We start from the raw sequence: 144179 nt of genomic DNA on the forward strand, positions 1-144179 counted from the left end.
CCGCTCCTCGCTCTCCTAGAACAAAATTTTAACTAAGGGAATCAAAAAGATTTCCCCTCGACTAGGTTCGATCCTCAAGCAAAATGGCTCGGGGCTCAAGAACTTCGTCGGATCAACTCTCCGAGTGATTTCTAGGGCAGAACACTGCTCAAAAACCCCAGAATACTCAAGGAGAGGGTTCAAACTATGTTGAAAAGTGTGGAATGACGTCCAATTGACGTCATATTTATAGGGAATAGGCGCAGTACGGCCTACAGGGCCAATACGGCCGTATTGAAATTTTTGAACTTCAATACGGTCGTATTGGGGTTCAATACGGTCGTATTGAAAGTCAGAAATTTCAATACGCCCGTATTGAGTTCGCAGCGGTCGTATTGAAGTGTCAATACGGTCGTACTGACTTCAGTATGGCCGTATTGAAGCTTCAATACGGCCGTATTGAGTTCAGTACGGCCGTATTGGGCTTTTTCCCTCCACTTCTTTATTTTAAACTATTCTAAGACCTCTGGACCTACAGAGAACCCTCCTAGGGCCTTCGAGGAGTCCTTCTGGCTGATTATCCTTCAGTCTTCGAGAGTCTTCAAGCTTTATTTCTGACCCGGACAATTTTAGGGGTCTACAAGAGTAACCAATTATCACCTTGAGTGTGATTTTGGAGAAGGCTTGTAGGGTCCAAGGCCATTCTTGGACCGGTTATACTTCAACCACTCCCTTTGTTTACATGCTCATGGCCTCGGGTATAGAGGAAACTGTTGTGCGCAAAGGTTTGTGTACAATTATTTATTTCAAACAGGTGCAAAATTTAAACAAACATACATATATCAAAGCCAAATAAAATGAATACATACAAAGCAAACAAAGTAAGGGGAACAAATATTTGAACTATTATTTTTATTTTGCTAATTTCATCATTTATCTAGGTCTAACCCTCTTTAAACTTCCTCAGCAAAGTCATCATCTATTGGAACTTGAAAAATTTTGATCTTGCTCACAAATGGTTTGGACTTCCATTTTGAAAATCTCATTGATTAGGGAGTGCTCAAAGACTAGACTAATCCTCAATCAATGGTTTTAGGAAAGTGTTCGAAGGAGTCGCCACTAGAGTTTTACTCAAAATATCAGAAAAAGAAAATATTTTTAAAATTACCAAAATGGCCTTTATAACACCCCAATTTTCACAAATTATATGAAGGCTCAAAGCCCAATATTTTGAATTTTAGTAGTCCAAAACGAGTCGTTCCCAAATTGGAACGGGTCGTTCCAAACTACTAAAAAGGCATATAAACTCTAGTTGGGAACGGCTCGTTCCTAAACTAGAACGGGGCGTTCCAAACCATCAAAATGGCCTATAACCCTAGTTGGGAACAGGCCATTCTGGATTAAGAACGGGTCGTTCCAAACATGGCCGTTATGAGTTAAACTCAACTCTAGAACGGGCCATTTTGGTTTAAGGACGGACTGTTCTAGATGCGAATTTAGCACATGATGAAAGGATCCAGAACGGGTCGTTCTGGATCCGAAATAGGTTGTTCTGGCCACTTCTAACATCTATAAATAGAAGACTTTGGCACTGCTCCTCGACACACTCTCTAAAGACCAAGGAGAACCAAGAGAAGGAGATCAATCAGATTTTGCTCTAGCTTCATCTTCTGCTTGTCCAGGTAAGGGGGAGTGAGCAACCTCGCTCGGGAGTGTGGGAATAATTGTTGGGTACCAAGATTGGCCCTCAATCCCTTGCTTGAGGTATGCCTATAGGAACAGGCACCTTATGAAAGTTTTCTATTTTACTTTTTGATTGTTCTGTTGTGTTCCTTGTTGAATGTGATGTATGAATATGTGATTAATTTTAAAAATAAATAAGTTTTGATATGAATTAAAGTGATTTGTAGGTTCTTATGGGGAATCCTATGAAGTAAAATTAGGGATATGATCTTTGGATGAATTTTGAGGCATTATATGTAAAATTGATGATGGATTCATGTTTTGGATAATTTCTGGGTATGTGCTATATATGACTATGAGAAGTTCCTTGTATGAGACTATGTGAATATGACGAGAAAATGTGAAAGGTGAACATATGATCTGTGATATAATATTATGAGATAAAATGACATGAGACATGATGTGAATGACGTGCTATTGTGAGCACTATGACTATGAGAATGTGAAACGTGATGAAATGAGATAAGACATGAAATTCCATGACAAGTAAAGTGATGAGTCCATGAGTTTGTGAATGTGTGACATGCATCATATGCATTTATGTGACGAGGTACGATATGGAGTACACCGTTAGGGAAGGCCCTCCAAGTGTGAAACATCTTGGAGGAGTCCTAGGGGATAGTGTAGTTTGGAAGGCCCAGTTCTATCCGTTTATGTGCATGGGACATATCTTGCGCAGCTTCACTATCTCGACGAGACCCTAGAGCAGTACATCCTTTTAGTTGAGAGTGCACGGTTGAGTCGACATGTACTCGTAGACTACTCTACGTGTATTGCTAGCGACAATGCACCATGTGATATGTGACTGGCGCCACATGCATGCATTTGTGAGTCAAGTCCATGGCATCATTGCATAATGAGTGACTATGTATGTGCTACTAATGTATGTATGACTTGAGTTGTGCTTGATTAACATGTATTTTGTGTTGTGCTTTGTTATGATTTGTGTGTGTGCTGCCTGACCGTTATTTTTACACCTGAACCTGAGTGAGATGTTTCTCACTCCCTTGTTGTTCTTTGTATGTGTTTAAATTGTGTTGCAGGTGATCATTAGCATGAAGATGTTGGTGATGAGGCTTAGGCTTCAGTTGGGCGTGCTCTGATAGGATATGTGACATCGGGCATAGTTAGGCTTAGTTTGGGAATTCAGTTTCTTTCTTTTGTTTTGGAAAAACCTTTAACTTTATTTCTTCTGTAATTTCCACACGTGAATTATGAGTATGTTTACGAATGTGAATTCTCTACTCTCATGTTAATGGAACCACGATTTTATTTCAAAAGATTTATTTACTCTAAGAATATGTTTTCATAATTATTGTATATGTATGTTAGGTAGAGGGTGTCACAGCCTTCATAGCCAAAATTGGGTTCGGGGGTCGATTACGTGCAGGGAAGGTATTAGGGACCCTACAACGCCTTATATCTGTACCTTATGATAAAATTAGCAGGAATGAGAATAAAAATTCAAATATTTAAGTCCCCTATATTAATGATTATTTACATGCTTAAATTTAAAATTACACGAATAAACCTAAGACGTCTACATAGTTGCTTTTATTTATGGCAATATTTATGCTAGAAATAATAGATATATAATAGAGAAGAAATTTTAGAAATATCTCTTGAGCGAGATTTTATAGAATATGCTTCTAATATGTAGCGGACTTGAGGCACTTTTTGACTACCTTACACACTATAATTTACCTCACAAATCTCAAGAAATACAAGAGGGGTAGAAAGAGAAGATTTCAAGCTATATAGGACTCTAGTAGACAGTTTTTTCCTCCTCTAGCACTGTTCATAAGTCTTGTATTTATAGATGTCAGACTTAACTAGAATGTCTTGTTGTGATTACTAGAATGGGGCATTCTGGATTAGTTTGTTATAAGCAATTTTTGAATCTAGAATGGTCCATTCCGGATTTGAAATAAACTCATAACAACATGGGTCAAAACAGTCCTTTCTGGGTTGGGAACGCTCCGTTTTAACTTAGGGTTTCTAGGTCATTTTAGAAGTTTGAAACGACCCCTTCCAAATTGGGAATGACCCATTTTGGGCTCCTAATTCATCTTTTTTGGGTCTTTGGGCCTTCTAATGTCATCCTGGTCCATTTTGATGTCAGTGAGCCATTCTGATGTCACATTGGTCCATTCTGACGTCATATTCGAGCCTTCGAGAATTCCTTTGTCTTATACTAAAGGTTCATTTTCTTGTTTGTATGTCCCAAACGAAATTAGGTGTCTACACTCACAAAAGTACAAAAGACAACAAGATTAAGGATCAATCTCGTTACCCAATATATTCCCCACACCCTAGAGAGAGAACTTTCACTCCCCCTTATCTTCATAGGCACTTGATGATAAACAAGTACCTCTAGAATGTGTTCCTACGACTTTTTTATTCTCTTGGTGTTCTTTGGTTGAGAGAAAAGAAGCATAGAAAAGAAGGAGAATCATAAATTGATTAACTTTTTCTTAAAAACTCACTTTTTAAACCAATTTTCTCATTTAGTTAAAGAAAGAAATTATAAAATAAAATAAATAAAATACATAAACAATACAATAAAAACACATATTTTCTCCAAAGAAAATATATCTAACAAAATATAATTTGCAAACCTTTCTTATTTAATAAAAACATTCATAATTGTGTTTAAAAGCCTTTAATTTATTTTATAAAATTTCTTTAATTAATTAAAACATTCTCTTAATAATAATTTTATGAAAACTTTAGACTGTTACACAGAATAAGAATTAACTCATATTGATGGAATATATATATATATATATATATATATATATATAAATCAATTTTTGTGATCTCATAATAGAATTTTCACTATCAAAGATTTGGTATAAAATATATTATTATTATTATTATTATTATTATTATTATTATTAACATATGCATTGGTTATTATAATAATAGGGTTAAAAAGTATATTAAAGTTGTATAATTAATTTATAAGCAAAATTTTTTCTATTATTTTAACATATAGATACCAATAATTTTAAAATATAAATAAATCATACTTTAAAACATGAAATTAAACAAAATAATTTATTTTTTTCGCATATTTATTATTATATAAAATATATTTTTAAATCAAATACTCATATATCACTCGAGCAAACATACTAGTTCACCCGAAATAAACATATTAGTTCTTAGCAAATTTTGGTAGTGTAAATATAGGTATTTATTTTTAAGTTTTTGAACATAGTTATTTTTTGTTTAGAATCACATTTTTAAAAAAATGAAAGATAACTCTATTCAAGTTTAAAATATTCACGAGTTAACTTTTTGGAAATAATACTTAATTAATTAAAAATAATTAATTTTAAAAATTGCCAAATGAGAATAAAAAATTAAAAGTCGACCATAGGTGACATGATTAATCTCAGCAAACATAGGTGACCTGATTTGCTATTTAAATTGAACCAACTGCCAAAGAAATATAATAAGGTAGAGCCACAAGGGACATTTGGTGTGCTCTAGAATGCTTAGCCAATTAGCGGTTAGCACACGTCAAGAAACCTTTGTTTTTCTCTGAAGAAAATAATCAAAGTTTTGGCGAATAGATTTGTGCCTGGTGGATTACAGGTTCAGTTCTTGGACTATGCACAAAGCCATACACTATAATAGAAAAATTGAAGAAAGGTGACTCACAAGATCACCATTCGCTGAAAAAGTTGATCATTAATTTTATTCATGTTCTTACTTTATTATGTGGTCTTGGTCATTGGTCTCGAATATGTAAAAATATACCTCCTAAAATAATTACTTTGTTGGTTAATAAATTATTAACTAAGTTAATCTGACCTTGTTCAAACCATAAGTTAGTGGAATTTTATACACATTTATTCATTTGTTTATTTTAATAAATAGAATAAAATATTAATTTAAATAATATATGTATTTATTTTTATTAACTTTAAGTTATTTTGAATTAAAAAATCACTAGTGTGTTACAGACATTCTATGTCAGCTCAAGACGTGATATAGGTCTTAGCGACATAGAATGTTAGCACATTCTATGATGGGTGAATACGTGAATGTTTGGTGGTCAACACCTTAAATAATAAGATGTATGAAATACAATGATTTGGTATATCGACATCTATATTCTATGGCGAATGTGGTACTACCCACCCTATAATGTGTACATTTTATGATAGGTGTAATGTTATCCATCATAGAATATTAATATTTTATGACAAGTATGGTAGAATTCACATTAGTAGGTAGATTTTATGCGATAATATTTGACAGGTTCTCTAACAAAATTTGAGTATAAGAACTAAAATAATTTTTTTTTGAAATTATAAAGACTAAAAAAACCAATTTTTAAATTTAAGAGGCTAAAAATAAATTTACCTTAAATTTGAGAGATTAAAAACATATTTAAACCTCCCTTAAAAAAAACATATTTAAACCTCCCTTAAAAAAAAACATATTTAAACTTAAATTTAATTTCATCAAATAAAAGTTTATCATGTTCATTAATTTTAAAAGTTATTTTAAAAATAAAATAAAATTGGTTTTGGTTATAACCAGTTATACCAATTATAATATATGTGATTTTTAAACGTTAAAACCAATTATGATAAGTTAAAAGCGGTTATAAAAAAAAGTTATGGTTAATAACCACTTAATATATATGGTTAATTTTTATAACCATTTTTTTAAATAAATGGTTATTATAAAATTAGTTAATTATGGTTATAGTTAATTTTTTTTATAGCCAGTTATTTTAATCACTCCTAGCGATAATCATGTTTTTTTAGTTGAGTTTCCATCTATCGAGTACCAAATTGATTCATCATTCTAACTTCATTTAGGTTTCCTATTGAGATAAGGTTTAGATGCATCTCAAGTACATGACATATCTCAAGTACATGTCTAACCTCTTTCAACACTAGCTTGTTTCCATTTTTGGTTATCAAAGTCACTTCTCTCATGCCTACAATATTAATTGCTATATAATTTCCCATCTCCAGTATACCAAAGTCTTTACTTTGATATGGTGAGATTTTCATTTAGTGTGGCATGAAAGGATGCACTAGAATCAATTATCCAAATGCAATCATCAAATAAATTATTTAAATAATTTTCATTAATGAAGAAAATGTTCTCATCGTTTAAGATCACTTCCGAGTGGTTTTTTCTCCCATTTTCTTCTTGGGTTCTATCTGATTAGGATGAACTATTCCAACTTTTTGATCTATACTTTGACTTCTTGTGACCATCTTTGCCATAGTAAAAACAAGTTAGGCTTTTGGTGCGAGACTCGAATCTTCCTTCTGACTTCATATGGTTTCCTCCTCTTCCTCTTTACTTACCCTCCCTCTATTATCAAGAATGTTGACTTCAAGCTACTTGAGGCTCTTTCTCTCCTTCTTTACTCTTCATTAAGCAAACAATTTACAACAATATTTGTGTTAAGTTGTCCACCAAGAGCAAAATTGTTATTAGTGACAACCAATGTGTCCTAACTCTCAGGCAAAGAACCAAAGAGTAAACAAGTTAGTAAGTCGTGATCAATTTTCATTTTTACCTTTATCAATTTATTCACAAGTCCTTTAAAGGAGTTTAAGAGTTCAATCATGTTCTTACCTTCAAAGTACTCCAACTTCGCCAATTTCTTGACGATATGAACTAGGGGTGTGCATAGTTTGGTTTTTTAAAAAAGACGCACCAAATTGCATCAACCATTTTAATAAAATAAACTAGTTTATAAATTATGTAAACCACTTTAACAAACCAGTTTAAAACTGAATTACTTTAATAAACAAGTTTATAATCGGTTTAAAACTAGTTTTATAATAAAACCAGTTTTTAAACCGGTTTTAAGAAATAAGCTAGTTTTAACCGAGAGAAATATGAGTAATTTCTTGATAAATTTAGAACTGGGTATGAAAAACCTTTACATTAATGTGAAGTAACAACCAACAGTGTGTAGTTCTGTAACTATTACAGGCTTACAGCATCAGCGGTTCAACAAGTACTTACTATTGGGCTAGGGATTTCGGAAGGTTGTCCGGGAAATAGGTGGAAATCCAAATATATTAATAAACCAAACCTTTAAAAAATAGGTTTAGTTTTTTCGTTTTATTTTAAAAAATTAAATCTGGTTCAGTTTTATTACAATTGGTTCTAGTTTTTTAAAAATGGTTCAGTCTAGTTTTAAATTCAGTTCAGTTTTTTTAATTTTTTTGAACACCCCTAAGATGAACCTTGTTCCTTGGAGTCTTCTTTTTGAATCATGAATTCAAGCTCTGTCCATAACTCATACGCATTGATATAAGTCGATACATGCTCAAACAAACTTCAATCAATATATTTTCGAATCATAGCAACAACTTCGTGATTTAGAAGTTCTCAATCTTTGTTTATTCCTCTAGCTTATTCTAATTTGTTATTAGCTCATGCAAATCCTTGCAATATAGATGATCTATCATCATCAACTTTCAATAGGAGTAATGATGTGTAGTTAACTTGAACATATTTGCATCATGAGTGATAGCTACCTCTACCTCAAGTTATATAGGCTAAAGGCTCCCTTAACCAAGTGAATTCTGATACCATTGTTGGGAATTAATAGATCTAGTTCCTACATCTGTGAATGCAAAATAGACATTATACAAAAGTGAAAATAAGAAGAAAGAGTAGAATAATAACACCAAAAAAATTTATGTGGAAAACTTTCTCAATATGAGTAAGAAAAAATCATAGGACCTAGTCTAGAATGAGATCTCCACTATGAAAGTAGGATTACAAATTGTCTCTTTCTCTATAAAATCACTTAAAGAATCTCATCTCTTGATGATTATCCCTCAATTCTTACTAAGTGTAGTTTGAATAACACTTTCTTTCTCTTAAAGATATATATAAAAAAATTTTTACTCTACTCTATTTCTTTCAAGAGCACTCTAGGATGGATTATAATCAACAATTTCATCACTTCACAAGTCTCTCTATTCACAGAAAATGAAAGAACTTTTCATTCATGTTTCTTCATTCATGACTCTTCAATCATCACTCTTTATTCATGAATCTTGATGAAAAATGACTTATCGTAAAGATATGACTCGAAGTTCTTAAAATGAAGGAATCCCAACATTTTGTAACACTACTTAGTTGGGGTATTAAAAATATTTTGAACCAACTAAACTAAACGCACAATACGTCCACGTTCTAAAATGAGAAAAATTGACAGTTGATTCTCTCTATGCAAAATAACTTGAATTATTCCAAAACACGAAATTATGTAAATTATGTAAAATAACTTGTTCTTATTAATTATTCCAAAACACGAAATTGAATCAATACATATAAATGAATTATAAAATATTGTTGTCTTGCGTGGTTTATAAAAATAGTTCCGTTAATAAATAAAAACTGCTAGTTGCAACCCCAGTAACAGGCATTTCACTGGTTCGTATTTTCACCAAACAAAAATGTAGTTGTATTGAGCTTTTTAGTTGTAAGGTGGTATATATGAGCAAACAAACATGTAAGTTGGAAACACCAACTACTTGGGATGGAGATCCCATAGCAGTATGGCTAAAATAAATAGAGTATATAAGTAGCAATAATTCCAACTACTTGGGATGGAGATCCCATAGCAGTATGGCTAAAATAAATAGAGTATATAAGTAGCAATAATTCTTAACCAAATTGTAGTGTAAAAATTATTTTTCAGCTATATATTTTATTTTAACTATATCATTAGTCAATGTAAAATTTTTATCACATTAAATTCCCTGAATTCAATCTTAGAGTAGTGACTTCCCGACAGTTCTATGTATGGCACACAATATATAATGATTTGAAATGTTTCATAATCACAAACTCAGACAAGTAAAACGTTATGCATAGCACAACAATTCAAATACATCACATGTTTTAGAACTATGTTTAATCCAAACTCAACTCTATAAAATTAACTTATAAATTATTTTTTATATATAATTTTACTAGTCGGTTCTCTAAGACTGAGTTAGACTTGAACATTCATTTTAAAAATATCTATATAGAAATAAATCATTGTAGTGCTACAATAGAGATTTTCTGGACCCTGCGGATATTGATGATGAGTATGAGCTTGATCCTTTGGTAGTTGAGCTTGTAGCAGCAGATGAAGTGTAGGAGAATTTGCACATATCCATGGGAGGTGCAAAGTACCTTGCCACAGGCAACTGTGATGGAAGACTAGGCAAAGGGGCTTCAAAATTGAGGACACTAATCACTTGCCTAATGGAGGGTCTCGTGGTGTGATCAGGGTGACAACACCACAACCCAACAACCATCAAGCATTCCATTTGTTGTTCATCAAATTCCCAGTTTAATTTCTCATCACTTGCTTCAAGCAGTTTCCCTCTTCCATAGAGGCTCCACACCCACTCCACAAGCCTAACTTTCCCAGGCTCTTCTTTCACTTCCACAGGCCTTCTACCACATGTGATTTCAAGTGCAACAACACCAAAGCTGTACACATCGGACTCCTTGCTTGATTTCCCTGTGGTCACACACTCTGGGGCTAGGTACCCCATGGTCCCTGCCAAAACTGTGGTTTGAGAACCAAGTTCATGGTCCACTAGCCTTGCAAGACCGAAGTCACCAAGCTTGGCATTGAAATTTGCATCCAACATCACATTACTTGCCTTAATATCCCTATGCACCACACATTGTTCCCACTCCTCATGAAGATAAAGAAGAGCAGATGCCAAACCTAAGGCTACTTTGTATCTCACCCCCCATGAAAGCATGACCCTATTTCCAAATAGATGTGAATCAAGGCTTCCATTAGGCATGTATTCATATACAAGTAGAAGCTCACCTTGTTCATGGCACCATCCTATGAGTTGAACCAAGTTTCTATGTCTCAGTCGGCTGATAACTCTCACTTCTGATACATATTCCTTTTTCCCTTGTTTTGACGTTTTCGAAACCCTCTTCACTGCCACTTCAAGGTTGGAGTTTACAACTAAACCTTTGTAAACTCCTCCGAATCCACCTTCTCCTAGCTTTCCTTCTTCTGCAAAGTTGTTGGTTGCATTGCTTAGTTCCCTATAGGTGAACCTCTTTGGACCAGTTCCTCTCTCAAACTCATCCTCTATGGAAGCATCAACACCTGTGTTGTCTTCCCTTATACCCTTTGGTCCATTTCTCCTTCTCCAAAAGATAAACCATATTAGACCAACACCACAAGCTAAACAACCAAAACCAACACTTAAACCAGATACTAAACCAACCTTAACCTTTTTCCTACCCTGCTCATCCAAGTTTGAACTGAATGACCAAGAGAGGATGTTGTGTATTTCAATCCATTGACCCGTGGCAGCAGAAAAGCCTACTCTAACAAACTCCGGCAACACCTCCCTCAAATCAATCACATACCAAAGACTAGAATTTCCACTAAAAGTTGGATTATTAGCATAAGTAAGGAACACAGAGAGATTTTTGGTTGTGGAGTTATACCATATCCAAGTATTTGCAACTGACCCGTTTTTAATGCTGCTTCTCCAAGTGACATTCGCCACTGATTTAATGGAATTGACATTGATCCCTACGTGATCAGAGCTCGGATCCCAATCGTTCATGAAACTGTCGAACTCAACCGCCACTAACTGATTTTTGCTAGTGTCCAACGCGGATTCGTTGCTGAATAGGCCAAGGTACCCACCAGCTGAATTGTTTGGGATCACAGAATCAAACGGCGCAATGAAGAATGATAACCCATCACCGAAACGTGTCGGGTCAACGGCTCTCATTACAAAAGAGAAGTGGGTGGTGAAGTCCGTGAGCTTCTTCGTTCTTCTATCCCAAAGCCTCACTGGTTGGTCATACGAGGCTCGACCAACGCTGAATGTGATGCTGTCATCAATTTGGTTCTTTGTGAGCTGCAGAACACCGTTTGAGGAAAACGCATCACCCTTGAAGTCTATTAGATTATTCAGGTTTTGCTTGAAGGATGAGAAGTTGAAGGAAACGGACTCTACTGTGGTGAAGATTGTGTGGAACAAAGTGATGAAGATGATAAATATGAACAATGGGGTATTGTTGGTTTGATTAGAGCATGAAGTTGAACTGAAAAAAGCCATGGCAAAGGAGGGAGAGAAGAATATTGTGATGGTGGAGGTGGTACCAACGAGTAGCTAAACTATATGCATCGACGAATTCGAAGGTGGTCGATTAAATTAATGTAATAAATAGTTATGACATGAGCATGTTTTGGACAGTTCCAAATATATGGTAGCTATAACGAATTAAAAATGCGGCTTTCTAATCAGTAAATTATACACACTCGTTCTATACTTTTTGGTCTCTACCAACAAGTAGTTGGTCCAGTAATTTAATTGTTTTAAGTAAGATTTTGAATTTGAGTCTTATTTATAAAATAAAAAATTATAATTAAAAAGAGATACTCTACTAAAAATAATTGATTAAATTTTTTAATATAAAGTTGATTGATATTTAAAAAATTTCTCCTTGTCTCTAAGAACCTAAGATCAGATATTGTTGAATTTCATTGAGTATCTGAATTAACTACAAGAAATCCTTCTAATTTAATTATTTGTTTTGAGTTGAAATCCCTTACATTCTATCTATATTAAATATTTGTTAAAGGAATTTTACTACCAGATTAGAATTGCCTATGGTAAAAATTTCGTGTAGTAATAAGAAAAAAAAAAAAAAAGACCATACGTTGAGTAATGTGAAATCGATATGTTTAATCCATTTGTCTCCACCGTTGATGAGGAATGAGTCCTCTCTTGTAGCATTCTCTCCGGTCACACTCTACCTCTTTATCTTTCTCTAATTTTTCTTTCTCACTGCATCACTTTTCATGTGCTCTTCAAATTTTTTATTTTAATATACTTGTGCTTTTGTGCCGGAGAATAATAATAATAATTGATTTTTAAAGTAAAGAAAGAAAGAAAATAATATTTTCTAAATTGTGTATTGTAATTTATAATATAAGAGTATACCCAAATTATATGTTTAACATTTTTTTTTGTCATTCCTAAATTAATTATTACCTGATATATATATATATATATATATATATATATATATATATATTATTTTTAGAAACAATTCTATGATAACAATATATAATCTTCGAATTTAGGATCCAGCTAACTAAATTAACTAATGAATATTTTAATTTTTATCATACCTTCTGTTTACGTTTGGCAAAAACTTCCTCGTTTATTTTAAGAATACTGGTTGGCTTAATCCAACACATAAATCAAAATTTTCTATGAGTATTTAGTCAATCGGCCTGCATTTTAATTTTATGTTTGACTGTCTTTGTGGACCAAGATAAATATATATATATATATATATATATATATATATATATATATATATATATATATATATATATATATATATATATATATAATTAAGACATATTTCACTCAATAACTAATTATCTATATAGAATTATAGAATTATTTTAGGAAGAATAAGTTAGCAAGTGCACGTTAATGCATTTTATTAAGAGAAGCTTTTTAGTTATAGCTTGATTGAATGAGACATGAGTAACAAGACAAATGCATGTCTTTTGTCAAATTAAGAAATAAGTCACCGAGACAACAATAAGATACAAATTAATAATTGTAGAAATTCTCATCGAATGGTGATAACCCATACGAAAAGTATGGTGACAAACCAAACAAATAATGGTGCCGGCCCTTGTATAATAATAAATATAATGAATTAAGAAGAATATATGCAATGTTTAGTATTTTGTATAACTTAGAATTGACCCTCTCATTGTTTGCTTAAATGATTGAATATAACCGTGGGATGCCTTAAGTTAGCGGCTTATAGTTATTCATTTGTAGATTAAACTATAAACTTTGGTGGAGGTTTATAACTCGTGTTAATTTTTTAATGTAATACTACTATCTTTTCTCCCAAAACTTCTCTTTACCAGTAACCAAAAAGTCACTAAGTTGACATAAATAAACCAAATCAAAATTTAAAACATTTATTAATTGGTTGTTGGTTTATCCATTATATGTTAATCAATGTAGTGTACTTATAAGGTATGTCCAAGGAAAATTGTACATTATTGTTGCAGTAATAAATAATGGGCAAAATTTAAAAACCCAAAAGACTAATAGTACTTTATAAAGAAAGTTATAGCGTAATCTGACTGAAATAATTGCTTGCTTTTAATGCGAAAAGTATAAATAAGATAAACAATAATTAAAATTGTTGTTTTCATTCAAAGGAAAACCCAACCTTATGACTCAACAATTTATTCAATCACTTTGTTTTTAAATAAATTATTGATCGAGGTTTTAGTTAAAAGCCAACAATTTCATCTAGATTAATATTTCCAACAATTCCATCTAGCTTAATTTTAAGAGAAGATTTAAGTTTTTGTGGAAATTAATTAAAGGACTGAAAAATTAGTTAAATTGTTTGAGCTCTCAATAACTATCAATTTCAATTATCTCAATGACTATCACTTAATTGTAGTAATTAAGAACGTTGATTAATTAAATTATGAAAAAGGGGTTTTACCATGCCTGAATTCAAAATAATTGAGAAAAGGTAGTACAATTAACACGTACATAGTAAAGACAAATTCAAGAAGGGAGATTAAATTGAGTCTATTAAAAAATTCAATACTTTCTACATAAGTATAAGCAGTAAAGTAGATGTAGGAACTATTGGGTATAGACGAAGTAAAGCAAATAATACAATTTTTTTTCTATATTATTTCATCTCAACTGTCGAGATTACATCTAATTCTTAACCTAACCAAGTTTTACTATATTTTACAAAGATCAGGTATTTTTTACGATATAGGCACTATTGGTTCAACTTAAGTTCTTTGATTTTTCTTTTCAATTAAAATACCCAAGAATTCTTTGACTTACAAAGTTTCTATCAACTTTTAAACCAATTTTTTTTTTAATAAAAGTCTCCCCTAACTTCTAGATAAAACACAAAGTTTAAGTTAGATAATAACAAAGAATTGTCTTATGCACAAGACATAATAAAAAAAAATTAAGTACAAAAACATAGTTGTATAGATAAAAATAATGAATAGATATTCGTGCTTTTTTTTTTTTAAGCTTGTCCATGCTTCTTAATACACTACAATAAAAATGCTAATTATTGATGAACATAATCCGTCAATAACAATAAAAATTCGTTGGTAATAGAGGATTTTCGACAGACAAAAATTCATCAAAAATATGGTGATTGAAAAAACATATTCCTTCAATAATATTTTCATTTGTGAGAAATTTCTAACAGATGCTACTATAGAAAATATTTGTCGGTAATTACCTATGGAAGTCTCAATAAAAAATTACCAACAGATTTTATATTATAAATTATTAGTAGTTTACTATCGGTGGATATATCCATTGAAAATTAAAGCTGATCCATTATTGATGGATTATCTGTTCGTATAACACACTAAGTTTGCGTCTGCCAATAATGATAAACTAGATAATCGAGAAATAAATCATTCAATAAATATTAATTAGATTACCGACAGATGTTTCATTGATATAACTTGAATTTCTTTATTTTTTATTGATAGATAAATCAATCGATAATCCCATAATTATTTTTTCATGAATTTATTAATCTAATTATTATAAAATATTACAACTTGATAAACAATAATATAAAAGCAACCTCCTCAAAATAAATTTAAAGAGTTATAATAATATTTATCATAATTATAATCCAACTTATATGTATTAAACAATTCATAATTTAAAACACACCATAATAATAAATTCAAAACATATTCACAATATTTTTTAATACAATCTAATAATTATCATAGGAACTCCAATAACAAAGAAATAATCAAGTGTGCCATGGTGCGGTTCAAACTAGAATGGCCCACCATAGGTGTTGAATGAAACTCCAATAGCAAAGAAGGTTGCAAATCCAGATATTAGGGATGTATAACCTTTGATGAAAATATCATAAGCTATGAGAGACATGGTAAGAACCTTGCATGGTCAGATTAGATTCAGACTTTTCCAAGAAAACAATCTCCTAATATGTGTGGACACTAGTACAAAAATGACTTTTAAAATTGGGGTTTTAAAATCGGTCATAAGGCAACCGATTTTAAAAGTGACGCGGTGACAATTTTGTAAATAATGGCATTATTTTAAAATCGACTACATTATGACCGATTTTAAAAGTCTCTGACACTACTTTTAAAATCGGCTCTTGAACAGCCGACTTTAAAAGTGATAATTTTAAAATAGGTTATTGAACAACCGATTTTAAAAGTAGCATCAGAGACTTAATCTATACTATTTTCGCTCCCATACTCCCCCTAACTCCATTCTCTACTCTTTGGCTTCAATAGTTCATATATTCTTCTCTTTACTCTCTCGGGCTCTCATCTGAAGTGTGCAGCTTCTCATTTTCTTGGAAGAATACAACATCAAGGTAACATTCTCGTCTCATGTCTCTTATTTCGTTGTTACTGGGCGAATTTTGAGTCTGGAACGGCCCCAGAACGGCCCGTTCTGCAAGTAGAACGGCATGTACTGCAAGCAGAATGGCCTGTACTGCAAGCAGAACGGGCCGTACTACAATCAGAACGGCCTATACTGCTTGCAGTACAGCCCGTTCTGCAAGCAATACAGGTCGTTCTGCTTGCAGAACGGGCCATTCTGGGGCCGTTCTAGGGTCGTTCCAAACTAAAGTTTTAGGCATTTTTCAGGTGAGTTCATGTGCACAGGGTGATTTTCATTATCTAACAAGGAGGATTTTGCAGGTGACTATTCTTGAAAATGTATACTGGAAGGAATTTGGACTTCTTGTATTTGTTTGGGTTTCATTCCTTGTACTACAGATTGCCAAGGTTTGCTTTTTCATATCTACTGCCAAGTAATAATTCACACCATAAAGTTTATCTAACTCGAGACCAATAATCTCCCATTGACAGGAAACCTACACGAGTACTTGTTCAATGTTATATTGGGTACTGAACTTGTTACAGGTAATTTGGTTACTCTCATACAAGTGTTTGCTTTTGTTGATTGCTCATGACATGACATAGTGCTTATGTTAAATGTAGATCTGAGTGCCTGTTACAATAATATCTAGAAACCGTTTCAACTTTGAAGCATGTTTTCTATATTTGTATCATGCAAGTTCTAATCTCAATTGGGGAAACTGCATATGAGGCAGCTGCATTGTTCTAAATTTTAAGTTTCCATTTTATCATGTTTTAAGAGTTACTTCTAATTGTTCTAAATTTTCTTAACAGATATTTATTGTTTTAAATTTTCTTAACAGATATTTATAGATCGATCACCATTGTTGCTAGAAGATATAAACACCATTAGGGAGCAATGAGCTACATTTTTCATTGAAACATTGGCTAGCTACGAGTTATGTTTATAGTTTTACTCATTTTGTAGTTTAGGCTCTTGTTATTTGTATATAATTTGGTATATTAAAAACATATGAATTGTCTGGTATTTTATTAATTTGCAGGTTTTGTTCAGGGATCCTCCTAAAATAAGTCAAATATTTAAAAAAAAAATTAACCACTTTTAACATCGGTCATGCCATGACTGATGTTAAAAGTTGGACTTTTAACATCGGTCATGCCATGACCAACTTTAAAAGTCTCACTTTTAACATCGGTCACTGTTGACCGATTTTAAAAGTCCCACTTTAACATCGGTCAGTGACCGATGTTAAAAGTCTCACTTTTTAAAATCGGCTCTTTTAAAATCGGTCAAAGAACTGATTTTAAAAGTAAAAAATGACCGATTTTAAAAGTGTTTTTTCCACTAGTGGGAGATGACAAGTAAACGAGGAACTGGTGAAGAAGTAATGAAAAAAATGGTGGATTGTTAGAGAAATGGCACAACAAGGAGTCAGTTGCGATATTCAACCTACTAGATTTATAAAATATGTCAAAGTTATACCCTTGGAGTTGACATGCCCATCTTTGTTGTTCTAGTGCGTGCATTATTTGTTTCATAAAATCACTTAGACATTTTTGATCTGTGCAAATGTGAAAATGGCTCCCAATGAGGCATTGATGCCATTTTTTTTATGGATTTTGTAACAACATAGAGCTCCTAGATATAAATTGATGAGGCATGAAGGCGAGCACACATTTTCTTATTGAAGAAGGAAAAAAAGGTGCCCTTTTTGTGACAACATAGGTCCAACAACAACAATGAAAGCATCGATTTCAACCACAAAGGTTTCAATAAAGTCATTGTTCATATTTCCGTTGAAATTAATTTTTGTTCTTATTATAAATTGTTTTAACTCAAACAACAGACTCAAACACGATAAGTATACCGATCGTACAAGTATAAATTTAAATTGTATCCACAGGGACTAGTTAGGTAAAACAAGCATTTAATGACTATTTGTGACTAAAGAGTACTTCCAAAAATTGATTACTAGGCCGAGCGCAAAAGAGTTACACCAGCGTGTCGCCACTTACATAGTCAATTTGCCTAAAGTTTTTCTTTAAGAGAAGGCCTTATCTCCACCCAGAAATAGAGTTGCCTCATTCCTCACACTCCAAACAAGATGTATCCTATATTTACCCACTCAAGCATAATGATTCTAACAATTAACATATAACACAAAACAACATATAACACAAAACAACTATGTATAACAAACATTAGTACGAAGATCTAAAATGTGAATGAAATGAGAAACACATAAAACAAAGTTCAGATCTCTGGATTGCCTCCCAGGAAGCACTTGTTTACTGTCCCGAGCCTGACTGAAAGAGACCTCAAGGCTTTCTAAACAAAAGGGTACAATAGATTCTTTTGACCTCTCCACCCTAATTCTCCTTCTCCTCCTGTTGCTATCATTTCTCCTTGTTGTACGTTTAATCTTAGGATTACTCGTAGCGGCTTAGGAGATTTGGTCCCTCTAGTTCAAATAGTGCCTTGCATACAAAGAAACAAAAGACTAGAGTGCACAAGTCAGCTCGAAGAATGAATTGCTAAAGTAAAAGTCACAAATAGCTATAAATACTAAATTGCCTTAACTAGTCCCCGGCAACGGCGCCAAAAACTTGTTGATATTTCCGTTGAAATTAATTTTTATTCTCATTATAAATCGTTTTAACTCTGACAACGGACTCAAACACGACAAGTATACCGGCCGTTCAAGTAGTAAATTTAAATCATATCCACAGGGACTAGTTAGGTAAAACAAGCATTTAATGACTATTTGTGAATGCTCTCTATTTTGATTAAGCCCGGTGCGGGCACTCTTGCGCCCAGCGTGATATTACTTCTCCTACTCCTTTTCTCTTTTAATTTCCAATCCAATGGGTCTTCAACTTCAACTCTTCACTCAATACTTGCACAAAAAATAAGGTGTATCAGGGTATTGTTAGATGAGTTTTGGGTTAGCTATATCTGCATAAAAAATGAATCAAAAGAGAACAATTATATTGCAAGAGTGCATGGGATGAGTGGAATTGTTCAATAAGTCCTATCTAAAAAGAAGTATAATTGAGACTTAATAGTAATATAACTAAGGAATCAGGGAAACATAAACTTTATGCTTTAAAGATGTAAAGGCTAACTCGAATTCTATTGTCCACAAAAACTTAGTGAAACTCAATAAATTGGTGAGCAAAGAGGTGACAAGTGTGGTGTATTAACGTATGAATCTGTAATAGAAACCATTGAGACCTATAAAACCATGTAAAGTTGTAAGAGAACATGGATTAAGCCAATCACTAATTGCTTTTAATTTATCAAGATCTGGGGCCACATGTTGAGCATAAATAACATGACCTAAATAAGTAATTATGTGCACTACAAACACACACTTTGAAAAGCTTAGCAAAAAGATTATTACAAACTAATAAGTCAAAAATGGCTTTTAAATGATGTAAATGATTTGTATATGAGAGATTAAACACCAAGATATAATTTAGTAAAAATAGTAGTAGAACCCAACTCATTTAGTAGTTTATTACTACAAGATGCATATTTTACATCGATTCTGTGATGTCATCTACACCGGTTCTAAAATCGAAGTAGAATAAATCGACTTAAAAAGTGTATAAACTTCTACATCAGTTTAAAAACTGATGTAAATTTATAGATAAATCTACATCGATTTTCCTGAGAACCAATGTAGATTTATAAATCTACATCGGTTCTCAGGAAAACCGATGTAGATTTATCTATAAATTTACATCGGTTTCTAGGAAAACCGATGTAGATTGCATTTTTTTAAAAAATATTTTTGTTTTTAGTTATTTTTGGTTACCTATAATGAATATATATATATATATATATATATATATATATATATATATATATATATATATAAACAATTGTCATAAAAGGTTGCAATAAATTCTTGTGATGAAGCACAACCGTGATTCCAACCTTAGTATCAAATAAATAAAGGCCAACACTATGCAATATTTTAGAGCCCCTGAGAATCAAACCTTCCATGATGACCATTTAAACAACTATGTTTCCTTCCATTAAACTTTATGCACCAACAAAATAGTCAATAAGAGTATAATGGGCCAATTGGCACTAGATCCAGTCAAATAGAGAAATACCTATTCATACCTGTCGTGCTTTAAAATAAAAATGTATACATGATCACTATTGTTATCCTAAACCAGTGCATTTCCAATTGTAAAACAACCACATAGCTTCTTAGAAAGATTTGCAAGGGCCTGCATTATTATAGGCAATCACAGACATCGTGTCACCAAGAAGCAAAATCATTGTTCAAAATGGGCACCATTCTAAAACCATAAGATATAGGAACATCAAATCCAACATGGAAGCATAACAATAACACCAAAACTACTTGCCTAGATTTTACATAAAACACAAATTATTAGCCATCAATCATGTCTTCAACAGATACCGCCCTGCCACTCATAAGTTAGCTAACGAAGTATCAATTCCAGCAAACACCACACACTAATATCAATCATCATCTACATTTAGTCATCCCAACTTCATGGCCATTCATTCAATAATCACTTATTCACCAAAATATGAGAAATATTAATCCTTCAGAAATACATTGTGATTAACACCATTAAAATGTAATAATCCAAGTTTTTCCTCTAATCCCTTTGTACAATAACAGACTGCTAAAATTTTGACATAAAAAGTCTACAAGAAACCAACACTCCAACTATAATCAAATGTTTGGGTAATGCCCCCACTGCTGCAACTACGATTTCAAGAGAAAGATCTTTTGGTCCTCCAAGATCCCATCTGTTTACAGGTTACATATTGTGGCTCCTTCAGTTATGACATGATGAAGGTAACAAAGGATGGAACCCATACCAACACGTCTGAACTTGTTGCAAAACAAACTGAGATGATGATGAGCTTATTTTTCTCTACCATCAGCCTCTCAAAAAACCTGAAATAAAGTGTATATGAATTAAAATATCCTCAAAATAATGGCCAAATCTGGCATTAAATAATCAAATAATTCTTAGAACTTAGAAGATAATATTAGTCATTAATAAACCAAACTAAACGACAATCAACATCCTTCAATGTTATGAAAAATAAGAAATCATTAGAATATAACTTACATCTTCTTCAGTGGCTGTTCGAGGAACAGATCCAACAAAAAGTTTGGCAAAACTTCCACCATCCAAATGATTTGAAAGGGAAAATGTGTCATTTTTTTCCACGTGCGACGTGACGGTGTCGCCGAGCGCGCCGGCCTTGCCACCGACCTTAATCCTCTCTTGAAGAAACTTCTCGAGAGACGCAATGTCCATGATCTTGTCCTCCACAAGCGTCGCGCAATGATAGTGAATGTCACCCCTTTCGTTTTTCCCTTGGCACTAGCTACACCTCCTAGACTCAGTTTTCTCAATTACTATCGCGAACCTCTAAATCCAAATCAAAAAATGCGAACACACGAATTAAGATCTGTTTTCAGTTTCTATGGTTCGTGGAAAACCGACTAACACTATTGCAGTTCTTCGTGTGTGAGAGGTAATGAACGGTGAAATCATGATTGCAGAAAGCAAAGAATGGAGAGTGAGAGGATTACCTTAAGCTACACTGAAAGAGCACACCAGGTGTGAAGAAGCGAGTGACGGTGAAATAGGGTAGAAATTAGGGTTTGGATTTGCCTCTCTTTTGAAAATATACATCGGTCAAGTGTAAACCCGATGTAGAATAATTTTTTAATTTCATTTCTACATCGGTCAATAATAAAACCGATGTAAAATTTTCATATCTACATCAGTTCTCCACAAAACCGAACTAAATATGCTTACATCTTTTATTTATGTACAAAATTGCCAACGCGCTTCTTATTTACATCGTTTCTATTGGAACTGTTGTAAATATAGTGATGTTAAACAATTTTTTTTTCTAGTAGTGGTTCCTCAATAAGGATAGGGAAGTGATCCTTTGTCATAAGAGCTGTCAAAATGGGTCGTGGCCCGTGGGCCAACCCGATCTACCTTAAAAACGGGCCGGGCTGGGCCAAAATAAATAAAATTTTTACAGTAAGTGGGTAAATTTAAACCCGACCCACTTGGGCTGAACCCGTGGTGGGCCGGGTAGCCCATCAGCCCACTTATTTTTTTTATTGCAACAAACAGAGACGGAACCGCACAAAGTAGCACACTGCACACAGTCACACTCACAGTGAGTCTCACACACACTAAACGGTCAAAACCCTATTCCCAAATAGGGATGGAAATGGGACCCCATGGGGGCGAGTAATAGTAAATCCACCCCCGTCCCGCTAGATGAAAATTGGCCCCATACCCACCCCATATCTGCGTGGGTATCCATTAAACGGGTATCCATGAATTTCTTAAATACCCACGGATATCCATGGATATCCGTGGAAATTTACAAATTTTTTAAAAAATTTAAAAAATTATATTATAAATAATTTTAAGTTTATATTTAATGTTATTGAAATATTAAAAATAAAAATTCAGTGTTAATTTTGAACTTGTATTTAATGTTGATTTTGTTGAAATAATAATAAAAATGGAAGATAATCAATAACTTAAAATACATCAATCTCATAAATAAAGTCTCATCACAAAGCTATAATAATTCAATCTCATAATTCCAAATAGGAGTAAATAACTTAAAATACATAAATCTTATTGGTCCAATCAAAGCTAGAAAATTAATCAAATTACATCTAACATAATTTTATAACATGCTTAACACATGTTAATTTCATTAACCTCACTTTTGTAAGAAAATAATATGAGAGAGTATAGTTTTAGGGTTATGTGATACAAAGATAATTAGGATATTTAAAAAATATTATTAAACGAGTACCCGCGGGTATGGATATCATCACACCCGCCCCTGCCCCGTTTATAAACGGGTAAAAAATTATCCGTCCTCATTATTCGCGGGTACCCAATTAGCCTATCCATTTATTATCTGTAGCGGATTTTACCCGCAGATACCCGCGGGTGCGGGTATTTTTGCCATCCCTATTCCCAAATCAACCAGACAACCACGCTGACCACACTGCAGTTGGCTCCACCTCGTCGCCTCGTCACCGCAGTCTGCTTCAACTTCACGAAGGTGCCCTCTCTATTTTCTCTCTTTATCGCTTCCTTCCTTTCGTTCTGCTTAATCTTGCTCTCCATCGCACACAGTAAAGTCTAAATTTTTAGGGGTTTGGGTTTGGTTGCTTATTTTGGGGTGTCACCAAGTTTCCTTAATCAGCTAAATATCGAACCTTCTTTGGTTATTTTGCTTTGATTCCTGTTGGGTATTTCCTTTTTTATTTTTAATCTGTAAGGAATCTGAATGATTTTGATCTTGGAGGATACCCTGAATCTGAATGATTTTGTTTTGGTGAATTGGTGAATTGGTGTTATTTTAAAAATGGGCTTACGTTGTTTTTACGGATATTCATTCTATTCCAATTTTGCAACATCGTTTAGTGAAAATATTTTACAATGTGACGAGCAACCAAAGTGTAAGGTCTCCATCTAATTAATGAATATGGGGAAAAAATTTTAGTTGTCATAGTTTTGTCATGTCATATAGGTGAGGAATTCTTACTAGGAACAACTGAGTTTAAAAGTGTTGTACACATATCATTGATCATTATTCTTTTCTCCAGATTTTAATTTTTAAGTAATGTAGGCTATGTCATTGAAGCTAACGAAACTTTTTAGAAAGTAATTTAAATTTGGAAAAGGTTGGAATTATTTCAGTTTCAATAAATTTGGGGTTTGTTCTACACGCAATTACATAAATGAAAGTTCACTTTGGCTGTTATGTTTCACAGGAAAGTTTCTAAGATTCGGTTTGGTATTGGTGGAGAGAATTTAGAATCGAGTTTGTCTTACAATTTTTTTTTTTTAATAATTCTGATTCTAGTCAAATTAATACTTAAATTTAAATACTTAAATTTAAAGGATGTTATATTAGTCTCTAAAAACTAAGAAATTATTAAATATATCTTTTTATGATGTTATTGTTTCTTTTATTGTAGCTTTGTAGAATTATCATTGAGGCATTGACTACTTATCATTAATAGTTTAATACCTTGCTATATATTATTAATGTCTTGCTATATATTATTACTAGTGATATATTGGTGTTTAATTGTATGAGTAACTTTCTTTTTATTAATGCTTTCAATATACAGAATGGAATCTGAAACCCATGACCAAATTATTGATGTTGGGTTAAATGAACAACTTTCTCCTATTATTGAAGATATTGATGATTCTAGGCCAACTAAGAAGCCTAAAACAACCACGTCTAAAGTTTGGGATAATTTTACTAAACTTGGGGTAAAAGATGGTAAAGAAAAAGCTAAATGCAACCATTGTGATAATGAATATGTTTGTGGTGGTGTAAAAATAGGAACTTCATCCATGTTACGTCATTTGCAAAAGTGTGACATCTTAAAGCAAAAACAAAAATCTGCACAAATTGGAAATATGATAATTGATCAAGCTGGCAAGCTGAGGTCTAGAGAAATAGATTAAAAACATTTTGAAGATTTTCTTTCAACTAGTGGAAAAAGGAGCTACTACGTCTCTTCATTTACGTCGGAAACTAGCACACCCGACGTTGTAAAAACGCGGTGGCAGTTCCGTAAATAAGAGGAGGAAATTTACGTCGGACGAAGATGGGTCCGACGTAAATAACTCCTTCAATGAAGAGCGCGCACTACAAATTTCAAATCATGGAATTCTTCTTCATCTTCACGTTCTCCCGCGCATTGTGGATTCTTCCTCATCCCTCCGTCTCCTCCTCAAATTGTGGTTGTCTTCCTCATCTTCACGTTTTTCTGTTTTTCTTCTTCGGAGTTGCGTTGTTTCTTCTTCGCGTGTTGATGGAAATGGCTTAACCATACATCCATCTGTTTTTCTATGAGGTAGTGACCACTCCTTAACCGATGTTTGTGTTTTCTGGGATGTATTTTTCGTAATAATGTTTGTGTTGCATTTCGTGTTTGTGAAGCTGCAGAAGGAAGTCACCACTGCCTGGGTCTATTAAGCAGAACGGGCCGTTCTGCTTGGAGAACGGCCCGTTCTCCATGGAGAATAAACCGTTCTCCAAGCAGAACGGGACGTTCTCCAAGGAGAACGGGCCGTTCTCCAAGCAGAACGGGACGTTCTCCAAGGAGAACAGGTCGTTCTGCTTGCACTCGTTTTTTTTTTTTTTTTTTAATTTTCATGACTTTTTTACGTCGGACCTTGGCATGTCCGACGTAAATTTACGTCAGTTTTTGGCCCCCGACGTAAATTTTACGTCTCCCGTATTGACGTCTGATGCTTTTCCGACGTAAAAGGCTTCAAATATCCGACGTAAAAGGGGTCTTTTGTACTAAGGGCTATTATTGAACATGGGTTATCATTTAGTTTTGTTGAATATAAGTGGATTAGAGAGTTATTTTTGTATTTATATCCTGGGTTAAGAATTCCTAGTAGGAATACAACTGTTTCTAACCTTTGGAGGATTCACGATGAAGAAAAAGTAAAGGTGAAAAATGCAATGCGTAAAGCTAATAGTAGTATTTGCTTAATATCTGACTGTTGGACATGAATAACTCAGGAAGGATACATTTGTGTAACTGCTCATTTTGTTGATTCTGATTGGAAACTAAATAGTAAGATTCTTGCCTTCTCTAAGTTAGATCCTCCACATGGTGGTCATGAAATGGCAAAAAAAATCTTTGAAATCTTGCTTGATTGGGGGATAGATAGGAAAGTGTTTTCCATAACTTTGGACAATGCAAGTGCCAATGACACAATGGTAAATTTCATGAAAACACAATTTAATTTGCAAAATAGTTTGATTTGTAATGGCTCATATTTTCATGTGAGATGTAGTGCACATATACTGAACCTCATTGTTCAAGAGGGTTTGGGGGTGGCTAGTGGTGCTTTGAAAAAAACTAGAGAGAGTATAAAATATGTAAGAGGATCGGAAGCTAGAAAGATTGCTTTTAAAGAATGTGTGCTTCAAGTGAGGGTATTGATACTAAGGTGGGTTTGAGAATGGATGTGCCCACTAGATGGAATTCCACTTATGTTATGCTTGATAGTGCAATTAAATACAAACGTGCATTTGGTTGTTTGGCTATTCGAGATAGGAATTATGTTCATTGCTCATCAGATGATGAGTGGAATAGGGCTGTAAGAATGTGCGAGTTCTTGAAGCCTTATTTTGTCATGAAAAATTTGATTCCACTTATCCAACATCTAATCGGTACTTTATGCAAGTTTGGAAAATTGAAAAATTGTTGCTGAATTTGTTATGTGTGAAGATCTAGTGATTAAAGAGATGGCTTCAAAAATGATGACTAAGTTTTCAAAGTATTGGCATGATTATTGTGAGATTCTTGCCATTGGTGCTATTCTTGACCCACGAATGAAGTTTGGAACTATTCAATTTGCTTATAGAAAAATTGAGTCTTCAACTTCTGAAGAGAAAATTAGTTTTTTAAGAAAGAAAATTTATGAACTGTTTGAAGAGTATGAGAAAGTAAAATCAAATGAGTCAAATGTTTCAACTTCTAATGTGTCTCTTCTTCCACCACAACCAATTTCATATACAAATGATGAGCAAGTACTTGATACCTTTGATGAAAGTTAATAATTTTTTTAAGTACTTTATTTAATTTTATTTTTATTTAGTAATTATCATTGAATAATGAATATTGAATTTATTTTTCCTTGTAATGTCTTAGGAATATGTTGATTATTTGAGCCAAAATGCTACTGCTAATGGAAAATCTGAATTGGATCTATATTTGGAGGAAGGAAATCTTGATCCAAAGTTTCATGAAAAGTTAGATGTGTTAGCTTATTGGAGGGATCGTCATGATCATTATCCAAACCTCTCTCGAATGGCTTGTGATGTGCTGAGTGTTCCAATCACTAAAGTTGCTAGTGAATCTGCTTTTAGTCTTGGATCTCGGGTGCTAACTAAGTATCGCTCTACCATTCTTCCTGAAAATGTAGAGTTACTCATTCTAACTCAAAAATGGTTACATGGTTTTGAAGAATTAGGTAATTTTTATAATGAGAAATTTCTTATTTATTTTTACAATAGCTCATCCTAACACTTTTTTTCCTATTTGTAGATGGAGATAAAATGGATATGCAAAGAGAAGAAATTGTTATTGACATTTCCGTGCAAGACTCTAATTAAGTTTATTTTGCAAGACTTTCGTATGATAAAACATTGAAACTTTTTATTTTGAAGTTTAGAGTTTGATTATGGTTTGTAGTTAATTTTGTATAATGAGACATTGAAACTTTATATTTTGGAGTTGGACTTTGATTATGGTTTATAGTTAATTTTGTATGATGGAATATTGATATTTTTTATTTTGGACTTTTATCATGGTTTGTATTTAATTTTATATTATGAGTTATGACTTATGACTATTAATAATACTAATTTTATGACTATTATGTTATTTGAAATTTTAAATTTTGTTTGTAATTTTTTTTTAATTTTTTGGTGGGTTGGTGGGCTAGCCCGTTTGACCCACCAACCCGTGGTGGGCCGGGTCAGGCCAGAAAAATTATGACAAAATAAAAAGTGGGCCGGGTTGGGTTGGCCCGTTTTTAAGGTGGGCCAAAGTGGGTCGGCCCACATGGGCCTGACTGGCCCGTTTTGACAGCTCTATTTACCATGATAGTGTTAAGGGTCCTATAGTCAACACATAGGCATTAGGTGCCATCTTTTTTATGGACTAAGAGAACTAGTGAGGAGAAAGGACTATGGACTTCAAGGTTAAGTGTCTGGGTTAAGGAGGAGATAGGATTAGAATAGGTAGACTCAATGGGATGTAGGGATAGGAGGTGATGAGAGGCAACAAAATTATGAGTGACTAAGTGACGTATGTGGTGAAAGTGGAAAGAGAAGTTGATGGGGTATAATAACCCTAAATGGTGATAAGTGTATTATCGTGGTTAAAGGAAATGGTAGGAGTATCAAATGAACAATTAAAGGCTTGAGAGTGCAAAGCCACTCCATCCCTAAAACAACATCAACCCCTTTAATTGGCATTAAATAAAAGGCTATATAAAAACATGGCCTTGCACTGAAAAAGAACCTATTCACAAAGACTTGTGCATACAAGGCATTGACCATTCCCAACCTTAATATAAAATTTAGTGGTATTTGTGATGGGTAATTGGAGTTGGGAAGCTGTGTGGGGTTGGAGTATGTTATGAGAGCTCTATATATCAACGAGGATACGAATAGCCATATTATGTAAACAACCTTGGAATTGGAAGGTTTTTGGAGAAGGGTGGCCCATAAGGGCTTGAAAGGTATGTGTAAATGAAAGGGTTTAAAGTTCAGGTAAAGGCTCCTTTGGTGGGGTTTCAAAATAACTTAGGTCATAGGGGTTCGGTGTCCTCATCCATAAGCAACAACAAAAAATAATTTGCAAAGCATTTATGACTTGGAAAGAATTTTTCATCACAATTGTAACAAAGGCCTTAAGCCCTTTGTTCTTGCATTTGGAAAGTTGTGAGACATTTAATGGGAAATGGGTTAAGTTGTGGTTATGAGGTTAGAAGGGGTAGGAGAGGTAGGATTTGTGGTAGGTGTGTGAAGGTTCGTGGAATAGTTGGTACGACTAGGTTTAGGTTTGGAATCTTTGAATTTACATTCAATTAGCTTTGCCAAACCAATGGCTTGCGAAACAAAATAAGGATGAAATATAGAAATCTCATGATGAATCTCAAGCAAGAAACCAAAAATAAAACAATTTAAGAGGTTCTCACTAGTTAAGTCATAAGTATGGTTATAGATTTTTTTCGAACCTAGCTTGACACTCTGCCATTGAACCTTATTGTTTGATTTTAAACAACTCCCTTTAATGATTCTCATATGAGGAGGACCCAAAACAGAGTTCTAAGACATGGGTAAAGGGCTACCAATCTGTTAACTGTTGATTGTGAGACATCCACTTGTACTAGTCTTGTGCCTCACCTTTCATATAGAATGCAACCAGTTGTACCAATTGTCGCCACCGGCCCGAAACGGGCTTTCGGCATTCGCGAAGGATGGTTGGACTCTTTTATTTGTTTAAAAATATGGATTGCTAGAATGACTTATTCTCAAACTGAGACCTTGTCAAACGAGCAATTTTATTAAAAGGCTCACCAATCCATGTTAATCCCAAGCGGGACCCTCCATGGATTAGCGGTTTTCATAAAAAGGAAGGGTTCATGGAGTCGCCACCAATGTTTTACTCAAAACATTGGAAAAAGAAGTTTAAGGCAATCGATTCAAAAATCGACTTCGGCCATGACAACCAGAGTCGGGTAAGGGAGTCGGTTACGCGTGGGGAAGGTGTTAGCACCCCACAGCGCCCCTTTCGGGTTCCCTATGACAGATTATTTCTAAAAATAATAGTGCGAAATTACTAAATTACCCCTATTTATTCTAAACAATTATAACTTAACTATCTACATGATGACAGTTAAATATACACACAGAAAGCAGTAAAAGGAAGGTCTTAAGAAGAAACCTTTGAAGCGTGCTTTTATATTCAAGTAAAACTGGGAAGCTTTTTGGCGTTCCCTCGCTCTACAAGCCCGCTCGCTCCCTCCTAGAAAATTTTAACTATGGAAATCCGGAGGATTTCCCTTCGACTCAGTTCGAGACTCAAGCAAAAAGCTCAGAACTCGAGAACTTTGTCGGATCAACTCTCCGAGTGATTTCTAGGCAGAGCACTGCTCAAAAAAACCCAGAATACTCAAGAAGAGGGTTAAAACTCAGTGCAAAAGTGTAGAATGACGTCCAATTGACGTCATATTTATAGGGATGAGGCGCAATACGGCCTCTGGGGGTCAATACGGTCCGTATTGAAGTTTTGAACTACAATACGGCCGTATTGAATTCAGTACGGCCGTATTGAAGTTCAAAAAACCTCAATACGGCCGTATTGAGTTCAGTGCAGCCGTATTGAAGTTCAGTGCAGCCGTATTGAGTTCAGTGCAGCCGTATTGAGTTCAGTGCAGCCGTATTGAAGTTCAGAAACTTCAATACGGCCGTATTGAGTTCAGTGCGGCCGTATTGTAGTTTAAAATGTTCAATACGGCCGTACTGAACTTTTGGGAGGCCGTATTGGGCTTCATTCCCTCCACTTTCTTATTTTTTGCTACTCTAAGACCTCTAAACCTACAGATTGTCATCCCACGGTCTTCTAAGAGTCCCTTTGGCTGACTTTCCTTTGATCTTCGAGAGTCTTCGAGTCTTATTTCCGACCCGGACAATTTTAGGGGTCTACACCAATTAATCTAGATGAATCTGGTATAGGAGAAAATTGTTCGACCCATAAGAGCCAATCTAGAAGGTTTAGAACCATCAAATAGGGAAAGTGATAATTTTGTTGGTTGTATGGTTGGCAAGGTTAGCTGGTGATGGGGCGTAAATGGTAATCAACAAGGAGAAAAATAAGGTGGTTGGGATTAGGGTAAGGTCATACCATAGGAATTAATGTTGTGTGTTGCAAGGGGGAAAAGACATATTGGGTTAGGTGATGGTTTGGTGTGTGAGGAAAACTAGTGTCATATGGGAAAGGTAATGTAAAATTAGGGTGTATAGTGTTTAGTTGGGAAAAAGGTAAGGAAACACTAGGGGAGGAGCTAAATGAAGTGATGTAGAAAATAGGGGTATTCTGTGTGAAATGAAAGATAAAGGAGATGTGAATTCATAGGGTTTAAATGCAGTTACCAAAATAGTAGGATTGAGAGTGGAAGCAAACTAGGGCTTAACAACCATGACTATCAGTTTCCCCATGAATGCATCTAAGGATTGTTGCATGGCCTTTTGACAAGAATCCTACAATTGTTGTTGGTTCTTAAAATAAGTTTGCATGAATTTGTCATTAAGGGCCTCATCCACTTCTTTGGACGATTTAGGAGACATGGGATTGAAAATGAAAACACCAAACTATTATGGAGCTACTAAGAAATTAGGATTCTAGCTACTAAAATATGTAAAATTGACAAAATAAAAGATTTCATTCATATCAAATTATTCAACTTAAACTTAAATAAATGACAGCTAGTTGGGCTAGAACATATATTGGGCTCTTCAGAAAAAATAGAAACAACTAATTTAAAAAGTTGTAGAAATAAAAGAACCTCAACATATTAATAGAAGTCTTTTAACCGATATGGGCTAGATGCATGAGCGTAGCCGTAGGCCTAACATGGTCACTATATTTTACAAATATCTGTGTAGAAAATCCATGTGCCCTAAGGGCTGCCTATTTTATGGATTAGGCCCATCTGAAATCACATACCCACAAAAGTAGAGTAAACGATCTTCTAATTTTTCTGGCCAGGGCAAGAAGATGTTCAACTTTGCTTCTCCGAACAACCAAGTAAATAAGGGTCAGAAAATTATTTTAATTCATTACAAATCAAACTATAATCATCCTAAAAACCCGATTAGCCAAATCAACCGATCAACAACAAGCACAACCCAATAATCCTACAAAACGAAGCAATGGTGGCGAGAAAGTAGTAGTTATAGTGAATTTTAAGGAGAGAAAAATGAAGGTATAAGATAAGTATAGCATTAATAAATAAGAAAAGGGAAAATATTAATAATTAAAATCAAATAAGGATGATACATATGATTCTCAAAGAAACCTGCCTTGGCAAGGAGCCAACCATAAAGTACTTCAAACATATTATGTTTTTTCAACATTATAATCATTTGGCCCATAGTGGGTACCTGGAAGGAGGCAAAAAATAAATAAACATACAAAAAACAGATAACTGGATGAGAACCAAAAGTAATGATGGAATCAAGGAAAATACACTACTAGAAAAATTAATATTTGTGACGAATTTTGTGACGGAAAAAATAGCATCGCTAATAGTGACGCATTTTGTGAGGGAATTTTAAGTTTTGTGACGGACTAGAATTTATTGAATTTTGTGACGGATTTTGTGACGGAATCTATTCTGTCTCTAAAAATCCGTCACAAATTTCGTCACTGAATCAAAAAAAAAATTTGTGACGGATTTTGTGACGGAAAAATTTTCGTCTCTAAAAATCCGTCACAAATTTCATCTCTAAATAAAAAAAAAATGTTTGTGACGGATTTTGTGACGGAATGGACTTCGTCTCTAAAAAATCCGTCACAAATTTCGTCACTAAAATGAAAAAATTTAGTGACGGATTATTCCCTCTCAAAATTCCGTCACAAATAGGTTATTTAAGTTAACATATACTATAATTTTTATTAATGTAACAAATGATATATATTTATTATTACTAAATAAATAAAATTTATATATTATTAATAATTTAATATTGCTAATAAATTAATATCAATAATATTTTTAGTATATTTATAGATAAATTGATAATTTGATAAATATAACTTAGTATATATTAATATACTTTTACAAAAATATAAATATAGTAGATATATAAGATATGTATATTTATATTTTTGTAAAAGTATATTAATATATAATAATTTATATTTATCAAATTATTAGTTTATGTATAAATATACTAATAATATTATTGATATTAATTTATGAATAATATTATAAAAATATAATATATATATATATATATATATTTTTTTTTTATGTATTTATTAATAATAAATATATATCATTTGTGTGACACCCTCTACCCCACATACCATAACACAAATAACAAAAATTGAATAACATAATCTTTTTCATAATTGAAATTTACCAAACATGTTTAATTCAAATCAAAACTTATGTATTTGTGGAATTAAATAGATATTGATACATCTCACGCAACAAGGAATACAACAGAACAATCAAAAAGTAAAATATAAACTTACATAGTTTATTTGTTTATCTCAGGTTCTCTTAAGAACCCACAGAGTACTCTAATCCATGCAATAAACATCTTACTCATATAATTGTCTCTTACAATTGCATTCCCTTATGGTGTGTTTGGATGAGTAATTTTACAAATTCAAGGAATTTGAAATTCTTGATATTTGAATTACTTTGATTTCAATTTCTATCATTGTTAAAATATTTTGTTTGGATAAGTCAATTCAATTTTTTTAAATTTTAAATTGTTAATTTGGATATATGATAATATGATTCTATCATGATAAAATTGCTTTTAAAAAGATATTTATATGCTGAGATTTTTAAATAAAATTTTATAAAAAAATGTTAACCAATTTTTAAATATTTAATAATTTTAAAAATTAATTTAGATAATATTTAATAATTTTTAAAGTATTTTTGAATATTCAATAATTAAAAATATGAAGATATAAGATAAAATATATAAGTGAAATAAGGGGAAAAAATATGAGAAATTTCAAATTGTTACATTTTTGGGAGAATTTGAAATTCTACTACTTCAAAGAATTTCACAAATGCTCTGGTAATCGATTACAATACTTGGTAATCGATTACAACGGTTTATTTTCAAAATGATTGGAACGTTGTAAAGTTTAAATTCAAATTTTGAAATTTTCATCTTCTGGTAATCGATTACATGGAATGGTAATCGATTACCAGTCTCTTAAAAACAATAATTGCCTTATTAAAACTTAAAATATTGAAAACCTTTATTTTGAAAATCTTATTAATATAAATCATATTTGGGTTTTCTTTGAAATTCTTTATTTTAAATGGCCAAGAACTTTATGCAATATTTCTCTCCCTTTTTGATGATGACAACATACTGTAGATGGAAAGAAACATAAAACAGTGTATATCGATCACTCCCCCTTAGTCTCCCCCTTAATAAATCATTGTTTGATGTTAATTTTTATATTGTAAAAATTTGACTTTAAATAGACAGTTGTAATGATCAGATTAAATTGTTCAATTCAAAATATCTAATATTTGATCAGGACCCTTCTTTCCTTTTCTCTCCCCCTTTGGCAACATCAAAATGAATGAGACAATATATATAAAAAAATTGAATAAGATAAACAAACACCATTCAGAAACAAAAGTACAATATGTCCTATGAGCAAAATAGTCAGAGTCAAACGAGCAGAATTAATCTAAAACATACTAATCAAAGATCCAGAAATTGACTAAAAAATAGTCCAAAACATAAGATAAACTAAAATAGCAAATAACAGAATCAGAGTCAACTAGCTACTCGGAAGGGCGTCTAAGAGATTTTACTTCCTCCTCAAGACGAGCCATGCGAGTGTCAAGAGAATCAAAACGTTCACCAACATAGAACCGGAGATCTCTAATTTCATTGAGAACATCCGAGAGAAGTGCTGATGAAGGATCTTGAGGAGGTGGTGACAGAGTTCGATCGTCAGTGTCTACTGCTTGAAAATCCCGCTTCCTGACCCAGGTGTTGTCCAGTGTTTTCTTGTACCCAAAGGAAGCAATTGCATTTGCTCCAATCTCAAAGACCCTCTTAACTGGAACCCAGGTTTCATCTTCCAAAGGAACACTAAAATGTTCCAAAATAGTAGTTACAAAATGTGGGTATGGAAGAGAAGCATTAACCCGCAAGGCCTTCTTCATTCGACTCCTAATCAGATGAGCCCAGCTAAATTCCCGGCCAGTGATTAGAGCCCATATCAAAATTAAGTCCTCTTCTGAAGCCTGTGCAAGGTTAGTCGTGCGTGGAAGCAGTACCCGAACAATTATGTAATGCATGATTCTATAATCAAGTTTCATTGAGCCAGCCAATAATCTTCCAGCCATGTCAACATTATCCATACAAATCATACTTCGGGCATTGGGATGGGAATATTCTGGTTTCCATGTATCCGGAATCGTTCCCTCAAACAGAGTACCTTGATCTTTTAATTTTGATAAATCCCGGAACAGAGACTGATTTATCACTATTGGAATCTTTTTAACCTCACTGTAAAGAACTCCATTCCTAATTTCCAAATTGCTGTAAAAGACCCTAACTAATTCTGGATAAACAGGGTTTTTCATAGCCATAAAATCTACTAACCCAGAATTCTTAAAAATCGTATAACACTCAAAAGATTCATCCTCAAAAAAATTAATACTGATATATTTGGGATCAACAATATTTCTCTCAGAAAATAACTGGTAGTACTTATCTCGTTGTTCGTCTGTGGAGAACAGAGCGAGAGCACGTCCAGCGTACGGAATGGGATTCGTAGGAGTAGGGGCATCGTCGGAGGGAGGCTGTTGGCGGCGCCTGGCGGTGGTTGAACGAGACGAAGAACCCTTATGACGTTTGGATGATTCTGCCATTTGAATGTTTGTTTTGAAAAATGTAATCGGTAGAGTTGAAGAGACTTGAAAATGATGAAGAATGGAACAAACGGGGCTCAATTTGGTTAAGATTTGAGGAAGATATGGGGATTTGAAGATCTAAGGGCGCGAAGGGTTTTGGGTTTTCTTTCGTGAGGAAGAAGACGAACTGCACTTTTTTAAGTGCAGAGGAGTCATGTAATCGATTACATGACTATGGTAATCGATTACACCTTTTTGAGATTCTTTGCATTTTGGAACTGGTAATCGATTACATTACATGGTAATCGATTACACTATACCCAGATAAGTGAATTAGCACTGGTAATCGATTACACTACTCTATAATCGATTACATATATCAGAACAAGCAAACATGCACTGGTAATCGATTACATGACCAATAGCTGATACTTTAAAACATTCTATAAAAGTCATTAAAATAACTATAAGAAGATAATGTCCACAAATATAAAATAAATAATAATTAACTAATTTAGTTATTTATTGAAAAATATCTTTCTAATTTTATATAGCTGAACAAGAGCTGTCAAAACGGGCCAGCCCGGCCCGTTTGGCCCTGCCCACCTCAACCCACTTTTTAAGTGGGCAAACCCGGCCCGGCCCACCAAGTTTATTATCTAAATTTTTCTAGCCCGGCCCGGTCCACGACGGGTTGGTGGGCTAAACGGGCAGCCCACCAACCCACCTTATTTATTTAAAAAAAATTATAATTTAAAATAAATTTCAATATAAAATAATATTTAATCTAAAGTAAAAATTTTTAAACTAAGTATCATGGGTACAACATTAAAATTAAATTAATAAGTGTGCAACTTTAAAAAATAAAAAAAATAAAAATAAAAAATCTTTCATGAGAGTGATTATTCATCAATATTAAATTTTATTAGAGGTTTGGATAGATAAATTTATAGTAATGTCATATTATTTAACATTGATTTTATCTTTATCTATAAAAAAAATGATATCTTATTAAAATAATGCATATATAATAATACATAGTTAAGTGAGTTGTTAGTGGGTTTAGGGGATGGGTTGGTAAGTGGGTCAGGTGGGCCACCCCGCCCACCACGGGTTCAACCCGGGTGGGCCGGGTCGAAAGTGGGCCGGGTCACATTTTTTGACCCATCATAATTTTTTTTCATTTTTTTGGCCCGGCCCGTCCGTTTTCAAGTTGGGCCGGGTTGACCCGCGGGCTGGAGCCCACTTTGACAGCTCTAACAAGAAGACACATACTGGTAATCGATTACATGACCATGGTAGGCCACTAGGCCAAAAGCTATAGCTGATAGTCAGGGCGCAACTCTTTTTACTTAAGAGCGTAGAAGCCCAAGTTTGAGAACGGCCCGTTTTAGGCTACTTAAAAATCAAAATATTACAAAAATTAATTTTCATAAATATTCATTATTAAAATAGTAATAATTATTAAAAACCTTTAAAATATTCTATAAAAGTCATTAAAATAACTATAAGAAGATAATGTCCTCAAATATAAAATAAATAATAATTAACTAATTTAGTTATTTATTGAAAAATATCTTTCTAATTTCATAATTTTTAATTTTAAAATTTAAATTTTTAGTTAAAAATTATAAATTTCTTATTTTTTGTTAATAAAATAATATCCTTTAATTTCTTAATTTTTATGCTTAAAAGCAAACTTATAAAATAATCTAATTTAGATTTATGAAAGAAATAAGCACAACCTAAAAAATGGAAATATTTTATTTTGCATGAAAGTTATTAATATGACAGGTATTACTCGATCTTGTGTTTTCAAGTATCCTAATATTGTGAAAAATATGAGTTAGAATTGATTCAAATGAATAAAATTAGAACTATATATTCATATGTATCTCAAAGAAAAAGGAAGGAAAATAACATATGAATTAATTGACATTGTAATAACTATCCACAGTCAACGGTAGAATGAAATACCATCAAATTAGCCTCAAACAACTCTAACCTCTCGTTTGTACTCTCAAGTGATAATTTACAAAGCATGCACACTCATTATAAAGTATACAAATTTTTACTTATAAATTTCACTTTATTATATAAATCAACAAGTTTAATATTTAAAAAGATAAATAAAAGTATATATAATTTCAATATATTATTGTAAATTTAATATAATAATAATAATAATTATTATTATTATTATTATTCATTTTTATTGAAATAGATCAATCTTTTAATATATTATAGTATATATAATTTTAATATATTATATATAGTCATTAAATTTAATATAATAATAATAATAACTAATATTATTATTCATTTTTATTCAGGTAGATCAATCTTTTAAGTGTAATATAAGTTTTTTTTTAAATAACTTGTAGCCTATGCTTTTAAACTAAATACATATTATAGTAAAAACTTTAGTTTGACCTATTTAATTTTAAATATATTTGATTACTTTGTACGTTTATTAATTTTTGTATGTGAGCAGAGTAAATTACATTATTTTTAAAAAATATTGTGTTTTTTGTTATATATTTATGTTAAGATAATTCTATAAGATATAGTTTAGATATACTAGTTTATCCTCTCCTAATTTCTAGTTTAGTTTCCTTAGTACTTGAATCTGAATGATTTTCATGTTATTGAATTGATGGATACAATAAAATAAATAGGCATAAAACATAATCAATCCCTAAAGTTTAGGAATTTAGATAAAACTGACTAAGGAAACTAAACAATAAATTAAGAGAGTATAAACTAGTATATCTAAACTATATCTTATAGAATTATCTTAACAATTTATATTATTTATAATATAAATATATTTAAACAAAGAATTTAATTGTTTCGGTAATAAAAAATTCATACGTAAAAATTAAATTCAATATATAATTTAAATAAAATTAGGTATATACATACTAAATCAATTATTCATCTTTCGATATAATACTTGATTTCTTTTGGTTATGATATTTTAATATATTTTATTTAAAATATCAATTAACATATTTTATTATTATTATTATTTAATTTATTGTAAAATAATTAAAATATTTAATTTAACATCATTAAAAAAATAACCATTATAAAATTTATTTTTTTTAGTTTAATTATTTATTATAATACTTTTTAGTTACCGTATTAACCAAAAAATTATTTTTAATTAAAATATATTTTTGAATTTTAGTTAATTCATTATCATTCACTCACTTTATTAAAAAGTGATAAAATTTAATTAATTTAATAAAATAAAAACTTTAAAATAAATATCTAAAATTTTTAACAATTTCTTAAATACAAATATTTAATTAATTAATTTTAATATATACTAAATTTAATATTAGAAAATTTATAAATATTTTAGTTATAATTTTTATTATCTTTTGAATTAATATTGGATTTCTTTTGATTATGAAAGATAGTAAATAAAATTTAAAATCTGAATGAGTTTGGTTGATAAAAATATTTAATTAATTTTAATATAATAAATTTAATATCAAAATATTTACCTAGATTTGAGTTATAATTTTTATAATCTTTTGATTTAATATTGGATTTTATTTATTATAAAACATAATAAATAAAATCTAAAATCTGTTAAACGAATCCACACTCCCTCTTACCCTAGCAGACCTCTTTCTCTTCTCTGTTAAACGAATCCACACTCCCTCACCGGCCACCACAGCTCCTTCTCTGTTTAACCATTCTAACAGTCCCTCACCCGGCCACCACACCTCTTTTTGTGTTAAACCGTTCCAACAGTCTCTCGCCGGCCACCACACCTCCAGCTGTGTTAAATCATTTAGAGAGAATATTAATATGACAAGTATTACTCGATCTTGTGTTTTTGTTAGAAGATTTTATGTAGTTATTTGGTGAGAATATAATTTTTTTATATCCAAAGAAAAAGTGTTGTACATAAAACTTTAAAATTTTGTTAAAATTTCAAAATTGAACTATTATTATTGTTATTATAAATATATTATTATTTTAAATTTGAAATACTACTATTTTGCATTTAAATTAAATTATATTAATCATTATTTTCAAGTTTAAATTCAAAATATTATTTATATATTAATTTAATTAATAAAAATATAAGGTAGTAATTTTAAAAATAATTGTATTTTAAAGATATTTATTTCATATTATTTATAGGAGTTAAAATGGAAGTTTTTTTTTTCAAAATAAAAAATATATTTTTAAAACGCACAGAGAGGAGAGGAACGAGTTTAAACCCTAAAGAGAGGCACCACTCTTTCCTGAAATTTTTTTAATCATTTTCCCTCTTTTACTTTTCCCGCACAGTTTTTCTTTTCACTCTTTACTAAACCCTTTGCATTTCCATTATCCAACGATGGCGACTCAGATCCTCTCTCGCGTCTTCCCCAAATCCCTAACCCTAACCCCCTTCCTCTCCCGCTCCCTCTCCCTCTCCGCCACTGCTCCTCCCTCCCTCTCCGCCCTCTCCTTCCTCCGCCGCATCTCCCTCGCGGCCTCCCCCTCCCTCCGCTGCCTCCTCCTCCCCGCCACCCCCTCCCTCCGCGCCCTCTCCACACGCGCCACCACCTCCTCCCTCAACGAACCCAACCCCAACTGGTCCAACCGCCCCCCCAAGGAAACCATCCTTGTAGACCCCTAAAATTGTCCGGGTCGGAAATAAAGCTAGAAGGCTCTCAAAGACTGAAGGAAGATCAGCCAGAAGGACTCCTGGAAGGCCCTAGGAGGGTTCTCTGTAGGTCTAGAGGTCTTAGGATAGCAAAAATAAGAAAAGTGGGAGGAATGAAGCTCAATACGGCCTCCCAGAGGATCACTACGGCCGTATTGAGTATTTTGAACTGCAATACGGCCGCGGCGAACTCAGTACGCCCGTATTGAAGTCTTTGAACTTCAATACGGCCGTACTGAATTCAATACGGCCGTATTGAAGTTCAAAAACTTCAATACGCCCGTATTGACCCCAGGGGCCGTACTGCGCCTCATTCCTATAAATATGACGTCAATTTGACGTCATTTGACACTTTTACACACAGTTTTAACCCTCTTCTTGAGTATTCTGGGTTTTTTTGAGCAGTGCTCTGCCTAGAAATCACTCGGAGAGTTGATCCGACGAAGTTTTTGAGTTCTGAGCATTTTGCTTGAGTCTCGAACTAAGTCGAAGGGAAATCCATCGGATTTCCAAGTCAAAAATTATTTTTTAGGAAGGAGCGAGCGGGCTTGTAGAGTGAGGGAACGCCAAAAAGCTTCCCAATTTCTGTTTAAATATATAGAAAAGCACGCTTCAAAGGTTTCCTTCTTAAATCCTTTCTTTTACTGCTTTCTGAGTGTTGCATACTTAAATTATCATCATGTAGATATTTCGCTTATAATCACTTATAATAAATAGGGGTAATTTAGTAATTTTTGCGCTATTATTTTAGAAATAATCTGTCATAGGGAACCCGAAAGGGGCGCTGTGGGGTGCTAACACCTTCCCCACGCGTAACCGACTCCCTTACCCAACTCTGGTTGTAATGGCCGAAGTTGATTTATAAAAATCAATTGCCTTATTCCTTTTTCCAATGTTTTGAGTAAAACATTGGTGGCGACTCCATGAACCCTTCCTTTTTATGAAAACCGCTAATCTATGGAGGGTCCCGCTTGGGATTAACATGGATTGGTGAGCCTTTTAATAAAATTGCTCGTTTGACGAGGTCTCAGTTTGAGAATAAGTCATTCTAGCAATCCACATTTTTAAACAAATAAAAGAGTCCAACCATCCTTCGCGAATGCCGAAAGCCCGTTTCGGGCCGGTGGCGACAATCCTCCTCGACGGCTACGACTTCGAACACTGGCTCGTCGTCATGGAGAAGCCCGAAGGCGACCCCACCCGCGACGAAATCATCGATTCCTACATCAAAACTTTGGCCAAGGTTATCGGAAGGTAACAAAATAACATTAAAAAAAAACCCCTTTTTTTTATCCATCATACCTAGCCTCTTCAGGACAATAAATTAACAAGTAAAAATGAAATAATTTTCCTTGTGTATAAGCTAATTCTCCTATTAGTTTTTTCAAGAATTTTATTTTTAACATAAATTAGTTTTAGTTCTTTATTTTTATTTGCTCTAGTGGCTTAATTAAAATTAAGCTCTTATTGTATGATAAGGTGAACCTAAATGGGCTATGTAGAAGCTATTGGAGGTGCATCCCTTAGGTGGTTGTGGGTTTTGGATTTTGATTATTTAGTGTGGTTGGTTTGGTTTTTGCAGTGAAGAGGAAGCCCGGATGAAGATATATTCTGTTTGGACTAGGCACTACTTTGCGTTTGGTGCGCTTGTGTCTGAAGAGCTTTCTTACAAGATTAAAGGTATATGTTGTTTTTGAGCTTTAAGTGTTTTGCATGTGTTTTGTGCTAGTGAGAGTTTATTCGGTTTGTGGTTTTTTTGGAAATGCAGAATTGCCGGGAGTTCGGTGGGTGCTTCCTGATTCTTATTTGAATGTCAAGGAGAAGGATTATGGAGGTAAAATTTCTTGTTATGTCACCGTGCTTTATTGTAGTTACCTTAGGGCCTAGTGGTGCCTCATATTTTGAAATTGACTTGTCTAAGATATTGAACCGCCAAGCTTATGATACTGCAGTAAACTATACATCTATGTATGAGAGACATCAATGATATTTTTTTTGTGTGTGATTGACAGGAACAGGTATTGGCCATTAAATCTTTATCATGAGTGATTAAGTTTAAATTATAAAAATCATGTACTTTTTGGGATGATCATGTGACCTATTAATTTCAATCATCCATTTGTAGTTGTATGGTTAAAATTGGTTTCCCTCACTAGTCAAAATAACTTTTTCATTAGATACATCCTCACACAGTTTTCCTTTTTTCTATAGCTTCGAGTTGAGTATCATTGTAGTTTATTCTACAACTAGCAGTTGCATTATGTGCTTGTTTGTGATAGCATAAATTTAGAAAATTGCTTATTTTTCAAAGGTAACTTTAGGTACTTGGATGATTAATTCTTGGCCTTTATGCATATCAATTATCTAACGATCGAGTAACTATATTTGCAACATCTCTAAAAGTGAAACGTACACATAGTTAACTGTCAAGTTCAATTTTTTAACATCTAGCAATTGGATTGGTACTTTTGTTGTGTTGGAAGCTCACCTATTAACTCTAATTTGAACTCCAAGTTATTCTCTGGTTTGCTTTCAAGTACTATTGTCATTTCAAATGATTATTTATGCAAGAATTTAGAATGTTATAGCACTGCTAGCAGCTGTTTAACAAGATGGTGGCAGGATCAAGCAAATTCCTCGTCTCTTGGGACCTGGTCTCAACAAGGCAGGCACGTTTTATTGTTTTGGGTTTAGGATTTTGATCCTCTTGGATGTTCTAGAGTGTACTTGGTGATTTTCTTGTTCTGATTAGTTCACATAATACATTGCTGTGTTCTTGTTAATTTCTGGTCACATTGCGCTATATTGTATTTACTTGGATGTTTTTAAACACTAACTACATAATTTTTTTAAGTGGCTTTGGTTATCCTTTTGAATTGGCTCTACTATCCCTTGCTTTTAATTTGATTCCCTGCTTTTTAGAATTGTTATATTTTGGGTTTCTGATTTCAATATTGCTTTAGCTGAACCTTATTTTGATATTTTGCACCACTTTGCAGGGAAGTTCCCAACACTTGTATTAAGACTTATGCCTACATGATTTTTTCTTATATATATTTTTTAATTTGTCAGTTCATATATTTGCTTTGATGATGCTGGTTTTCCTTTAGTTTCCATTTGGTATCTGCTTGTACTATATTTGTTTTGCCATGGAATGTTGTTAAAAATTAAAGTTGCAATCTAGTGATCTTACGATCCTGCTGCCGTGTGATAGAGAATAGTACTTTGGATTTAATTTATTAGTCTCCCATTCTTTGGAGAGGAACCACTTTATTAGTCTCCCATTCTTTGGAGAGGAACCACTTTATTAGTCTCCCATTCTTTGGGTTTAATTTGCAACAGTTTGTTTCAACATTTCATTTATTCAACAGTATGACGATTGTCATCTTTTTTCCAGTTGTTCTGGAACTGTGATTCAATTTTAACGTTGCAATATGATATATTGTGAAATCGTGAAGTGAATGTAAACTTATGGTTGTAAGTCACCATGAAGTGAAAATGGACTTGTGTAACTGGTTGTGATTATCTGTTGTCTCTGTTCTGGAGTGAAGCATAAAAAGTACTCATACACTGTTTGTTTGAGTGAATGTAAATTTAGTATGTTTTGGGTAAGTCCATGTTTTACGTAGCTAGAATTAATGGTAACATGAATTATTTCTCTCATGCATGCGTGCACACCCACACCCACACAAGCATGCACAAAAATGGATACACATGATTCATCTGCTGCACGCACATCTACGTCCATGCACATATGTACTTGCTGAAATCTTTACCATTGCAGTACACTCATGGTATTGTATATATTATTTCTCTTGTGTGCGCATGCACCTTTACACGCTCAAACACGGGCAAACATACAGATGCATTCACATGTGTGGGCCTGTATGTTCCTACACTTGTTTTCCTTCCTGACAAATCTTTGTCATTGCAGTAAGAAGGATTTCGGTGTAATAGTAGGCATGGATAAATATGATATTTACAAGGTACAGGATTCAGCTTATACAATGTCATTTGTTCCAAGCTTTTTGATTGAGTACCTGTTGTTTAATGGAAGTTCTATTCTAAATTCCCTGTCTAATACATTCTTAAAGATAGTTCAGATGGACCTGTTGCTGTAACTATTGAACGCCAAGAAATAAAGAGTGGGCTATTTGATTTGAAACTTACTACCCTAGATCAACACTGTAAGACTATATTGGTTAATGATACTGTCAAGGTTCTGGAGGGTCCATCTAAGGTCTGTTATCTCTGATTGAGCAGGTTTTTCTTTGTGGTATATTTGGAATCTTCATGCTTCACATGATATCTTATCTATTATGTCATTTTGCATGGTAAACAAGGAATTGTCAAGCACATTTATAGAGGGATTGTCTTTTTATATGATGGAAATGAGGAAGAACATGGAGGTTATTTCACTTGTAAATCTAATGTGTGTGAGAAGGTCAAGCTTGCTGTTGGTGATTGTAGTGGAAAGGTTTGAAATCCTTTATAATATCCTGCTCTGTTATAAACTGTTTGACGACTTCAGTTGATTTTTTGATGTTTTTCATTCTGCTCCATGGCCAGGATAGTGAACCGGGTCCTTTAATCTTCGAAGACCAACCATCATCACCAAGATCTCCCCTGTCACCCAAAAAACCATGGCAAGCAAGAGAAAATAATCGTGAATGTCTGTAAACATACACGATTCCTATATTAGAGAGTAAGGTTTTATTATTTATATATGAAGGAGCATTATTTGTGAATTGTGATACTTTTTTAACATACATGTTCATATATGCATACGGAATTGCTGTTTTGTTTATTTATTTATTTTTAATATTTTTGGATTATAGCTTATAGAGTTTGTTTTATGTGTGTGTACAGACAAACTGGAAATGTGTACAAGAACGTGAAGAGGAAGATTGAGAGAGGTGTTACTTTCCCAACTTGCTTATCTGTAAACAATGTGGTTTGCCATTTCTCTCCACTAGCCAGTGACGAGACAGTGTTGGAAGAAGGTGATATATTGAAAATGTAAGATTTTTGAGCATGGTTTTTTTTTTCTTAGTAGGAATTTTGTTAGGGGGAATGAAATTTGTGTTTTTCGCTATTATTGGGAAGTTGATGGTAGTTTCTTTGGTTGTTTGTAGTGATTTGACTTGTCATATAAATGGTTTCATCGCGGCTGTGGCTCACACTCATGTTCTTCAGGAAGGTCCTGTCACAGGAAGGGCAACTGATGTTATTGCTACTGCAAATACTGCTGCTGAGGTGGCCTTGAGGCTTGTTAGGCCGGGAAAAGAGGTAATCAATTTTAAGAATTTTTTCCCCTGTATTTGAATTTTTGTATGATTTGATTTGGAACATGTTGCCTCTATTAATTGTATGTTTGGTAGATAGGTAGAAGGTCATCACTATATAAGCAATCTAGCTTAGTAAAATTAGGTTGCTTCATGTGTATTGTTTGAAGGGGTTTCTTTGCCTAAATGTGTGCCTTGTGGATTTTGATCTCTAAATGATGAAAAGTATCATGGTTATGGATATACTCCAATGAAGCTTTATTGTCATAGTTACACTGATAGAGGTCATTCATTATTTTTCATGTGTTGTCTTGCCGATTAAGCACATCATTAAACTTGGGAACTCCTCTTGATGTCTGTATTGTTCTTTTATCTTCATTTTAAATGATATCATGCATTTTCATAAAAAAGACTTGATATTTTTGTTTTGATTAAAATTGTTTCAATAATAGGCTCTGGTAATCGATTACAATAAATGGGTAATCGATTACCAGAGAACCTTTTAATAAGTAAATTTTGAACATATGATTTTCATTGTCTGGTAATCGATTACATGTATAGGTAATCGATTACCAGACTCTTAAAACAATAGTTTCCTCAAAATTTAGTCATCAAACAGTTAGTGAGGGATTCATCTCAGTTAGTGACGGATAAAATCCGTCGCAAATTGTGACGGATTCTAGTCAATTATAGGCATCACAGTTTGTGACGGATTTTGTGTCATCACAATTTGTGAGGGATTTTGTGTCATCACAATTTGTGACGGACTCACATACCTCTCAGTCCCTCTCAAATAGCGAGGGATTTAATCCCTCTCAAATAGCGAGGGATTCTTTCATCACAATTTGTGAGGGATTTTGTGTCATCACAATTTGTGACGGACTCACATACCTCTCAATCCCTCTCAAATAGCGAGGGATTTAATTCCTCACAAATTGCGAGGGATTTAATCCCTCACAAATTGCGACGGATTTTTATTAATTTCTAAACATTTATTGATACAAATTAGTGACGAAAATTATATTGTTTGTGACGCCTTAATTCCGTCACTAATTGTGACGGAGAAAATAATCCGTCACTAAATATTTTGTGACGCCAAATTTTGTGACGGAATCATTTCCATCACAAATTCCGTTACTAACTTATTTGTGACGAATTTTATGAAGTTTAGTGACAGATTTTTTCCCTCTCTAATTTTAATTTTTCTAGTAGTGATAGCTGATGCTAAGTTTGAATATACATATGATAGTTTATCTTTCCAACTTTACACTCATCTGAAACTAATTGGAAAAGAAGAATATTGATATTCTCTAAGTGTAATTTATTTCCTCATATGTGTTATACTCTTATGCACATAAATTACAAATTCGAACAAAACAGTTCAAAAGAGGGGGGCGGGGCGGAGGCTGGTACTCCCGAAAAACGATACAATAATTAGAAAAGCACCAAGTTAAAAGATAGAAACCTTATGATTCTTAAGGGCAAGCACTGCCACCCGACTCGCACACAATTCTTGGAAGACAACCTACACCAAACAAAGACCAGCCATAGAGTTTCAACATTTAAAATCCACAAAACCAAGAAGGCACGTCATGAAATCAAGAACAACCAATCAAGCACGAGAATCATCGATTCACAAACCAAGTGTTACTGAGTTCAAAACAGAAACAAACCTCCGGTTTCAGAAAATTCACTATAGCTTGAACTTCTCTGCTTGATTCCTGCAACAAGAATTCAGCGTAAACTTCAAACTCTTTTACAATTCCCCAACTGTACTTATTATTACAACAACTAGAATCGATACGATGAAGACAAAACACGGCTATGCATCCTTTCGAAAATGACACAACAACAATTGCAATTGAAACGAATACAAAAAAAAAAAGAAACCCGCATTTTTCGTTTCGGTTGAACACAGTGCAATGCATGACGAACCGAACGAATACCTCGGACACGTGAGCAGTGTCGTCCAAGTAGACGTGGCATCCTACTAATCTTAGGGTCTGTCAATGGTGATGAACAAGAAGGGAGAAGAGTGGGCGAAAGAAGGGAGAAGAGGGCTCAGAACTTTCTCAACGGAGTTTGCTCTCCGTAGTTGCTCGCAGCGGCTACCAACGTTGCTGAGTGAAAGGGTTTAGTGGCACGGGTGTTCACGGGCCGCACATATAGGGTTTATTTCTACATCGGTCATAAGAAAAATCGATGTAGAATAATTCCTGATTCTATTTTTACATCGGTCATAACCAAAATCGATGTAAAATATGTTTGTATTTTTCATTTATTTACAAGTATGCCACCGTATTTATAATTTACATCGGTTTTACTACAACCAATGTAAATATAGCGATGTAAAACAGTCTTTTTGTAGTAGTGAGTTGGAGGCAAAGGAGCACCACGTGAAGCATTGCAATGAACCACCGCGAATGACAAGGAGTAACGGAGGCAACAACGTCACTTTATGGCAGAGGTCGCCAAAGATGAAGAACAATGTCTTGAATGTCTTCAGAGATTGCAACAACGTTTTTGTGAAGAAGATAGAAGTGCAAATGCAATGATTTGCCTCGCGAAGAAGATTAAAATTAATATGAGATTAAATTTGCCTTTAATATTATATTTTACATCATATAAAATCTACTTTTTACATCAATTAAAACATAACCAATATAAAATATTTCACTTTATTTATAAAAATATCACTGTCTTTTTTACTATAACAATTATTTTCAAAATAATAAAATAGTCTATCATGGAATCCATATTTTTCCATTAGTAAATATTGTTATCATAACAGGATTAGTGATTGACTTAATCAAAATACATGATCAATAGATTATTGATCATTAAACTATTGAATCACTAGTTAAAATGTATAAGCTAATATTTTATTAAATATGTATTTTATATTATTAATAAAATATAAAAATTATTTTTCTCATGCATTATAACCAAAAGCATGTTGATGTTGCGGTTCATTAATCTTTCAAATTAAACCCCATGGACTTCGGTTTGACACTTATCTAGAGCAAAATGAGCTCTCTTTTTTTTTTTTTTTGTATAAATTTCTTTCAAGCATTGGTCAAACAAAATCAGCTAAAACAAAATTTCTTCAAACCCACTCCATTCAAAAGTGAGTGAAAAATAAATAATAAATGCTTTTATTAATTTCAACACATACGATATTACAAGAAAATAAAAGGCAAATTTTGTGTGAAGATAAAATGATGGGGGGAAAGAGTAGTACTTTTTATGCAATCATAAGAAAATTGTCTACTTCTCATGAAATTGAAATACATTAAATTTTAAACTTAATAAGAATAGAGAAAGTTCACAATCAGCAACTTAATAATAATAACCAACATTAGACCACAGAACGAAATTGCCCTCTTTGCGCCATTGACTGACTTGAAGACACACATATAATTGTCCTAGTAGAAGCTAGAATTGAAGGTCCAAGAAAGGACCTTGTGTATTTCAACCAAGCTTCCCGTGGCACCAGAGAATCCAATTCTAACCCATTCTGGCAGAACGGTCCTCAAATCAATCTCAAACGAGAGGCTAGTTTCAGTCTCGTTCAAACGGCTTCCAGGGTACGTCACAACCACGTCCAAGTTCTTCCCCACAGGCTCGTAACTCACAGTGGCATACGCAACAAACCCATTCGTAACATTTCCAGTTTCCCACTCTTCCGTCGTCACCGAAGCAATGGAGTTAATATCAAGGCCCACGTGGGCATAGGGTGGGTCCCATGGGTTCCCACTGAAGGAGTCAAATTCCACAGCCACCACTTGGTTTTCGTAAACATTAAGCGCGGTGTCGGAACTGAAGAGTCCGAGGTAGCCGCCACTTGAGTTTTGCGGGATGTTGGAGTTGAATGGGCCGAGGAAGAACGCGATGCCGTCACCAATGAGCCCGGGCCCGTATGGCCCAACGACAAAGGAAAAGGTCGTGTTGAAGCCCGCGAGCCGGCCCGTTTGGGCGTCCCAGAGGCGCACGGGTGCAGCATAAGAGGCTCTACCCGCGTTGTAGGGAGTCGCGGGTGTGAGATAAATTGCGCCTTCGGAAACATTGGCATCGCCTTCGAGGGTGATGGCGTTTGTGTACGGCGTGAAAGTAGGGAAGTTGATAGAAACTGAGTTCACGGTTTGGGACAGTACGAGGAAGGAAATGATGGTCGTGAGAACATGCACCATCCTTGAGTTGTTCATGGCTATGGTTGTCTCAAGTGTGACTTGTAGGGTTTAATATTGAGGATGTGTCGTGGCTTATTAATGTTCCCCTTTATATAGAGTTTGACATGCCGGTTCTAAGAGGGAAAATATTGGCATATAAACCAACAATTCATGAGAACAAAGAAGAGAAATATCAAATATGGTAAAAACAAACATGAGATTTAGGTCAAAAGTAGACCATATTAATATTAATGTGAAGTTGTGTATATAATATAACATAAATATATTTCTCTCAAATAAATATCGTAACATAATTTTAATAGAAAACGTGGAAATTGTTAATAATGAAAATTAATGATCAAGGAAAGTAGCAGGCAGGCCTGCGGCCAGCAAAGAAACTTAGAATGTATATACGATTTATATGAAGAAGCCAAATGACTTGCATAGAACACATTAGACAGGGTGATTAAAACAATGAAATTTTCGACTTTGCATTTGACCAAGTTAGCATATGTCCATGTAGCTACAGCCAAGAATGGTAGGTAAAATTTAAAACTAAGCATGGTAACGAGGATACAAATATTTTCCATCGTTTGACTTTTTTTTTTTTTTTTTTTTTTACATGTTTAGATAAATTTATTTAAAAATGTTTACAAAAAAGAATATGGTGGAAACTAAAATATTTTTTTTATTAATTAAAATTAGTTTATATATTTAATTTGTAAAAGTTATCTTATATTAGTTTCTTTAAAAGTTTTTTTTTAATTCACCAATAAGCTAATCTCACATTATAGAAGAAGTTAATTTCATTTTTATTTCATACTTTCTTTTCCTATTAATTAATTAGTAGTTCCTATTGTCCACACGATCTATGCATCTCATACAAAAGTTATATGGTGAAGTGTTCTTTATTACCATTCATACCAAGTTTGCCCTTAAGGTTTAGTGTAAGAGTTAATCGTAATTTTATTTCTAAATTGGAGATCAAATCTTAGTCTTTAGTTTATGTAATGGTGACATTTTAAAATCTTAGTCTTTAGGGTTTGTAATGGTGACATTTTCAATTGCAGATTATGTTTCTAAAATATACATGAAATTACTTATATATAAATAATAATAATAATAATAATAATGAAAAGAATTTGTATAATTTCTCACAGAGTTTATTGCTTGATTATGATGATTTTTAATTTTTTTATGAATTAATTGTGGAGAGAAGAAGACAATAAAAAGGAGATTGAATAGTATTTATTGAAAACTCAATACTTTTTAAAATAATGAAATAGTTAAGTTAACCTAAAAGAGTTCAAGTGAAGTAAATCATAGCACAAGAGATATTTTTATATTAGTTTGTCTAAATCATCAAGACTATGTTAAGTTCTTGATCAACTTGATCAAATTTTACCATTTTTTTTACAAAAAGACAAGTATTTTTAATCGAGACACTTCTTACTCAACTTAAGTGTTCTTTGATTTTTCGCTTCAAGCAAACTACTCAAATATTCTCTAAACAACAAAATCTTTCCGACCTTCAACACCAAATGTTCTATAAAAGAAAAACAGAGTATTTTCAAACTTCAAACTAAAACATACATTTTAAGTTAGTTAAAGATAACTGAAAAGACTCATCTTACTCACAAGAGGTAATATAACTTTTAGGTACAAAAATAATTTTAGAGATTTTACAAAGAATGAATAAGTAAGATTGTTGATTCTCTTTTTTCTCGATAGCCTCAAACTTCTTTATACAGGTGATGGATAATGTATAATTGATACATCATTTAGAGCATTACATTGGACTAATTTGACATTTATAAGTGTCTTATGTTGGAGAAAAAAGATACACAAAAGCAAGGGAGGTTGAATAATGTATATCAAAAACTCACACTTTTGAAATGTAGTGAAGTAGTAAAAACTTTGACAGACGAAGTACCAAGAAGTAACAAATGAAAGAACATAGATTTTTTTTATATTGGTTCGTCTCAAAGATAGAGATTACGTCCAGTTCTTAATTCAATCAGATTGGGTTCTACTATCTTTTTCAAGATACAATTAGTATTATTCTCTCAACAAGCCACTTCTGGCTCAACCTAAGTAATCTTTGACTTGCCTCTTCAAGCAACTATCCAAGTATTTTTTCAACAAGCCTCTCTAGGCTTAATCACCAAGTTTTTTTTTACAATCAAGCCTGTCCAAGCTCAAACACTATGTATTCTTTTAAACCAAGCCTCTCCAGGCTCAATCACCAAGTATTAATTTTTTAAACAAGTCTCTTCAGGTTTAACCCTTACAAATAAATATGAAAAAAGTTACAAGGATAGCTTGCTATGAAACTTAAACACAAATAAACTATACAAGACAGAGTTTTTCTACAAGGTATGCATTTAATTTTCTTTTATTTTCTTGCTAACACTTTCTTATTGTATATCTTTTTCTTCTGCACTTCCTTTCTTTTGTTCTTGATTGAGAATCCCTTATATAGTAGCTTGGAAAAAATGACCATTGAGTAATCTTCTCACGATGCTTCATCTGTCTTCTATTCGAGATCAGAGAGAGAGAGAAAGTAAATTAGTTGTTGCTGCAAGCATTGAATGCTTTGCATGAAAATGTCCATCTCTTCTCTGATCTTTGCAGTTACTTATCATCATCTCGTTTAGGTAAGACAAAAAAGTAGTGGTTGAATCAGAGTAGTGTGGCATGTTTAGAGTTTCTATCCACTTTTCCGTGATTTCTGGGATCTTTCTCTTTCTTTCTGACACAAGGATTTGACTTTCCATTTTTGGCAATTTTTGATCTCTTCGAGAAAGTTTTCTCATTTAATCTATTAAGGAATAAAGTATTCAATGCTCTTAAAAGATAATCTGAGTTTATAACGAGAAATAAATGTAACATTAATTCAAATTATGTGGTTCGTCTGATGTACTTCGTCTTAGAGACGAAATATGATGTTTGCTTCATCTTAAAAAGATTTCCTGAAAAATTTCGTTTGTTATCATTAAAACTTATAGCTTCTCGAGGCTCGAGGGATTCAAGGTCATTTTTTTATTTTACAATCAGTCCCTTTTTGATGATATTGACAACAAATTTATAAAAACTTTCTCTTTGTTAATCCTGTAAGAAAAACGTTTTATCTAATAAAGATTATTAATTTAAAAAGAAAGCATATGAAAAGATCATATATTAAGAAATTGGCGCAATCTGTAAGCGATTTTTAGTAAGAGACTGAGGTTGACTGTTGAGATTTCCGTTAAAACCACTTTTGTTATCACTTTAAATTATTATTGTTTTGTCAACGGTCTCAAACACGGCAAGTATACCGGCCGTTCAAGTAGTAAAAATATCGTATCCACAGGGATTAGAAGGTAAAATAAGCATTTATTGACTATTCATGACTAAAGAATAATTCCAAATCGTAGTTTGTCATGTATGGGAATTAAAGAGCATGACTATTGGAATGAAAGCTATAAAAATATTTGTTTGTGAGTGGAAAAGGTTGGAAATGGTATTGTGGTTTTTGTGAGATTGTGGGGTCAGATTTCACCAAATGTTAAACTAATGAATCCTTAATCACTTGTTACATGCATTGCTTAGTCAACCCATAAGTTTACTCAAACCTAATCCCTTAGAGCAAGAGCCTAGGTGCGGACATTGAATATCAATCCCTTGAGTACCCAATATCCACACCCGCATTACGGACTAGGGTTTAAGACTACTAATGGGCCAAGCTCTATTCCTAGATACATTTCCCACTAGGCATTTGTTTCAGAGCTAGTTTCAAAGGTTATTTTCCAATACCCATGGAACCTATATCATGCAAGGAGAATCAATCCAAGGCAAGCATTAAGAATAGAAACAATACAACAATGAATGAACAACATATATATCATTGAAAACGTGAGGATTACACTAGAATTCGTTGGTTACATCTAACCCCACAAAAAATGGGTAGAACCACTCAACAATGAGGGTAAATACAAAATAGAGATGAAAGGAGATATGAAGAACCGAAGGAAAGACCCACACACGAACGGCTCCAAGCTCCGGGAATCCCTTCCACAGCTCCTAAAACGCGCCCAATGTGTGAATGAGGGAGAAACCCTCGAAAATGGCTTCAAATACGAGCTTGGGGAGATCAGATTAGGGTTTCGCGCCCAGCGCATAATTCTTAGCGCCCAGCGCAGGGCCTTCCAGGGAAGTTCAGCGCTTCCTGCCTAAGTACACGTTCGGCGCAATTCCTATTGCGCCCGGCGCAATGTCTTCCAGAGAAACTCTCTGTCTCGATCATGCCCGGCACGGTTAATGTTGTGCCCGGCGCAACCACTCTGCTCTGCTCCTTAGCTCCTTAGATTTCCAATCCTAAGAGTCTTCAACTTTCCACTCTTCACTCAATACCTGCACAAAAATGAGGTGGATTAAGGTATTGTTAGATGAATTTGGGTTAGTTATATCTGCACACAAAATGAACCAAAAAGAGAACAATTATATTGCAATGGTTCAGAGGATGAGTGGAATTTGTTTAATAAGTCTCATCCAAAAAGAAGTAAAATTGAGACTTAACAACTCCCCCAAACTTAGAACCTTGCTTGTCCTCAAGCAACAGGTAATAAATCTAGCAGATAACAAGCAATGCATGTGTGTCCAATTCTACATCATAGTTCGCTTATATTTTCCTTTCGCAAGCATGAACCTCAGATGAACTTTCAGTCACAATTATTGCAATGGAACATGACAAGGTGCAAACAAAGGTTTCAAAAGAGATCAAAGAGCTGAGAAAAGTTAATGACTATCTGTGAATGCATCCTCACTAGGAAAGTGTTTCTCTCTATGCACACTAGTGTATCAGGGTGAGTGTTTCTCTCATATCTACTACTCACACCACATGATTCAACTTTGCTCTTCGTTTCCAAATGAAACCAGTGGTAAAAAAAATGCAGGCACTCATCACAAGGTCTTTATTAGGGCAAATCTGGGTTAAGCAGTAGCAATTTCATGGTTTTTTCAAGGATTGAAGGTGCTATAGCTTAAGAGAGCAATTGAGATTTTACAATGATGTCCCTCTCCATACCCCAATACAACATTTTGGCACATGCCCTTTACCGGATCCAAGCCATTAGCCTTTATGAGATGCATATTTACACTTTTGCATCTTAATATTTTTGCTTTTTTTTTGAATTTATTTTGTAATGGCTGACCACATACTTTCTTTTTCCCAAAATTTCCCATTCTTCAACTCCCCCAAACTTGTTTGATGTCATAAATTTGCTCTCTTAACCAAAGCAAAGGTTATGGTTAATTTTTCATGGTTTGGGACAAGTGGAAGGTGTGGTGTTTAAGCTTAGGAAGGTATGAGTCAAGTGAAAAGTGGAAATGGCTTTCTGGCTTAGAAGGTTAACAAAATAAGGAAAATATGAATGTCTTGATCATATAAGTACACAACATAAGCAAACCACCAGGGAAACTCAAGCAAAGTCTATCATGCAACTTAAGCGTAGTTCACTCATCAGTGTTTAGGCTCAAACCTCACCCGGATATGCATCCACAAATTATCACACTCAGCTCAGTTCTATGATCAACATTGAAACCCGTATGCAACTAGTCCTGAACTAAATATCTAACGTAACTTGAAAATGTCTAAGGTACATGCACCACAAACATCAAGCAAACTACAATCCAGAATCGACCACAAGCAACGCAAGTATCAACAAGATTCAAAACCGTGCTAAAGCAGAATATTCACAAAAAATTGAACCAACCAGAGTAATCACCAAAAAGAAACTGAATATACTAATTGAGTTTTGGGACAAAAACAGTTAAACACTACAAATGAAAGATAGAAAATTAAACTGCAACAAAAACAATAAAAGTAGGCTAAGGCATCTGGTCATCATCCGCAGCTGGTGCTCCATCCTCCTCGGCAGCATCAGCAACAGCTCCACCCCCTCCCCAAAGTGATGAGCCTGGTCCCCAGGCCACCTAGTGTAAGCATGATAGTCAGCAGTGGTGGGGAACTCGTAGGCAGGAGCGGCGTGCAGGGAGAAACTCTTGAAGGTATCCAATATGAACAACTGGCCGCGATGGAGGGACTCCATCCGGTCCTCCTGCCTCTGCATATAGGTCTCCATGCGGCCCTCCAGTGCGTCGAAACGCTGATGGAGAGTGAGTGGAGGGCCTGGAGCAGCAACATCCTCCATGGGTATGTCCTCCTGAGGCATAGCGGCATGAATAGGCTCTGGTGACATCCACACCTGCAAGCTGGAATAACTGCGTGATGAGCGATGGATGTCCAAGGGTAGAGTCAGGTGCAAAGTTGGCGCAGCCAGAGATCTCCATACAGATGATGTCGCCCAGGTCCACGGTCCTCTGTGTCATAATGCAGTACATGAGTATGGACCGGGTCCAGTACAGGTCGGAGACGTGTGAGCACGGGAGGATGTTGGCATGCACCAATGCTGACCAAATCCTGACCACTGGCAGAAGATCTTGGCGTTTCACATGTAGAGGTTGCTGAGATCGGTTCCTGTGGAACCCCAGTCCCGACATGCAGATGGCAGCCTCTACGTCTGCAGGGTCCATCGTGGCAGTGGAGTAGTTGCCATACTCATTCTCCTCATCAGCCCGCAGCGCAGTCCCCAGAAACTGATTAATCACCCTGACGTCATAGGGGACTCGCACACCCCTAACATAGCTAGTAAATGGCACAATGCCCTCCTCCAGTCTCAGAGCATTGGCATAGAACTCCTTAACCACTGCTATGTTGGCCGGGAGTGGATAGGAACCAAGCTGGTCCCACCGGCGCCTGCGCAACTCAGCCTGAAACTCTGGGGCCATATCTTCCTCCAACTCCACCCGCCTCTCCAGAATAAATTTCCTGCTGCTGATAGACTCAAAATGAGTCTCATTCCGCTTGGTTAGGAAGAGATTGGAATAGGGCTGACTGGGATTGCGAGGAGGTTGGCCCGATTTGCCAGCACGGGGGTGCTTGCTTGAGGAGGCCATCTGCAAAAATTAACCAAAGAAATACCAGGCAGATAGATGAGCACAATAAGATAGACCAGGATGACCAGTTTAGGTAAAGCACAATGAAAGCTAACCTTAGACTGAAACTGAAACCTAAAAAGAAACTAAAACCAACAAAAACAAGGGTTCAGAGGTGTATGCGCCGAGCTTGAAACTTGTACGCCGAGCGCAGAGAGCATATAGCTCTCTCTGGAAGCAAATGCGCCGGGCGCAAAACATAATTGCGCCGGGCGTAGAGAGTAGAGAGGACTCTCTGGAACCAACTGCGCCGGGCGTAAAAAGGAATTGCGCCGGGCGCAAGTAAACGTTTTTTGAAAATGGCCCAGAACGGGCTGTTCCAAGATCAGAACCGACTGTTCTTAAGGTTGAAACGGGCCGTTCTGGAATTGGAACTGTCCGTTCCAAATTCCAAAATGGGCCGTTCTGCACATGGAACAGGTCGTTCCAAAGTCCAAAATGGGCTGTTCTGGAATTTGAACGGGCCGTTTCGAAGCTCTAGCCGAAGGCACCGCGCCTGGCGCGATTGCACCCCAATGCAGGTTGATGAAACCCTCAAGAAGACCCAAAAAAAAAAAAGAAAAATAAATAACTGAAAAACAAGGAAAAAGAAAAGGAAAAGAGAAGGCCTACTTGAGTTGTTGAAGGAGAGGAGAGGAAGATGCGTGCCCTTGAGATGGAGAATGAGAGGAAGATGGAGAGAGTGGGAAAAAGTGAGACGTGAGAGTGAGAGAGATTTGAGAGAGATGAAGAGCGTGAGAGAGGGAAGAGAGTTGAGGGTTGAGAGAGTGGAGAAGTGAGAGAGGCCGTGAGAGTGAGGGGTTGAGAGGTTAACGGAACAGAGAGAGTGGAAGAGTAAAAGAGTGAGTGGGAAGTTGAGAGAGTGAGGAGAGTGGGCAGTTGTGAGAGGTTAATGGGGCACCTGAAGGGTCACGCCAGGCATGCAATTCTCCCGCGCCGGGCGCGGTATCAGTAGAATCTCAAGAGTTGCCCTCATCTGGTATGGCGCCGGGCTTGGCAGAGACGCGCCCGGCGTATTTAAGGCTCAGACCTTCCAGTAGTTAATGCGCCCGGCGCCCCAATAAATGCGCCGGGCTTGGTCATTCCAGGGGCTTTAATGAAGGCTGGGCCGGGCGCAATTAGAAATTGCGCCCGGCGCGGGTCTTGGCAGAGGCCCATTTACTCTACGTGCGCTGGGCGTGGCTAAGTCGCGCCCGGCGTGGTTAACTCTGAAGCTTCCACCTAGATTTTTCCACTCCTCACACTCCTAACATATTCTAATCTATATTAACCCACTCAAGCAAGATTCACACAATTAACACATAACACCAAACACATATAATAGAATACAACATACATATCACAGAACATAAACAATCCCAAAATAAGTCCCATAAAAAAGTATAGCATACAATTATAACATAATCATAAACAATCAAAGTCAAAAACAACAAGTAACTGAAAAACATATAAAAACACAGTTCAGATCCCTGGGTTGCCTCCCAGGAAGCGCTTGTTTAATGTCTCGAGCCTGACAGTCACCAACTTGAAGTGCTCTGATTCTCCTTCTCCTCCTGTTGCTCTTGTTCCCTTTTGCCCCGTGTGCAACCTCATGATTGCTCAACAACGGCTCAGAAGGATTGGTCAGTCTAATTTGAACATTACCTTGCATACAAGAGAAAGCTGAAGACTAGAGTACACAGGTTAGCTCCAACAATTCATTGCTAACATAAAAATAACAAAAGCAATAAAGGATTAAATCACAAATAGCTATAAATACTAAATTGCCTTGCTCATCCCCGGCAACGGCGCCAAAAACTTGTTGAGATTTCCGTTAAAATCACTTTTGTTATCACTTTAAATTATTATTGTTTTATCAACGGTCTCAAACACGGCAAGTATACCGGCCGTTCAAGTAGTAAAAATATCGTATCCACAGGGATTATAAGGTAAAATAAGCATTTATTGACTATTCATGACTAAAGAATAATTCCAAATTGTAGTTTGTCATGTATGGGAATTAAAGAGCATGACTACTGGAATGAAAGCTATAAAAATATTTGTTTGTGAGTGGAAAAGGTTGGAAATGGTATTGTGGTTTTTGTGAGATTGTGGGGTCAAATTTCACCAAACGTTAAACTAATGAATCCTTAATCACTTGTTACATGCATTGCTTAGTCAACCCATAAGTTTACTCAAACCTAATCCCTTAGAGCAAGAGCCTAGGTGCGGACATTGAATATCAATCCCTTGAGTACCCAATATCCACACCCGCATTACGGACTAGGGTTTAAGACTACTAATGGGCCAAGCTCTATTCCTAGATACATTTCCCACTAGGCATTTGTTTCAGAGCTAGTTTCAAAGGTTATTTTCCAATACCCATGAAACCTATATCATGCAAGGAGAATCAATCCAAGGCAATCATTAAGAATAGAAACAATACAACAATGAATGAACAACATATATATCATTGAAAACGTGAGGATTACACTAGAATTCGTTGGTTACATCTAACCCCACAAAAAATGGGTAGAACCACTCAACAATGAGGGTAAATACAAAATAGAGATGAAGGGAGATATGAAGAACCGAAGGAAAGACCCACACACGAACGGCTCTAAGCTCCGGGAATCCCTTCCACAGCTCCTAAAACGCGCCCAATGTGTGAATGAGGGAGAAACCCTCGAAAATGGCTTCAAATACGAGCTTGGGGAGATCAGATTAGGGTTTCGCACCCGGCGCATAATCCTTAGCGCCCGGCGCAGGGCCTTCCAAGGAAGTTCAACACTTCCTGCCTAAGTACACGCCCGGCGCAATTCCTATTGCGCCCGGCGCAATGTCTTCCAGAGAAACTCTCTGTCTCGATCACGCCCGGCGCGGTTAATGTTGCGCCCGGCGCAGCCACTCTGCTCTGCTCCTTAGCTCCTTAGATTTCCAATCCTAAGAGTCTTCAACTTTCCACTCTTCACTCAATACCTGCACAAAAATGAGGTGGATTAAGGTATTGTTAGATGAATTTGGGTTAGTTATATCTGCACACAAAATGAACCAAAAAGAGAACAATTATATTGCAATGGTTCAGAGGATGATTGGAATTTGTTCAATAACTCTCATCCAAAAAGAAGTAAAATTGAGACTTAACATTGACTGAACTTTATTCTATTATTCTGATAGTCAAAATCAAATCAACATCTAAATTTTTTTTTTGTACTTAATCTGTTTTTGTTTAATAACAAACTCAAACATATTAATTAGACTATGAGTAATCTATATGTAATGCATAAGGGACTCCCCCTGAAAAAATGTATGTAGATAGCTTAGACAAATTATGTAATATGCATATATAATTGCTCAAAGCATAAAATTGTTCAAAAAGAATTAGAGCAATAAAAGTAGAGCAAATAAAAAAAAGTAATAGAGTCAAAGCAATTAAACAATTCAAAGAAGAAAAAAATTTTGATGTTTGAGATTGAGCTTGAGCTCCCCCTTTTTATCTCTCCTTCCTATTTTTCCCCCCTTTTGGCATCATCAAAAGGTAAGGAGTCATGCATGTAGAGGTTGTCTTTACATCTAAAGGTGGTCCAACAACATGTTAAATTTGCATTCAAATTCCTCCTGCCGATTCAAATTCAAGGTCATTTTTTGATTTTACAATCTCATTTGTCATTGGTTGATTCTTGATGTTGAGTGCTGAGGGAGGGTTAAACTTTATTAGATGATCTTGGAGAAGGAGGTGGAAAAGTCACATAATATATGGGCTAAGGAAGAGGCAGATGACACTTCTTCTTGTAAATAAAAATGATTCCCCTAGGTAGAAAAAAGATGAAATGTGAAATTATAAGAGGAATAATAGCGATATAGTTTATGCTTTACAGAAAGAGTGTTTTGCATTGAGGGCTTTGTTTTGTAGGGAGGAGGATAAGCCATAAAGCTTCTAACTCTTGGTGGGATGTAATCTGGCTTAGTCCCTTGAGGATAGATGGAGTGAGAATATGATGCCTGACATAGTGTTTAAACCTCTGGTCAGCATAGTATTGAGATATCTTCTCTTTGCCCTTGTAGATTGAATGTAGAGTAGGCTTGGGGACAAAATCTGCAACATAAAATTTGGAACAAGGGTGTAGCATCTAGGGTCTGTAAGGCTCTTCAAGCATGGAAGGAGAGTTCATGGAGGTGTCTTCCATACTTAGCTCCAGAGCAGCACGTGAGGTAATCAAATTCTACATTTCCATCTGTTGCTGCTAGATTATCCTCATCGTCTAAGCATCTAACCTAGGAGGTTTGTTTAGGTTAATCTCCCTGTGAACTTTTTGAATAATAAAGAGAGGGTTGATTGTAGGACTTCGATTCTTTGTCCTTTGCATGTGTTTATATTGCTCAAAATTTAAAAATTTTGAGCACCACATTGAATCTTGAATTGAAGGTTCCCAATCTCCTTCTTCATCTGAGGACTTTCCTACTCAAGACGTTCTAATTCCCTTCTCTCCTTTTAGCTTATGCTTTCAATGCCAACTTATTTAGACGGAGGGGCAAACTAGTAAAAAATTTTAGGTTCTCTTTTCTCTGCCTCCACCATTGATAGTTGACATTGATGGGGACTGCATTTATCACAACCTTTCTAGAAATATCTTGTGTGGGCTTGATACAAATAGGTTCCACAAGGTTAGGAAATAGTGGAGCAATCTACACAAGAGTAGATGGAACATCAACATTCATGGCCTCCGCTTTTCAGCTTCATGGATCGATGAGGATTGGTCAGATGGAACCTCCCCCCGAGAGATAGTTTGAGGTTCCTCTGCCTCTTCAGTCAAGGATGCCTGCTGGAGCTCCTCCTATGCTTGAGTCTCTATTTGTGCAACAGATAGACTAATTATAGCTTCAAGTTGTTAAAATTCCAGAGTTGAAAGAGTAGCATCTCCCATAGCTTTTTGCTTGGCTTCCTCAGAAGAGAAAACCTTTAATCTTTTCACAGTCTACTCTTCCTCAACATCTGCTTGAGCTGGTTTAGATCCCCTAACTAGACACCTTTCTCACTTTGGTGGAGTTTACGCTTGTGAAGGGGCAGACAAATGAGGTGTAGATGAAATGGGAACTAGTTGAGGTTGTTGTTGTGGTGGCACTAGTAAAACTGGTTTTTGGGAAGACCGAGCTCTAAATCGTCTGGGGATAAGATGAGCTTCATCTGAGTCAGATGAAGACACTTGAACCATAGAGCTTTGGGAATAGACAGTGTAGGTTTGTGTTATGTTTAGGGTGTTTTTTGTGGTTTTTGTTTTTGTTGTGTTTTTGGGAGAGGTTTAGGTTAAGGGTTGGACTGTGTGCGGGTATGGACTAGAACACTTTTGGTGGTGCGTGAGGGAGCGCCAATTGTTGAAATGGGAGGCTCTTCCTCTAGTTCTTCCTTCACCTGAACTTTTGTCTTCTTGATAAACGAGAATAGATGAGCAATACCCATTTTCCTATGGGTAGTTACAGAGACTTCCCCTTCTTTAGGACCAATTTGAAGCCCCTGGGTATCGATCTCAGCTCGTTGGATGATCTTCATGAAAAATATCCCATAGAGAATGGGTGCTATAGTGCTTCAGTCCTAGTTCTTCTGTCCAAGGTAGGACTTCCATTGGTGATAGATCAAGGCAAGCAAATTGATCTTCAAACAAAGGTTAAGAAAGTATAGATATAAACTCTCCAAGTCTGTCACATGATCTCTCGACCCTGTTCTTGGCAGGAAAGTGTTGAATAAAAAGGTGTGAAACAACCTGGACAGGGGAGAGAGGTTAGCAACATGAAGGAACCTTTTCAACTCACCTTTGTTAGATGAGCGAGGCCTATTGCTGTAGATTAGGACATCTACAGTGTCTTAGGTAATGACAGATTCCCAATCGCCAGAATAAATTTCTCCTTCCTTTCTATACCTGGAGACGGTGGCGATGACCAAAGCATTGATTCAAGTTCTCCACAGTTCTGGTGATAGAGTTTGGTTCTTAGAGTCGCATTTCATTTCTGCGAAGAAGGTCCATCCTGCATTATCCAAGTAGTGCTTCATTGGGAAGCCTTTATCTTGCATCTTCTTTACAACAATGGTCTTCCTAGGGAGGAAGCCAGATTCTGGGTAAACATCCATGGGTACTTTCCTTTTAGATGAAGCAAGCTTGGGTTCCATTTTGGGGTTTAGGGTTCTAAGAGAATTTTAGGGTTTCTGAAAATTTGTGGGATGTTGAGGAAGATGAACAATAGTGGGTTGAGAGAATTCAAAAAAGTAAGTATAAAATTGAAAAAGGTCATTTTTGAAAACTTAGGATCGTGGGAGAGAGGGACTAGGAAACTTGACAATTGTGATAGGTATGCAAGCTAATGTGGTACAACATGACGTGTAACTATCGCTCCACATCTCCACGCATTACTTTTTCCTTCATTCAAGACATTCATGATTGATAGTATTTTAATTTTCTAAAAGTGGAGAGTAATGTCAAACCCCAAGGCCACCTGTTCAAGTACTTAGGCTTTCCCACCTATTAGTTTTGTTAAGGTGAATGTTGATGCCAGTTTTTTAGGAAACCCAAACACCTCTAGTTTTGGAGGTATCATTAGATACGTGTGGCATATGGCTCATTGGTTTTTCCTGTTATTGTAGTCTCATCACGAACTTATATGACGACTGTTTGCAATTTTACATGGACTGTAAGTAACTTGGAATACTAGACATCATTAATTTACACTACAAGGAAAATGATAATTTGCGACAGACAAATTGTGACGGTTTTCTTGAAACCGTCGTCGCTTTGATATTGCGACCCTTCATATGACAGTTTTTCAAAACCATCGCAAAATTGTTCAATATTGCGACGATTTATCTTAAACCATCGCAAAATCGTCGCAAAATTGTTCAATATTGCGACGGTTTACTATAAACCGTCGCAAAATTTGTAGGTTACATATATAATAAAATATTTAGCAAGAGGTTAAAATACTTAAATACTATTATCATTTATGAAATGAGGAAACAAGGTTTGCTCTTCTCACCTGTGTGCGTGCGTGCTTCAACAACAACACATACCCTCACCTCACTTTTACTTTCATTCCACACACCAAAACGCCAACCTCTCTCTACACTCCTATGAAGCTAGGGTTTCCATTTCACTCACCGATGCCAGGTTCTCATTCTCGCTCTAATTTTTTTCTTCCTCTTTCTCTTAATTTCTTTCCCTTTCTCCTTTTTGCTAATAATATGTTTTCGTCTTTTCATTCTCTTACCGCTGCGTTTTCAGCTTTTCATTTTGACACAACCATGAACCTATGGAATATTAGTGTTTTCTTTTAGGGTTTTTCTATATCTTATATCAACCTTCCATTTTTAGGGTTTTGGATATTGTGCCCTTTTTTTTAATTAAAATAATTAGGTATTGTTGTTGAAAATTAAGGATTCATATTCGGTTATGTGCTTTCTGGGTTCAGACTGAATTTTTCTTAATCATTAATTTCTGATTTGTTTATTTAATTTACTTGCATTTTGTGTGCGGGATTTTTTATTTTATTTATGAATTGGGCGTTTCAGGAATTGAGTAACATAGGTTCAGTGATCGTGATTGGAAGGTTGCAATTTGGTTTATCTGGGTAGAAACAAAGACAGGTATTGTGGGAAGCAGGTATGGACCTTCCCCATCCTTAAATTTTTTATAATTAGCAATAAAATATTTGATTAACATGTAGCTTCTTAAAGGAGTTCCACCTCTGCCACTTTGTGTCCTGCTTAAAGAAGTTTTAAAACTATAATAGATGATTGTCTCTATTGAATATTGCACAGAAGTACTGAGGTTATTTCTAGCCACTAAAGCTTCTACCATGTCCTTTTCATCTACAACTTTGAGGCATAACTATGTTATAAACCATAGGTTTTCCTTCAAAAAGTAGACTGATTACATTTTTTTCATGCCACATGGCCTCTGGCCAGAAAAAGATTATCCTTGGTCATTTTTGGACTGGGTTATTTCTATGGCTGGTACCAACAACCAAGCAATGCAGAAATGTGGAAAACTAGCTTGGAACTGGGTTTATCTTAAAATTTCAGTCGTGTAACTTAGATCATTGGCTAACAAAATCAATGAGAAGCTGAACCTAGGATCTTATGTCCCATTTAAGATTATTAACAATGTTTCCTTCTCTTTGTCTTTTGGTGAAATAAGTTTGTTTTTGTGAGGTTCATTAATAAGTTATTAATTAGAAATAACAGTTTTTTGTTTGGCCACTAGTTAGCTGTAAATTTAGATTTTGTCATTATCTATACTTTAATGCATTCTTTCCCATATTTCTACAAGTGGCCAGCTTTGAACATTTTCTATTAGTAGTTTATTATTTGTATTAGTAGTGACTACACTACATTTTCTATGATTTTTTGAAGGTCAAAACTCTGCTATTGAAGTTGAATTAATGATTGAGCTACTAAATGGTCGCTGCTTGCTGATTAATGAAAATTGTGTGACAAAAAAATGTTTTACTCTTTTGGTATCAACTTTCATGGAATCATGTTCTGAAGTTGTTAAATTTGCTATTTTAACCTCACCCACCTTTATCCAATGCCCTGCAACTAATTAGGGATCATAAATTGTCTATGTGTTTGGAACTGCATCATAAACACTCATGCATGTCAAAGTAAATGCTACCCAGTGTGGCTTTTGTGTCAAAATTGTCATAACTTGGTGATGGAATGTGGTTCCAAACATGCAGGTTGTTATCTTCCACCTCACTTTTTGTTCATGGGTCATGTGATTTGTTTGTTTGTAAATGTCTTTTTATATTTTACTGCTTTGTTCATTATAATTTAGTTATCATGACATGTTCTTCTTTTATTGTGTGTTTGATTCCTGCACTGTTTTTTTATTCCTCTTTGATCAGGCCTATGGCTCCTTTTTTTTCTTATGGTATAAAATAAAAGTTTTAAACTTTTAATACTCCAAGGATTTTCTAATGTCCGTTTTTTTACAAATTTATGAAGTCTTTGCCTGCTATCATATTTCTCTACTATATCGGCTTCTGGCTACACTACAGGCAGCTATGCGTGATGGTGTTTTTAAAGGTGTCCGGGCACTGCATTCTGCCATTACATCTTTGTTCTCTAAATGGTCCTTGAGAACCTGTGACACCTTTCTCTGATCTTTGTAGTAATGAGTACATTCTTAATTTGGTAAAATTGATTGTGTTAACTGATGTAATCATTCCCTTTGCAAACCAATCTATGGCCCTGTTGATAAAGTATGTAGCTTAGTTCTTCATGTACAAAATTAATTTTAAAAAATTATATAAAATTTATTTTTTAAAAATAAATAATAAATATCACATCATTTAAATAACTGTCACAATGTTAATACAGAGGCAGTTTGTGTGACGGTTGAGTGAGGGGTCGCAATGTTAATGTAGAGGCAGTTCGTGCAACGAGTATATCAAGGGTCATAATATTAATTTAGAGGCATTTCGTGCGACAGGTAAAAAAAGGGTCGTAATATTAATGTAGAGGCAGTTCGTGCGACGAGTACATCAAGGGTCGTAATATTAATTTCGAGTCATTTCATGCGACAGTTGATGAAAGGGTCGCAATTCAAATTTTGCGACGGTTTGTGCAACGGTTTTAAGAACTGTCGCAAAATTGCCTGGTGACGGACAACTCTGCAACGGTTCCTGTAACGACCCGCCTGGTCAATACACACAACATAGTACACCAAAATACTACACAGAATCGAACAAGTATATACATACAGGGTCTAGAATATATATATATACAAGGTCCAAAATCCGTCTAGAATCAGAGTGTACAAAATACATCCAACAAATGCTAACTAAGTAGGTAAATACATCAAAAGAAGAAAACTTCATCTGCTAGCTGCAGACTCTCCTCAGCAAACACCAACCTAACCCTGTCCTGCTCCCATACATAGTATGATCATCGCAGTCCAAACCACATGAAAACAACAAAGGGTAAGCTAGTGAAAGAAACAACATACATATATAAATATATGAATAATAAACAGTTACAGCTATCACACATCAATCAGCTTAAAAACATCAGCTTAATATATATAACATCACACATCTACATCATTCAGCAATAACAACAGTAAACAGCAGTACACAACGGTAAACAGTAATAACACACAATGTATCGTCACGCATATCAGCTCGGAGATCTCCTACAACAGCTCAGCCTTACGGCCTACAACAACTCCTATCAGCACGGAGCACAGCACTGCATAGCAGTAATAACAGCACCGACATAGCGGCTACAACAGCACCGACTTAGCGGCTACAATAGCACCGACTTAGCGGCAATAACAACACCGACTTAGCGGCAATAACAGCACCGACTTAGCGGCAATAACAGCATACAGCTCAACACAGCACAACAATATCAGCATCCAGCACAACTAAACAACTTACAGCACAACAATATCAGCATACAACAATTAGCAGCTTACAGCTCAACTAAACAACTTACAACACAACAATATCAGCATACAACAATTAGCAGCTTACAACTCAGCTAAACAACTTACAGCACAGCAATATCAGCATACAGCACAACTCAGCTTAACATCTAAACACAGCTCACAGCACGGCCTAAACATCCTTAATCAGCAATAACATCTAACAACACGACATATTCATCAATTTCAGCTCAACAACATAATTCAGCGTTATCAACTAGTCAGCACAGCAATATTTAACAACTACAGCTCAGCTCAGCATATCTATCAGCAAATTTCTATAAATAACAACTTAACATCAAATATCATGTCTGCGCCCGGCGCGCTCATGGTCGCGCCCGGCGCGGCACAATTAGAGAGCACCAGGGCTCAGCGCGCCTGGCGCAATTCCCATTGCGCCCGGTGTGCTAGGAGGCAGAGACCTCAGAGGGTCTCACACGCCCGACATGCAAACCCTCGCTCGGTGCAGGGTAAGCAAAGACTTCCCCAAAGTCTCACGCTCGACGCAATATAAATTGCGCCTGGCGCCACCTCTGGTAGAGACTCCCAAGGAGTCTCCACGCCCGGCGAGACAAGGTCACGGCCAGCGCCACACCAGAAATCCCCAAACAATGTCACTTACTGATACCGCTCCCAGCACGGTCCAACCACGCCCGGCGGGGGGGCCATCCAGAGGCTCACACCCTCAAGCTCGCCCGGCGCATACACCACTGCGCCCGGGGGCTTGCCCAATGGGGCCCTCTGATGGTCACGCGCCTGGCGCGAAGAACTGCGCCCGGCGTGATACCCAGCAGCAACCCTCAAACTTCAAAAATCTCTTATAAACCTGCACCAAATCAGCTTTCCAAACACATGCCATCGGCCCAAAACATCACATTTTCATCAAACAACCCAAAAATCCCAGCTTTACCCACATGCAGCCAAAATCAAGAAAACCTCAAGATTTTCATCAAAACCCCGGAAATCCCGAAAACCCGTTTTCATCAAAACAGCTCAATATTATACAAAACGACTTAAATATCATGATTCAGCATGAACATCCCACAATACAACTCATCATTAATCAGCTAAATAATGGAATTCAGCATTAGCATCATACAGTACGGCTCAGCGTTACATCATTAACAGCATAAACAACATACTTCACAACTCGACTTTTCATCATACAGCATTAACAACATTAGTTAGCATAATCAACCACTTTACAACATAAACATGTCCAAAGCTATAGCAACTTATCAACTTAACTTCAACTAGCTTCCCTTACCTGAAGATTGTATCAGGATAGCCAAGAAGCGGAATCCCCTTTCCGAAGCTTAACCCAGAACTTCAATCCTTCAAAAGTCAGCTTTCCAGTCCAGAGCCCTTCTCTCTAGAACTTCTCTCTAAAAAAACCTCCTCCCCTCAACTGCCCATAGCCCCTATTTATAGACATTTCAGAGTGGCCAGAACGGCCTGTACTGAAACCGGAACAGCCCGTTCTGCACCTCCTCAACACGTACAAAAATTACATGCAGAACGGCCCGTTCTGAAATCAGAACGGCCCTTTCTAGAACTCATCCAGAACGGCCTGTTCTTCAACCAGAACGGCCCGTACTCCCTTCTAGAACGGCCCATTCTCCCTCCGGAACGGCCCGTTTTCCAACCAGAACAGCCCGTTCTCCCTCCAGAATGGCCCGTTCGCAGCTACGATTTACTGGTCATTTTAATAGCTTGGAACGGCTCGTTCCAGATTGGGAACGGCCCGTTCTGGGCTACTAAAACACCAACTTGCTACGTCACAGTTCCCAAACCGTCGCAATGTTGTCTTTGCTGCAATTGTAACCATCGTAATGTAGGCCATATAATCGTCGCAAAATTTTCATTTTCTTGTACTATTATCCTCGAATCTGAATCTTTGGTGACTATTGATTTGTTGAAGATATCAATACAAAAGTTTCATCCTTATGCAACACTTATTGCTAATATTCGAGCTCCTTTTAATCAAGGTTGGTTGGTTCGTCTGCAACATAATCTTTTAAACTCTAAGATTGTAGATTATAAACCTAACACTCAACCATACAAATCAACTTGTAATAAGGTAAGTGTTGTCCCAACTTATAAATTTCTTAATTGTTTTATTTTAAATCGATGTGGGACTTGAAGTTTTTTTAAAATATTAAACTTATAAGTTTAAGGTTAAAATACTAATTTGGTCCCTTATAATATTTGTTTGTTTCAATTTAGTCCCACATTTAATTTTTTGTTTCAATTTGGTCCCTATTAATTTAAATTAGTGCAATGTCGGACTTCCGTCCAAATTATTTAAACGAAGTTAATTGTTGGCCACGTGGATGCCACGTGGATGCATAGGTGGATGCCAAATTTCTTGAATACACCAGGAACCAGAACGGCCCGTTCTGAAACCAGAACGGGCCATTTTGGTTCCAAAATGCCAAACACAAACGATCGATGATTATAGTTCACGGTTGTGAATCATGCAACAAAAAAGACTCAAGGTACAAAGCATTTCAAACACTGGATTTGGTAATATTGTCAATGGGGATTGATAACTTCAATTGCTAAATATTTGGGCTATTCAGTGTATCCATTAAGGACAATGTAGTGTATCACTAAGGACAATGGTAGCAGGTTTTATTTCATTGTTAGTCAAACTAGAGTGAATCACTTACTACCAAATTGACACTATACAGTCAAGGATGAAACGACATGGTGTTTCCCCTTGAAGTCATTGACGATGTACCCCAACAATAACAACCTGTTCTTGAGGAGGTACAACCTGAAGTAAAGGAAGAGAATACAAATGACCAACATTTCACCACACAACCACATGTATAGGTAGATAATATTGATATCCTATCAGCCATTCAATGTTATATGGTGGATAAGATGTATTATTGGCAACTTCAGCGTTATCTAGATGATTTCCCTTCTTAGTAATTTCTTTGAACTTTTTTAGTATATGTTATGTTCTGAATTTTTGTTTTCAGTTTCTGAACCATATTTCTATCTTTGAATTTATGATATGTTATGAATTTTTATTTTCAATTTTTGAATCACATTACGGTATTTTGTTGAACGTACGTATGTGGTTGGCGTTCTAGAATGGGCCGTTCTGAAACCAGAACGGCTCGTCCTGGTTTCAGAATGGCCCATTCTGCTGCACTCGTGGTGTGTTAAATTTGCATTTGGAACGGCCTGTTCTAGATGCAAAATTAACACACAACATGTGCAACTAGAACGGGCCATTCTGGTTTCAGAACGAGTCGTTTTGGTTTCAGAACGGACCATTCTAGTTTTAGGTGTATTTAAGAAATTTGGCATTCACCTATGCATCTACGTGATATTCACGTGGCCAACAGTTAACTTCGTTTAAATAATTTGGACGGAAGTCTGACATTGCAATAATTTAAATTATTTGGGACCAAATTGAAACCAAAAATTAAAGTGGGACTAAATTGAAACAAAAAAATATTATAAAGGACCAAATTAGTATTTTAACCTAAATTTAAATAATTTTTTTATTTTTCCTGCAAATTAAAATTGGTAGGAAAATTCGCAGGAAAAGTTATCTGTGAAATTTTTCTTCCATTTAGTAAACATTACTTGCAAATTTATTTTTGCAAGAAAATCTGCAAAAAAACAAAATAAAATTCTTATAATATTTTTTGCAAATTTTTCTCATGGAAAAAAATTTCTATGATCATTAAAATTGTAGCAAAATTTGCAAAAATTTCTTCTAGATTATTTTTCATAAAGTATTTGTAAGAAATATCTGTAAATTATTTTTTCAAATAAATTCGTAAAATTTTTTTGTAAAATTATTATTGCAAGAAAATTTACAAAAAAATTCTGCGAATATTTTTTTTTAGAAAAATTCGCAGATTATTTTTCTAGTAGTGAGCTTTGTGGACTAGTTGACTAAACAAGAACCATCCTCGACTAAAGCTTTTGTTTTCTAGATGCTTGTTTAGTGCAATTGTCTCATGTGCTTTTAGCAAGTGTCATGGGTGTCTATTTTGTTCAACTTTAGTTTGGTTTTCTTTAATTGTGTAATGTTTATTTGCTATTGATAAAAAAAATGTCACATTATTTTCTAAAATTAAAATAATAAAAAGATCTCTTGAATGTCAAAGAAGTTAATAAATTTACATACAATCATTTTAATTCGTTGATATATATCAATATTGTTCCAATCATACAATTTTATTTATTTTTAGTTTTGGACTGGTGTTATTATTAATTTGTACAATCATAGACATTTGATTTTTGTTTTTAGTTTCATAGACATAGGTGATATTATCTTTCAAATTTATGGACCAAAGTAACCCTTTTATTTGTTTTATTTTTCTTTTAGTATTACATTTTCTAATGAAAATAATGGTCAATAGCAGGATATGTTTTATTTTTTCTTTTAAAATAAAATATATATCAAAATTTGAAGATACTACTTTTTAAAAACAGTCATATATACAGAGAAAAAAAAAATCATCCTCTTTCTTAATTTTTCATTAATAAATTAGTATTTAAGCAGTATCATTAGTCTTTTAAAAAGCTCTAAATAAAAAAACTTACTAATACCCTTTCCTTATAATTTCACAGGCATGCACCGAAATTTAAACAAAAGAAAAAGCAAAAGTTATTAATTTAGTAAAGAAGCTTGTCCTTATTTTGGAAACACACAAACACCAGTACAAAACCATAAAACACGTACTCAGGTTGCAAACTTGTGGACACGACATCTGAAGACCCTTACATCACTCTATTATAGTATTATTCTTCTTATTACAGAAACACCTAAACACGTGAAGTGAAAGACCACGAAAGAATGTCATGCGTTTCAACGTTATCACCCGTGGCAGCAGAGAAACCAATTCTAACCCATTCTGGCAGAACATCCCTCAAATCAATGGTTTGTGAGAGATCAACAATAACGGGTGCTGGAGTAACATAACCAACCGCGACACTCAATTTTTTAGTCTTGGAATCATAACTAATGAAAGCATTTCCAACTAAACCTCGAGGCACAGAATTAATAGGCCAATCCGTAGTTTTCACGGATTCAAGAGAGTTAACATCAATTCCAATGTGAGGAGCAACGGCTACAGGTTTGGGATCCCACTCGTTCCCGAAGCTGTCAAATTCAACAGCCACTATTTGGTTTTTGTTTGAGTTGAAAGCAGTTTCGGGACTGAAGAGTCCAAGGTATCCCCCAGATGAGTTTTTGGGAATTCTTGGGTCTTCGAATGGTAAGATGAAAAAGGAGAAGCCATCAGCGTGGATTCGTGAAGCAAGGGTATCAACCACAAAGGAGAACTGAGTTTCGAAGTCAGCGAGTTTGCCTGTGGTTTTGTCCCAAAGGCGAATGGGTGGAATGTAAAGTGCACGACCAACGCTGTTTTGGCGAAGAATGGGAATGCCAAATATTCCATTATCTCTTCTTGTCAATTGTATTGCACCACCTAATGGACGCGCATCGCCAAGGTAACCAATTTCGGATTCTTGTCCCGCTCCGAATTTGGAGAAGCTGAATGAAACTGACCCTGACTTCACAGTGATGAGTAACGACACAAAAAAGAAGAAAATCATGAGAGCAAGAAAAGGAGTTTGTGTTTTAGCCATGGTTCAGTGATTTATTAATTAGTTCGAAACTTGATTGTTGGGTGCATGGCTAACCGGGAGCGTGTAGATATATATACTATCTCTGAGGCCTGCTATAAGTCAGCGAAATAAATAAAAAGTAGTTTCCTAACAAGGCATCTTAATTACATAGTAAGGTGTGTCGAAACATGAAATGGAAAATCCTAGGAATGTATATATTATAATGTATATGAATTTTGGTCGATATAACTTGGACTAAAAAGCTACTGTTTTTGTCTCAAATATATGTCATTTTTGGATTGCAACAAAAGCAAAAAGTTTTACATACCTATTAATTAATTAGGAATGTATATGTACACCTAGCTAGAATCGAAATGCTACTTAAAATCAAAACTACATGAATTCCATCTTAGAAACACTCAATAATCACTTTAAAATCCAGGGTATAAAGTCAACATTAAGAGTTGAGTTTCTTTCATTACTCGTGAAATGAAGAAATTTGTGCAATTAGAAAAAGAACTACAAGAAAATAAGTGAATATTGTTATTTTTTTTTACCAATGCATAATTTTGTTCATTTTAGTAGCTTTAACCAAAATCAGTGTATCAAAAATACGATTTAGATAACACACTGAATATAGCGTTTTGGAATGAAAATATTGCCGAAAGGAACACAAAACTTTTGGATAGCACTTCTATAGGAAAGCGCTGTCCATGTATAAAGAGGGATTGAATATTTTGTACTCATAGTGAAGTTACACTGTTCAACAAATTGTTGTATATATATATTAAATTTTATTTATCTAATCCTTAAAGCTTAAACAACTTTTCCATCCCTATAAAATAGGGTGTTTTAATTTGTTTTTACTCCTTTTTAAATTGACCGTTAAATCTATAAATAAAAAAAAATCAAAGCACTATAGGAACCAAAATATAAAAGTTAGAAAATTATAAGGAAGAAAATTTGAGAGAACCAAAACTAAAACAACTAATGTTTGTGAGAACTAAAACAAAAATAACTAAAATTTAAAAGGGTTAAAACAAAGATAACTAAAATTAAGGGGACTAAAATGAAAACAAACTTATTTTATAAGTACTAGAATCTGTTTGTACCTAATGTATAAAAATTTTAACTTTTAAATACAATAAATGTTCTAATATTGAGTAAGAAAAAAATTATAACGAATATATTAGTGATTATAAAAATATAAATAAATAAATTAAAGACATAGCTTCATAAATGTCATGCAATGACATAATTAATCACTCAACTTTATATGTCTTATTTTATGTTTCATTTTTGCTACTCCCCATTAGTTATATTTGCTTCATAACTTGATGATATTGTATCATTACATGACTTTTACGAAGCTTTATGTTTAAGGTTTAATTTACAAAAAAATAGTTGTTCAATAAATAAGGTTACTATTAGTGAAGTGAGTGTTAGAATATAAGAAGGGAGTTTGAATTGTTTCCTTTTAAGAATTATTCCTTTTTAAATTTGTTTCTTAGAAGACAAGTTGTATGAAAATAATTAGTTTTGATACTTAGTGTATTTTTTTAAAAATAGTTTTTGAGTTTACTTGTTTATAAAATAGAGGATGTAACAATAAAATAGTAAATGAAGTAATCCAAATAAAAAAGTAAAATACATAAGGAAAAAGAGAGTAGGCATAACATTTATATTGGTTCACTCCTACTAAATTACATTTAGTCCCCACACAACCTTGTGGAATTTTTCACTATGAACACAACCAACTACTACAATAATTCAACTACCTGTTGATACAAACAATTGTTATATAGCCACCTGTTGTTAGCAATGATAGTCATCCACTTGTTAAGAAACTTCACTCAATCACCTATTGAGAAAGACAACCTAACAACCACTTACTATAAGACTACAAAACACTTGTTGTGATTTACTTTCCTTTCTTACACCACTACACTCTCCGTTCTTGGTAGGAAGTGTTTACAGGAATGAATTTCTTATGCTCTTGTAGATTACAAAGACCACAAGTAAATCTCCTATAATGGAGCTTTCACTAAAGAAGATTTCGCGCATCTTTTCTACTACAAATTAGAGTTACAATATGGAGTGGATATCTTAGAAAAATCAGAGGATGAAGAAACAAAGGATTTACCTTGCTAAGCTTGAGTAATCTCTATTTTTTCTTTGTTCTTGCTTGCTTCAAAATGAGAATTTTGTTTCCCTTTATAGGCACATAGGAAATAAATATGTTGGAGCCTTTATTTTCTGTATGTTTACTGCTAACATCATTGTACTTTCCAATTTTCTACCAGTCTTTACAAATGAGGTGCCTTTTGTGTTGGTCCCGGGTAGAACACGAATCTAGAAAGGGGGGTTGAATAGATTTTTCGCTTAGACGACTTCTAAGGGTTTTTCTTGCTTTCTTGCTAATTTCTTTCTTTCTCATACAACTTATTACTAAACACAGTTAGAGTAAAAACCAAACAAGATACAAAGTATATCAGAATTATTACACAACGGAATAGATGTTGTAATCCAAATTGATTTTAGTAATTACCTTCCTTCACTTTATTACCAGATTGCATATATTATATCAAATTTCACAAATCAACAATCTATAATATTCAAGAAAATGTTTCTTTTACAATTTTGAATTCTTTTTATCAATTCAATATGAATTGTAACAATATATGAAGGTAAAGAGAGAAATTGCAAAGTAATTTATACTGGTTCAACCATACAAAGGCCTACATCTAGTTTCAGACTTAGCTCCCCGCTAAATTCAGTCTTTATACTATAATATTCTTTACAAACACCATGTACAAGCAATATTATAATCAAAAAATATAATCACCTAATTTTAATCCCACAAGATTATACAATCTCCATAATTCTTGCACCTCAAGAATCCACTTGAAAAAACCTATCTCAAGATTTCTCTTTCACTTTTTCATGAGATACCCTTATCTCAAAGAATCACATACCATAGCATATCCAACTATACAAACAAGAGTTACAAGATCAGAAAAGATACACTTGTAGTACAGATTGATCTTTCACAATGAATTGTTCAGTAATCTTGAATTAATTTCTTGAACTTCTTTCAAGATAAGATCTTTTTCAAGTTTCTTTGCTCTTGAATTGTTCTGAAAATATTTGATCTTCTCTCAAAAATGTTTTTTAGATTTTTGAAAATGTTTTTATCTACACCACTCTTTGATCTTTCTAACCAAATATGTCATTCTTTTTTTAAGTTTTCAAAAAGAGTTATATTTATAGAGAAAATAAGATTTCAACATTAAAAACTCAACAGTAGTAATCTATTACGAATATCAGGTAATCTATTACCAGTTTTTAATGAGAACTGAAATCTAAGAAACCAGAAAAGAGGTAATCGATTACTGATTCGGGTAACCGATTATCTCGAGTCCCAGAAACCATAGAACTTAATTTTCAGCAGAGGTAATTGATTACTAAAGTTGGTAATTGATTATCTTGATACTTTTTCAACTTGTTTCACTTGTTTTTACTCAAAAGTCATTATCGTAATAAACTACTTGAATAGGTAATTGTTTATCATAGAGAAGATGTTGAATTCCACTTCAAAACTAAGTTTCAATAATCTATTACCTCACATGGTAATCTATTACCTAACTTAATTATGAATTCTTTTGAATGAACCAAGTTCCATTTTATGTCAAAACACATTATAATTTCTTACATTGTGTTTTCACATGAAATGAGAAACATTAAGTTGAAATATGAGTTTTATGTTTTCTAAAACAAGATGTAATTTTGAAATTAATTCATCATAATAAGCAAACACATCCAAGCCTATGTCTAATAACAAGCAATACATTATCCTTTTCGACATAGGCCATGAAATAAAAAAATGAATGAAGCAAACTAAATAAATATATACAAATCTAATGCTATCATCATCAAAACTAAAACTTCTTCACTCTTCATAAAAATCTTCAAGAAGGGCTTTAGTAATTGACTTGGTAATTAACTCAGTAATTAACTCAACAATCTTCAATAAACTCAACAATCTCAACATTTTGAGTAGGTCTCGCTCCAAGTTTTCAAAACTAGGTATTCAAGACAAGTCTTCTGAGAAACATTATTTCAATTGAAGATTTCTGATCAACAACTTGGGATAGTCATTCATTTTCTTGGGATAAACATTTTCACTTGTGTTAATCAACAATTGTTGAAATATAATAAATTTTCTTTTAGGTTGTCATAAAAATATTTTTTGAATTTTTTCTTTTGTTCAAGAAATTATGAACTCATGTAGTCTTCTGATAAGTGTCAATTTTACCTAAATGACTTAACTTTTTTGACACGTATTTAACTATTTTTGAAAAAAAAATTGTGTTTCACCCTTAAAATATTACAAAATTCAAATGAGTTGTGTAAATTAGTTAGTTTATAAAGAGTTGATGAAAATTTCACTTAAATTATTGTTTTATATCTTGTAGGATTTAGTGGAGATCCAAAGTCTCAAAAAATGTGAATCCTTTTAGGTGTTTGGAAAATGGTTAAACCCTTTTGAAAAATTTCACTTAAATGGTTAAACCCTTTTGAAAAATTTCACTTAAATTGTTGTTTTATCTCCCACTCTACTCCTCCATGAAAAGTGATATCATAATAGTAGGAGAAGCGGGGGGGGTTAACATCCTCATCTTCATCTTTAAAAGGCTCCTGCACCCATCTACAACCCACTCCTTGTAGATGGATAGGAACTACAATGTGGGCTCTCTAAGGGTGGGTGCATTACTTATTGCCACATTAAGCCAACTGACATTTGCCAAATACTATTAAACTTGTGGGAGCAATCCACAATGTTGTAAATCTGTCATGTGGAGACAATGGGTGGGATGCCACTAGAAGTGGGAGAACATCCTGTACTAGTCAGTGTAAGCAAGGGGGACAGGGGCATCAACGGATGCTCAACCCTAACCAGATATTAAAGATCTAGCCCCACAAGTGTGTGGTCCAGTACATGATTGCTTGCCAAAAGCACCTAAATTATCCATATCTGCAAAAGGAAACAAAGTCAAAAGAGGATAACTTGTTAATTAGTATAACAATGGAGCAAAAGGTATCCATGATGCAACAACAAGCAAGGTCACAATTTCACATATGCACGACTGTGGTTAAGAATTGGACAACATGCATGGCCAGACAACTTCTTTTTCTTATATTTGATCATGAGAACCTTGGTTTAGGTTTTAGAATTTATTTTATCTTGTTTAGTTTTTGAGATTCTTTTTGAGGACATGTAAAAGTGGTTTTATGCCTAGTTATTTCCTTTTTTTTCTTTCCAAAACTTCTTTTATTAATTAAAGTACATGATGTTTCATATAGTGAACTAAGCGACATGAATCCTTTTACCTTGCACGTTAGTTTCCTTATAATACACCTTATTTTACTATTTATTTTATTAAAACGTTTTGGAGTAGAAAGGTCTCATAGTGACAAAAATTTTACCATTTAATCCTTATATTTAAAAACTATCTATTTTAGTGCATGTAAAAGCACTTTCAAATCTCTTTTAGTCTTTGTCGCTAGAAAAGTTAACATTACTAAGCGTTCGTGTAGCGATGACATGTCACTAACGTGACATTATGGGTTGGGGTTTATATTTTAATTTGTATACTTGCATTATTTATATATTTTGGTTCTTATATACTTTCCTAACCTTTACCTCTTAGTCCCTACATTTTGAATCTACTTATTATATATTTTGGTTCTTATATACTTTCCTAACCTTCCCTTTCTTCTAACCCCTTTCTATTTCCTTCTTTGTTTTTTCCTTGTCAACAACTCTCTTCCTTATATTTTGTGAGTTTTGTCTCTTTTAAGTCTTTTTACATTAACTAATTCTCATTGACTTTAGGTCAAAGTCTTATGGTTAAAGGTTCTAAAGTACTTCAAGGACAAGATAATGTAGTGTGCGAGTAGCGATTTGTGTTGACACTCCTTATAGTGGTGGAGGTTGCTACTTCGTTTTAATGTTACCACACAAAATTATTGGACATATAACATATTAAACCTTTTGTTGCATGATTTTTATCTTCCTGCATCAAATGGTTAGATATTTGTGTCGTTATTCTATTAGCAATTGCTTTTTGATTCATTTTTTGTTATCAATTTGCTTGTTATTTTTTCATTTGTAGGTTCTCTAACACCATCCAAAAATTTAAACTAGCAATATTGTAAAACTAACAAAATTTGTTTGACAATTTTTAAAACACCAAAAAATTGAAAGTTAAAAATATGTTGCCCAGCATCACCTCCAAAGGCAATTTTTGACGTTGAAGCATGACAAAAGCATTATGTGATCTAGAAAAATATACATTCAAGTTAAACAAAATGTAGTAAGTCTTTGGCATTTTAAGGAGTGTCAACACAAATTACTATTCACAAGTTACTTTGTCTTGAACATGAAATATATTTGAACTCTACTTCCTCAAAATACAATATAGTGTCAATGAAAATTAGTTTATGTAAGAAGATTTTAAAGAAATAGAAGTTGTAAAAAGGAAAAAGGAAAAAAAAAAAAAAAGTAAGAGGATGAAGAATGGGAAAATGTGTTCGTATGACTAAAAAAAAAAAAAAGTGTAAACATCCAAATTGTCCATGAATTTGGAATCCACTGTTATATTAGTCCATGAAAGTAAAAAAATTGTTGAATATGTTCCTAAATGTGCAAATTTACAATCAAATTAGTCAAAAGCTAGAAAAAAAGTGTGACTAAATTAATAATAATATATTCAGGGATTAAAATAATAGTAAATAGTTTAAACTATGAACTTATTAACATTCTAAGGACTTCAGACAATTTCTTAGTTTCAAAGATATATGATAATATCTTCTAAATTTTGGGACCAAAACAAGTAGTTACTGAAAAAAGAAAAGAAAAACAATTGTTCACAAATGTACGGACAAAAACAAGTAATATCTAAAGATAATGACTAAAAGATAAAAATTGTATCATTATAGGGACCAAAATATTTAAATATTGCATGTATACAAACTAAAATGTACAAATAATAGTGTAGAGACAAAAATGTACAAATAATGCAAGTATTGCGACTAAAATGAAAAACAAAATACAGTTTAATGTCACGTTATCCACAGCTAATGGCATTAACTTTTTTTTAGCGATAGTGATAAAAAAAAAAAAAAAAAAAAGGAATTGGAAGTGCTTTTACATTTTCTAAAATGAAAAATTTTTAAATATAAAGATTAAAAGATAAATTTCTATAAATAAAAGGATAAAATAGTAACTAAATCATGTTTTAATATGTTTTATTTTTTGTCTTGTCACGTGTTTTCTTTTACTCTTTGAGTTAGAGACTAATTCTATTTAAGGTATTTGGCGAATTTTTATATATAATAAAAATCAAATAAATTTTTTTTATTAAATAGATTGTTCACTTAACGTGGTAGTACATAGTGTTTTTGTTTATATTCATAATTTTAAAAAAAAAAATAGAGCATTTTGGGAGAATTGGATTGAAGCTGTGGAACACCTGCGAAAAAGACATAAAGATGCACTCACATTTTGGATACGCCAATTTTGTCAATCACCAAGAATAAGTTAGCAAGACATTAGTTGTCACCTTAAATTCATCACTAAACCTATATTTATGTTGATTATACATTGTTTATCCCCTGGATCCTCAAGCAGCACCAGATTGCATATCCGAAGTCAAAATGACATAAATTTAGCGATTTTAATTTTTCCTTGTTAATTAAAACAAACTTTTCATTTTTACACTTCATTTACACTTGTTTATATATTTCTACTTTTATAATAATCTCATCACTTGTTACATTTACCATTTTTATTATTATTTTTATCTCTCTTCACGGTGAATCAGAATAGGTATATACACCCTTTATGATTGTGAAGAAGTCAGCTTTATCCTTGTTTTAATCACCATTCTTCCTAAATGTTGTTGAGTATCAACTATGCAAATTGTTTGGCTACTTCCTCCCCCAACACAATCTGTTTAAGGAGAAAACTTGTTTTTTTAGGTAGAGTCCACTAATTAAAGTTAGAATTTTACTTTAATATTATACATTTATATTTAATATAAATTTCATTAATATATATTATCGAAATAAAACTTAAATTCTAATTAAAAAACAGTATCCACCATGTTTAAGAAACCCTAACTAATAACTAAGTTTTGTCATATATCAAAATCTGTGTATATATATACCATATATTAACGCTTCACCATTCCCCAAATCACACAAAAATTGTAAAGCCATGGCTTTGAACAACACAAAGCCCGTTTTGATGCTCCTCGTTCCCCTCCTAATGCTGCATCGCAACTCCGACACATCTTTCGAATTCCCCAACTTTTCAGGGCCATACGCGAGCGAGCTGATAACGCTCCAAGGCGACGCCTTCGAGTCAAAGGGCGTCATAACACTAACGAAGGTCCAAAACGGCGCAATGATGCCCAACAGCGCCGGCAGAGCCACCTACGCTCTTCCCGTGCGCCTCTGGAACTCACAAACGGGCAAGGTGGCACGCTTCAACACCACCTTCTCCTTCGAGATAACCAACGGTTTTGATTTAGCAGAAACCGGCGATGGAATCTCTTTCTTCCTCGCACCCTTCCGATCCCAAATGCCCCCACATGCAGACGGTGGATACCTCGGACTCCTCAGCCCCGACACTGCCTTAAGAAACACCGACAAGAACCAACTTGTCGCGGTTGAATTCGACATGCACCCCAATTCGTGGGACCCTGCCGTTCCCCACATTGGCATTGATGTTAACTCCATCGCTTCGGTGAAAACGGTGCCGTGGAAAAACGTCGTGGGCTTGCTGATAGTGTTCGCCACTGTGACGTATGATCCTGTGTCGCAAAATTTGAGCGTGGCAGTGCGTGACGGACCTACGGCTAGCCTCGTGATCGATTTGAAGAGCGTTCTGCCAGAATGGGTAAGCGTTGGCTTCTCCGGCTCCACCGGAAAATTCACTGAAGTGCACGATATTCACTCGTGGAGTTTCAGTTCTAGCTTCGATTAGGACCCCCGTGTCTTGTTAATTAATCACGAACTAATAAATATGTACCACGTTCGATGTTATTATAAATTAATGTATGTATTTTGTGTTAGAAATTTTATTTTTAATAATTATTGTGGGCTACATATATTATTTATAGTATTTATATTAATTATTTATATTTAGTTGAGCTTAATAAAAGTGATCTAATTTTAGTGAGCCTTTACACTGTCAACAGGAAAAACTGATATGGGCCCATATAAGTGGAAACCAGATTTGGTTCGTTAAGGGTTAATGGGAACCCTAATAGGTTTAAAATCATAAAGATGGTCATGGTCCCCAATATGCCAAATGAGAAACACACGTCTTTCTGTCTCCCTATTAGAAGAGTAACATCAAGTCCTATCAAGGAATTCAGTGATTTGGTTGAGAAAGATCATTGCACCAAAAGACTATTCCACTGCAACCTTTTGATCAACGTCAATGGACACAGGTACGTATTATTAACATTAACTCTGTAATCTGAGACAACGGTTCTTAATATTGATTAATGGAAAATTTCTATTTGGCTTAAGAAATTTATCGCAACAAGTGGTATCAGAGCCGCCGTTGTCATTAGGTTATGGGTTTCTAAAGCGTATTATTACAATCCTTTTTCTTTCTTCATTGACAATACGTGTATTTCAATGCGTTGGTCATTTTTTTTGCTTCAATTTGATTTAATTGATTATATGGATAAAGAGATCGATTAAAAAATAAATTTTTCTTAAAGAGAATTTTTTTTTGTATTGTGAAATTGTATAATTTTCTGTGAATGTTATATATTTATATATGTAACAATTTTGCAATGATCTAGAAGACATTGTCAAATGAAGAAATTTTTTGAATTTTTTATATTTTCTCACCAGAAGTGAGATAATTGTGCAATAATGCAATAAAGGAATATTTTCTCACTAGAAATGAGTTAATTGTGCAACAATGCAATAAAGAAATATTTTCTTACCAGAAGTGAGTTAATTGTGCAACAATGCAATAAAGAAATATTTTCTCACCAAAAGTGAATTAATTGTGCAACAATGAAATAAAAGAATATTTTTCTCACCGGAAGTGAGAAAATAATATGAAAAGTGAAAAGGAAAAGGGTTGATAAAGACACAAATATAATATAAATATTATGTTTGATCCTTTGAGTACCACTAGAAGTGGCATTTTTTTTTGTCAAAATCATTGTTGTAATATTAAATGATATTTGGGAAAATTATATGATCAATATATTAAATTTCACATTATCAAAATTTTAATGTCATTCGCGTAAGAATTATTTTCTTGAAATTTGATTGATATTATGTTCAATTTTAAATTGATTTTTTTATATATATTAAATTTGAGTGCGAATATTGACAGATTATAGACCCTCTTTATTAATTAATTTGTCTTGTAATTTTTTAATTAAATAAATTGATGTAATATATTGCCAAAGCAATCCCTATTATAGAAATTAATTTGATTAAAAATTACAATAGATGTTAGTATGAGATTATTTATGCGATTTGTGTTCATCCCAAAGGAAGACACAATTTGGCCAAATAATAACATGCCTATGATGATAAATATGTGACAATTATAAAGTTACAATCATGTGAATAATAGTCGGTCCAAAGAAAGACTATTATTTGACAGAATTAATTGTCAATATTTGATCGTTGCATTGAGAGTACCAATAACAAGTTGATTTGTATGTCCAAAGACAAAGAATTAATGTTGTGCTCGGTATCTTGTAATGGGTCTATTATGTAAATAATCTGCATGTTTTATTTATTTTACTTTACTTTGTGAACATGTATTTAAATTAAATTTTTTTCTATGTTCTATTACAGTTGTTGTTGCTAGTGTTGTTAACTTATCTGCTCAAATTAATTGTATACCCATGCTTAATGGGACAAAATTTAAGGCTTGGAAGGAAGCAGTTGAGATAATTCTTGGCTGGATGGATCTTGATCTTGCACTTCGGGCTGAGAAACCCACTCCAAATTCGGAAAACCCGGATGAGGATAAGGTTGAAAAGTGGGAACACTCAAACCGAATGTGTTTGATGATCATGAAGCGATCTGTTCCAGAAGTTTTTCGGGGCTCTATTTCTGAGAGCCACAATGCTAAAGGTTTCCTTAATGTCGTTGAGCAGTATTTCACAGTAATGAGAAAGCTGATGCAAGCAGTTTGCTTGCTAAACTTATCTCTATGAGATACAAAGGTAAAGGAAACATAAGGGAGTACATTATGGAAATGTCTAATCTCGCGTCAAAACTAAAAGCACTAAAGTTAGAACTGTCTGATGACTTGCTCGTGCATCTAGTTTTGATTTCTCTTCCTACACACTTTGGACAATTCAAGGTGAGTTATAATACTCAGAAAGATAAATGAACCTTGAATGAATTGATTTCTCACTGTGTGCAAGAAGAGGAAAGGCAGCAAAGAGAAAAGACTGAAAATGCTCATTTAGTGTCAAGCTCTTAGAATAGGAAGAGAAAGAATAATAAGGATGTTGTAGAAAGGACTTCTCAGCAAAAGAAAGTTGAAAAGGATGAGAACACACCTACTTACTTCTTCTACAAGAAGCCTAGGCACATGAAGAAAAAGTGTCCCAAGTACGCCTCTTGGCGTGTAAAGAAAGGTAATTTTCTCTCTTTGTTTGTTCTGAAGTTAATTTAGCTTTTGTACCACATGATACTTGGTGGGTAGATTCTGGTGCTACTACTCACATTAGTGTATCCATGCAGGGTTGCCTTTGGAGCCGACCGCCAAGTGATAATGAAAGATTTATATATGTGGGTGATGACAAAAAGGTCACAGTAGAGGCTATTGGAACATTTAGATTACAGTTAAAAATTGGATTTCATTTGGATTTATTTGAGACTTTTGTTGTACCGTCTTTTATGCGGAATTTAATTTCTATTTCTAGTTTGGACAAATTTGGTTTTTCTTGTTCATTTGGAAATAATAAATTTAGCCTCTATCAAAATTCAAATATTGTTGGTTCTGGTTCTTTAATTGATAATTTATACTTACTAGATGTAGTTAGTTCCAATAAAGAAAATTTTAACATTGATTCTCGTGGTACGAAGCGTAAAATAAATGAGAACTCAGCCACCTTATGGCATAAGCGTTTAGGCCATATCTCTAAACAGAGAATTCAGATGCTTGTGTCGGATGAGATTCTTGAACCCTTTAACTTGTCAGACTTTGAGGTTTGCGTTGAATGTATTAAGGGTAAACAAACAAATTCTAGAAAATTAGGTACCGAAAGGGCTAAGGACGTTTTGGAATTAATTCACACAGATATTTGTGGACCATTCCCTATGGCATCTTGGAATGGACAACAATATTTCATTAAGTTCATAGATGATTATTCAAGGTACGGCTACCTATTTTTAATTCATGAGAAGTCTCAATCCCTAGATGTTTTCAAATCTTTTAAAGCTGAAGTTGAGCTTCAACTTGGAAAGAAATTAAGGCCGTCAAATCTGATCGTGGTGGTGAATATTACGGTAGATATGATGGATCAGGTGAACAACATCCAGGGCCTTTTGCGCTTTTCCTAAGGGAATGTGGCATCGTTCCTCAGTATACTATGCCTGGGAAACCAAGTCTAAAACATTTACACATTTGGGGTTGTCCGGCTAAAGCGCGTCCTTATAGGCCGCATGAAAGCAAGCTGGAGTCAAGGACTATTAGCTGTTATTTTGTTGGTTATCCAAAACGCTCTCGGGACTATAAATTTTATAATCACACTACTAGATCATTCTTTGAGACGGGGAATGCGAGATTCCTTGAGGATGTTAAGTTTGGGAAAGAAGAGAACATAAGAAATGTTGTCTTTGAGGAAGAACCTGTCATTGACAGTGATCAAGTCCTCGTGCCTATTACTATTCCAGTACTTACCCCAGTAATAGGTGACAATCATGGAGTTATTCCTGACATTGTCCCTACACAAGACAATATTGAGGTTCTCCCTCAAATACCTATAGAGCAAGCTCAACAATCTCAAGAAGTGCCATTAAGGAGATCCACTAGAGAAAGAAAAAGTGTAATTCCAGATGATTACATTGTGTTTCTTCAAGAACATGAGGATGACATTGGTTTAACAGAGGATGATCCAATCAACTTCTGTCAAGCTATGCAAAGTTCTAGCTCTCAAAAGTGGATTGATGCCATGAAGGATGAGATGAAATCTATGCAAGACAACGATGTTTGGGATTTCATTGAATTACCTGAAGGTGTGAAACCTATTGGTTGTAAATGGATATTTAAAACCAAGAGGGATTCAAAAGGTAATATCGAGAGATATAAGGCTCGTTTAGTTGCTAAAGGTTTCACTCAAAAGGAAGGCATTGATTACAAAGAAACCTTTTCTCCGGTTTCTTCAAAGGATTCTTTTAGAATAATAATGGCACTCGTAGCTCATTATGATTTAGAGCTCCATCAGATGGATGTTAAAACTACGTTTCTAAATGGTGACATTGAAGAAACGATTTATATGATGCAACCAGAAATATTGGTGTCTGGTGACTCAAAGTCCATGGTATGCAAACTAAAGAAATCCATCTATGGTCTCAAACAAGCTTCCTGTCAATGGTATCACAAGTTCCATCAAGTTATTACCTCATATGGTTTTGAGGCAAATATAGTTGATGATTATGTTTACCATAAGTTTAGTGGGAGTAAATATATATTCTTGGTGTTATATGTCGATGATATACTGCTTGCCAGCAGCGATATAGGCTTATTGCACGAAATCAAGAGATTTTTAACAAAGAATTTTGAAATGAAAGATCTTGGTGAAGCCTCTTTTGTATTAGGTATTAAGATACTAAGAGATCATTCTCATGGTATCATAAGGTTATCACAAGAGAACTATATCGATAAAGTTTTAGATAGATTCGGCATGAAAGATAGTAAACCAGGAGATACCCCTATAACCAAGGGAGACAAATTTAGCCTCAAACAATGCCCTAATAATGACCTTGAAAGAAATGAGATGCAAAAGATTCCTTATGCTTTAGCTGTGGGAAGTCTAATGTATGCTCAAGTTTGTACTCGTCCTGATATTGCATTTATAGTGGGAGTTTTGGGCAGATACTTAAGTAATCCTGGGATGCAGCATTGGAAGGCAGTAAAGCATGTAATGCTCTATTTGAAGAGAACAAAAGGATATATGATCACTTATCAGAAGTCTGAAAGTTTAGAGATCATTGGATACTCAGACTCTGATTTTTCCGGATGTCAAGACAGTAAACGCTCCACATCTGGATACATCTTTATGTTGGCTGGAGGAGCTATCTCTTGGAAGTCTGTTAAACAGACTATTATAGCTTCATCAACCATGGTTGCGGAGTTCATTGCTTGTTTTGAGGCATCCAACCATGGGATATGGCTGCGAAATTTTATCACTAATTTACGTGTGGTTAATGGCATTGAAAGGCCATTGAAAATCTATTGTGATAATAACTCTACAGATCTTTATTCCAATAACAATAGGAGTACAACCAAGTCAAAATTCATTGATATAAAGTTTCTGGTTGTTAAGGAAAGAGTTCAGAATAAGAAAATTTCTATAGAACATATATGGACTAATTTTATGCTAGCTGATCCACTTACTAAGGGTTTGGTGCCTAAAGTCTTTCATGAGCACATTGCTCATATAGGTGTAATCCCTTATAGTACCCTAGTTTAGTGGGAGTCTCATTTATGTTTTACGTCTTCTTTATTTTTTAATTTTTCCAGATATTTGTATTATTTGGATTTTCTACAGAAATAAAGTTGATGTTCATAATTTTATTCTGAGCTTGTTTTTGTGCAATACATATATGTTGTGTTTTGAATGGATCTCTATAAAGAATAAAGTTTGGACCAGTTGGAAATAGACATGATTAAGATCACGTTGCATGTAATTTCCATGTCACTTATCCATATTTGATCTATGTCTTTGAGTGCATACAATTGTGGTGATCATTATGGTTTAGTCACATTAGATAATGATGAAAGCTGCAGTGGTTCCCTGTTGTTGTATGAATGGACCAGATTGTTTAAGGGGAGTCTAAAAGTAAATAGCATACGGTTGTGCGCCTAAAGAATTTTGTGATATAAATACTTAAATGAATATGAAGCCCAAGTGAGAGATTATTAGAAATTTTATTTCTAATAATTATTGTGGGCTACATATATTATTTGTAGTATTTATATTAGTTATTTACATTTAGTTGGGCTCAATAAAAGTGATCTAATTTTATTGAGCCTTTAGACTGCCAACAGGAAAAACTAATATGTGCCCATATAAGTGGAAACCAGATTTGGCCCGTTAGGGGTTAATGGGAATCCTAATAAGTTTAAAATCATAAAGATGGTCATGGTCCCCAATATGCCAAATGAGAAACACACGTCTCTTTGTCTCCCCATCAGAAAAGTAACATCAAGTCCCAACAAGGAATCCAGTGATTTGGCTGAGGAAGATCATTGCATCAAAAGACTATTCCGCTGCAACCTTTTGATCAACGTCAATGGACACAGGTACGTATTATTAACATTAACTCTATAATCTGAGACAACGGTTCTTAATATTGATTAATGGAAAATTTCTATTTGGCTTAAGAAATTTATCCCAACATTTTGCTTTCGGAATGTGTGTGAATTTTTTTAACTGTGATGTTATAACCTCATAATAAAGATCGTTAGCTAAAGAAGTTCATCGTGTAAGTGTCAACCTATATTCTGAACTGTTGGAGAAGGAAGAAAACTGAAATCTAAAGAATTGATTCATTCTACTCCTAGAGAAACAAAAATAAGTGTATTTATTGGACATAATTGGATGAAACATGATTGGTGTTTGTAACCAAAGTTGTAACAGTGGAACTTGACCTCTTGAAAAAAAAATAGATATAGTCTCGATGGTAGAAATTGATTACTATAAATTTCTAATGTTGATCCTTCATATATTTTATTATCTAGTTGTTTGTTTTTGATATTTTTATGTGCCTATCATCCACTAATATTTTGAGAAAGTTAAAAAGTTTGTAACACTATTTAATCATCCTTCTAATATTTTTTTTTCCTACAACAATCCAAAAGCTAAAAAGTCAACCGCACACTATGTTAGCTCAAGTTGAAGTTAAAAAGTTTTGATGATTATAAATGGGTTCCTAATAAGCCTCTTGTTAAGAGTGCAACTATACAACACAAATAATTTTTAGTAACATTTGAAAAATGTTACTTAATTATGTATAAATGTTACTAATTTGTTTTAACAAGATATTATCAAATGTTGTATATAGTCCATGTTGTTAAAGACTTTTAATAACATTTTTATATAATTAGGCAACATTTTTCAAATGTTAGCAAAGTAGTATTTTTGTAACATTTTAATGATGTTGCCAATATTTTGTTAATTTTATAAAATGATAATTAATTTTAATTTAGATATATTACTATCAATTATTATATTTTTATGCCTCTTAAACTCCTATGAGTTCTTTGAGAGAAGATTAAAGACATTCTTAGTTACCACTAATTATATATAAAATATCAAATTTCATTTATCTTAAGTATAAATATATAGTTATATATACTCTTTATGAGTTATTAATCTATTCGATGTGGGACTTTAATTATGGATAACAATTAGAGATAAGGGAAATATTTTTTTTTTGTTCGATGTGGGACTTTGATTTTAAAAGCAATTATAGTAACATTTTTCAAATTAATGTTGCAAAATAACCTATGTGAAATTTTTTTACTCGATATGGGACTTTGATTTTGAAAACAATTAGAAAGAATAGTATTAAAATAAAAAATGTTACTCTATCTATAATGATATTTTTTTAAAAAAGTGTTGCAAAATAACCTATTTATTTAATATATAGTAACATTTTAACAAATGTAAACAAGAAAATGTTGCTAAAGAATTAAAATCTAGTAGTGGTTATTTTTGTTGTGTATGTTTATATTTTGACTTTAGTGTTAAATTTGTAGGTTATCTTATAATCTTCGGATAAGTTAATATAGTTGATGATCAAGAGTAATGAGAATAAGGTTTAAAATCGATTTGGAAAGAATTGAAGTGAAAATTTTGAGGTATTGAGTTTTTTTTTACTCAAATAATTGATTATCATTAAAAATAATTGATTGCTTCCCAAATTTTAGAAGTTCCTTGAAGCATCTTTGACAATAATTGATTATCTGATTAAATAATTTATTATTTCATAGCTGGATTTGGAAATAATCCATTAACCAACAAAAAAAATAAATTAAATTGTTTTTATTTATGATAAACTAAATTCCGTAAATTGATTATTCTTCTATTATGGATCAAGAGTACAAGAGTCATCAACCTACATAAAGATTGTAGATTCTATCGATTTAATTTTTCACTATTTTGATTGATTTTGTTGATAAGGTGATACACTACACTTATTTTTGTTAATTTTTTTAGCAAGTTTCTCAAGAGGATAAGATTACTTGTATTGAGTTTTCTACAAGGGCACATTTGAGAGTTGAAGAAGTGAGGTCCTTTAAATTTTCAAAAGTTAATTGCATGCAATTGTAATTGTAAAACTTTGAAGTTTATAGATTTAGATAAATTCTCAATCAAATTGATTGGGAGACTGGATGCATGTAAACCATGTGGTTATGTGTAAACCAATATAAAATTTTGTGCAAGCTTTTCGAATATGTTACTAAATATATTACTTGATTTTTTAATTTTATTTGAATATGAATTATTTGTTTGACTGTTAAATTAAAAACACGTCATATAGGATAATTCTTGAATGTCTTGCACAATCTTATTTCAATATTCTTATTCCAAGTTTGATTAAAATCAATTGAGTCAATTAGAAATCTTTAAAAAAAGTTTTAATATAAGAAATTTTTAAGAAGAATTTTAAACAATCCAACTCATCCTTTTATTGAATCGTAGCATTTTTTCTACACACTATACAAAGATAAAACAAAAAATAAGAATATTTAGACATGACAACAACATATCAAATCAGAAAAGGTTAACCTTGGTTAACACTTAGAAAAATATAATATAACTTGACCATTAACTCTTGTGGAATATTTGACACTACATGCCTTACTTTAAGTGAAGATCTTCATGAGACATGTGTTTAAAGAACAACTGTGCTTAAAGAACAATTGTGTAAACTAAGTTAGATTACATGTTCGAGCAAAAGTGAGATAAAGAATACTATGTAATCAGAAGTGACAAACAAATTATAAATATTTGTTATAATCATTTTAGTTGGTAGAATCATTCTTATTGGAAGGTAACTTAACGCACTAGTAGAAAATCAGTCTTTTACTTCAACATTTTCTCATCGGTTATAAAAATACTCAACGTAAAAAATACGCAGTGACATTTTTGAAATTAATATAAACTTTTGTACGTCGAACCAAAAAGAGTCCAACGTAAAAACTAAAACCTACGTCGGATATAAACTACAGTCCGATGTAGATTTTAATTTTTACGTCGGATCCTTTTTGGCCCGACGTAAAAAAGTTGTTTTATTCCTCCCCCCCAACATCTTCGTCTTTTTCGTGCGTGCAAGTGTTTTTTCATTGTTCTCCTCTAGAGTTTTCCTCTAGTGATTTCCTTTGGGTGTTTTTCGGTCACAGTGAGCGACGACGACAACGGCGACGAAACTCATTTTTGATTCTGAACCTATCTCTCCAATTGGGTTGAAACATTTAGCTGTTTTCATGGATTGAGGTTAGTGCTTTCATGCGAGTATTGATCTTTCTGTGTAAAAATGTTGTTTTATTCCTGCACGCGAGTGTTTTGACACTATTTTCCTCTCTAGCGATTTTCGGCGACAGCGGTGCGAGACCTTTGGGTGTTTTCCGTTCATGATGCACGACGGCAAGACCCATTTTTTATTATGGACCTATCTCTTCGATTGTATTGAAGCATTTGGGTATTTTTTGGACGTGTTCATGGATTGAGGTTTTTTTTTTGTCTGTCAACTATTTTACGTTGGACGTGGAGGATGTCTGACGTAATTTTACGTCGACTAAAACACCCGACATAAATTTACGTCTCTCGCATTGACGTCGGACTTTTTTTCGACGTAAAAAATCCAAAATAACAAACGTAAAATATCTCTTCGATTGTATTGAAGCATTTGGGTATTTTTTGGACGTGTTCATGGATTGAGGTTTTTTTTTGTCTGTCAACTATTTTACATTGGACGTGGAGGATGTCTGACATAATTTTATGTTGACTAAAACACCCGACATAAATTTACGTCTCCCGCATTGACGTCGGACTTTTTTTCGACGTAAAAAATCCAAAATAACAAACATAAAATGTCTCTTCTGTACTAGTGACGTAACTTAATTGAGTCAACCAATATATAAAACAAAGTGTTTTAAAACATCATGTCCTTCATTTTTCTGGATGAAAGCTTTCACAAGCTTATAACTTTTATTATTTCTGTGCTAAAAAGGTTATAAAAATATTCACATACATTCAAATCCTCATCCTGTGAGTTTAATTTACCTGTGGTGCAATTTTGTTGAGTTTTGAGGAATATTTCTGGAGAATTAGCTCCTTTCATTAAGCCAATATTTCATGGACACCAGCAAGACTGAAGGAAAGGTTTCTTGGAAAGACCCCTGAAACCAAGACACTTAATGATCAAAAGGTGTTCTGAATTTTTTCATGGAATATATTAGTGGCTTGACAGTGGTTAGTCTAGATGAAATTGATACAAGGTTGCATCTCATGCTTGCCAACCGCAACCACAACTCTATGTAAGACCATTTGGGTGGAGCGAACTAACTCCGGCACCTATGCTGAAAAGCTTTTGGATCCGCGCTTTTGGAAATTTTTTTGCTCCTCTATGCATTTGGTAGTGAGAAAAGAAATAGATAAAAAATTAAATAAATAAATAAAAATAAATAAAAAGGAAAAAAATATCTAAAAAATATAATAAAAATTTAATTCCTTAACTTAAGAGTAATAAAAAAGAAAGAAAGAAAATAAAATAATATTATTATCAACTATTTTATGGTAAAATTCTTAGAGTCTTTAATCTGATATAAATTTTTTAATCGATTATAATAGTTAATGGAGATTTTCAACTGCCAGTATTTATTAAAAAAATGTAAAAAAAAATGGTGAGCGTTAGAAACCGCTAGAAACATTTTTAATTAAAAATAATACACTTTATAGTGATTTTTAATCGCTAGAAAAAACCGTTCCAAAATGCAGTGCACTGCATTTTTGCGCTGTTCTGGATGGAAATTAAAAAGTGGTGCCATCACCTTTTTATTTTCACTTTTCATTTTCCACCAACCAAATCATCTATTGACTCTCCTAATTATATTCTCACCTTATTTTTCACGTACCTATTTAATACCAACTAAACAAGAGGTAAAAGTTTTGGTGCTTTGACAATATTTTTCGTTCCAAAATGTTATACATCTTCTTTTCGAAACGCTATCTTCAGATGTTATCTAAAAAATATTTTTTATATAGAGATTTGACGATGGTTAAAGCTACTAAAATTAACAAATTTATCAATTGAGACAAAATATCAATAATTACATATTTTCTAGTAATGCTTTATACTGCACAAATTTCTTCAAAATTTGAGTGTCGTACCGTTGATTTGAACATATTCATGGGTAGTTTGATTTAAAATAGCATTAATATTTTCTTCTAGCTAGGTAGCATTTTTGTAACATATATATTCCTAATTAATTAAAAAATATGTAACCGTTGATTCCTGAAAATACAAAAAAAAAAAAAAAAATTACTGAGACACGTGCATGTGAAAGAAATTATTTGCAAACACTACAACAAAAAATTATCGACAGCTATTTAGTGACAATAAATTAATTTTCTTTTATTTTATTATTTAATAAAAATATTAATAACTAATATATAATGGCTACTAAAAATGTATTTATATCACACCAAAATTTATTATTAGCGACAATTATTTATTTGAAAAAACTTAAGTCTCATATCGACTAGAAATAAGATAATTAAAAAGTATATAAATAGATGATAACTCTCACCTTACAAGTTTGTTTTGTAAGGTTAAGTTAGACCTATAACTTACTATTCTAAATTGGTATCAGATTACTCACCATTACCAAACTCAATAGTTCCTAAACTTGAAGGGGTGTATTGGGAAAATTCAAATCTCACATTGACTATTGATAAAATAATTAATTAGGAGATAAAATAATTAAAAAATATATAATAAAAAACGATCCTTATCTTACAAGTTCCACATTGAGTAAAAAGTAAAAAATGAGAATTTTTACCAGTATTTAGAATAATTGCCGCTAAATGTTTTAGCGACACTGCATACAATGACTATTGTGGAAATGCCGCTAAAAGATTTTGTAACAATTTTTATTACCACTAAAAATTATATTAAATGTCACTAAAAATCTATTTTGTTGTAGTGAAACTGTCATACAAGTGCACCAATACAATACGAACGAAAACTGTTGTGACAGCCATTAAGCAAGACGATAATAAAATGTGTGAATTTAAACATATCAAAACATTAATCATTAAACCAATGTGAAACGTTCATGCGCATGAACTAACATCTATATTACAATAACTTAATATATAACTCAATATCCTAAACCAAAACTAGGCAACATGGAATTTCTTACCTTTTGAATACAAAATCGCAACAAAATATGTAAAACATTTTGCTTTTGTTGCAATCTAAAAAAGACATATATTTGAGATAAACAGTAGCTAGTAGTCCAAGTGATATTGACTAACTTTTTTATATATTATAATCTAAAACATTCCTCGGATTTTCCACCTTTATGTGCTGACCTCGAACCTTACTATGCAAGTTGCAAGGTACATTGTTGCGAAACTATTTTCTATTCATTTGCAGACTTAGCAGGCCTCAACGGTAGTATATATATCTGAAATCTCCCACTTTTCCATGCACCCAACAATCAAGTTTCCAATCAATTAATCACTCAACCATGGCTAAAACACAAACTCCTTTTCTTGCTCTCATGATTTTCTTCCATTTTGTGTTGCTAATCAACAATGTGACCTCCGAATCAGTTTCATTCAGCTTCTCCAATTTCGGACCCGACCAAAAGTTCGATATTGGTTTCCTTGGCGATGCACGTCCATTAGGTGGTGCAATACAATTGACAAGAAGAGATAGTGGAATATATGGCACTCCCGTTATTCGCCAAAACAGCGTTGGTCGTGCACTTTATATTCCACCCATTCACCTTTGGGACAAATCCACAGGCAAACTCGCTGACTTCGAAACTGAATTCTCCTTTGTGGTGGATTCCGCTGGTTCAAAAGTCCACGCTGATGGCTTCTCCTTTTTCATCTTACCACTCGACGCTGACCCAAGAATTCCCAAAAACTCATCTGGGGGATATCTTGGACTCTTCAGTCCCGAAACTGCTTTCAACTCCTACAAAAACCAAATAGTGGCTGTTGAATTTGACAGCTTCGGGAACGAGTGGGATCCCAAACCTGTAGCCATTGCTCCTCACATTGGAATTGACGTTAACTCTCTTACGTCCTTGAAAACTACGGATTGGCCTGTTAATTCTTTTTCTCGAGGTTCAGTTGGAAATGCTTTGATAAACTATGATTCCAAGTCTAAAACACTGAGTGTTGTGGCTGGCTATGCTAACCCCCTCTCTTCTGTTTCGTTCTCACAAACCATTGATTTGAGGGGTGTGCTCCCAGAATGGGTTAGAATTGGTTTCTCTGCTGCCACTGGTGACAAGGTTGAAACGCATGACATTCTTTCGTGGTCTTTCGTTTCACGCATCTAGATAGAGGTGTTCCTGTGACGAGAATAATAGAGTGATGTGAGGGTCTTCAGAAGTGTTATTGGTGTCTAGAATATTCTGCAATCTGAGTGTTGTATGGATTTTTTACTAGTGTTTGTGTGTTTCCTTGCAAGGCAAAGCTTGTTGTCGTTAAATTCATAATCATGATCTTCTTGATTGTTTGATTGAAGTTTGGTGCATGTTTCGAAATTGTTAATCTTTCATATGTCTACAACCTCAATTCTGCATTCTGAGTGCTTTATTTGTACTAGTGCTTTTGTTGCCCTACGAGGGCAAGCTTACTTCACTTGTACAAAAGAGGTATTCCACATTGATTATTTTAAGTTTTTTACGTCGAAAAAAATATTGACGTTAATGCAGGAGACGTAAATCTACGTCGATTTTGTAAAATCGACGTAAATTAACGTCAGACATTACCAAGATTCAACGTAAAAAAAAAGTAAAAAAAAAATATAAATAAAAAAAACATAACGAGTGCAAGCAGAACGGTCCGTTCTGCTTGTAGAACGGCTCATTCTCCAAGCAGAACAGGCCGTTCTGCTTCATAGAACAACCCAAAAGAAAAGGTCAACAACCCATACAAATAGAACAACCAAAAAATCGAATAGAACAGATAGCCACAATAGCAATGCGAAAAACAAAAAGGTGTTAACGAAACCCTGATTCATACCTGATGAGCTGCAACAGTGTGCGAATGAGTAACAAAGAGTTCACCCCACTTTGCAGAAGACAAAAAAATGATTCAGTAACAAAGAAGAGGGAGAGGGTTTACAGAGAAAAAAAATGAAAAGTGATGAAAAGTGAATGCATGCGGTGTGCCTCGCACTCTCTTATTCAATTCCGCGTCCTTTTTTTACGTCGGACCTGGTAGGGTCTGACGTAAAATGTCAAATCTATGTCGAACACAACATACATCCGACGTAGATTTGACATTTTAAGTCGGACCCTACTAGGTCCGATGTAAAAAAATTTGCGAAAATTATAAAAATGTCACCGTGTCTTTTTTACGTCGAATTTTAGTGTGCCCAACGTTAAAGAGATGACGTAATATACTAATTTTCCACTAAATGTTAACTTCATAATCTTGATATCGTTAAATAATTGGTGCATGTTTCGAACTTGTTCTTTCAGCCATCAATTACAATAACATAAATTTAATCCATTACTGTATGTTGTAACAAAACACGAAAACAAAGTCCTCGTTTTACTTTTTCTTTTAAAAAAATATTTTATATTCATATATTTATATATTTTTTTATAGATTGTATAATTTAAAAATTACTTTTTATATTAAAAATTTAAATTTAAAATAAATTAGTGTCAGAAAAGCCGATACTATATATAAAGAAATAGCATCGGCTTTTTCGACGCTAAACTTAAATTAAATATTCACTACAACAAAATTTAGTATTACTGACAATTATTTAATAGCAATAAATTAATTATCTCTATTTTATTATTTAATAAAAATATTAATAACTATTATATAATGGCCACTAAAAATGTATTTACATCACATCAAAATTTACTATTAGCGACAATTATTTGTTAGAAAAAACTTAAGTCCCACATCGACTAGAAATAAAATAATTAAAGAGTATATAAGTTAATGATAATTCTCACCTTACAAGTATGTTTTATAAGATTGAGTTAGGCCTATAACTTACTATTCTAAGTTGGTATTTAGGAGATAATATAATTAAAGAATATATACTAAGAAGATAACCTTCATCTTCTAAGTCTCACATCAATTAGAAATAAGATAACTAAAGAGTATTTGTACTCATCTTACAAATCCTACATCGACTAGAAATAAGATAATTAAAGAGTATTATAAATCTTTTCTTAAACTTTTAGCGACAAATTTAAATGCCAGTAACAAATGACATAAAAAGTTATACATTTTTCCCGACCATTATGAGGATCTTTACCAACATATAGAATAATTATCGGTAAATGTTTTAGCGACATTGCATACAATAGTTAATGTGTGAAATGCCGGTAAAAGATTTTGTAGCAATTTTTATTGTCACTAAAAGTCATATTAAATGTCACTAAAAGTCCATTTTATTGTAGTGATTTTAAGTCTAGTATCGAAAAAGCCGATGCTATTTCTTTATATATAGTGTCAGCTTTTCCGACACTAATTTAATTTAAATTTAAACTAAATTAGTGTCATAAAAGCGGACGCTATATTTAAAGAATAGCGTCGACTTTTTTGACACTAAACTTAATTTAAATTTAGTGTCGAAAAAATCGACGCTACATCTTAAAATAACGTTGGCTTTTCCAACAGTATTTACGTCATCTATTAGCCGACGCTTATTTTTCGCAGCTATTTTAGAGTTTTCTTGTAGTGGATCCACCCTAACCTTTATTTAAGAATCTAAGATGGACGATGTTTGTAAAATAAAAAAGTCTACTTTAAAATAGGAAAAAAAATCATAAAAGAGTTGTATCTCTAAAAAAAATTCATAACATAAATATAACAAAGAAAAGGTAATGTTTATATGAAAGTTAAAATGTACAGCTAAATATGTTTGTGTTAAAATGTACAGCTAGATGTATGTGTACGTACGTGTGTGTTGTGTGTTTATGTTTGTGTCTGTGTGTTTTGAATTGATTTATTTTGTAAAAAATATTTTAAGTAAAGATTAGATGCTATATACTTATAGTTTTTAAGAATTATTAATTGAAATACACACTAAATAAAAAACTTTTACCACAAACATTAAGTTTAAGGGTGGAAATCACTTGTCTCGTACTATATATACTAAATAGGTATTCAGTCACTGCAAACTAACAAGTATGGGACCCTTCTTGACACTTTTGGTAATCGAAGGGCTCACATGAACATATCTTTAATCCCTTCGGCACTTTCAATAGTCAAAGGATTCACACGAGCAAATCCTTGGTCCCTTGCGGTACTCTTGGTAATCAAAGGACCCGAACAAGTAAGATGTTATATGAACCCGAATCAATCGACAAGGCTTTCAAATTATACCACTTCATTCGACCACTATAACCAAACAAACCTTTCCAATCCCTTTGGCAGCCGATAAGACCGAAAGGGATATGGTGTCCTATAACTTAAATTATGATGATAAACATAAATATGACTTAATCACTAATACAAAATCAATTAATATATTACCTAATTGGTAACCCTAGAACGCAACTTAGGAGAATTTGGACCCATCACGGTCAGTACAAATAGTATCGCATCTCGAGGTAAAGATACTAATTTTGATTCGCATTTAATATATCAAGAGAGTAACTTACTTGAGTGTCAAAGTGTCTTTTGTAGGCGCACCCATCTCGACATGGATAGGCAACTGAATTGGAGAATAAAGATAAGTGAAGGCATCAATAAGAAGGAGATGCAAATCTGCCATCCCCAAATCTGTCTCTTAATTCATTTATAATTGTTTGAATTGTATTTCATTTGTATTACATTTGTGTTTCATTTAGTTTCATTGTGGATTAAGTTTTTTTCCATTTCTTTGTTTCCTTAAGCTTGTATTTGACCTTTAGGAGTGTTTTGAAAAGCCTTTAGTGTTATTCTATCTCTCCCAAGTATCATTAGTGAAACTTAATATTCGTTAGTACTTGTGGAAGAGTCCTAAGGGACTCTAAGTGTCACTTAGGTTTCCACTAAGGACATGTCTGGTTTACTAGCTTTTATAGTTCATTTTTAAAAAAGTGTTCTAAAGGACTCTAAGTTTCACTTAGATTTTCACTCTAGGGAAAATGACTAGTATCTATTTTAATTGTTTTCCTTTACTTGTTTTTATTAAATATACTTGTTTAAGAGCATTTCTTCCTTAACCAATTTGTTTAGAATGCTATATTCTTGTCTACTATGGATCTTGTATGCACACTTGAATTTTTCTTTGTGAAAATTTATTATCACTCCATTTTTGTGAAATACTTTCAAATCTTTGTGAAAAACTTTTTTGAACAAAAATGACTTATCATTATTTTCATCGTAGTAGTATGCATAGTCAAAATTTTCATAGCAGTGGGAAGAGTACTAAGGAATAACTTAGGGAAATAAAAGAATATATAAGGAGAAAAGATGAGGAGAATGAAAGAAAAAAAGAAGAGAGAGTGAAATCACAATAGAGTTGTTACTTGGTTAAGCTAGTAATAAGGGGTGAAAGTAATAAGCCTAAAGGTTATGATGATGTTGGTGGGGATCCAAGAGGCGTTTTCTTCTACTTTTGGTCAATGACCAGCTATAGGACACTTTATAGTTTCATCTCATATATCTTGGAGACCCTTCCTTTGGTATCTTCAAGTTGAATTGTGATGGGGTTGTTTCACCTAAAAAGGGAGCCTCTTGTGATGGTATTCTTCAGGATCATTTTGGTCCCTTCATCCTTACTTTTTCTTACAAGTTGAGAGAGTGACTTGTCTTCCAAGCTAAGTTATGGGCCATCTATTACAAGTTGCAACTCATTTTTGATCGTGGCATACAAAATGAGGTGTAAGTTGAGATTGATTCAACTCTTGTAGTCAAATTCCTAACAAAAGGGTTGTAGTAGAACTCATGTTTGTTTCTCTCTTTATATCATGGTGTGTGGCAAAGGACATAAAATTTATGCTAAGTATGGCATGGTTGTGAATATTTATGTCTTTGTGAACACCTTACATGGGTTTTATTTTATATGCTTGTAAATGTGTCTAATTTTCCCTTATTTAGAGGTTACAAGTCTGGGTTTTGAGCCACTTTTTGCACAACAAAAAAATTATTAGTAGTACATGTGTTAAGAATTTAACAGTCACAATATTGAAGATTAACCAATTTAAAATTATATAAACAAATGTGTATGTTTTTTTATATTATTATGTAAATTAATCTTAATAAAAATATTATTTTGTGGATATTTTAATTTTTTTAAAATTATAAACATAAATCTAAAAAATATTATAAACCAATTATGTAAAAGAAAAGTTGTATGACGTTCATAGTATATAAATTAAATAAGATTATATTGATAATGTATACCATATGCTGGAATAGCTCAGTTGGTTAGAGCGTGTGGCTGTTAACCACAAGGTCGGAGGTTCAAGCCCTCCTTCTAGCGATTTCTCATATTTTTGTTTGAAAAACAAGTATTTTGTTGAAGATTTAAATAAATAATATAATTAAAGCAAATAATGTTATATTAAAAGTAAACCTTTATTAAAATATTTGGTGTAATATTAAACAAGACAATAAATAAGAAATTTTGTTAAATATTAAAGATAAAAATGAAAATAATAATTTTTTTAATTAAACTAAGACAGTAATCAAACAAGTAATAGCTTCTATACCAAAAAAACAAGTATAATAGCTTACAAAATAAACTATTGATTCATATCCTTAAGAAACAATAGAACATAAGTTAGCAAAAGATGTTCACTCCTCCCTCAGAGAAATGGTTCAATGCTTTGGTGGCAAGTGGCAGCATCTGTTTCAAGCATTTGAATTACCCTATCAGCTTTGTCCCACGAATCAATTTGTGGCCAAGAAGCAGTGATTGTGGATTAGCCTTGCAAGGCCTACGTTATTTGCCAATATCTGCATCTCAATTTTCATCCTTTGCTCATTTATTTCCACAAAAAAGAAAAAAAAAGAAAGTTATGAATAAACTTTCATATGCGTCTGTACAAAGTGTTCATCAGATTTCCACGTCTCGTTGTTGCTTTCCATCATTTTTCTCTTCAAAAAGGAACAAAAAATGTCTATGTGCAATCGAAGCTTAGCTCATTACCTCAAATTTCCCTAACCCTTATCGTAGACTAAGGCTAAAATTTCAAATTTTAGCAGTTAGTAAGTTGAATTCTACTAAATTCGTATTATAAGAAAAAGTCTTCACTGAGATTATGAAATTAAAGGCTCATCGATTTATTCATACAATAGTAAAATAATCGTAGAAAATATTATTATAATAAAGTATTTGGTCATAAATATACTTTTATTGTGATCTACCAGCCATTAATGCAACAATCTCTTTCATTTCTCCTTCATGTTCGTAATTTTTAAAATAACATATTTATGTAATACTTTTATAGATATTAGAATAATAATTTTTCATATCACTCTAATGATAGAGATCAGGATAATATATAAAGTCTTAGATTGTAATTCTAATATTCTGATTGTATTTTCAATGGGTAAAAAAAATAATGATTATTTGTGTCTATGTTAATAATATTATTATTATTTAATTTTTATGCATTATTAATGTAATTTTTTTTATGTATAATATCAACTAATTAAAAATTATGATAAATATAAATTTTAAATTAATTATTATAAAAACTAAAAATTTAATGTAGATAATAATTTCTTATTAAATGATAATATGAAGAGTTTACACATATACTCGTAATATTAAAGTAAAGAAAAATTATCGATAAGTTACACAATGTTTAAAGCAAAAACTTCATTCCATTCTATTTTCGTTTTTTGCTGGCTCAAGTTTACAAATCCTTAAGAAGCGAAAGCATAGTTTGGACTTGGAGTGTAAGAGGGACAAAAGATAAGTATTTACACATAAAATATAAGAACTTAAAATATAAGAAGCTATCCTTTTTCCACGTACGAAGAAACTTTTGTTTAGAAATTAGGATCACAAATATCATGAAGAATTTAATTTAAGACCAGCATTAATATTATGATGAATTTAAGCACGAGAAAGTTGATTAGGATAGAACATACGTCACCAACTTATGTGTCGGGTGAAAATTTGTGCCTTGGACATCTTATTGTAGAATATGTAGTAGAGAGACACGAAGTATCATTTTTGCTATTTTTTTTCAAACAAAGATTGACAAAATTAAAAATTATATAAGTTAGTTTAGGTTGCATAAAAAGGGTTTATAACTACTTTTCCTTATAAAATAGTTAATTTTTCATACAAAGATTAACAAAATTAAAACTTACAGGAGAAAACGTTGAAGATTTTGTGACAAAATGTTTGTGACTACTTTTTCGTTGATTTTCAGAAGACATGTTTGTTGTACTCAAAAGGGGTTTCTCAAAATTAACAACTTATATATTATGTGATTTTCATATATTAATGTTGTTTTCTATTTATTACCATAACTGATTTTTTCATATAAAAAACAAATAATTTTTTTTTTGTTTTAAGTAAAAGAAATATAAACTTACTTCTAAATATATTAATTGCTAATTTTTTTTACACCCTAAGTTTAGTGTGAAGTTTCCTAATGAGATCATCACTCATTTTCTAATGAAAGTGAGTGTATTCAATTGGCCAAAAGAAATATTTCTTGAAATTATGAGTAAGTAATTAACTATAATCATCTTCTAAATCATTTAATTTTATAGATATTTCTATAACAAAATTTAAAATAATTTATTTAACTATTTTTATTAGTGTTGATGAATTAAAACATTGTTTATAATATATGAGATCTAAAATAATATCTAATATTTTACATATCTTTATTCATATAATAAAATCATAATTAAAAATAATAGTTAATATTATAATAGATATAAGTAGCACGGTAACAAAATTCTCATAAAAAACATCAGCGACATATTTTTTTAAAATTTTATTTATTTTAATAAATCTTTATTTTTTTACGCTATAACAAATCTTTGTTGAAAATTATAAACATTTATGATTTTCATCTATTATATAATAACACTCACTTTGTAATTTTATAATTTAACAAATTTTAAACAATAATAAATTATGTGATTAAAGAGTAAACCGTGTCTAAACTTTTTTCAAGTACGTCAAAGGATGGGATAGCTAGCTCCAAGATTTAACGCGGCTGCATATACAAGACAGGATTCGAACCTTTAACCTTACTTAAGAATGAATCAATTCTTACTCCTAAATCACACGCTTGAAATTGAGCAAACAAGAGATCGAGGTTAGTAATGAACAATGTTCAAAACAGAATAAGCCAATTGTGATGATATTTTGAATTTTTTTTATTTTTTTATTTTTTTAAAAATAGCGAAAGGTTGAACTGAATGTAAAATCTGAGGGTGGGTCCCACACAGTGGCGCCATGCCATCCCTCTCCGAAAAACCGATAACGAGCAACTTCATCTTCACAAACACAAACACACAAACTCACTCACACTCACTCTCTCTCTCTCTCTCTCTGCGAGAAATGGCGATGGCAATGGCGCTTCGCAGGCTTTCATCTTCAATTGAGAAGCCTCTTCGCCCTCTCTTCAATGCTGGTTCCCTCTACTACAAGGTTCTCCCTCTCTCTGTTTCTCGTTCTCTCACTTCATATTCATATTCTTCGCCCTTTTTAATTATCTTTATTTTCATTTTTTTTTTCTGCCTTTGTAGTCCTCTTTGCCTGATGAAGCTGTCTATGACAAGGAGCGACCTGGAGTTACAGTAAGTCTATGGTTATGAATGATTTCACTTTCTTTCTAAAAATATATTATTGTTTACTCATGATTTAATGAAGAAAATCAAAATATTGTGCCTTTGCAGTGGCCGAAGCAGTTGAATGCTCCACTTGCGGCCGTTGATCCTGAGATTGCTGATATAATTGAGCTTGAGAAAGCTAGGCAATGGAAGGTATATACTCGTTGGATAAATTTTTTCATAACAACTTGTAATAGCATAGAGGAAAAAATAGGAACCAAAATTAAAATAATTTTTTAATAACTTAAAAATAATTTATTCGTAAGTTAAAAAGGAAATTTTATGGCTGTTAATCGGAGAGAGTTTTTACAATTATCTGATACATAAGCTAATTTTGATTTATAATTATAATTTTGAACTGTGAAGGGGCTGGAACTGATACCATCTGAGAATTTCACTTCTGTGTCTGTCATGCAAGCCGTTGGGTCCGTCATGACCAACAAATACAGTGAGGGGTATCCTGGTGCAAGATATTATGGTGGAAATGAGTATGTTTCTCTCTCTCTCACTCTGCATCTACTTGTCTAAAGTGGGTAACTTGGGGGAGTAAAATAAAAAATCTCAGATGTTGATAATGAGATTAAGGTTTAATTATAATTTAGGCAATGTAATTTTATAAGCTTTGGCTTTTATTCTCTATAACTAAAAATATTTCATTTTAATATATATATATATATATATATATAATATGAAATTTAGGAACAAAATATTTATTAAATCTAAAATTAATCAACCATATTACTTACTTTATGTATATAACTATGATAAGTTATGAATATCTTGAAATATTAATGGTTGTTTTTTTAGTCACTAGTGTAACTTTATCTTTACTTCCTTTAGACGAGTAAAATAGTGGTTGGCATTTGGATTTTATTCACATCAATACAAACTCAGAAAAATTGTGGATTTTTCCTTTTCAGGTATATTGACATGGCTGAAACACTGTGCCAGAAGCGTGCCCTGGAAGCGTTTAGATTGGATCCCGCTAAATGGGGAGGTAAGAACATGAGATATATAAAATGCCGGTACAATAAAAAAAAATGCCCTGTTTTTTAATTTTATTGACCAGAGTCTACTCTTTTTTGGTTACGTGTTATTAGCATGCAAGTGAACGTCTCTATTCTTTGGGAGTTATTATTGTTTTTTAGCCACGGTACTAGTGTCAAGGTTGAATTCAAACCAAGATTTTAGATGTTGAAGTCTGACATGGGCTTTGCTGGTTAAATTTTGAAATGATCATCACCCAGGAGTTTTCTTGATGTTCAATAGATTCATTAAAATTTAAAAGTATTAGGTGTTTGTTTAAGTCTTCTGATATGACATTGTTACCCCTTTAATTGCAGTGAACGTGCAGCCTTTGTCTGGGTCTCCTGCAAACTTTCATGTTTATACTGCATTGCTAAAACCTCATGATAGAATCATGGCTCTTGATCTTCCTCATGGTGGCCATCTTTCTCATGGATATCAGGTACTTTCAAGTTTGAACCTCCACCATTCATTTCATCTTTATAATACATTTATATGTATATATATATGGCTTATTGATTGTCATTGTCGTTTTCTTTTGATAATTTTTCAAAGATTAAATACACCTTGCGGTCATTTATGAAAAAATTGCACATTTTTTTTAAATATTTAATTATTTTGATTTCTATTCGAGACATAGTGTAAGCTGTTAACTATGGTAACCTATCGTATGACAATCGATTTAAACTGTTTATGTTTCCAAGACAAGATCTGTTAATTGTTTTTTAATTCTTGTAAGTAGCTCTCTTAATTCATTAATCGTGTTCAGTTTTATCTACGACTAATATTGCTGCTACTACTACGCAGACTGATACCAAAAAGATATCCGCAGTATCGATATTTTTTGAGACAATGCCATATAGATTGAACGAAAGCACGGGATACATTGACTACGATCAGGTATCATTGAAGGGTATATTTTATCATGGTCGTGATACTTTTGGCTACATTTCATTGATATATTCATGTCACCCTTTTTAGTCATCTCAAGGTTTTTGTGATGGGAAAATCTTGAAATGTAGTTGGAGAAATCGGCTACACTCTTCAGGCCAAAGCTGATTGTTGCTGGAGCTAGTGCTTATGCGCGCCTATATGATTATGAACGTGTACGCAAGGTAATATGCATACACAAGTATACCGTACAGGATGATTTTATAAATTGATTGTATGTTAGGATTTTTTTACTTTTACCTTTTACTTTGAATGATTGTATTTATAATTTTATATGGAAGTCCCAAGGTTAAATTCGTGAAGCATATTACAGGTTTGCGATAAGCAGAAAGCTGTATTATTGGCAGATATGGCACACATCAGTGGATTGGTCGCAGCTGGTGTTATCCCATCACCTTTTGATTATGCAGATGTAGTTACTACCACAACTCACAAGTCACTTCGGGGACCACGTGGAGCTATGATATTCTTCCGGAAAGGGCTTAAAGAAATTAACAAAAAAGGACAGGAGGTAAATTCCTGAGCAAAATTAATTTAGCATTTTTTACATTTCTGACTTCTATACTCTCAAACTTCATTTTCATCAATAGGATAGTTTGCACTATTTCCTACTTGAATTAATGTAAATTCATAACAGTAATTCTTTGAATTTGTAGGTATTTTACGACTACGAGGACAAAATCAACCAAGCTGTTTTCCCTGGACTGCAAGGTGGCCCTCACAACCACACTATTACCGGTTTAGCTGTTGCATTGAAGCAGGTAAAAAGTGGAGAAGATCATAATATGATCTTTACTTTTGCATGTCTCAATAGTGACAGACTGAGATGGAACGGATCTGTGTCACTGTCTATTTTTCTTCATATATTTGTATCCATTTACACCTGTCAAAGAAAATATATGGTTTAGTAGTAAGTTTTTCTTCTATCTCAGAATAAAAAGGTTTATCTTAGGGGTTTGATTTGGTATATAACATGATTTGAGGAGGTTACTTTCTGTGATCCATAGAAACTTAAACATATGCCAAAGGGTGGGGTGAATAAATCGTACATGCGCATTAGTTTGTAGTTTTAAGGGACTAACCAAAAATGGTTCTCCAGGTTTCTTAAATGACTTGGGAACCAGATTCTCTGGAGCCATAACTTCTTTTTAACTTATTTGATATTGTGGGAATGTTAATATGTGTTCTGCGATATTCACTTAATGATCATATATATTTATTTCTCATTGTGGATGCAGGCTACAACTCCAGAATATAGATCATATCAAGAGCAAGTTCTCAGCAATAGCTCAAAATTTGCACAGGTATATTACAAAAGAGAACAACCTTTTCTTGTCTATTTTTATCTTAACACGCGAATTGGTTACTATAATTGCCTTTTCATATCCAAGAGATATCTTTTTGAACCTAACACTGTTACAGGCTCTGAGTGAGAGGGGCTATGAGCTTGTTTCTGGTGGAACTGAGAATCACCTGGTTTTGGTGAATCTGAAGAACAAGGTAATGGGGGACTGCTTTGGCGTTTCATATAAGTCTCAGTAGATCTACTCTGAACAATAAATCATCACATCTAATGCTAGTCATTTGTGTTAGTCATAAAACTGACATTTCAATCGATCTACTCACACAATCAGACTAACTACTGTGGTTTAGATTATGTCAGATCAATTTATGTCATAAAGCTTTCAGGAGAAATTTTGTAACCTCTTAAAAGGCATATATTATGTTAGATCAATTAAAGAAAGCAGTAATATATTTCATTCTATAGAGGCAGTAAGACTAATGTTTTTCACAAAATTTTGTGCAGGGTATTGATGGTTCGAGAGTTGAGAAGGTGTTGGAAGCAGTTCATATTGCAGCTAATAAAAATACTGTTCCTGGAGATGTGTCTGCCATGGTTCCTGGTGGCATCAGGATGGGTACAGGCTCTTTGTTGCTTGTTTTACGATTTCCATGTCTTCAGTCACTTACTTGATTGCGCTCTTGTGGAATTCAGGAACCCCAGCTCTAACTTCTAGAGGATTTGTTGAGGAGGATTTTGTTAAGGTAGCAGAGTTTTTTGATGCGGCAGTAACTTTGGCTGTGAAGATCAAGGCAGAGAGCAAAGGTTCTTAGATCTTCATTATGCTTACTGAGTTTATGTTTGTTTCTTTATCTGGACAGGGCTGATATAAATGCTTTTAAGTTTTAACCTCTTTCTTGATGGGTGCATAATAATTTAATATGGTTGCTGTTGAAATGTTTTAATCAGGAACGAAACTGAAGGACTTCTTGGCCACAATTGAGTCATCTTCTACCTTTCAATCAGAGATAGCAAAGCTCCGCCATGATGTTGAGGAGTATGCAAAACAATTTCCAACCATTGGTTTTGAAAAAGCAACCATGAAGTACAAGAATTGAGAAAAGAAAACTTTCCATTGGGTATGCGTTACTCTTTAGGTGTTTACTCATTTTCTCACTAGTTTATTCATTTTCGTGCCCCTTATTTGTTGATAAGGTCTTAGACAAGAGGTAGTTGGTCACAACTGCAAAATGGTGCACTAGAGAGACTTCGTCCCTTTTTCACTCCAAAAGCTTCTGTGTGTTATATAATTGTATTTCATATCAGTGTCCACTCAAAGCTTCAATTTATAGAAAAAGCAAAAGCAAACCCAGTAATTGTCATCAATCTCTGGTAGAATTTTGAAAACTGATATTTAAATTTGTGATTTTTTTAACTCGTTTTTCTTGTCCAAGACAGGAAACTTGCATTTATCATTTCTATCATCATATTTTCTCAACTAGAACATGCAAATCGTAGTCTGATGTTTTCTAACGAATGTAGTTTGCAATGTGACAGGTCATCCAATGGTCTTATTGGCACGCAATTCAACATGATCAGTTTTCCTGATTCATGGTAGAGGACAATGGCATATCTTTATAAAAAAAAAGGTCAAAAGCCTTTATATGTATGAATCTAGAAAGTCTTGATCATTATCTTGAAATGTATAGATGCATATGTAATAAGGGCTTCAAATACCAAATTTCTTTAACAGATGGTTGTTGAACCTACCCCCTGTAATGGGCTATCGATCATAAGAACTGATTGTATCTGCTATAAATTCAATTAGCATCCTCCACTGCATAGAATCCCGCTAGATGTTGATGTGAATTATTTTACCTCAGATATTTCTTAAAATATGTGCGCAGTTATGGCGGTTTCAATGACTTTAAAATCCTATCTTTGTCCACGGGAGGTGCAAATGCTATCCATATTTGATAGAAAGAAAAGGGAAGTATACAAACAAGGGAAGGAAAGAAATAAATGAAAATTGTTAAAGAAATGAATATGCACAAATAGCAAGGAAAGAAGCAGGGAAAGAGAGAAATGAGACAGAAGCCCCACACTTCCACTTGTTAGGATGTACTCAAGTGACAAGATTGGAAGGATTGAATTTTATTTTGCCTACCCATGACCCTATTGTCGTGAAATAATTCCCATCTGAATGGTTCCACCAAGACTTGTTCCAACACGATCCCAAAATAATCAGACGATATTTGCTAAGAAAGAGGAGCAATTGGCTTAGGGGAAAGAAGATGAAGAAAATTTGCATCAAAAGTCAAGGTTGAAACCCCTAAATCAAAGTTGCAAAGGAAAGTGATAAATGTTGGAAATTTAGTCAAGTACTCATGTGCTTGATTTTATGATGGATACTCATAAAATGATAATTACTAAATGTCTCAAGATCAAAATATCATTAGGAAATCATTATTAAAGTTAAAGGGTCCAAGACGGATAAGAAAAGGGTATAAAAGATGACGTAACAGAAGTTATGGTAGGAGAATGATAATTTATTCTTTGGCTTTCATGAGATACAAATACGCATAAAAATTTTACGTAGAGCAATATTAGTGCATTGTTTGTAGAGCACTATTAGTGCATTGTTTCTAAATATAGTTATCTTAATAGGTGATATTTTCTACTAAACATATGTTGCGTATGCCTATTTACTTGATTTAATATCAATCACAATATTTACAATATACAACCAAGATATCTTCCAAATATATGTGACGTAATATCAATATTGATTTCAATCATTAACAACCCCTCAAATGAATGGGTGCAGGAATCATCTCGAGTTTGTCAACATGTTGAATCTAGTGTAAGTAAGGGCTTTAGTTAAGCAGTCTATTGTTTGTTCTGTTGAGGCCACATAAGCTATAGTAACTTGATCTTGACGAACCTTGTCTTTAATGTAATGAACATCAATCTCGTGTAGAGGGAGGTCCTTTGGCTTCTTCTCTCGTAAAGGTATTTTCAACTCATATCCTAAGCCTTTCCTAAGAAGTAGGAATGGGTAGAAGCGATGATAGAGTTTTCCATGGAGTCTTGTTTCTCAAGAGGAACATTCAAGCTGTCTCTCAATTTTCAGCTCGAACAAACATTACTTCTCAATTTTTATTTTTATTTTTTTATTATTTTTATTATTATTATTATTATTATTTTATTTTTACCTAGAACGCCCTTTGCGGGTTTTCATTCTAGCAGCTTCTTAACAAGCAATGTTTCTCTCTTGTTGAAATAACTTTTTGAGAAAGCTCTATTCACTTTGCCTTAGTGTTTGAGAGATTCGTCCTCCTCAGGTTCTCTTTATTAGCTTGCAACTCGTTAGGAGTGTGGATTCGTCTGTTCCTATTCTGCATGGATTTCATGGTTGCACGACACGGATTTGCCCTCTTAGGGCAAAAGTTGGCGTCTTGATGATTTAACCTAGACTCTTTATGCATGGCTTGCTTCCATTACTTCTGACTAACGCACATATGTTAATTTCCCTTTTTAGTCTCATTTATTCTTTTACAAGGAGGGATATGTTCTAAATGAATGTAATGCAGAATGTAGAGAAAGTTGAGAATAATAAATATCAGTCTCATTGATTTTTTTATCTGTGAATGCTCAAATATATTTTGACAGTATTAAGCGAGAATCTGTATTTGATTCTAAGAAGACTTACTTTAACAAACATATCAAAGCAAGGGCCCAACCATAGTATTTTTTAAAAATTGATTTGGGTTTTTCTTTAGAGCCTAGATACTGTCGTATATTAGAGCATTCATTTTTTTAACTTTCTATACGTACTGCAACCTAATCCTCCTTAGCTAATAAAATAAAATGAATGAAATTAATGAGCTAATCTAGAATGCATGTCAATTTTTTTTGCTTAATCTTTATCATGTTTCTATTATCTAAAGGGGAATGATGCATGGTAAAGATGAGATTTCTTTTATTGATTTTTTTTTTTACAAAAAGGAAACTACCTATATGATGTTAATGGAATACTAACCTAAGGATGTACAAAGGGGTATAAATTTTTTTTATTATCATTTTTATTTTTTATTATCTGTTTGCTTATTTTAAAATTCCAATCCATCTTATTAGAAAAAAATAATTCAAACAAATGCACACACACATGCTCAATCAACGTACACCCACGAACGATCATGTTCAAATCCTTGGTCTGTGGTCCCTGTCAAGAAAAGTGTGTTGTATAAGACAGTTCTAATCTCACTGGTCTTTAAGGCCCCCAAGGTGCCCCCATTATAGGGACCCAGTATCTCTGTCGCTGTCACCTGGCAAACTCTAAGGTCTGTCGCAGTATTTCAGGCAAGAGTAACTGGTTATCACCTTGAGTGTGATTTTCGACAAGGCTCGCAGGCTCCAAGGCCAAACTTGGGCCGGTTGTACGTCAACCACTCCCTATGTTTAATACCCTCATGCCCCCAGGTATAGGGGGAACTGTTGTGTGCAAAGGTTTGTGTATAATTTTTATTCAAACAAATGCATAATTTAAACAGGCAAATAGATATTAAAGCCAAACAAATAAAACAAACAAAGTAAAGGGGAAAAATATTTAAATTATAATTCTTATTTTATTAACTTCATCATTGATATGGGCCTGACCCTCTTAAAACATCCCCAGCAGAGTCGCCATCTGTCGCAACCCAAAAATTTTCGATCTCGCGACCTATGGTTTAGACATCCTTTTAAAGATCTCATCAATTAAAGAATGCCCGAACACCAGACTAATCCTTAATCAATGGTTTTGAAAATAGGTTCATGGAGTCGCCACCAATATTTTACTCAAAACATTGGAAAAAGAAAAGGTTTTTTTAAGGTCGAGTAAATGGCCTTGATACCCAGAATTGGATTCGGGGGTCGATTGCGAGTAGAGAAGGTATTAAGCACCCCTACAACGCCTTAAATCGGTACCCTATGATGAAATTAACACGATAAGAATTAATAAATTAAATATTGAATCCCCTTTATTAATTTTTATTTACATGCTTAAAATATAAATTAAGCGATTAATCCTTAAATATCTACATTATGATGTTTATTATAACAAAAAAAGAGATAAAGATGAGAAATAAAAGGAAGAGAAGAAGATTGACTGAAATACCTCTTGAACGAGCTTTATTGAATCTTCAGATAAGGAGAAGGTGCTTTGTGGCGACCTTTCACACTACAGTATGCCTCACAGATCACAAGAAGTACAATAGAAGGGAGAGAGAAGATAGAGATGCGACACAAATCTCAAGTAATACAATAAAAGGGAGAGAGATAGAGAATTTTCGTGCTCAAAGGAGTCTTATTCAAAATTTCTCTGGCTGCCCTGAGAATTGTGCCCGAGGCTTCTATTTATAGGAATCAGAAGGGGGCCAGAACAGCCCGTTCTGGGCCAATCGTTATGTGCAAATTACACACCCTAGAACGGTCCGTTCTGAAAATGGAACAGCCTGTTCCAGAGTGGAAATTAACACAAAGTTTCCCTTTCCAGAATGGACCATTCCAAATTTGACTTGTTTGGAACGGCCCGTTCTGGTATTGGAACGACCCGTTCCAGCCTAGGACTCTTTAGGTGTTTTAGTCACGTTGGAACAACCCGTTCTGATATTGAAACGGCCCGTTTTGGAGTTCGAGATAGCCCGTTCCAATTTTGGAACAGCCCATTCCGGGCTACTAAAACCACCTTATTTGGCCTTTAGGCCTTCTGATGTCCTGTCTCGTTGTTTGCCTACTTCGGAAGCTCCTTCCCTTCATAACGGAGGTCCATTTCCTTGTTTGTGTGCCCCTAGACGAAATTGGGTGTCTACAACCCTTGCCAAGTGTAGAAGCTCCAAGAGTTCCCTATAATGCTTCCACTAGGCATGAGCTAACTCTCGTCGATGTGGGAACTCTAAAGTGCTCTCATTGGTGTTCTCACAAGGCGTGGGCTCGGTCACGCCAAGGGCAGTCTAGACAAAAACTAATGTGCTCCTATGGAGGTATCGTGTTCGGTGTAGGAAGTGTGTCATTGGGCATCGTTCTGTCTGCGATTCTTATATTGTTCTATTGCGTAACCTTATGTTATAACTTTTGTAATGTAATGTTGATGTGGATGTGAATTGAGCTTTGTTGATGGAATATATGAAGACATGTGATGTGTAATGAGACATGATGAATGTCTGAAATGTGAGATTATAGAATCATGTGACTGTAATGCATAAAGCCTATTTACCATGCATCATATGCATAAAAATATTTTTGAAAGGGTACAATATAGAATACACTGTCAGGAAAGGTCCCTTATGTAAATGCTTAGAAAACAACCTTGGGGATAACTCAATTTGGAAGTCTTAGTCTTGCCCTCGTAAGCATGAGATATATCTTGCACAACTTAACTATCCCGACTAGACCTTGGTAGTATGTTCTTCTAGTGAGAGTGCGTAGAGGGTGTGACTCGGCATGTACTCATAGACTACTTTAGTGTGTTGCTGGCGACAATGCACAAATATGATATTTTTACTAGTGCCACATGCATGAAAACATATAGTCCGTGTCCATTGCATATGCATCATGATCTTATCTATTATTATTTGTTATGTAATGAATGAATTGGGTATGATGATTACATGTAATTGTGTATGTTATATCTTACTGTATGTGTTGTTTGTGTTTGGCTAACTGATTTGCATTCCTGCACCGTGAGCTAGAGTGAGATGTTTCTCATTCCCTTTTTTTGTGTTATTTTCTTGTGGCTATCATTGGTGATTATCAACATGGTGCTAAGAATGTTGGTGACGAAGCCTAGTCCTCAATGATGAGTTTGACTCTAATAGGACACATGACACCAAGGATAAGTTAGGACTAGTTAGGATTTGATTTATGTTATTTAAATTGAGTAGTTGATTTTATTTTCTTAGTAATTTATTATTTCCAGTAATTCTAATTTATGTTAAAATGTGATTTTTTTCTACCAATATGGATTGAGTTTATTTATTATATTGAGGTTATTCATATTTATATTATATTATATATTATGGCATGTAGGGTAGAGGGTGTCACATTAAGTGGTATCAGAGCTTGGTTGATTCAACCAGACGTGTGTGTTGCGTGTCTATCTACGTTTTCCTATGTTTTCTAATTATGTGTTTGTTAAGTATGATATGATTGTTAATTTGTTTGTTGTTAAGCATCAAAATTATTGCTGGTAGAAATGATTGGGTTATTGTTGACACTTTTCAAGCATTAGCAAAAGCTATAAAGACTGATAGGGCTGGAGTTGCTCCTAGTTGTTAGAGTGATTTCAAAATAACCATCTACCCTCTTTCAAGGGAGGATATGACCTAAATGGTGCGATGATTTGGTTGATTGATATTGAGAAAATCTTTAAGGCTATAGAGTGTCCTACTGCTCAAAAAGTGAATCTCGCCACCTTCATGTTGACGTCTGACGCTTATTTTGGTGGGAATGAGCGCTACAAAGAATAATGGGTGAAGCGAAATTGGTTAATTGGGAGAACTTTAAGAGGGTTTTCCTTAAGAAGTATTTTCTTGATGACGTGAGGAGTCAAAAAGAGGTAAAATTTCTTGAGCTAAAGCAAGAGGATGGTACAGTTGTTGAACATGCTGCTAGGTTTGATGAACTTGTCCGTTATTGCTCTCACAACCATGGTGAGAGTGATGAAAGTGCTAAGTGCATTAAATTCATGAACAACATTCATCTTGAGGTGAAGACGACAATCAACTATCAGGAGGTCTATCATTATTCGGCGCTCGTTAACAAGTGTAGGATCTACGACCGTGACAACCATGTGTGTGCTACTTTCTACAAAGGAAATGGTCCTATTCATGATGGGAGATTTGGTGTTCAGAGTAGGAGTAAGCCTTACTCCATTCCTTCCAAGTTTCAAGGGAATTGTGCTAGAGGTAGTGGAAGTAATTTTGTTACTAGAGGCTCTTTTGTGAGTGGTGTTGCTAGTGTAGGAGGCTCTATTTCTACACCTATTGATAGATGCAAGAAGTGTGGGCAACGTTAGCACGAGCACTGTAACTATCCTGACAAGGAGATTACGTGTTTCAACTACAATAGCAAGGGCCACACATGACTAGAGCGAGAGCTAGTTCTCAATTTGAGTATTCGAAGACTATTGGAAGAGTATTTGCTCTTAGTGGTGTTGAAGTTGCATAGTCCGAGAATCTAATACAAGGTATTTGTTTCATAGATGAGAATCCCTTTGTTGTATTATTTGATTCTAGTGCAGCCCATTATTTTATTTCTCTTGCATGTGTCCAATAATTGATATTATCTGTGTCAAAAAATTTTGGTTGACTTTATTTGTTTGCCTCTTGGTCAAATAGATATCATTCTTGGAATAGATTGGTTATCTTTCAATCATGTCCTTTTAAATTGCTTTGAAAAATATAACACCCCGATTTTCACAGATTACATGAAGGTTCAAAGCCCAAATTAGGGTGATTTAGTAGCTCAGAATGGGCCGTTTCCAAATTGGAATGGGTCGTTCCAAACTACTAAAATGCCTTATAAACCCGAGATTGGAACGGGCCGTTCCAACATAAGCTATTATGAGTAAATTTTAGACCCAGAACATGAAGTTCCAATTTGGGAACAGGTCGTTCAAATATGGTCGTTGTGAGTTAAAAATCATCTCTGGAACGGGCCGTTCTAGTTTAAGAACGGGTCGTTCCAGATGTGAATTTTCTACATGATGAAAGGATCCAGAACGGGCTGTTTCGGATCCGAAATGGGGCGTTCTAGCCACTCCTGAAATATATAAATAGAGCACTTTGACACTGTTTCTGGACACACTCTCTAGAGACCAAGGAGAACCAAGAGAAGGAGATCAACTAGATTCTGCTCTAGCTTCGCCTTCTGCTTATCCAGGTAAGGGGGGAGTGAGAAACCTCACTTAGGAGTGTGGGAGGGAGTGAGAAACCTCACTTAGGGGTATGGGAATAATTGTTGGGTAGTAGGATTGGCCCTCAATCTCTTGCCTGATGCATGCTTCAAAGAACAAGCAAAATATGAATGTTTTCTATTTTGCCTTCTAATTGTTCTGTTGTGTTCCTTGTTCGATGTGATGTGTGAATATGTAATTAATTTTGAGAATAAATATGTTTTGATATGAATTAGAGTGCTCTGTGGGTTCTTGAGAGAATCTTATGAGAAACACGGAAAATATGAATGTTTTCTGTTTTGCCTTCTGATTGTTCTGTTGTCTTCCTTGTGTGATGTAGAGTGTAAATATGTATTTGATTTCAAAATTATATAAGTTTTGATATGAATTAGAGTGGTCTGTGAGTTCTTGTGCGAAATGCTATGAGGAAAAATTATGAACAATTATGAGTATGATTATGTAAAATATGAATAAATGACATGAGACATGATGTGAATGAGAATGTGAAACGTGATGAAATGAGATAAGCTATGACTATGAGAATGTAAAATGTGATGATATGAGACATGAAATTCCATGACAAGTGAAATGTTGAGTCAATGAAATAGTGAAGGTGTGACATGCATCATGTGCATATATGATCTATTCCAGGTGTGCCGCTTAGGTCGCATACCAGTGATGTAACAAGATAACAAGGTGTATCTTAGGGTCACTAATGATGTAACAAGCTATGTGATGAAATGACTTATTCCAGGTGTACCGCTTAGGCCGCATACTAGTGATGTAACAAGTTATGTGATGAAATGATGAGAAATGTGAAACTTCCGTATGGCACCACATGCATGCATTTATGAGTCGAGTCCATGACATCATTGCATGATAAATGAGTGTGCAGGTGATATTGATTGTGTATGTGTAATGTTTACTGTTGAGATTTCCGTTGAAACACTTTTGTTAATATTTGTAAATTCGTTTAATTCTATCAACGGTCTCAAACACGGCAAGTATACCGGCCGTTCAAGTAGTAAAAATATCGTATCCACAGGGATTAGAAGGTAATATAAGCATTTATTGACTATTCGTGACTAAAGAATAATTCCAATTTCATAGTTTGTGCAGTGAATTCAAAGTTGTGACTATTGGAATGAAAGCTGTAAATAAATATTGTTTTGTGAGTGGAAAAGGTAAGGAATGGTATTGTGGTATTGTGAGGTTGTGGGGGTCAGATTTCACCAAACGTAACACTAATGTATCCTTAATCTCTTGTTGAATTCATTGCTTAGTCAACCCATAAGTTTACTCAAACCTAATCCCTTAGAGAAAGAGCCTAGGTGCGGATATTGAATATCAATCCCTTGAGTACCCAATATCTACACCTGCATTACGGGCTAGGGTTTAAGACTACTAATGGGTCAAGCTCTATCCCTAGATACAATCACCACTAGGCATATGTTTCAGAACTAGTTTCAAAGGTTATTTTCCAATACCCATGGAACCTTAAATCATGCAAAGGGTGATCAATCCAAAGCAAGCATTAAGAATAGAAACAAACACAACAAAGAATAAAACAACATGTATATATATCATTAAAATCGTAAAGATTACAATAGAGTACGTTGGTTACATCTAACCCCACAAAATGGGTGAAACCACTCAACAAAGAGGGCAAATACAAAATAGAGATGAAAGGAGGATGAAGAACCGAAGGAAAGATCCGCACACGGACGATCCCAAGCCCTGGGAATCCCTTCCGCAGCTCCTGGAGGCGCCCAATGTGAGAATGGAGAGAAAGATCCCCGAAAATGGCTTCAAATACGAGCCTGGGAGATCAGATTAGGGTTCCGCGCCCGGCGCACAATTCTTCGCGCCCGGTGCAAGTTCTTCCAGAGAAGTCAAGCACTCTCTGTCTCAACACAAGCCCGGCGCAATTCCTTTTGCGCCCGGCTTAATTCCTTTTGCGCCCGGCGCAATATAACTGGCAGAGATGAAATACTCTGTTTTTGTCACGCCTAGCGCGGGTTATACTGAGCCCGGCGCAGAACCTCTTCTCTACTCCTTAGCTTCTTAGGTTTCCAATCCTAAGAGTCTTCAATCCTCAAGTCACTAGCTCAATACCTGCACAAAAAATGAGGTGTATTAAGGTATTGTTAGCTGAATTTGGGTTAGTTATATCTGCACACAAAATGAACCAAAAAGAGAACAATTATATTGCAATGATTCAGAGGATGAGTGTAATTTGTTCAATAAGTCTCATCTAAAAAGAAGTAAAATTGAGACTTAACATGTGACTTATGTTTGTTGTGTATGTGTGTGCTATCTAACCTTTATTTATGCACCTGGAACCAAGTGAGATGTTTCTCACTCCCTTGTTGTTCTTTGTATGTGTTTAAATTGTGTTGTAGGTGATCATCAACATGAGGATGTTGGTGATGATGCTTAGGCTTCAGTTGGACATGCTCTGATAGGATATGTGACATCAGCTGGGCTTACCTAGGTTTAGCATTGGAGTTTCATTATAGTTATTGTGTTATGAAATTAAATATTGATGTTTTATTTTGTCATCATTTTCGCATTGGACTACGATTTGCAAAATATGAATGTGAACTCTCTATCTATGTGTTTTGAAATCTTATTTTTAAGAAAGTTTTATTTATTCAGGAATGTACTTATTGTGTATTATGTATGTGGGGTAGAGGGTGTCACAAAAAATCCATATGCTTTGGTGAGAGTAAGAATGTGAAGTTTTTTAAGTGATAATAAAATAGAAACTTGTTTAAAACAAAACTATAAGGTGTTCATGATTCTTGCCTATTTGAAACTTGAGAAAGATAATGAGCTTAGTAAGATACCCTTAGTGAATGAGTTTCCTAAGGTTTTCTCTAAGGATATGTGTGGAGAAAAGATAGACACTAGAAAGGAGTTGAATAGTGTGTATCAAAACTCACACATTTTTCAAGTACATGAAGTAGTATCTACAACAAACGAAGGGTTGGTAAGAGTAATCAATAAACACAATGCTTTTATACTAGTTCACCTTAACCACCAAGGCTATGTCCAGTTCTCAATCCAACTAGATTGAGTTCAACTAACTTTCAACAAAGTTACAAGTATTCTTTTACCAAGCTACTTTTGGCTCAAACAAGTGTTCTTTGATTAACCTCTTCAAGTTATTAGCCAAGTATTCTTTTATAGACAAGCCTTTATAGACTCAACCCCAAGTATTCTTTTATACACAAGCCTCTCTAGGCTTAACCCCAAATATTCTCTTATAGATAAACCTCTCTAGGCTCAACCCCAAGTATTCTTTTACAAATAAGTCTCTCTAGGCTCAAACCCGAAGTATTCTTTTTACAAACAAGCCTCTCTAGGCTCAAACCCAAGTATTCTTTTACAATCAAGCCTCTCCAGGCTTTACCTTATAATAATGGTTATGAAGGTATTAAAAGGTTGCAGTTGTCGTCTCTTTTAGACATGATTACAACAAATCATTTGAGTAAAAGAAAGCTTTTGAAAAAAGATTTTCTAAGAATTGAGTACAAATTGTTTTTCTATACCTCTATTCTCTATTGTTTCTTCTTCTCTTTTGAATTTTAGAGTTTCTTATATTGTAGCTTTGAAAGACATGATCATTGCAGATTCTTGAGTTTGATTCATAGAATTGCTTTTTTTACTCTTTCGTCTAATCTTTAGAGAGGAAGTATCCGTTGGGGTAATAAATGCTTTAATTAATGTCTTTTACCTAAACGTACTCCTTATCCATAATAGATCAAGCTACTTACTAGAGTAGGGTAGCAAAGTGGAAACAATAGAAAAAAAAAAGTTAGCATGCAGGCGAGAATGTAGTCCTTTTTTAATGCCTTTTTTTTGTGAAATCCAGGATCTTTATCCTTTGTTCTAATACTCTTCATGCTTTTATAAACTTTTAATAGAATGTGAGTTCCAAGACAACAACTTTCAATCTATTAAGGTATAAAGCATTTATTTGAACATTTAAACTCATCAGTTACAATAAATAATGATTGTCAGGAACAGTTTATATGCTTCGTTTGATTAGTTTCATTTTATAGACGTTACTTCATCTTACGTAACCTAAAACAACGACTGTTACAATGCATTTTCTTACTAAAACATGTGGTATTTGTTATCATTAAAACTTGTAAAACATGAGGGATCTAAATTCACCTTTTGACTTAACAACATGTCTAGCTTACCACTTGAAAGAGACTAAATTTTCCATATACTTAGTACCTAATACAACACCCATATTTATAGCATCCTAAGATAGAAGTTGTACTTGAATGGAAATCACCTAAGTCAATTTTTAAGATTAGGAGTTTCCTACGATTAGTTAGGTATTATAGGAGGTTTATAGAAGATTTTTCAAGGTTACCCTTGCCTTTGATCAAGTTGACTAGGAAGAACTAACCTTTTGTATGGGATTCTAAGTGTGAGGAGAGCTTTCATGAGCTTAAGAGGAGATTAACTGGTGCACATGTTTTAGTGTTGCTCGACCCTAATGAGGCCTTTGTAATGTATTATGATGCCTCTAAGATGGACTTAGAAGGAGTGCTTATGCAGAAAGGGAAGGTAGTAGCCTATGTATCTAAGTAATTGAAAATCCATGAAAAGAACTATCTTACCCATGACCTAGAGTTAGATGTAGTATTTTTTGTGTTAATGTTATGGAGGCATTACCTGTTTGGATTTAGATTTGAGGTATTTAGTAACCATAAAAACCTTAAGTACCTATTTGACCAAAAAGAGCTTAACATGAGACAAAAGAGATGGTTAGAATTTCTTAAGGACTACAACTTTGAACTTAGATATCACCTCGGTAAGGCCAATGTAGTGACTGATGCTTTGAGTAGAAAATCCCTTCAAGTGTTTACCTTGATGGTTAGAGAGCGTAGCTTGTTTAGAGACTTTAGTTTAGCTTTTAAGTTGATCCCTAAAAGTATTAGATATTGAACCTTAAGAGTGACCAATAGCCTAATAGTTTAACTTTTTATTCAATTCATTCTGGATTGATGGCATATATATATATATATATATATATATATATATATATATATATATATATATATATATATATATATATTATTAAAGGTCGAATAGTCATCTTAAAATTTTTTTCGCTCAAAACTACAATCAGGACCCACTTATTTTTTTTAAAACTCTTCTCCCTTTAAGAATCAAAACCTTTCCTATTTGCTTTTTAACTAAATTATTAGTTTTTATTTTGAATAAATTTAATGATGTCAATTAAAGGCCATATTTTTAATGTCAATTATGTGTTTTTAATGATTTTTATTTGATTTTTTTATACTTTATTAGTCTTTTATTAATCCATAAGTAATATTTATATGTTCTCCTCCTTCACCTACTATTCTACTTTTTAGTTTTTTGCCTTTTATTTTTTTGTTTGCAATATCAAATTTTTTGTTCAATTTATTATGGATTGATGATATGTATCGCTATCTATATATTATTAAAGGTTAGATAGTTTTCTTGAAAATAATTTCGTCCAAAACTACATAGCTCATATCCATTTTTTTTTTTTTGTAAAAAAATAACTCTCCCACTTTTTAGGATTCAAAATTTTCCTATTTATTATAAAACTAAATTATTAATTTTGAATAAATTAATAGTTTTTAATGTCAATTAAGTGTTTTCAATAATATTTATTTGACTTTTTAATACTTTTTATGAGCCTTTTATTAGTCCATAAGTAATATCTCTATGCTCTACTTCTTCACCTACTACTCTACTATTTTAGTCTTTTGCCTTTTATTTTTGTGTTTACAATATAGAGTTTTTTTGATTCTTTTTTGTGTGCTTTCTGTAGATGGTGGGTTAATGGTAACGAAACTTAACACTAATATATATATATATATATATATATATATATATATATATATATATATATATATATATATATATAAAATTAAAGGTAGAATAATTTTCTTAAAATAATTTTCGCTCAAAATTATACAGTCTAAACCTATTTATTTTTTTAAAAACTCTTTTCCCTTTTAGAGTTTAAGCCTTTCCTATTTTTTTTAAAACTAATTTATTAGTTTTGAATAATTTTAATGACGCCAATTAAGGACATCATATTTTTAATAGTTTTTAATGTCAATTATATGCTTTTAACGATTTTATGCTCGCCTTTTGTTAGTCCATAAGTAATTTCTCTACTGGCTCCTCTTCACCTTCTACTTTGATATGGATTTTGTTAGTTTTTTTTGCCTTTATTGTCTTTGTAGTATCCAATTTTTTGTTCAATTTTTTTTGTGTTCTCTATAGATGGTGAATTGATGGTGATGAAGCTTAACAGTAGTTTAGAAAGACGTGCATGACTGAGATAAAACGTAAATATCCTCCTCTTCCAATATTTTATCCTTCATAAAAAGTTTACCATAAAAGGCTATTTTATTACTTTCACAATTCAATACATTCTTTATATTGACTCTATGTAAATTGTGTTATTAATATATATTCAAGTTTTTGCTTTATTGTTCAATTCTCACTACACGATATTTTTCTTCAAGAAGATAAAATATACATTTTCTCTTTTCTTTCCCATTATTTTCATTATTTTCTCACACATATTTTTGGGATTTAAGAACTCTTTTTATGTGACACCCTCTACTACACATATCATAACACATAAATAATAAAATCTGAATAACATAACTCCTTCATAATCAAATGCCAAACATGTCCATATAGAGAGCACCACATCTGTAACTTGAACAAATAACATAATTAGTGGAAATTACAAAAGAAATAATGTTAAGGTCTTCAAAATAATTTAATAGAAATAACATCTCAACCTAATCTTATCTATGCCCTCAATGTCACATGTCCTATCAGAGCAAAGCCCAACACTAAAGTCTAAACTTTATCACCAACATCCTTAGCCTCGTGCTAATAATCACCTGTATAACAAGCAAATGAAAACAACACAACGAAAAGGAGTGAGAATCATCTCACTCTAGCTCACAGTGTAGAAATGTACACCGTATAGCCAAACACAACCAAGGCATGTATATATACATAGCATAGATAGATTAACAATAATATCACATTCCACTCGGCCAAGACATAAAAAAAATCAATTTAACAAATAACATTAAAATGCATATGTAATGGACACGGACTACATATTATCATGCATGTGGCGCCAGTAACACATCACATGGTGTATTGCCGCTAGCAACACACGAAGAGTAGTCTAGGAGTACATGCCAGGTCACACCCTCTACGTACTCTCACTAAAAGGACATACTACTAGGGTCTAGTCGAGATAGCTAAGCCGCGCAAGATACATCCCATGCACACAATGGGCGAGACTGGGACTTACAAACTGAACTATCCCCAAGGACTTATCCCCTAGCTTTTACACAAGGGGGCCTTCCTTGGAAGTGTATTCCATATCATATCCTTAAAAACATCTATGTAAATGATGCATGTAAATCAAGACTCTATGGATTCTCATATCACATTATCATGTCTCATTATCATATAACATTATCATGTCATTCCACCATATCAATCTTTATCACATCACATACTCATTAATTTCATTCATTGAAGGATGAAATTGAATAACACAAGAAATTCACATCATTGCATATCATCGATCACCAAAGAGAAGTAACACATGATTCATATTGCACTAATAGAATTTGTCAAACAAAGAAGGAAATAAGCATAATAGAGCAATTGGCACTCAACCCCAAATTGGGCACTCAGTGCAAGGCTTCTAGAGAGTAATTTTAACTCTCTGGTTGAGTCACGCTAAGCCTCAGGCTCACGCATAACTTAAGGATAACAGACAACATTATCAACTTTCTATCACCTTGATGCTTAATGCTAGAAATGATGCTTAGCATGGTTTTTGCGATCAAAAACTCTACAGTTTGCAATTTTCATTTTTACATTCTGATAGGCTATGGCCAAGGCCAAGGAATCCAAGAAGTGATACATCGAAGGAACTAAGAGGAATGGGATGATGGACCATGGGCCAAGGGCCCAATCACTAGAGCTATGGACACCTTGAAGACCTGTGGAAACCTTAAAGACTATTGGGTTTTCCAAGCCCAAGGTACTCTTCGATTTGGACCACTCTATCATGAAGAGAAGGCATAGTTCTACTTGTAAATATCTTGTACATAGTTCTCTTGTATAGGCTTATTTTTGCCTTTGTATTTGTGAGGTACTTTAGTTTCTTTTATTAGTCATTGTATATTGATTCTAGGGTGGGTTACTTGGAGAGTTTGACTCCATTTAACCTCCTTTGTTGATACTCATTTTCTATTTTTTTCAGTAGGAAAAGAATGGTGGCATTTAGCAATGCTTGAGGGTGTGACTAGTAATTGGGTCAGAATTGGGCCTAGGCAAAATTGTACATATTGAACTCATTTTACTCCTAATTTTTCATATATTTGATTTAGCTAAGTTTCATCATCATTGGATGAACCTAACTAAACCAAATCAAACATTTTTTAAATAACCAAAGTGAGCAAAACTTGAGTTGGCCGCCCACCTTGCCTAGCTTCCTCTTTGGTCGAATTGCTTCTCTAATTCTCAAGGAGTTGAGAAGCTTGTGCTACAAGCTTCTCCTTAGCTTGCTTTCCAAGCAAGCAAGTGAGAAACTTGCTCCACAAGTTTCTAAACTCACCTAGAAGGTCAACTAACCTTACCATGGTTCCTAGTGAACCATGGTTAAGGTTAGCTTGCTCCTTAAGCTACCTACCTCTATATATTTGTAATTTCTACTCTTGTAATCACTTTTGACATTTATGAGACTTAGAATTCAGAAATTCTCTCTCATTTCAAGAGTCCAATTTCGTGGAGAATCTCCTTCTCCTAGAAGCTTCACAAAGGAACTTCTCCTTTGTGCTTGGTTAATCAAGTTTCTCTCCTTCAAGAGAAACTGAACCACCTTGGAAAGCATCTTCAAGCTTTTGAAGCTTGAACTCATCCAAATCATCCGTTGACGTGAAGAACCTCAAGAGAAGAAGGGACTTAGCATGGTTCAACTTGAAGAAACATCAATCTTCTCCAAGTAGTTCCATCACATTCAATCTATTCATACAATCGGTAAAAGCATTCTAAGTCATGCAATAAACATTCAAAACAATATACAATTACATCTTTTGATCATCTTCTCTTACAACTACCAATGCATTCCCTTAGGGTTTCCCATAGGAACCCATAGAGATCTCAAATCATATAATTACAATTCTAAAACTGAAATTAATCATTATTTCAAGCAATTCATACAATTAATTACACACAAGAAGAATAATAGGTAAAACAGACACAATTGAGAAAACCCTTCATATATGAGCATACAACAAACATAGGATTGAGGGTCAATCCCACTATCTAATATACATTCACACACCCAGAGCGAGGTTTCTCACTCCCCCTTACCTTGTTGAGAAGAAAAAGATGAACGATTAACTTTGGGGTGGTTTCCTCCTCCTTCCGGCTCTCCAAGCTCTGAAGCGTAAATGCGTACGTGAAAAAAAGGTAAAACTTAAAACTGATAAGCTTTCTCTCTTTTTTCTTTTTAAAACTTAACCACCCTTTAACCTTTTAGTAAAAATGTGAATCATAGTTATCAAAAATAAGTTGCCTTCCCTTATTATAAATAATTAAATAATATAACCTTTAATTATAAATCTTCACAATATATATATTCATATAAAATAATTACAATAATTACTAAATTCAAAATATTTAATTATCACAAATATAGTACGTCGCGATCTCGTGAAAAAAATAGTAAATAATAATAAAATAAATATCAGTCAGTTCTTATTAATAAAAATTAAAACATCACAATTATTAATAAAAGAGTTAATCACTTATACACTGCTAGTGTAAATTTTTTTTACATTGACAACCAATTATATATTTTAATTGTGTCATGTCACTGTTAAAATCTATACATTATTAAAAGTATATTAGTCTTTTTGAGAATTTTCCCGCTCAAGATTGCTCAAGATTACAAGTCGCACAGTCGAAATTATTTTTTAAAAACTCTTCTCCATTTTAGAGTTCAAACTTTTCCTATTTATTTCAAAACCAAATTATTAGTTAATGACACCGATTAAAGACATATTTTTAATAATTTTTAATGCCAATTTGTGTTTTTAATGATTTTTATTTGACTTTTTTTTTTATACTTTTTATGAGTTTTTTTTAGTCTATAAGTAATCTATATATATGTTCTCTTCCTTCACCTACTATTCTGCTATATTTTGTTATTTTTTCTTTTATTTTTACATTTGTAGAATCAAATTTTTAGAGACACGTTTTTAATAGTTGTTAATGTCAATGATGTATTTGCAATGATTTTTATTTGATTTTTTTTGAATAATTTTTAATGAGTCTTTTGTTAGTTCATAAGTAATTTATCTAGGTTCTCTTTCTTCACCTACTACTCTACTATGTACTTTGTTAGTTTTTTTTCCTTTTGTTTTTTATTTGTAGTATCAAATTTTTTTACTTTTTTTTCTCTATAGATGGTTAAATTGGTGGTGATGAAACTTAACAGTAACTTAAAACTACGTGCATGATTTGGATAAGATTTGAGTATTCTTCTTTTCCAACATTTTATCCTTCTTGAAAACTTTATCATAAACTATTTTATTACTCTCACGATTCAATATATATTTATTTTTCATATTGATTTTATGTGAATTAGGTTATTAGTAGATATTTAATTTCTCTCTCTATTGCCTAATTCTCATCCTACATTGCATTTGTCTTCAAAAAGCCGGAAGTACATTTTCTCTTTTCACTCTCACTCTTGTCATTATTTTCTTACACATATTTTCTCCTTTTATGACAATTGAAAAACATTGTACTTTTATTGTAAAATTGTGTTATAGACATTGTATTTAGTGTTGCACAAGATTAACAAAAAAAGAATGAGAACTTGATAGAATTTGTATACAAAAAGAAATACAGGTAATTTTTGTTTATTATTATGATTTATGATTTAATGTGTTGAACATGAATTATAATTATTTTTTTAAACATAAAATAATTAATTTTGTAGGAAAAATAAAGGAAAGAGAATTTATTAATATTGAATTACAAGTACTAGATAAGATGGATATCAAATCACTACTAGAAAAGTGTCATTTTCTTACGAATTTTCCTGCAAAAAAATATTTGTAGAATTTTTTTGTGAATTTTCCTGCAAAAAAATAATCGTAGAATTTTTTTGCGAATTTTCTTGCAAAAAAATATTCGTAGAAATTTTTTGTGAATTTATTTGTGAAAAATAATTTGCAGACATTTCTTACAAATTTTGCTACAATTTTAATGATCATAGAAATTTTTTTCCATGGTAAAAATTTGCAGAAAACATTGTAAGAATTTTATTTTTTTTCTTACAGATTTTCTTGCAAAAATAAATTCGCAAGTAATGTTTACTAAATGGTAGAAAAATTTTGCAGGTAACTTTTCCTGCAAAATTTTCTTGCAAATTTTAATCCGCAGGAAAATAAAAAATTATTTAAATTTATAAGTTTAATATTTTTAAGAAACTTCAAGTCCCACATCGATTGAAAATAAAACAATTAAAGAGTATATAAGTTGGGGCAACACTTACCTTGCAAGTTGATTTGTATCGTTGAGTGTTAGGCTTATAATCTACAATCTTAGAATTTAAAAGATTATGTATCACATGTTGGAGACGTGAAAACAAATGTTTCGGATGAATTCATTGTGAGCATTTGAAAGTTGATGAATTATTGATAGAATTTATAGTAATTTCTTTAACTTTTTTAGTAAAAAATATTCTTGCAGAATTTTTTGCGAAAAAATTCACAGAAAAGTTTCCTGCGAATTTTTTTTTGCAGGAAACTTTCTTGCGAATTTTTTTGCAAGAAATTTCACAGGAAAATTTCCTGCAAATTTTAAAATTCACAAAAATATATTATATTACCTGTAGATAAAATTTCATAGAAAAAATTGTAGGAACAACATTTCCTGCGAATTTTTATGAAAAATTCACAGGAAAAGTTGCATGTAATAAGAGAAATTCTAGTAGTGAATGTTACTGGTATGCTTTTTTTTTTTTATAGAAAAATTATATATCACTAAAAGGCTTGATATTTTTATTTGCCCAAATTATTTTTTTATCTTTTTTCTATTTTCTATTTTTCTTATCACAAAAATAATATTTTTTGAATTTGTATTTTTTCAATTAATTACATTTTGACATAATCAAATAAAGATTATTATTTTTTAACTAAGATCTATTTTTTTAATAAAATTATAAGGCTTAAATATGTTTTCAATCCCTATAAAATTGATGATTTTGATTTTGGTCCCTCTAAAATTTTTCTTTGTTTTTCATCCTTTTAAAATTTATAAATATTATTTTTGGTCTTTAGTAAAATGATTAAATTTTGATTTTTTTTTTGTTCGTCCCTGGAGTATCCACCGCCGATAGCAGTGACTAATCTCCTCGCTACGAGAGAGGCACCTCAAAGGGTGAGATAACTGATCCCAAGATTTAACGCGACTACATACACAAGGCAGGATTTGAACCCCTGACCTTGCTTAAGCGTGGATTAACTCCTACCGCTGAACCACACGCTTGGGATTTTGATCCAGTAAAATTCTTTCTTTGATTTTTATCCCTTTAAAATCTAAACCAATTATTTTTAGTCTCTAATGATCATTTTAAGATGGATAAATAACATTTATTTAAAGATCCATAATTTTTTTTAAAAGTGCTAAATATCAATATGATATCAATAATAGTTATAGATAACACTTAAAATGGTTGTTTAACATTTTAATAAATAAAAATTAGTTAAAAAATGATCACATAAAAATAGAGACTAAAAAACAATAATTTTAATTTTATAAGGACAAAAGAGAAAAGAAAAATTTTATAAAGACTAAAATCAAAACTTGTTAATTTTATAAAGACTAAAAATATATTTAAGTCAAATTATCATTATAATAATTAATTGCAATCAATTATTGCATTAGTAATTATAAAAAAATTAAATAATATCGTTACAATTAGTATTAAGTAATCAATAACTTAAATTGTTATAAATGAGTAGTAATATATATTAATAAAAATAAAACATCGAATTTAATTAAAAAAAGTTAATTATAAAATAGTAAATATTGTATAATTATTATTAATTATAAGAATTATTTTTAATTTGTGAATATTTTTATATTTTTAATTGTTAAAATAATAAATATTGTATATTTTGTCAGATACATTTTCAAATGTTGTTCTTAATACGCTTCACATTTTTTTAAAAGTACCTTATCTTATAATAAAACAGATAACTTTCCATAAGTTCTCCCTACAGTATTATTTTCTTAAATGATTACTGTTAAATGCATAAATTCTCTATAAGTTGTCCATGCAATAACTCGCCCTTAAAATAACTATTAAATTGCATGCACGTAATTAAAATAATATTACATTAAAAATTTATTTATTTATTTATATATCATGTAATAATTAATTGATATTTTCATTTGATTAATGTTAAATAATTTATATATATATATATATATATATATATATATATATATTAATAAATATGAAAATTAATTTTCACACACAATTGATTTATATTTAAATTAATTTTTTTTCCAATAGTAATGCTATCTTTTATTTGTTCTTCAACTTTTACATACAATGCATAAATAATTATAATATGGTAATACATTAGATGATATATTAATATTAAATTTTTAAAAATTTGAAATATAAATTATATTAAATAAATGCTTCTATCATAATTAAAGAGCATATAAGATAATAAGACTTATTAAAAAAGACAATGTAGTAATTACATAATATAGAAATCACTAAATTATTTTATTATAACATCTTTATATTTAATGTAATTTAAATTAGGATGGTAAAATGGGCCATGATTTGCGGTCAATCTGTTGGTCCGTCAAAAATTGATGGATCGAACCCATCATTTCAACCCGTCAAACCCGTCAATCTGCCGAGTCAAATGGCGGGCTAGCTTATCACAACTCGCCAGTCTGCATTTAAGGTTCTTGTTAAAAAAATAGTAATTTGTAAGTTTGTATTTTGGTTTTGATTTTGTTGTAAGTGGACTAATTTGTATTTTGTTTTGTTGCAAATTTGTAATTTGCTTTTGTTGAACATATATTATGGACAACATGTATGCATTTTCAATTTCATGTGATTATATTTATTTATTTGTAGTAGTTTTTTTTATTTGAACATAATATACATTTTTAAACAATGTTTTAGTGGTATGCGGGATGGCCCGTCGACCCACCCTTAGGCCGGGCGGGCCAACATTCCTAGCCCGTTTTTCAATGGTGGGCCGGGGCAAAATGGGTTGGGTTGGCTCATTTTGCCACCCCTATAGTTTAAATGTATTAAATAATGGATATAAATATTTTTTTTAATAACAAAATTAATCCTATTATTAGTAAGAAAATAACATATTAAATAATATTTATTTTTAAAAATTATTTATTTTTATATTATAATTTTATGATTTAATAGTTTTTTTATTAATTATATTTAAGTTTTATATTTGTACAGTAATTAATAGTTAATGTAATATATTGATTTATATTATTATTTTAAAATATAATGATCATGTTAAATATTTATAAAATTTTATTTTTTAAAAATGTAAGTACCATTTATTTTATATATCAGTAGAGGGGTTGAGACACTTCATGCCTCTAATAATTATATGTAGATAGAATATTAAAAGATTGCATCTGATTATTTAGATAAGATATGACTTTTTTTTTTACCATGTGAGGGGTATAACAGTCCACTAAAAAGTGGAGATAAAAAAATGGTTACATACTCCCGAAATCCCCTTTATAATAGGTATAGATGTAATTCTCCTCAGATTTTCAACGGCTTCACTCCACGATATTTCACACGATAACATTTTACATAACTTCTCATTAGTCAACACTCGAAAGGGTAGCTCTTTCTGAGATGTATGTCCACTTTTTAGGATCAACGAGTGATTCCACAAACCAACACAAAACTTTTCGGTATGCTTTGTCCTTACTCGCACACTTTCTGAGAAACTTTCCAAAAGGTCACCCATTTTTAAATTGTTCTAAGTCAAGCATGCTTAATTATAAAGTTCTTATGAGATAAACTACCGAAACACAGATGTATCTTGTTGGTATAAATAATACAAATGAATTCCTTTAAGTCATCATCAACTATATAATCTTATACTTGTACAATCTCTATATCCCTCTCATTGGTGTGTCTAAACTGTTACAATAGATGTATAATTAAATAAAATAAATATAATTATTTTCATTAATAAATAAATATATTATGTATAATTAAATAAAATAATTATTTTCATTTTTTTTAAATGTTGTGTCTATTTAATATTCTTAAGTAATTAAACTTTTCATATCTAATACTATTTAATAAATTTAAATACATTAAATTTTGGTAAAATAAAATGATAAAACGCTTGTAAATAGTAGTCTACATGCATATAATCTCCAATTTAATCAAAAATTTTTTTTACTTCTTTCATGTAATTATTTCTCTTGAGATTATTATTTGTATTCATCTTTTTTAATAAAATTATAAGGTAAGACATCAAAATGCTATTTTCATTATTACAAGATAGGATGTTGAACAATGAAACACAAAATTAATATTACTTATCTTGATGTAGAAACTAACACATATTGATTGAGTATGTATGTACACCAATTTTATATAATCTCGTAATAAAATCATCAATATTAAAAGTTTGATGTAAAATATAATATTATTATTAACATATTCGTTCAGGACCGGTCTAACATATTATTATAATATCTTTAATAAAGAAATATAAATATTTTAGAGATAGCTTGAAAAAAATAATTATATTTAAGATAGGTTTTTTAAAGAGAAATTTTAAGAAAGAAAAAAAAATGACTTTTAAATTATAAAACCTTAAAAAGAAAACTATATAAATATTAGTATAAAGTATTTTTTTTTGAAACAGACCTATAGCAAGGATTTTGTTAACTTGGCCTTTAGACCGACTATGTATACACTAGTTACAATGAGTGAAAAATATATTAAACTTATTATTATATATATTAATTTATAAATATCATATAAACAACTTTTTTATTCTTATAAAGTAAAGATAATAATTCTAAAATAAAAATATACGTTAAAACTTGAAACTAATAAAATAATTTATTGTTTTAATATATTTATTATTATTTAAAATATATATTAATAAAAAACCCGTAAAATACACTGCTTGTGTTGTGTGTTACGGAACCTATTCCCATCTAAAATTTGCCCTAAGGAGAACATACTCTCATAGTTTCTTTTCTATTGCCACTCGCCTTCTCTTCTCCTTTTCAGATTTCCGTCTCTCTGGGAAGGGCACCCAGCAAGTAAGTTTCCTCTCTCATCTCTCTCTCTTTGCGTGCAAGGATAGTGGGAAGAAAATTAACCTAGCTGCTTCTTGCATATAGGTTTTAGATAAACTTGCACCTGAACCTTATAATTTTGTTAATTAAGCATTGCCTTTGTTTCTTTGATTTAGCCTTTAAGTTTTTAAGTTGTGTATAATCCTATAAGTGGATGTTACTTGAAATGTGCTTCATTAGGTATACATAATAGCTGAGAATTCCCCTTAAGATTCCTTCAGGGTTTTTGTGGTCAATTAATTCAGTGGAGTTGTCCACTCAATTTGTCATATACTCTGTTTCTTATTGATTCTTTACCATATTACTATCTTGGATTATCTATTTCAGAGTCGTTTATTGAACAGTCTAGAGGCATAATGGGGAATAATTTTGAATGAGAAGGTTGTTTCCCTAAATCTAGTTGAGCTATATTTTTGTACTGAAAAGCTGAAGTTTTGTATTAAGTTCTTTTTCCCCCAACAAAGGACAATAATAGATGTCTAGTGACTCTGCTGTCCAGCAAATTTTCTATGTGTCATTGTAAAGTATAACAATCAGTTGAATGAATTGAGAGCAGAGGCATGGGTAGACACCAGTGATAAATGATTTTTATTCTGCTAAATGGGATGATCTCTATCAAAGCCATACACATATTGTTTTTATTGAGTCCTTAAAATCTATGATAAGAAACTTGGGAGAACTACACCCTAAAAGTTAGCCATTGTAGTTGGAGAACCCAGATCAATATAAACTCCCACTAGAATTCCACACTTCCATTGTGGGACTCAAGTTTCATATCTTGCGATTGGATCCTAAAAATATACCTCTTGGTCTCCATATTCTAAGTTGTACACTTGTACTGAAGACATGCATGAGCACCTTCTGATTAAAAACCTACTCTAAACTTGGTTTAAAACTATGGCTATATGAATGTCATTTTGGGCTATCATTGTGGATTTTATGACAAATAGGTTTTATTTTGATAGACCGAGTTTGTGAAACTATATGCTTCCTTGTATCCAGTGTTGTGATATGGTATTATATTACATTTTCTGTTTTGAAATAAAATGTGTTGATGACCTGTGAAAAAGGATACTGCCGCATGGTATTTTTTCCTTTTTAAATGATAGTTGATCTTTTAAATTAATTGAGACTCAAGCACAGGCATTGTTGGTACTTAAATCAGACAAAAACAGAAAAAGAAGATTCATTATCAAAAGTATAAACATTTGCAGCTTATGTAATTTCCAGTAATAGGTATAAAATAAAATGCTATGCACATTGTCAATGGGGTGTAACATGGAATTTGACTGATGAATTCCTGTTTTATAATTTCAATGTAGTGCCTTTCATTTGTATGTGTTCCTGTTTTTTAACAAACTTGACTCATGGTGACAATTTGTCTTTGTAGCATCTAAGTTGTGGGAAAGGAGTACCCATTTCCATCCAAAGCTTAGTTCACAGTTGCATTTATTTGAGAAGATAAGATGATGCCAAGGGCATTATTGGCGAAATTTATTCAGAAACGCCCAACTGTTTCTCTTTTCCAATTCAATCAACAGGCATGTTATTGTGCTTTTAATGCAGTACCCTTGTCCTGTTTCAACATCTTTGCTTATCTCAAAGGTTTTGAAATTTTACAGAGAGAATTGCATAGCAGGAACAAGAAAGCCTTGGAGTTCATTGCAAAAGGCTGGAATGCTTTGAAGGAGGTTGATAGAGTCATCGATTATTGTGAGCTAAATGATAAGGGCCTCATTCCTCTACTTAGGGTAATAAATACTTTCTCAACCTATTACTATTTGCTTCTTTATTTGAGATTTGATACAAGAGAAACAGACACTTATTTGAAGTTCAATATTAGACAGCTAAGGAAAATTTTGAGCTTGCTTTAGAAGCTGACAACTCCAATACCCAAGCTAGGTATTGGTTGTCCAGATTGCATATGAAATATCATGTTCCAGGAGCTAATAAAGCTGTGTAAGTAAATTCTTTCTCTCTATGATGTATTCTTTCTTCCATCTCTTGATATTCTTCATCAATAAATGCAGAATTATGTCATGTTATTCAGACTCTATTATTTATTATAAATTATTATGAAAGTCACTACATGGAGCCTATGGTTCCCTACAAAATTGTTCAAGTCAAGCTACTTTCTGATGTGAACTCAGCTGAGTAGCAATCCACATTGAAGGGCCAATTAAACATTATGTTCACATGGAATGGAATGCCTCAACACATTATAAATCTCATTTTCAGTAGTATGATGAAGTAGCGATTCTCTGTTTTGTCATCAATGACCTCCATGTCAATTTTGTGGTTTACTATTTAATGTTCTTTTTTAAACAGTTCTCATTGACTGTGTACCTTGATCACTGTCCAGTGATCAGTTTTTTTGAGGTTTTTGGTGCTTGGTTGTTTATTCAAGTCACATAAAAATTCTCTGGATTCTATCTACTGTGAATTCATGACCATATTTGCCTTCTTCCCTATGCAAACAGAGGGGCAGCGTTATTGGTAGAAGCAGCTGAAATGGGTGATCCCGATGCACAGTATGCATTGGGTTGTCATTTAAGAGTTGAGGTGAGGATGCTCTAACCCTTCTGTTGTGGTGACATCATTTAAGTACATAGTTGCCAACTCTGCAAACATTTTGAGCTTATGACAGTAATCATTCTTTGATGCCTCCTTGAATCACTTAATGACTATTAAGTGCTATTTGCAGATTTAAGTTTTTGATTTTTTTTTTTTTGTGGTTATCAAAAGAGATGTATTACCTTATGGATAGCAGTGGTAGGCTAGAGCTCCGAAAAAATGGCCTGGCTGTGATATTATGTATTTGTAATAAAATGGTGACTTGCTAGCAATTCCTTGTTTCTTTGTTCACTTGATTGCTTTTGTGCCATTCTATTAGATTTCCATGATGTACTTGAGTAGGAAAATTCTTCCATGTGATCCTTCTTCACTCTTTTATGAGTATTATCCATATATACATTATTGGATAAGGTGATATATGAAATTTCGGAGCTTTCTTTAGTTATTTTTACTAAAATGTTTTTTTTTTAAATATTTTGTGACAGAATGACGATGTTCAAACTGATCAACAAGCTTTTTATTATTTGGAGAAAGCTGTGGACCAGGTATGTGAACCTATGGAAGGTGTATGGTTATCATGATCTACGAATGTCCAACTAAACCTTGGAATATATGTTCTAGTTGCATCCAGGTGCTCTTTACCTTGTGGGTGCTGTATATTTGACAGGCGACTGTGTCAAGAAAAATATTGCCGCAGCATTGTGGTGCTTTCACAGGGCATCAGAGAAGGTAATTAGAGATGGAATATACCAATTAATCAAATTTAAGCCACTGATTTTATATAAAATTCTTGCAACTCGTTCTGCATTTGCAACACTGTTTTCTTAATATTGACGTACAAATTGTTCTTACAATCTTTTCTTATGTCTAGTTAATTAGACTTTGGAGTCAACATATTTTGGAATTTAGATATCATTTGGTTATATGCTGTTATGATTTATTTAGCACATGCCCCTAAAAGTGCATTCCTTACATCACCTAACAGTTTTTGCATGGACTGAAATATTTATAACATAAAGAATTAAAAGAACAGGCTTCTTCATACTTTATAGCACGCCATAGCTCCTAAAATAAAACATCAAAGGGTTGTTGATAGTGTTCTATGGCACCATAATGGCACAGCGGGGTGGTTGGCCTCTATAGAGCAGCTATTGTAGGCATTTTCATGGTCACAGTGGTTGCAGTCGAATCTGATCATGGCCCAGTTCACACGTAGCACATTGATGCTTATGGGTTTTGAACACACCATTTTGTCCCTGTTGTAATGTCATTTTGGGGCTTTCTTTGGAGCTAAAAATGAGACTTTACTCTTGGTTAGACCTAAAAGGAAAAACCCTGTTTGTCCCTCAATTCAGCAACTACATCTGCAAGGAGCCAAACACACGGCCTTCTCTCTCTTTCTCTTCTCTAGAGACCCCTCTGCAGCTCTGCTCTTGCCTACCCACCTTTACTAGACACCACCTCTTTGATGGCCGTTATCAGTCACCATTACTTCTATGTTACTGTTTCCTTCACTTTTATTGTTATTTACTTGTATGTTTTGCTTAAGACCTATGACTTCTGCTATTGATAATTATCAATATGTCATTAATTTTCCATATCTTTTGAGAATTATATTTAATTATGCACATAATATATTTTATATGTATGTATAAAAAAAAAATTGAAGTAGTAGCTGGATCTTAGGCACCACCCCTACTTTGGCATTTTATTGGCTCGGTCGCCACATGCCATTATTTGGAATTGATAACAAGGTAAAAAATGTTTCATGAGCCATGACCTGCTAGAGTTTTATTGATTGCTCATGCTCTGATTTGCAGTAATTAAAGTTTTGTTAAAGTTATATTTGTGTCTTGATTCTGCTTCTAGAGCTGACGCTGGTTTACTGAAAAGCTAATGACTTATTTAAATCAAGAGGCATGTTTGATGGGACCCGTTAAATGCTTGTTGAGACTTGTCTTCTATACCGATGGATTAAATGGGAAATAGTCCTCCTAGTTTGAAACTTTTTTCTAAAGGACCTCTTAATCACATTTACATGTTTGTGTTGTTGAGGATTGGTATTGCCTTTATCTCATTTACATGTGTAAACAAGATAAATATTTAGCTGCTTGTTTACAGAGTTAGTCTTTGTTTCTAAATTTCACTCTTAAACATGTAGGGCCATGCTGGGGCAGCTATAGCGTATGGATCTCTACTTCTTAAAGGTAAGCTTGTCATTCTGTATTATTCTCATCTTCCTTTCACCTTATAGTGTGGTATATCATTGTTATAGGCTACCTTATGCTCATAATATTTATGATTAGCCCTACAGGCACTTTTAACTACTCGTAATGTTTACCACAGAGTGGTTGATACTGAATTTGACCTGGATGAATGACAAGTAACAAGGATGAATGAGAAAGATGCGTTATCTGAGTATATAAACATAAAGCACCCAGAGAACACATGCATATAGATATGTTTAGTGAAAAAGTCATTTTTATATGAAATTGTGAGGAATAAACTTAGATTGTTGGTATAGTGGAATGCAATGTCAAATACGTTTAGGTTCGAACAATTCCAGGATAAGATTGAGCGTGCAAGGGATAATTGATTGATTTCTATTTGAGTATGCCATGTGCTGTGCAAAGAGAAGATAAGGCACAGTCACTTTCAACTTATCAATAAAAGGAAATGATACCTGGCATTATATTATGTGATTGCCAAATATCAAAATTCCCTTATATGTGAACTTTTTTTTTTTTTTTTCAATGTTGATGATAGGAGATTTGTTTTCAAATACAGATCTCGGTTAACTTATTTTATACTTAAATTTTTTAAAATAAATATAACAAAATAAAAGATTTCATTTGATACCTTATGATTTTCTTATAATTTAAGCAAGTGTAAATGTTAATTACCTTACATAAATAAATTGTTTAAAGTTTGTTACTGAAAAAAAAATAAAATATTGTGCCTCACTCAGGTGTTGAGGTTCCAGAATCGTTAATAAAATTCAGTTTGAAGAGAGGTGCAGCAGCTCATAGACGAGGGAAGAATAAAGGAAATCTTGCAATTGACCCCGTGGAGATGGCAAGAGAAAAGTTTCAGATAGCGGCAAAAGCAGGGTGTGACCTTGGATTCAAATGGCTTGCAAGGTTAGAGGAGGAAGAGAAGCGGTTACTCACGGAAGGACATTCAGATTAAATTCACAAGTTTTGTGCTATTGGTAGCACAACCCTATGTGAATTATTCGGTTTGGCTTCTCTGAATTGGGGATTTTAGTCATTGTTGAAAAAAATAAAAATAAAGTTGTGGATTTTTATTAATGTATAGAGTTTGTAATGATTGTCTATTATTGAACTTTTTAATCTACAGTTGAAATTTCTCAATTTCCTTTTAAATTTTTATTGCTAAATCCTGATTTAACTGTGACATGTTTGTGCACAAAAGTCACTTTAGTTGTTAGTGTGCCTGTTTACATGTATATATGCATGTGCTGGAGCTGTTGGCTAATCAAAGTGATGGCAATTTTTAACCATACCCATCAGTTGTCTAATTCTTGTTTATGCTTTATTTTTTTTTTTCCCTTTTGCATTCTAATAAACATTATATTAGTGTGTATATAATAAATGATTTTTTATATTATAGAAATTGACAACATAAATTTTTTTAATATATAATTATATTTTAGGTTTGTAATCAGTAATTTAAATTCAATGTTTAATTTTAGTTGACATATTCTTTGAAAAAATTATTGAAATTTAATATCAAAATAGAAACAAGAAGCTAGATTAAAAAACATTAAGCAATAAGATTAATTATATTAATAAAAATAAAATGAGTGATTCAAAATTATTGAGAGAAAATTTTGAGTTAATATGTAAAATATACTTCTAAGGGTGGAAAAAAATAATTAAAAACATTAAATCAGGGAAGTGCATGTCTTTTTTAAGTTTTGCATATTTTAATTAATGTATAGGGAATACTCTGACTAAATACAAACACTACAACTTTTCAGCAACACTAATAATGTGTTCTAATATCTCTTACTACTTTTTTTTATATAAATGATTCGAGATTGTCCATAGTGTTTATGAATGTGTAGTTTGAGAATATTATATATTATAAATCATTGTATAAATGCGTATCAAAAGATATTTATATTTTAACTTCTTATTGTGTATTTGAGTGACACAATCTTGATAAACTATATTTTTTTGGGCCGATTATAAATTATATTTTAGTATACCCTGCATATGCACTAATACAGACACACTTTATATATATGGCTATGAAAATTAAATTCAAAGAATAAAATAAGTGATTAAAAATAATATTCTAAAATATTATAAAAAGATACTATATTGAAAAGAGAAAATAAGTGAATGGTTAAAAGAATCACCATGCGTTGTTTAGGTATGTCTCATTACTAAACAGAGTAACCCAAAACCCTAATCTACTTGAATGACTATGACGTGAGTGGGGCCCAGAGTCAAAGAAAAAAGCAAACATAAAAACAGAGCAAATGTACAAAAAGAAATGCCCCAAAAGCGGTTTTCGATATTGTGGGCGTTTTCTGCTTATTTCTGAATTATCATCTTCGTTGCTACCATCACTTGATACTCGAATTCACCTTCACTTTAATCACGAATATCTGGTTTCATCGAGAATGAGAATGAATATTAATAATATTTATTAAATCAGAAATGGAAATGGAGATGAATATATATTTATTTGTAAAATATTTATATTCATACCTACTTTAAAATTTAAAATTTAAAATTTATTTTTTTTAAAAATTTATTTGACATTTATATACTTTATTTTATTTTAAATTTATGTTAAATTAAACTTAATTAATATAATATTATAATTTTTATTTTATATTGTATTTTTAGAAATTTTTATAAAAAATATTTAATTAATTTATAAACGAATATGATATTCAACAAAGATGAAGATATAAACACAAATTGTATACCTATTAAATATGTTGAGAAAAATATATATAAGATACATGAAAGAAAATAAAAAATAAAAATGAGTATTATTATCATAATATCTTACTTCTTATAACTCTATCTCGAACTCTACTTAAGTAGTTAAGAGTATCTCTAGTGGGAGTTATTTATAAGAAATTCTCTGTATCACATCATGTCATATCAGTTCTTTTTTACTTTATGAGTTGCTTATATTTTAGTACTGAAATTTCTACAAGCAACTTTGTTAAAATTTAAAATCATAAAAATATTTGCAATAATTTATTGGAGATTTATATTTGCAAGAATTTTTGCAATAATTTTCTACAAATATTTTTTCGCATGAAAATCCTTGGATAAATGACATATTTTTAGTAGTGTTTTAATCTTTATATATAATATTTTATTTCTTTTTGATCTCTATAATTGTATAAATATTATTTTTAATTTTTATAAAAATAAACAAAAGGAACTAAAAGGAAAAAAATGATATGTATATAGACTAAAACGGAACGATTTCAACAATAGAGTTTATGAAACTATAGAGATTAAAAGGATAAATAAATTCAAATTTTATATCATGTTATGTAAGATTTCCATGGAATGGTTGGTACGTAAATTTTTTTGAAGAATGTAAAATTGGGAATACTTAATTCTCATATTTAGTTTACTAAGTTTTTGACCCATGAACAAAATATGTAAATTTAGAGATTCATTTATTTGTTAATTAATTTCTTAATATGTATGATTAGTTTTAATCTTTACATAAATAGTACTTATCCTACAATATTATAAAATAAGTGTCATTTTAGAAAGTAAAATATAAAATAAGTGTCATTTTAATTTTTCATATAAAAAGGAAAAGTAAATTATAAAATAAGTGTCATTTTAATTTTTCAGTGTAATATTAATTACTTTTTTATTTATATCCATAATAATATTTTTTTTTAGAAAAAAGTTGTTCTTGCATTGCATCGCTTTTATCAAGGTTAATTTGGTAAAATTGATATTATCTTTCATTTATTTATTATTCTTTTGATTTGTTTAAAATAACTTAGGAAATTACTTATTATTATGGAATAGAGGAAGTAAGTTATATTAAAGTTTTTAATCTAGCATTTATGATTTCACGAGTTATGAGATCCTGAACATACATCTAACGTATTTTATTTTTTTAATAACATAAACATTAATTCACAAAGTGAAATACTCTAATTAATGAAATCATTTGTTTTATATGATTTACAAGTTGAAATCTGACATACTATTACCCCCAACACGTTCTAATATGATATTGAGAAAACACATACTTTCTAAAAGAATTTAAATAAAATAAAACTCTTGAATATGCATGATAAAAGGGTTCTAACTAGGGATGACAAATATACCCGTACCCGTGGGTAATACCCGAACCCGTCCCGACTTTGACGGGGAATACCCGGTTTGACCGGGTACGGGTACGGGTAAAACCCGATATATTGAATCGAGTACGGGTACGGGTACGGGTATGTACTTACCTGCCCCGTACCCGTACCCGTACCCGTCCCCGTTCTCATTTTTAATTTAATATTCACTTTTAATTTAATTATATTAAAAAATTTTAATATTTTTTTATGTATGATTATTTATTATAATGTGAGATAAAAAAATAACCTAATTATAATTATAATATAATAAAAAAATAATTTAAAAATATTATTTTTTATAAAAAAAATAAAAAATAAAAAAATTGACGGGTACGGGTACAGGTACGGATATACCCGATACCCGACGGGGATGGGGATGGGGATGAAAATCCATACCCGACGGGTATGGGGACGGGGATGGGGATGAGTTTTACTTGCGTGGACGGGGACGGGTATCATGAAACCCGTACCCGCCCCGCCCCGTTGCCATCCCTAGTTCTAACGTCTCAAAAACTCCGATATTATAAAAAGGAAAATAAAACAAGATTAAGTTTGTAAACTTAAGCACAAAACTAGTTTTTACAAATCCTTAAAGAAAACAAAACAAAACAAGGTAATGTAAGACTCTAAAAACACTATTCTCAAAAAAATAAATAAATCAAAATAAAGGTTGTCCACTAACTTTGATGTCACACTAATTAGAGAAAAAATCTAAAAAATAAAGTTGAAGTCTCAAGCTTCGTCTCCTTCATGCTTAACTTCATCTATCTGATCAACCCTTGCATGACTTTTAGGCCAAACAAGAAAAACCAGAAAAGCAAGCACAAGAAGAGTGAAAATATATCTAACACATGCATACACATATATAATACATATGGATAGCATACTAACACACCAACCACCACAACTCATATCAATATAAGGAATTCAATTCTCAATATTCATAATACTCCATTCAACACATAAAACTCAAAATCATCCACGTTCACTTTTCAACTACTCATACTCTTAATTTTATATGCATCTGACTCCAATCTCGACATAGCCTTAATTAGGAGCTTAAAGACAAAGGAGTCTACAACACAACACATGATTACCACATAGTTAACACCTATATATACTATTCACTCTTAGTACAAGGAATTAAATAAATTAGGATCCAATAAAGGTATCACAATTGGTTCTAGTTGCCTTCAATCTAAATGTTAGAGGTTTCCCACTATAAGACCCTCAAAGCTAAGGTAGAAGACCATAAAGACCTCCTACAAAGAAACACATCCACTTTTTAAAAAAGTATGCATGTATGCATGGACTCTCAAACACAACCAACAATGTTAATGCACTGTGTTGAGATTGTTGAAGTTATGGTAGTTGTTGAGTTAATTATTGAGTCAAATATTGAAGCCCCTCATAAAGATCTTTATGAAAATTGAGGAAGATATTTTAGTTTTGATGATGTAAGCATTAGATTCGTATAGTTTTGTTTAGTTTGCTTCATTGATTTTTGTATTCAAGGCTTATGTTGAAAAGGATAATGTATTGCTTGTTATTAGACTTAGGTTTGGATGTGTTTGCTTACTATGATGAATTAATTTCAAAATTACATCTTGTTTTAGAAAGCATAAAACTCATATTTCAACTTAATGTTTCTCATTTCATGTGAAAACACAATGTAAGAGATTACAAAACACAAATGGAAATTGGTTTATTCAAAAGAATCCATGATTAAGTCAAGTAATAGATTGTCATTTTAGGTAATAAATTACTAAAGCTTAGTTTTGAAGTGGAATTCAACATCCTCTTTGTGATAATCAATTACTTATTCATGTAGTTGATTACCATGTTGACTTTTGAGTGAAAACAAGTAAAACAAGTTGGAAAAGCCTTAAGATAATTGATTACCAACTTTAGTAATTAATTACCTTTGCTGAAAAGTGAGTTCTATAGTTCCTAGAACACGAGATAATCAATTACTAAGATCAGTAAACAATTATCTTAGTTCTTTTTTCATCAAATTTCATTTTCATTAAAAATTGGTAATAGATTACCTGATATTGGTAATAGATTACTGCTGTTACGAGTTTTTAATGTTGAAATCTTATTTTCTCTATAAATATAACTCTTTTCAAAAACTTAAAAAAAAAAAAGATATGGAGAATAATCAAAAGAGTGAAAAAGAGTGAAAAATAAAAATAATTTTCAAGATCTAAAAATTATTTTTGAGTGAAGACCAAATATTTTCAAAACAATCAAAGAGCAAAGAAAATTCAAGAAAGATGTTATCTTGAAAGAAGTTCAAGAAAATCAAGATTGCCGAACAATTCTTTGTGGAAGATCAATTTGTACATAAGGTGTATCAATTATGATCTTTAAACTTGTGTTTGCATAGCTAGGTATGTTATGGTATGTTCCTCTTTTGAGATAAGGGTATCTTAAGAAAGAGTGAGAGAAATCTTGAGATAGGTTTTCTCTAGTGGATTCTTGAGGTGCAAGAATTTTGGTGATTGTATAATCTTGTGGGATCAAGATTATGTGATTGTGTTTTTTTTATTATAATATTGCTTGTACATGGTGTTTGTAAAGAATATTGTAG

The 144179-nt window shown here is 33.1% G+C and overlaps 10 protein-coding genes and 1 non-coding gene across 15 annotated transcripts; 8 read left to right on the plus strand and 3 right to left on the minus strand.

The window, feature by feature from the left end:
* Positions 1–8755: 8755 nt before the first annotated feature.
* Positions 8756–12721, minus strand: LOC109818635 (L-type lectin-domain containing receptor kinase IX.1). The gene has a single exon (XM_020384166.3). It carries the CDS (start codon positions 11826–11828, stop codon positions 9780–9782), a length of 2049 nt encoding a protein of 682 aa, XP_020239755.1. The 5' UTR covers positions 11829–12721; the 3' UTR covers positions 8756–9779.
* Positions 12722–26203: 13482 nt separating this feature from the next.
* LOC145957863 (zinc finger BED domain-containing protein DAYSLEEPER-like) lies at positions 26204–27404 on the plus strand. The gene is made up of 4 exons (XM_083074286.1): positions 26204–26459; positions 26518–26819; positions 26941–27262; positions 27337–27404. Exons 1-4 carry the CDS (start codon positions 26204–26206, stop codon positions 27402–27404), a joined length of 948 nt encoding a protein of 315 aa, XP_082930412.1.
* A 13789-nt stretch (positions 27405–41193) lies between these two features.
* Positions 41194–43343, plus strand: LOC145958248 (multiple organellar RNA editing factor 8, chloroplastic/mitochondrial-like). The gene is made up of 3 exons (XM_083074991.1): positions 41194–41363; positions 41692–41789; positions 41878–43343. The coding sequence occupies exons 1-3, from the start codon at positions 41209–41211 to the stop codon at positions 41994–41996; spliced, it is 372 nt and encodes a 123-aa protein (XP_082931117.1). The 5' UTR covers positions 41194–41208; the 3' UTR covers positions 41997–43343.
* A 959-nt stretch (positions 43344–44302) lies between these two features.
* LOC145958249 (ERBB-3 BINDING PROTEIN 1-like) lies at positions 44303–88183 on the plus strand. Of its 4 annotated transcripts, XM_083074993.1 has the most exons (5): positions 44303–44349; positions 44453–44586; positions 44679–44814; positions 44979–45128; positions 45245–45827. In XM_083074993.1, exons 3-5 carry the CDS (start codon positions 44780–44782, stop codon positions 45432–45434), a joined length of 375 nt encoding a protein of 124 aa, XP_082931119.1. In that variant the 5' UTR covers positions 44303–44349; positions 44453–44586; positions 44679–44779; the 3' UTR covers positions 45435–45827. The 4 variants fall into 4 exon arrangements, 1 of the variants encoding a protein (XP_082931119.1); XR_014433935.1 differs by lacking the exon at positions 44303–44349 and having other exon boundaries at positions 44392–44586; positions 45322–45336; XR_014433934.1 differs by lacking the exons at positions 44303–44349; positions 45245–45827 and adding an exon at positions 88171–88183 and having other exon boundaries at positions 44393–44586.
* LOC109818637 (lectin 7) lies at positions 48532–50076 on the minus strand. The gene has a single exon (XM_020384168.3). It carries the CDS (start codon positions 49597–49599, stop codon positions 48820–48822), a length of 780 nt encoding a protein of 259 aa, XP_020239757.1. The 5' UTR covers positions 49600–50076; the 3' UTR covers positions 48532–48819.
* On the minus strand, positions 71677–72752 carry LOC109818638 (lectin 5). The gene has a single exon (XM_029268894.2). The coding sequence runs from the start codon at positions 72672–72674 to the stop codon at positions 71850–71852; it is 825 nt and encodes a 274-aa protein (XP_029124727.1). The 5' UTR covers positions 72675–72752; the 3' UTR covers positions 71677–71849.
* LOC109818639 (lectin 7) lies at positions 80935–83091 on the plus strand. The gene has a single exon (XM_083074992.1). It carries the CDS (start codon positions 80935–80937, stop codon positions 81703–81705), a length of 771 nt encoding a protein of 256 aa, XP_082931118.1. The 3' UTR covers positions 81706–83091.
* Positions 88184–94465: 6282 nt separating the features above from the next.
* LOC109818640 (lectin 5) lies at positions 94466–95736 on the plus strand. Its single transcript, XM_020384171.3, has one exon. The coding sequence runs from the start codon at positions 94705–94707 to the stop codon at positions 95527–95529; it is 825 nt and encodes a 274-aa protein (XP_020239760.1). The 5' UTR covers positions 94466–94704; the 3' UTR covers positions 95530–95736.
* Positions 95737–100563: 4827 nt separating this feature from the next.
* Positions 100564–100637, plus strand: TRNAN-GUU (transfer RNA asparagine (anticodon GUU)). The gene has a single exon. It is a non-coding gene; the product is annotated as a tRNA-Asn (tRNA).
* Positions 100638–103617: 2980 nt separating this feature from the next.
* Positions 103618–109069, plus strand: SHM1 (serine transhydroxymethyltransferase 1). Of its 2 annotated transcripts, none has more exons than XM_029268896.2 (16): positions 103618–103781; positions 103880–103930; positions 104030–104116; positions 104330–104451; positions 104884–104960; positions 105307–105431; positions 105797–105889; positions 106012–106104; positions 106254–106451; positions 106597–106701; positions 107179–107244; positions 107363–107440; positions 107748–107859; positions 107937–108047; positions 108192–108379; positions 108780–109069. In XM_029268896.2, exons 1-15 carry the CDS (start codon positions 103692–103694, stop codon positions 108338–108340), a joined length of 1557 nt encoding a protein of 518 aa, XP_029124729.1. In that variant the 5' UTR covers positions 103618–103691; the 3' UTR covers positions 108341–108379; positions 108780–109069. The 2 variants fall into 2 exon arrangements, with proteins under 2 accessions (XP_029124729.1, XP_020239762.1); XM_020384173.3 differs by having other exon boundaries at positions 108192–108361.
* A 24969-nt stretch (positions 109070–134038) lies between these two features.
* Positions 134039–138590, plus strand: LOC109790106 (binding protein). The gene is made up of 8 exons (XM_083074994.1): positions 134039–134187; positions 134269–134393; positions 134486–134601; positions 135123–135204; positions 135702–135761; positions 135838–135945; positions 137378–137423; positions 138185–138590. Exons 3-8 carry the CDS (start codon positions 134567–134569, stop codon positions 138403–138405), a joined length of 552 nt encoding a protein of 183 aa, XP_082931120.1. The 5' UTR covers positions 134039–134187; positions 134269–134393; positions 134486–134566; the 3' UTR covers positions 138406–138590.
* Positions 138591–144179: the final 5589 nt, after the last annotated feature.

The sequence above is a fragment of the Cajanus cajan genome, chromosome 5 (assembly GCF_000230855.2).
Source record: "Cajanus cajan strain Asha chromosome 5, NIPB_CcT2T_4, whole genome shotgun sequence".
NCBI lineage: Eukaryota > Viridiplantae > Streptophyta > Magnoliopsida > Fabales > Fabaceae > Cajanus > Cajanus cajan.

Bases quoted from the DNA above. Each gene is read 5' to 3' on its own strand.
- LOC145958249 (XM_083074993.1), top strand. From the start codon at position 44,780: ATGTCTGTAAACATACACGATTCCTATATTAGAGA. The intron at 44,815-44,978 runs GTAAGGTTTTAT...GTGTGTGTACAG, and splicing joins CACGATTCCTATATTAGAGA to ACAAACTGGAAATGTGTACA. The intron at 45,129-45,244 runs GTAAGATTTTTG...GGTTGTTTGTAG, and splicing joins GAAGGTGATATATTGAAAAT to TGATTTGACTTGTCATATAA.
- LOC109818637 (XM_020384168.3), bottom strand. From the start codon at position 49,599: ATGAACAACTCAAGGATGGTGCATGTTCTCACGACCATCATTTCCTTC.
- LOC145958248 (XM_083074991.1), top strand. From the start codon at position 41,209: ATGCCGAAAGCCCGTTTCGGGCCGGTGGCGACAATCCTCCTCGACGGC. The intron at 41,364-41,691 runs GTAACAAAATAA...TGGTTTTTGCAG, and splicing joins TTGGCCAAGGTTATCGGAAG to TGAAGAGGAAGCCCGGATGA. The intron at 41,790-41,877 runs GTATATGTTGTT...TTGGAAATGCAG, and splicing joins GCTTTCTTACAAGATTAAAG to AATTGCCGGGAGTTCGGTGG.
- LOC109818639 (XM_083074992.1), top strand. From the start codon at position 80,935: ATGGCTTTGAACAACACAAAGCCCGTTTTGATGCTCCTCGTTCCCCTC.
- LOC109818640 (XM_020384171.3), top strand. From the start codon at position 94,705: ATGGCTAAAACACAAACTCCTTTTCTTGCTCTCATGATTTTCTTCCAT.
- LOC109818638 (XM_029268894.2), bottom strand. From the start codon at position 72,674: ATGGCTAAAACACAAACTCCTTTTCTTGCTCTCATGATTTTCTTCTTT.
- LOC145957863 (XM_083074286.1), top strand. From the start codon at position 26,204: ATGTGTGCTTCAAGTGAGGGTATTGATACTAAGGTGGGTTTGAGAATG. The intron at 26,460-26,517 runs GTACTTTATGCA...TTATGTGTGAAG, and splicing joins ACTTATCCAACATCTAATCG to ATCTAGTGATTAAAGAGATG. The intron at 27,263-27,336 runs GTAATTTTTATA...TCCTATTTGTAG, and splicing joins ACATGGTTTTGAAGAATTAG to ATGGAGATAAAATGGATATG.
- LOC109818635 (XM_020384166.3), bottom strand. From the start codon at position 11,828: ATGGCTTTTTTCAGTTCAACTTCATGCTCTAATCAAACCAACAATACC.
- LOC109790106 (XM_083074994.1), top strand. From the start codon at position 134,567: ATGAAATATCATGTTCCAGGAGCTAATAAAGCTGT. The intron at 135,762-135,837 runs GTATGTGAACCT...TATATGTTCTAG, and splicing joins TGGAGAAAGCTGTGGACCAG to TTGCATCCAGGTGCTCTTTA. The intron at 137,424-138,184 runs GTAAGCTTGTCA...TGCCTCACTCAG, and splicing joins TGGATCTCTACTTCTTAAAG to GTGTTGAGGTTCCAGAATCG.
- SHM1 (XM_029268896.2), top strand. From the start codon at position 103,692: ATGGCGATGGCAATGGCGCTTCGCAGGCTTTCATCTTCAATTGAGAAG. The intron at 106,452-106,596 runs GTAAATTCCTGA...TTGAATTTGTAG, and splicing joins TTAACAAAAAAGGACAGGAG to GTATTTTACGACTACGAGGA. The intron at 107,860-107,936 runs GTACAGGCTCTT...TGTGGAATTCAG, and splicing joins TCCTGGTGGCATCAGGATGG to GAACCCCAGCTCTAACTTCT.